At 41.8% G+C, this 144,179-nt stretch overlaps 4 protein-coding genes across 4 annotated transcripts; 2 read left to right on the top strand and 2 right to left on the bottom strand.

Annotated features, from left to right (window-relative positions):
* Window positions 1–86,565: 86,565 nt before the first annotated feature.
* On the bottom strand, window positions 86,566–94,881 carry nt5m (5',3'-nucleotidase, mitochondrial). Its single transcript, XM_075457953.1, has 5 exons — window positions 94,085–94,881; window positions 93,126–93,226; window positions 90,948–91,008; window positions 90,735–90,849; window positions 86,566–88,167 (listed from the first exon to the last, which is right to left on the bottom strand). Exons 1-5 carry the CDS (start codon window positions 94,355–94,357, stop codon window positions 88,028–88,030), a joined length of 690 nt encoding a protein of 229 aa, XP_075314068.1. The 5' UTR covers window positions 94,358–94,881; the 3' UTR covers window positions 86,566–88,027.
* A 925-nt stretch (window positions 94,882–95,806) lies between these two features.
* Window positions 95,807–107,515, top strand: cops3 (COP9 signalosome subunit 3). The gene is made up of 12 exons (XM_075457952.1): window positions 95,807–95,987; window positions 96,986–97,115; window positions 98,682–98,794; window positions 99,835–99,884; window positions 100,756–100,848; window positions 101,774–101,953; window positions 102,097–102,237; window positions 103,967–104,140; window positions 105,927–106,013; window positions 106,213–106,326; window positions 106,418–106,498; window positions 106,665–107,515. Exons 1-12 carry the CDS (start codon window positions 95,933–95,935, stop codon window positions 106,716–106,718), a joined length of 1,272 nt encoding a protein of 423 aa, XP_075314067.1. The 5' UTR covers window positions 95,807–95,932; the 3' UTR covers window positions 106,719–107,515.
* Window positions 107,516–107,795: 280 nt separating this feature from the next.
* usp22 (ubiquitin specific peptidase 22) lies at window positions 107,796–128,012 on the top strand. Its single transcript, XM_075457951.1, has 13 exons — window positions 107,796–108,276; window positions 112,721–112,853; window positions 116,957–117,070; window positions 119,638–119,739; window positions 120,904–121,070; window positions 121,165–121,312; window positions 121,593–121,695; window positions 123,062–123,220; window positions 123,468–123,594; window positions 123,691–123,782; window positions 124,725–124,787; window positions 125,979–126,128; window positions 126,216–128,012. Exons 1-13 carry the CDS (start codon window positions 108,157–108,159, stop codon window positions 126,256–126,258), a joined length of 1,521 nt encoding a protein of 506 aa, XP_075314066.1. The 5' UTR covers window positions 107,796–108,156; the 3' UTR covers window positions 126,259–128,012.
* A 4,296-nt stretch (window positions 128,013–132,308) lies between these two features.
* On the bottom strand, window positions 132,309–135,145 carry tnfrsf13b (TNF receptor superfamily member 13B). Its single transcript, XM_075457771.1, has 4 exons — window positions 135,023–135,145; window positions 134,491–134,607; window positions 132,978–133,277; window positions 132,309–132,853 (listed from the first exon to the last, which is right to left on the bottom strand). Exons 1-4 carry the CDS (start codon window positions 135,135–135,137, stop codon window positions 132,600–132,602), a joined length of 786 nt encoding a protein of 261 aa, XP_075313886.1. The 5' UTR covers window positions 135,138–135,145; the 3' UTR covers window positions 132,309–132,599.
* Window positions 135,146–144,179: the final 9,034 nt, after the last annotated feature.

Genomic DNA, 144,179 nt, shown 5'->3' with positions numbered 1-144,179 from the left:
GGCCTATGTAGGTGAAAGAACATGTCAAAATCTTTTTCTTAAAATGAAATCTCTCTCTCTCTCTGTCTGTTTGTTTAGGTGTGTGATACCATATTGGGACACACCAAGGAACGTTTCGCCTTCACAGACCACCTTATCAGTGCCACCTTGCTGCAGGCCAACAGGTTTGGAGAGTACCACAACTCATTCCCTGAAGTTGCCCTGATCTCCACCTTGAAGGCATATCCAATGCTGAATGGAAGTAAGCTGAGGACGGAGCTGAGTCTCATCTATGGCAAGGAGGAATTCAAGTCCTGTTGTGGTGCTGTGGACCTTTTTCAGTTATTTGTGGATAATAACCTGTCAGAGGTATTATTATTATTATTATCACCACACCCTTGTCCACTGCAGAGGCTGAGAAGTGTTTTTCAACACTGTCAAAACCTTCCTCAGGAACACCATGACACAGGACAGGCTGAATGCATTAGCCATTCTATCCATGGAGAAAAAGCTTGTGAATGAGATGACAGACTTTAATCAGAAGGTCATTGACAAATTTGCAAGCCTGAAAGACAGGAGGGCTAAATTTCTCTACAAGTAATGGAAATTTCCAATGTCTCTCCCTTGATTGTATTGATAATTCAACATATGGTCTATTTTCATTAAAGTAGCCTACTTTCTGAATCTATTCTGCCCCAAAACTCTTCATTTTTGATCAACCCAATGTCTGTCTCTAACTGTATTGATAGTTTAACAATTATCTAGTTGACTGGTGTTTAGATGGTGTAACATATGGTCTATTCTAATTACACTAGCCTATATTTCTTTATCTATTCTGTCCCAAAACTCTTTATTTAAGTTCAACAATATCCAAAGTATCTCTCCAATTGTATTAATACTTGAACAATGGTCTAGTTTAGGTGGTTTTTAGAATGTGTGTGTTGTGTTCTGATTGTGAGGTGCTATTTGATCCGTCACGCGCAACTGCGCCCCCCCCCAACAAATTTAATCACCGGCCGCCACTGATCAGCCCAAACCAATGTGTGTGTGTGAATCTACCCTTGCTTTCCCAGGCTTTCCTAATTGTTTTGTCTTTCTACTCCTGGATCACTTTAGGTCATATGGAAAAGTACTGAGCCCTATTTCATTCATAATGTCTAAGAACAAAGCCAATTTTAACACATCCGAAGTCAGATTATCCAGCATTTCAATATGTACAGCCCTTGAACAAATACATGTAAAGAGAAGGCCATACTTCTTCAGCTCCTTTCTTGCTTCCTTCATGTAAAAAAGGACCAAAACAATCTATGCCAGCATAAGTAAATGGGGCTGTTTTTTCCATTCTTTCAATTGGCAAATCTGACATTTTTGGTTCCTGTGTACATCTTCTGTACTTCCTACAGGTTGTGCACTTAAAAATATGAGTTGCAACTGCACTACTGCATCCTATAATCCAAACTCCGTTGGCACATAATTCATTAATAGGAATTCCTCTCCCCTGATGTACCCTTTCATCGTAGTATTTAATGAGCAAGGAGGATACATGACTAGCCTTTGGCATGATGACAGGATGCTTAATGTGAGAGTGGAGAGTAGATCTTGTCAATCGGCCACCAACTCTAAGGATGCCATGTTCATCTATGAAAGGGCTCAAACTGTACAGCTTATTGGCCTTGTCTTTAGAGCTTACTTCATCGCCCCTTTGAATACTCTTTATTTCAGAAATGGGTGCATTGAATTGAGCCAATTTAATAATAAACAACTCTGCTTCTTGTCTGTCTTCAATGCTTGTAACATGGCTATAGTTGGATTTGCGGCTACTGAAGTGCTTCACATAATGCTTAAGACATGCAACAGCCTTAACTGCCCTCTTCCAATCAGAAAACTTTGCCAATCGATCTAACAAGGTCCTTTCTTCCTTTGCCTTAGTGCTGAACACTTGGACAGCTTTAAGTTCTGGATCACCTCCGCTGACTTCTCCCACCTTGTCATCTCCTACAGGCAGCTGGCTCTTCCACAAGAGGTCTGGACCGCTGAACCAATTCGGCCCAATCCCAATTCACCCCTTGGCCCTACCCTTTACCCCTTCCCCTCCGTTTTGCGCGTTCACGTGAAGAGGTAGTGCTGTCCCAATACTCTTCCAAAGCCCTTCCCCTTAGCCCTTGAAACGGAGGGCTTCGGCCAGGCAGACTCCGTTTGAAGGGGTATGATATATTTCCCAGAGTACAACGCGACTACTGGGAGATTGTGAGTCTTTTTAAAAATGGCAGAAGCAAGAGCACCACACAAATGTAAGTTCTTCTATCTTTTTGCCATAATTTAACTGTTTTAATCGTTTTAGGTTGTGATAACTGGTGTATTGTGTGAGTTTAACATGGTGGCAATGTGTAGTTATTTTCTGTTATAAACGCACATGGGAAAAGTTGCTATTTTAGATGGAGTAATCGGACAATGCATGTGAAGGTGCTGCGAAAGAGTTGTTTTTTTAAATTGTAACATGAGTATTTACAAGCAATGTCGTTGGTTAACCATAGAGAAGTTCCTTTTGAGTGACATGAGCGTCATTTCGCTACCTATCATCACAAGTATTCATATACGTGACTGATTCACAGGGACTCAAGCACAAAGAGCCTGATCAGGTTTAGCGCCCAAAACGAAGATCTGTTTCTAAAGTCATCCCCATCCCCAAAAAGAAGTAGGAAGTCCAATCCCATAGTGGATTACCTGATACAGGAGAGCCTGAAGGAGCAGAAGCGCCACGAGCAGAAAACGGAGCGCTTTTTAGCTCGGTTTGAGCGCATGATAGACAAACTTTACGGTGAGTTGATGCGCCATGCACCTATTGTACACACAGCCACCACTACCGCATTCTGAAACACCTTTTTTAATTTTTTTGCAATGGATGAAAGTACATGCTATAATGTCATGTCTTGTTCCTCCAGAACATCACTGACCCATGAAGCACCTCCGATGCGCCCTCCGCTGTTCCTGCTCCGGTCATCTCGTTCTTGATGATTGCACTGTTGCCCGTTTATATTCATATTGTTCATATTCATACTGTTTATTGTCCATATTTGCAGCAGACACTTTAAGCTGTTATTTCTGAAAACAAGCTGCCTTACCAGTCTGTAATTTGAGCCTGATAAAAGAAATTAAGGACAAAAGGTTTGTGAGCATGATTATCACATCAACATCATATGAACGACTGGAACGGATATTGGTATGAAGAGATTTATTATACAAGGGATAACAAAAAAATTGGGGTACATGTTGTGGTCCAATGGGCAATAATTTGTAGGACGACCCGTCTGCTGGAAAGAAAAACATGGAAAGATCAGGCTTTCATCCTCCCAAACCAACACATTGATAGCACACACAATGCAGTGCATTTATTTAAGTCATCAAATCTGAACCTGGTACAAAGAAAACCGCTTCAAAAATGCATTGTTTATTCCAAACGGAACGAGGCGAGTAACAAAGGCTAAACGTTAGCTTACGCTTTCAGCTAGGTTAGCCAGGTTAGGATACTACTCCAATCAATAAATCAGCAAATCCAACGAGACAAGCAAATTGTTTCTATATTACACGATATCACAAATGTACAGTTAGAAGCACTTTCATATAGCCTACACACACAAATACATTATCATATGCAAACGCCGGCTCTGGAAGCTACCAGCTGCTCACTCACACGTTATTTAAATTAATTTATCATTCTACATACCATAACAAGATCCAGCAATGCTCCCAGATGTCGAAGACGCCTTCGCCTGATGGCACTCCGTCGACGCGGATATTTCTAAAAATATCCGAATAGCCCAGGACAGCGCGAACACCACAGGACCGGTCATGTTTGTTTACTTCTGGCTAAAGCTGTCGCTTTTGGTTACGTAACAACTGACGGCGCGGACTTATTATGTTCGTGAGTGTGAAGTGCTGTCCCAATTCGAAGGGGTGACATTCTTCGCCCTTCGCCTACCCCTACGTTTGAAGGGGCGAGGCATAGGCGAAGGGGTAGAAAATAGAATTGGGATTGGGCCTTCGAAGACATGAGCTGGTCTGCCGTTAGGCCTCTTGACGCATGGTCAGCAGGATTATCCTCTGAATGAACAAAGCGCCATTGCTGTGGGTCAGTAAGGGACCTTATCTTTTGAATTCGGTTTGCCACAAACACATGAAAACGTCTAGCATCGTTATTTATATATCCCAGGACCACTCTCGAATCTGTCCAGAAATACTCTTGCAAGCCCTCTAGTTCAAGTTTATTCCTCAACATAACACTTGTTCTAGCTGCCACTACGGCTGCAGAGAGCTTGAGGCGGGGTATTGTTGTGACCTTAGTAGGGGTGACGCGTGCCTTGCCCATAACAAATGAGCAATGAACATCTCCACTTGAGTTGATGGCTCGAAGATAAGAACACTCTCCGTAACCTGTGACACTTGCATCAGAGAAGTGGTGGAGCTCGTAACTCCTCACATCTGCAAAGGTTGGAGGTAGGTAACACCTTGTCATTCTTACTTTAAACAAATTTATAAATGAATGGAAGCCACTATTGCCAGCACCCCCCTTCTGGTCATAGGTTGTTCTTTAACAGTGATTCTGAACTGAAAGTCATCTGAAGACACGCACCATTGGACACCAAGAACTCTTTCCATAAGAGGTTCTCCAAGGTCCAAATCTCTAACACTTTGAGCACACTCTTCCTCTGGAATTGTTCTCAACACTTTCCTGCTGTTAGAGATGAACTTGTGCAGACGAAGTTTGCCTGTGCCACAGAGTTCTCTTGCTTCCTCAATAAGTCGAATTGCCTCAGTTTCAGATGACACACTTGCCAGCCCATCATCAACATAAAAATTTCTTTGAATGAACTTGATGGTATCTTGGCTAAACTTATAAATGGACCTTCATTCTGAACACTGTTGGTGGCACCTCCAGATCACCGTTCTCCCACCATAAGAACCTTAGGTAGTCTTGGTCTTCAGGTCTTACATAAAATTGGTGGAACATTCTTTCCACGTCACACATAATTGCAATAGGACCTTTACGGAACCTACAAAGAACCCCAACTAAGGTGTTTATGAGCTCTGGGCCGGTTAAAAGGTGATCGTTTAAGGACACATTCTGAAACTTTGCTGAGCAATCAAAAACGATACGAATTTTCCCTGGTTTTTGAGGGTGATATACCCCATGATGGGGTATATCCCAGGCAGGGACATTATGAACTTCTTGTTCTGGGACCTTCTCTGCATCACCTCGACCAATAAGATCATTCATGAAATTGACATAATCTGAGAAATAACCATGATCCCGTTTAAGCCTCCTTTTCAGGCACATCAGGCGCTGGTCTGCACAAGGTTTGTTGCTAGGCAGACTTGGCCTTTCTCCTTTGAAGGGTAGTGGCATTTCAAAGTGACCATCTGTTTTTTGCTTAATTCCACTCTTTAACTTTGTCAGGAACAAGACATCATCTTGAGAGAAGGAATCCTCTTCTACTCTTTCATTAAAATCTGACTTGTGCATCTTCATGATATCATATGGGGCAATTGTTTCTTTAATCTGAGTTCTGAACACTTAATGGACTTCATCTTTGAGCTGATCTGACACCTTAGGCTGAGGAACAACTTGTTTTACAATAATTTGGTGACTTACGCCAAAGACGTCGCCGTAATGTTCTCCTGGGTCACCATAACTCACAATGCTCCAGCCCAAGTCCGTCCTCTGTACAAATGGTTCGTTTTCCTTTCCGCAGACAACCTCCCTGGGCATCAGAGCTTGTGGACAATTGTATCCGATCAGCAGGCCAATTTCACATTGTTTTTGTGGAGTGATATGCTGTGCAAGATGCTCTAGATGTGGCCATAACTTTGCAGTTTCAGGGGTGCGAATATGTGACCTATTAGCAGGGATAAATTCTCGGGTATACACTGTTGGCACAGTAAGTTTCTTGGTGGAATTCAACCCTCTTATTTGTAAACCTTTAAGCCTTTGACATGTCACAATTGTTTCCCTTGAGGACATAGTTGATAACTTCAGCTTTATAGGTTCTTTGGTCGTATCCAAGGCATCTGCCAGATGCTGTAGAATGAAGGAGGAATCACTCTGTGAATCTAACAGAGCATAAACGAGAACTTCCTTCCCCGAGTCGCTTGACACGATAACTGGAACTATTGCTGAGGTTTGAGAGCTATCGCCATTCTTTAAAACCCTATTAGAAGTAGTTTCGGCTGTCATTATTTGTGATGTAAAACCTTCTTGGCGGACAGCTTGAATCTGCTTGGAGTCCTGGTCTGAACGGTTTTCATGTAAGCAAGTGGGATGACGTCCAGACCAGGAGTCACAAATCATCCGTCGCCTACAACTTCTTGACTGATGGCCTGGGTTCAAACAGCCGAAGCACAGATGCTCACTTTGAACAAATTTAACTCTTTCAACGACAGGTTGCTCAAGGAATTTGTAACACTTCTGGAGGCTGTGTGCCGATTTCTTACAAAATATGCAAGTAACCCAGTTGTCATTTATGTTGGTACTGAAACTTTTGGTATTGACGGTTGGAGCCCTAGAGGCAGCTGAACTTTGACTCATACTTTTAAACTTCTCTGGCTCGCCTGCCCATATAGCGTGATGGGAGGTTTCTGGATTACATGGAATACTAGCCTCCATGGACAAGAATGTTACAAAATAGCTGAAATTTGGAAACCTTTCGTGTTGAAGTTGATAAACTGTAGCACTTCTATTCCATCCCTGGCATAAATGTTCAGCAGCTTGAGAACAAGTTTTTGGTTCTCTACTGGATCATCTAGAGAATTTAAATTTGTGTTTTGGGACATGGCACATTCACAACTACGCAGGAAGTCTACATATTTTCTTAATGCAGCACTATCTCGAGCGTCTATACGGGGACAGGCATATAATTTGTCTCGGAAGGCCTTGGCAATGACAAAGGGATGACCGTACCTTTCATCAAGCAGATTCCATGCTGAGCTATAAGAGTCCTTTGACTGGAGCAAAAAATAGCCTTCTAAGGCTTCCTTTGCTGTACCTCCAACATATTTCTCAAGGAAGAAACTTTTCTCTGTATCCGGAATATTTTTTCTCTCAATTAAGGTTTGAAAGGATAATTTCCAGTGATTGAACTTAAGAGGGTCCCCACAAAAAACAGTTGGTTCTGGAATCGGCAGTCGGTTTGCAGATATGGCCTCGGCCAACACCTTGACAAGGTCTTGCGTGTCACTGGACATGCCTCTTTCTGATAGTGCAGCTTTTGATTGAACGTTATATACATGATCTGCTTGTTTTGTTGTTTGCACATTTATGGGGATATCAGGCTTCTGGAGCACAAGGCCCTGGTCCATATCTATATTGGCTTCGTCATACACTTGGAGCTTTGCTATAGCAGTATTCAATTGCTTCAATCTTTCCAAGCGATCCAGTTCTTTCTTTAAGTTGTCAAAAGACAGTCTCCTGATGGTATTCTCCTCTTGTTGCCTTTTTAGTAAGGAAGCCTCTTCACTTTGTCTTTTCATTCTTCTTTCAACTTCCTCCTTCTCTTCCTGAAGGCGTCGGGCCTGTGCTGCCGATTCTTGCTCTGCAACTATCTGCTTATCCTTGGCTTGAAGTGCACCCAATTCCTCTTGCCTTTGGTCTTGTTCATCCATGATCTTAAGCACAGCCCTTGTAGCTGCATCCTGTGCTTCAGCTTCCTTTTGTTTTGAAAGTGACTGATTGGAGCAAATAGAATTAGGCCCACAGCCTCTGGTAACAGAGAGAGCAATACTGGAGGTTGAAGAAGCAAATGCAGAGTCGACGTCAAGCCAAAGCAACTCATTGTCATCTCCCTGTATCCGAGACTTAACATTCTCTATTATGACACTAGTAATTGAAATGCTTTTATCCAGTTTAGAACGCATGTTATGGGCTGGAGTGTCAACTGTTCTATAGGCATCATAGACCTTATTAAGTTCAGCCAGTTCTTTTTCAATGCGAACTACATGATCTTGAAGAATATCACTTGGATGATTTTGCTCCACAGATTTTTTAGCCACTTTAGCTATTACCTTCCAACATTCATAAACATTGTCAAAACGTAACAGCAATGACTTCAATTTGCCCATGTGTAGACCTTTGCCCTTCTCTGTTAGTTTCCGTGATCTGGTGCTTTTACGGGATTCCTTTTCAGGTTCAACACTTAAATCATTATTCTGTAGGTCAGGTAATTTCTTACACTCAGGGAGATCTGTATCTCCTTTACTACATTGAGACATGATGAATAGAAACAATAACCTTGAAAAAATGCATTTAATTATCAGTCAGATGACTTAAAGCCTTTTCATATACTTAGTAAAATAGTGCCTAACATGAGATTATGAAACCCATAAGACCAAGCAGGTCAAGGCCTGAACACATTAGGTTAAGCACAAAACACATGGAAATAAAGAAAATGCAAATAAATATTTTCAACTTCAGCAATGTGATTACTTAAATTCAGTTGCATTCCATTTCATTACCCCTTTTGTCCTCTTTTTTTTTGTCCTTAATGACCTCAAATGAGTGTACTAATATGCCCAGGATACTCATGAACCCACGTTTTAAAATATTCCTTAATTGATAAAAGTCTTAGCCAAAAGAACCTAAAAAGGAAAAGAGAACTCGTTAGCGCTTATCTGTTTGATGACGTTCGTCCACAGTCCAGACCTGCAAACTCGTCAGAGAAAAAAAGGTGACAGTCTACCGTGACCCACCGCGACCCCGCCCCGACCCCGCCGGGCCACAGTGGGAAGTTAGAGCATGCACCCCCTTCTTGGCATAATTTATTTCTTTGGTACATAAAGTACATCTGGCATGTCCTCCCTTATCTATTTTCTTAAAGTATAGTGACAATGGCAGTTTATGCACAACTCCCTGCACTACCTGCTGAACTTCAACCTTGAGCCATCCCCAGCTCCACTTGCACCTCCCTGCTGAATCTAGATCTGCTATGAATAAGGAGTCCTCCTCATTAAGCTCCCTCATTCTGAAATGGGAAATAACAATAAGTTAGCCCATCTCAGCAGACCAAGGACTGTTTGATGTTTTGAGATATAAGGCTACTCTAATTCTGGGCTGTCGTGGCGTCATTAAGAGGTTGTCGCAAAAAATGCAATGAAATTATTTCAAACGACAGAACTTGATTGCAAAATGTAGCCTAGAATGTCTGGGAGATATTAATGCACGAATTGACACGACAACCTCCATAGTGAGGCGGATGCGTCATTTACGTGGACCTGGGGATGTGTAAAAACACATAGCCTATTTAAGTACGTTTAAAACGGTCTCACAAATACCCAAACGAAGAGTAGCCATATCTCGGAACATCAGGACAGAACTAATGGTTAACGTTAGGGCTATAGCATAGGTCCTACGTAGGGTTGGCTACCATCCTAGAAATACGGAATCAACCCGTAGCCCATTTTTTTAAACAAAACTACGGTTCCGTATTGAACTGAAGCGGGACACAATTTGGTTAAAGTGTAGGAAATTGCACCAAAGACAGTGTTATAGTATAGACCCCACAACAATTAAGTGTCCTGTATTTCCCCCAGACAGTTAGCAACCCTACGTCTACCTGAAATAAGCTTACGCAGTTAGCCAAATGGTAAAATAACCTTAACTTTAGGTAAGGTGAACATGCCTTGGTTTCAACGCATTGGGCATACTGACGCCTGTACATTTTTTTTTTGTTTACTGTGCTTGAGACTCAAGACAATGCTTAAGACATTACAACTAGTTAATATTAGATGACAAGAAACTGCCATCTGCCTTTGTCTGACAGATAATGTAGCATCGACTCTGTGTGTATTTCTTAGCTTATAATATTAGCCCTTTTGCTCTAGGCTTAACAAGCGGTAGATAACGTTACAGTGACTGACTGAGGTGTAAAAAAAAAAAAGAAAAGAAAGAAAGAATAGGAAGAATAAGTCACTCCATATGCTACAGATTGACTTACCTCGGTTTTTCGAAGATTTTGCCTCACAATCCCATATCGTTGTCGTTAAACTTTCTCTGAATCAGACTCGCTCTTGACGAAAGGCAGGTAGTGTTGCCAGATCTTGAACAACAAATAAGCGATTTGCGTCCAGAAACAAACCCAAAAGATGCGACCAAAATCGCTTATAATAAGCGGATTTGGCAAGTTCAGCTGACCGAGTCTTTCAAGATTCTGAAGTATGTCAGTTATAAGAATGATCCATAGTGCATTCACAAGCCTTCCATTTCGTTTGCGCGAGAAAAAGAAAACTTGTGTTCCACCCAGACCCCCCCCCCCAAAAAAAAACTCCTCGGATCTACACGATTCACGTAAGTGACCTAATTGGTCGGGAAAAAAGCAATTGTCGCTAAAAGGTGACGCTGGTTTCTTCAGCGAAAAGACGAGTTGACTTTCATCCGATACCTGTCTCAACCGCGGGAGCAGCTCCACCCCCAAACGACAACACCGTTCCTCCACGGTAAAGACAGCTTCAGCCCATTGTCCTGATGTTAGCTTCAGCTCCAAGTTCGACTATCACTCCCTCCAGGAAATACGCGAGACAAGTTCTTCAGTTACTGATGGATTTTATTTTCTTCTTTAATATCGTCATCCACCGTTGAACTATTAAAAGCAGTAACAAAACACAACAATAAATAGACAGCCCTATATCCCAAACAAAAGTACAAAAACGACAAAGGCATCATACACCATAAAACACACACATACCTTGCTGGCTGCATACCACTGAGAGGGAAATGAGTAGATATCCTTCTGGCTCAAACTGAGTTTAGACAGCGCGGCATAAACTGTGCAACAGCCGCGAGTCGGCTTCTAGCTTACTGCCCTCAGAGGAAGTGTGCGACATTTAAAGACATCCGTGTGAAACCCCAACCCACATGACGTCACATCCCATTAATTAAAACCATAAATGACACACAGTACATTTTGACCCAAAATAAACATATATCAGAAATATAAAAATATAAAGCAAAGAAAAAATAAACAACCCACAGTCAAAGAAATTTAAACAGCTAAAATGTATATATGTATCCATGTACCATGATTTCACATGGGATAGGTCTTTGTATTATTCAGTTACTGTGGATGTTCCCGCATAATTGTCAATAGCTAAACGATAATTAAAAAAATTAATCAGTAACTTTTATTTGGCATTCTTCACTATGTAAATAGCTGCAGGTGGATAGCTTTGTAGGCGGGCCCAGGATAACCAAAAACGATGTGCCAATGTTTGCACCTGCACGGATCCGCTGCTGGATTGTTGCATATTGCTGTGGGCAAAGATTCTTTGATTCTCACAAAAGCCTTGTTCTTGAATTAAAAGACAGTCTTGTGTGTAATGTAAGCTCCTCTGCTTGCTGTTCCCAAGGACGACCAGATAACAGACGCTATAAAACTTACATTATTCCACTTTTGTAATTGTACTCTTCTGAGATTTAACAAGTGTCTGCCTTACACACATAACTGACTACTTCCTGTTTCACTCAGGGATTAACATTAAGCCTTCCTCAGCCATTCTCTAACCAGTATATAAGCTCATTTCAAACTGTGATACTTGAAATGGGGATGCTGTCACGATCACGATCACGTTTGATGACTGTGTTGTTGCTTTGGTTTCTGGGTCTTAGGTGGGGCTAGGCAGGTTTCGTTAGAGCCAGGGATAGTTCAAAGTTCAAAGTTCAAAGTTCAGTTTTATTGTCATTGCACAAATAGTATAAAAAATATACATTAGACAACGAAATTAAGTTACAAACTCTCACCTCAGTGCCAAGGAATAAATAATAAATAAACAAGACATGTAACTTATCAAATAGACAAACACACAAAAAAGGACACTATACTAGTTTACACAAAAGTGACCGTAAACAGATACATATGCGTCAGTATGAGAGAGAGAATATTGCACTTTCCGTATATTGCACATGTATTTCCAGAGCTTATTCCAACTGTTATTGCACATGAGAGATGTTGTGGAAGATTGTGTCATGTGTTTTCATTTAACAGAGCTATGGCCCTGTTGTAGAAGCCATCTCTGAGTCTGTTAGTGCGTGTTTTGAGCATCCTGAAACGTCTGCCAGAGGGCAGTAGCTGGAACACCCGATGGCCTGGGTGGGACCTGTCTTTCAGGATGCTGCGTGCCTTTCTCAGGCAACGGGTGCTGTGGAGGTCCTGTAGGGAGGGAAGGGGGTGGCCGATGATTTTCTGGGCCGTGTTAATGACCCTCTGCAGTGTCTTCCTTTGTGCCATGGTGCAGCTGGAAAACCACACACATAGACAGTAGGTCAGCACACTCTCGATGGAGCAGCGGTAGAAGACAGTCAGCAGCTCCCTCTTTAAGTTGGTCCTCTTGAGGATCCTCAGGAAGTGGAGCCGCTGTTGGGCTTTCTTCACAACCGCCGAGGTGTTGGAGCTCCATCTGAGGTCTGTGTCCATGTGCACACCCAGGAACTTGAAGCTGTGCACCCTCTCCACAGACTCCCCGTGTATGTGGATGGGCTGCAGGTCAGTCTTCCTCCTTCTGTAGTCCACAATCATCTCCTTTGTTTTTGAGGTGTTGAGGACCAGGTTGTTGTCAGCACACCATCCCACCAGCCTCTGGACCCCCTCCCTGTAGGCAGTCTCGTCCCCACCCGAGATTAGTCCCACTAAGGTGGTGTCGTCTGCAAATTTGGCAATGATGTTGTCTGGGTGGGTGCTGACACAGTCATGGGTGTACAGAGTAAAGAGCAGAGGGCTCAGCACACAGCCCTGTGGGGAGCCGATGTTGAGGCTGAGGGCTGTTGAGAGATGGGGCCCAACTCTGACTCTCTGTACCCGGTTGGAGAGGAAGTCTGTAATCCAGCAGCAGGTGGTGGCTGGGAGTCCGATGTCCAGCAGTTTTTCTGCCAGTCTGTCCGGGAGTATGGTGTTAAAGGCAGAGCTAAAGTCAACAAAGAGCAGTCTGGCATAGCGTCCCTGTTGTTCCAGATGAGAGATGGTGGAGTGGAGCACTGTGCAGATAGCATCCTCTGTCGATCTGTTCGCTCTGTATGCAAACTGAAGTGGGTCAAGGGTGGGTGGGAGGCAGGATGTGATGTGGCGTCGGACCAGTTTCTCGAAGCACTTCATGACCACAGGTGTCAGAGCAACTGGTCTGTAGTCGTTAAGACTGTTATAGAGTCTGGATTGCTCCTGCTGTCACAACTGCTTCTCATCTGCCCTCATCAGGACACCTTTATAGGAGTTGCAGGAGCAACCAGTCTTCACCAGATTGTTCTTTTCCGAGTATTTACCTTGCCTTGTCTTCTAGTGTTCTGTTCTGTTAATTTCTTCTCAATATGGGTTCATGTTATCTGCCAAATATAAACTGATACAACAGTAGCATCAGTTAAGTAGAGCACTCAGCATCATTGCTGATGACGTATTACCTTTTCACAAAAACTCTACCAAAGCCAGGCTTATGATTTGATCCATACAATCAGATTACATCAGGTCATGCTGCCAAATGTGAAATGGTCACATCTTAACTCAGTATTTTGTGGTGGAAAAGTCAACTGTGTTCAAATGATGGCACTACAGAAAGAAACAAGCTCCTCTCTTTTATTGTCTTGAAAACCAGTGTAATAAGTCCTGACCCAGGGAGTTGTGAATACCTCAGGACGTCCGATTTTTCACAGCTCTTTAAAACCTTTTTCCCCCCTTAAACTTAATAAAGTAGTTTTGCAACCATATACAAGCCAGGTGATTGTAGCCCAAAAATCAATGAAAAAAAAAGCACACACACACCACAGTCTCCAGGGTAAAAGCTCTATGTTTGTATCATCGCTACATTAAGTGGTCTGAAGAAGCTGTGGTAATTTCCTGCATTTTGAGACTATGTGTAACTACTGCCATTCATATGATATTCGGAAAGTCAAATGTTAAATCATTTAATGACGCCTGAATGGTCTGAAAGTTTGGTGGTTGACTAAAATGGATTTCTCAAGTTAACATTATGGACGAATGTCTTTCAAAAACTTGTTTTATTTGTGACATTTCTTCAGACAGGGCAGAAAACATGGAACTAAAGTGGAAAACAAATGTGTCCATCCGCTTGTTTTTTTGTAGGCTACTTTGTGCAAACCCCCAGAGTTGAAATTCAGAAGTGCCAAAAGACTAAAAAGGAAAACCGTCAATTCGCTCCAAGAAAAAGAAATAATATGCAAACCAAAAATCCAAAGAAACACAGTAGATTTACACTTACGTTCCAACGAAAAGACAGGCAGGAAAATAACAGCATGATGTAACCATGAGACATGTGACTTTACCCGCAGAATGCCTCATTTCCATGATATTGTCCATGTTGTACTGTGAAGTTTGATTGCCACTTACTCTTGTTGTGTTATCTTCGTCTGTAGATTTTTAGTGGCACATCATCTGGAGAATTAGTGAACACGGTTACAGTGCTAATGGATGGAATTCGTAACTTTTTTTTTTTTTTTTAGCCAGTAATACTGTTGTAATTTCGATTTAGACCTGGATGTGTGCTAGTGTGCTATGTGTAAAGCTAGTGTTAGCTTTACGTTACTTTATCCACTCATTTTCACCGTCACTAATCATTCAGGGACAGAGAGGCCTGTTACCACTATGAACTAAAAGCAGCTATAAATCATCTGTTTGCATTTCACAGACATTATTCAGAGACAATTCCAATTACTTTTATCATAAATAAACATTTTTAAACAGCTCGGAGAAAGTGTGACAGTAGCAGCGTGGGGAATGACGTGTGACGATGACAAAATCTCCCGCTAACATATTTTCGTTAATGCTTAAATTGCAGCATTGCGAAGTACCTCTGTGTGTCTCTGTGTGCATGACTGACACACATTAGTCTCATTAGCACACCCCTGTACATGTCGGGCTGAGGCGCCAGATTCCAGAGAAATGTCAGCACACTGAATTCTTTGAAATCGAATAGCATAAAATAACAATGCTGTTCTGGGAAAACCACGTTCATTGTTCCCAGACAGCGTGTTGTTTTATTACCCTGCTGATGGTCAAGAACATATCAAGCAGTTCAGTCAATGCAACTCAATGCTACATATTTCCTACATTTCAATCATGTGCTAACTGAATGTCCTGTTCAGTGCTATGTACTGTGCTGCAGCTGAGGCTGCTGTGAACATCCTCTCCTGACAGTTCTCAAGTTTGTCCAGTGTATCATCACCTGTGACAGCCAGCTGGCAAACAATCTCCCTCCCTGTGTTTGGAAGACTTGGCGACAGGATGCTGCACTGAACAGGATACGACTCACAATAAAATCCAACTATTTGGCTGTCATTTGCCTCAACGTGACTGGAGTTTGTTATGTTATGATGGTACCGAATGAAGAAAGATCTCATGAAGTCGCTGGTAAATTTCAGGGACTATTTTTCTAAGTGTGACGTGGTAATGAACGGAGAGAAACTGGAGTAAAAATTTGTGCAGAATAGCTTTACCAGTCATCAGTCCTGAAATCACACAGAATTACTCGGCAAACAGAAAACGGCTGCTAAATGTGTGCAGGTCTAATCTAGACACTGAAAGCTCAACATCTGAAACTTTGAGATGGCTGTAGCCTACGCTTGCAAGCTTGCATTCATCTGTGTAATGTTTTTGGATTGTAAAACCGATGTAAAATTGCTGAGAACAGTGAACAGCGAGCTCCACATTACTTGAGCAAGTGCACGTGTCTTCCCGCATGTGTGACATGAACAAAAAGGGGAAATTATTCCTCCAAGGCCATGCTTGTAGCCAAAAAATCCTGCATTATATGTGCATTATCACTGTTACTTGTGTACTGTAGGGAAGGCTACAGTTCATTAGCTCGCAGTAACTTTTATACTGAGACCATTACAAAGCAACACACTGATTTCCTTTAGTACTCATTTCATATGGTTGGTGGTAGTTTCTTCATCTGTCCTATGATGGCATGTCCCCATTCAGTTGGTTCAAATTCGTTTTTTTCCTCTGTTTACCTTTTATGTTACAAACTGAAACAAATGGACAGGTTTACAGCTCTCTACATTTTGTAATTGCTGTCACTTTACATTTTTATTTTTTACAAATGAGATTTACACTGTCCGTTTGGTTATTCTGCCTGACGGGCTTCCTCTTCTTCACCGTAACAGCTTCCTCTCCTACTTGCTGGTCAAAGTTCAGCACAAGAAATATGGAGCAGGCACAAAGGGCATGTGAAATATATTCTGGAGTAATTCCACACCCAGTGACATTACCTGTGTGTGCAAACCTTTGAGAAATGTGATTTGCCACAATTTGAGTGAGACTAAAATGTTTAATAAGCATTTTAAATATCCGGTTTTGGTAAGACTAAAACAAACCCATTTTTTCTCACATATAAACATATTGTGGTGTGTGTGTGGAGTGTGTTTGATATCATCCCTGTGTAGTAGATGCAGCTAAAACTAGGCCTGTAACGGTATAATGTATTCGTACCGAACCGTACCGAAAAGACCTTCGGTACGGTACAGTGCTGTACCAAACGAATACAGTCCATTAATATTCAGCCATCACAGAACAGTTAATAGACGAGCAGCGCCTGGTCTACCCTAGGTCTGTGCCTGTCTACATGTGGCTATTTAATATTCATTAAATACCTGTATGTGATTGGAGTATGTGGATACGAGGGACACGCGTCTGTTGTATCAGAGAATGCAGGTTATCTGTGATATGGACATTATGGCTATAGCTATCGACCAACTGGAGCTTAAAAATCCTCCCCTGTTGTTAAAATCTCCCGTTTGGGAGCATTTCGGTTTCCCAGTGAAAATATGCAACGGAAAAAGACAAGTGGATAAAACGAAGGTGGTATGTCGTCATTGTTTTACTGTGGTCGGCTATGTTTCGGGCAACACTTCAAACATGCTAACTCACCTGAAACGGCACCACCCAAGTGCTAAGATTAGTTCTACCGCGACTAGAAAGAAAACCTCCGTAGTGCAAACGCCACTGACATCTGCGTTCAACCATCCTTTCAATCACAATTCCGATCAAGCTAAAGCCATTACAGCATCAATTGGGGCCTCTATAGCAACGGATCTCAGATCATATTCATCCATCCATCCATCCATCATCTTCCGCTGGTCCGGGGATCGGGTCGCGGGGGCAGCAGCTTGAGCAGAGAGACCCAGACGTCCCTGTCCCCGGCCACTTCCTCCAGCTCTTCCGGGGGGACCCCGAGGCGTTCCCAGGCCAGCCGAGAAACATAGTCTCTCCAACGTGTCCTGGGTCTTCCCCGGGGCCTCCTCCCAGTGGGACGGGCCCGGAACACCTCACCGGGGAGGCGTCCAGGAGGCATTCTCACTAGATGCCCGAGCCACCTCATCTGACTCCTCTCGATGCGGAGGAGCAGCGGTTCTACTCCGAGCCCCTCCCGGATGACCGAGCTTCTCACCCTATCTCTAAGGGAGAGCCCAGACACCCTGCGGAGGAAACTCATTTCGGCCGCTTGTATTCGCGATCTCGTTCTTTCGGTCACTACCCACAGCTCGTGACCATAGGTGAGGATAGGAACATAGATTGACCGGTAAATCGAGAGCTTCGCCTTCTGGCTCAGCTCCTTCTTCACCACGACGGGCCGGTGCAGAGCCCGCATCACTGCAGACGCCGCACCGATCCGTCTGTCAATCTCCTGCTCCATTCGTCCCTCACTCGTGAACAAGACCCCGAGATACTTGAACTCCTCCACTTGGGGAAGGATCTCATTCCCGACCCGGAGAGAGCATTCCACCCTTTTCCGGCCGAGGACCATGGTCTCAGATTTGGAGGTGCTGATTCTCATCCCAGCCGCTTCGCACTCGGCTGCAAACCGCTCCAGTGAGAGCTGTAGGTCACGGCCTGAGGACGCCAGCAGAACCAAATCGTCCGCAAAAAGCAGAGACCCGATTCTGAGGTCGCCAAACCGGACCCCCTCAACGCCCTGGCTGCGCCTAGAAATTCTGTCCATAAAAATTATGAACAGAATCGGTGACAAAGGGCAGCCCTGACGGAGTCCAACCCTCACAGGAAACATGTCCGACTTACTGCCGGCAATGCGGACCAAACTCTGACACCGGTCATACAGGGACCGAACAGCCTGTATCAAGGAGTCCGGCACTCCATACTCCCGGAGCACCCCCCACAAGAGTCCCCGAGGGACACGGTCGAACGCCTTCTCCAAGTCCACAAAACACATGTAGACCGGTTGGGCGAACTCCCATGCACCCTCCAGGATCCTGCGGAGGGTATAGAGCTGGTCCACTGTTCCACGGCCAGGACGAAAACCACACTGCACCTCCTGAATCCGAGATTCGACTATCCGTCGGATCCTCCTCTCCAGTACCCCCGAAAAGACCTTACCAGGGAGGCTGAGGAGTGTGATCCCCCTATAGTTGGAACACACCCTCCGGTCCCCCTTTTTAAAGAGGGGGACCACCACCCCGATCTGCCAGTCCAGAGGCACTGCCCCCGATGTCCACGCGATGCTGCAGAGGCGTGTCAACCAAGACAGCCCCACAACATCCAGAGCCTTGAGGAACTCAGGACGGACCTCATCCACCCCCGGGGCCTTGCCACCGAGGAGTTTTTTGACCACCTCGGCGACCTCAGCCCCAGAGATGGGAGGTCCCACGTCCGAGCTCCCCAACTCTGCCTCCTCATCGGAAGGCGTGTCGGTAGGATTGAGGAGGCCCTCGAAGTACTCCCCCCACCGACTCACGACGTCCCTAGTAGAAGTCAGCAGAGCCCCGCCCTCACCATACACGGTGTTGACGGTGCACCGCTTCCCCCCCCTGAGCCGCCGGATGGCGGACCAGAATCTCCTCGAGGCCGTCCGGAAGTCGTTCTCCATGGTCTCCCCGAACTCCTCCCAAGCCCGAGTTTTTGCCTCAGCAACCGCCGAGGCCGCGTTCCGCTTGGCCTGTCGGTACCCATCAGCTGCTTCCAGAGTCCCACTGGCCAAAAAGGCCCGATAGGACTCCTTCTTCAGCTTGACGGCTTCCCTCACCACTGGTGTCCACCAGCGGGTTCGGGGATTGCCGCCACGACAGGCACCGACCACCTTACGGCCACAGCTCCGGTCGGCCGCCTCAACAATCATATTCAGTTGTTGAGAATGTTGGTTTTAAGCACATGCTAAAGGTTATTGAACCACGATACGAAGTACCCAGTCGTCCACATTTCAGCCATAAAGTCATTCCAGACCTTTATAAACAAACCAAATCTACTGTCGTTGAGGACTTATCAAAAGCATGTACGATTGCACTGACAACTGACGGATGGACATCCAGAGCTAACGAGAGCTATATAACAGTGACTGCCCATCACATCACCCCTGAGTGGAATATGGCTAGCCACGTCCTGCAAACAAGGGCTATTTTTAACATCGGTTAATCATTTGAGAATATTTCATTTAACTTAATGGTACCAAACAGCACTTTGAATTTATTTACTGTTTTCGTTTGTATATTGACAATTTTTTGGTTATAAAAACAACACGCTGTGGAAGAAAATGGTTTTGCATTTTGTTCCCATACTGTACCGAAAATGTACCGAACCGTGACCCCAAAACCGAGGTACATACCGAACCGTGATTTTTTTATACCGTTACACCCCTAGCTAAAACTAAAACAAACTGTCATCAAATGCTATATTTTTTTTCTCAATTTGTGTAAACTCGCATGTCAATCTGACAAACATGATTGACACAACAGACAGCTGTAAAGCAGCTGCACATCATTTCTGTTTTACAACAGTAAAGCCGACTTTCTTCAGACGAGCATGTGGGTGTGTTTATGCTCTGCCTCAGATAGCTTAATTTCTAAGGAGTGCTCCTCATCTGTTGGTTTGGCATTATCATGACGAACATATGCCTTGTGGAGGATGATTTTATCAAGCACACCCTGAACCGTGAAGTATGCCTCCAGTCTTTAAACTGAGTGTCAAAAGAATGTTCATGGCATGTCTCAATAAGAATTGAAAAGAAGTGGTGTTTAGGTGGAAATGGACTCACTGTAATAGGTATTTGCTTTCAAAGAAATCTGCTCTTATGCTCTTTATCCTGAAGGGAGGGTTTATTCCAGATTTCTCAGAGTGCTGAACCTGTCTGGTCTGGTCTAGTTTGCTAGTTGTATTTGTGGAAGAGCTACAAATTCTCATGAAAGTGAGCACAAATTATAAAGTAAAATAGGTATGACATCACTGCAAGCCCCTATTTTAGGCCAACAAGGTTTTCCTTTCTGTGGAGACCACCTTATTTAAAGATGCTTTATCCAGTTTGAAGACACATTAGTCACAATCAGAGAAACCTGTTTGCATGACAGTTCAGAATCTGGGATACTGCACTTAACTGGCAGTTGCTTGTTTTTGTTCAACTGTTCCTCATTCATCAGAAAGGCAGACCTGCGTGTGATGTCATCCACCATTACATTTTGTTATGATCAAAACAGATGGATGTCACCAGACACAAACAATTCCCCGGTACTCATTAATAATCACTCTGAATCACATACAACAGGCAAAGTTCCCCAACCCTAACCCCATAAACAAAACCCCAGAGTCAAAGTAATATTTTACATAGATGATCAAACTGCACAAATTAGCAATAGCTGCCTGCTATAATATCTTCTTAAACCAGCCTTCGTCTGTTATATGAAGTACACACAAGCAGTTTGATGAGTCATGACTCATTTGTGTGCATCACAATCTGAAGTGAAGTCATTTGTATATTCTAAAAACAACGACTTATTGCTAATGCTCGGACACATTTGCAGTGTCACACACATATGTAACTTATCTATATTTGTGATTGACATCTTCACATTGATGTTGTTTTGTTTGATTTTTGGAAAAGTTGCATGGTATAAAGGTGGAGATTTCCAATAAGCCCTCTGTGCTTTCTGTCTACTCTTCCACTTTGTTTTTTTTTGTATCTTTATTTTTCTTTTACCACTTTAAATGCTGATATAAAAATGATTTTACAAAAGACACGGAAAAAAAATGATAAACCCACTGCCAAGAAACTTGTCCAGAAAAGCTGAGTTAATGTGTAAAGCATAACCCCCCCCCCCCCCCCAAAAAAAAAAAAAACGACCACACTCACCTAAACTTCGTTCAATTGAGAAAGTTTTATGAGATGGACGTCAGACCAAAAGAAAATAAGCCAACAAGACCTCCAGGGGATGGCTTGAAGATGGTGAGTTTACTCACTGTCTGTGAGTAAACTAACTGCTGTCAAGGGAAAAAAAGGCTACTTTAAAGAACCTTGATAAAATTTTCTAGTTTGCTTGAGGCTCCTTATGACCCAATGTCTTTGCTACGTTTTACACTTTAGACAATGATAAAAATTTTGCTTTTATATTTATTTGTACAAATGTTTGATAATTACATGCAGGAAGCTTGCTGATTTCTGCCCAAATATCAAGTTTAAGATCAAAATTTCATAATATGAAGCAGTTGCCTTCATGTGTTTACAGAAGAAAAAAAAACAAGATTTTCTTAGAAATACATTATGAAGAAATTTGATGTCCATCTGATCATGTGTCACTTTGTGACAGAAGTCAGTGTCACGGCTGGTTTCTGCAGTTATGGTGAAGACGCGGTGACAGTTATTAATCCATCCATCCATCCATTTTATATACCTGCTTAATCCTACTCAGGGTTGCAGGGGGGCTGGAGCCTATCCCAACTGTCATTGGGCTAGAGGCAGTACACCTTGGACAGGTCGCTAGTCCACAGCAGACAATTATTAATTCAATGTCAAAATGTTTTCCATCCATCCATCAGCTTTAAATTTGCATTTGCTTTAAAAAGAACAGTGAACAGAGTTTATAGGGGCATGCAAGAATGGAATCAGCTTCCAATACCCATTTCACAAATTGATGGTAAATCTTTGTTTAAAAAGACCTTAAAAAAGTACCTGTGTAATGGTCAGGGCCTTGTGGACTGACTTAGTATGTATGGAACTATCATGACTGGATTAGATGGAAGGAAACTGTGTATTTATGTTCTGGATTTCATTTAATTTGTAATGGAATTGTGAATTTTGATTAATGCATTATATAATGTACTCAATGCCATGAAATTATTTTTTGTAAAGTACTTTATTTGTAATGTATTTTGATGAGGTCCCCAGGAAGAATAGCGGCAGCTTGCTGCAGCTAATGGGGCTCCTAATAAACAAATAAACAAAAGCTGTGCCACATTTACCCGTCAGAGGGTTGCATGTTGTTTGAGCCTCCCCCTGAAAACACTGGGTGAATGGCAAGATGCACACTGAGGAGGTCCCCACGTACCAGACAGGGCTAACACATAGAGAGACTACTATGTGCCCCACAAACCTGTGGAATAAACAAAATAAGTTACCAAGCACATGTCTTTGCAGTGTGGGAAGAGAGAAGAGCACCCAGAGAAAACCCTTACAGTCACAGAGAGAACATGCAAACCTCACATAAAGGCTCAGTTGACCAGCAGACCCAGAACCTTCCTGCTGTGACGTGACAGACCTAGAAACTGCACCACTATACCATGAAAGTTGTTTGTCAGAGCTTTTAGTCAATCTGATTGCGGATAATCTCTCACACAATATTTTTATTTCCACAGTGAAGCCACTCATATTATCTGCATCAAATACACTCGCTGCCTCTGTTTTTTTTAAATTCAGGAGCTTTCTTGATGTGGAAATGTAGGGAACAAATTTAGAGGTTTCAACCTTAATTTTCCAAAATTAGTCTCACATTTGAAATACCAAATCCAAAGAAAAGCTGAAATCCAAACTTTTTTGATGATTCTTTAAATGTTCAACTTATTAAACTTCCAATTTTCTTCAGGAACAATATAAAGTCTCAATGCACTCTTAATGAAAAGACATCAAATACTGCTTTTCAGTCAAAGCCGCGAGGTGTTCGATACACCCAAGTGTCCTTTTGGCATTGTCCTACACTTCAGCCATGGCGATACATAAACAGCATTATAAACATGTGAGCAGTTATGGTTGCACAATGTGCATCTGCGACAATTTGCAGTTAAGGCTGTCATAGTCTTAGTTGGCAGATGAGTTTCTGATGTTTCTTTGAACAATTCTTTGAAAAATTTTGAGTTCTGTAACTCCAGCACTATGAGTATATGAAGAGCTAATATAAAACACAGAAAAGAGAGATGTTAGAAGAGAGGAAGATGATGAGCGTTAAACCAAGTCTTTGCAAGGACTGGCAGATCTTTTATACTGGGAAAAATAGCTGCAGGGCAAATATTGGTTATCAAGTTAGCTTTATTAGCTAACCTGATCAAAATACAGCTAGTTGCATTTAACATCTGTGTTCAACAGGGGTGTTACATGTGAGCAAAGTGGCATGCCTGTGAACTTATATCAAATGGAATAATTACAGTTGTTGTGGTCTGCATTACTGAAACATGAACGTTACTACATGTTTCAGTAATGCAGACCACAACAACTATAATTATTCCATTATTCTTCTGGGGAGATAAACTAACAGGACACTAAATTTTGAATCAAAAAGTTTTGGTTTTGAATGCCTGCATTATCAGAGTCTAAATTCTGGCTCCAAGTGTCATAACGAGGTAGTGGTGTGTGGCGTGGTGGTGAAGGGACGACCTGGATGCAGCTATTCCAAATAATACTTGATTTATTTAAAACAATCCAAACAAACAAAAGGCCTGTCTCCAATCCTGCAATCAAGTACAAACTAACCTATGAAGAACGAGACGTACAGTTGCTGCCAGCTGCGTGGGAATTTAAGTTAAGTAGTGTCCCTGACAAGGACAACATCTAATAATATCATTTTTTTTTTTTTTTTACTTTTTTTTATTTGAGAGAATGAGCATTGATCATTGATCACCAAACATATTTTTCTTATTTTCTTCCTCCCACCCCACCATGCTGTCAATACAAAAAAAAGCTGAATAATAAAAATAAACATAGTGACTGAAAAGTACACCCTAAGTGTTACACTAGAAAAAAGTTACAGACATGAAAATTAACAAGATTAAAATAATAAAGACAATAATGATACAAAATAAAAATAAATAAATAAATAAAATAATAATAATAAAAAAAATAAAAATAAAGAAATAAATAAAGAAAAAGTGGATATTCAGGACAGTACCAGTAGGCTATTTGCTTTCTTTAATTGTCACTACACAGGTCTTCTGAGGTTTCTGAGTCTTAATTCCCGTTTACTTGTCAGTCATGTGGGAGGGCTTCAAGCTTCTCAAAATAAGATAAAAGTGGGGCCCAAGTTTCATGGAATTTTTGGGTCGATCCTCTAAGGCAATATTTTATCTTTTCTAATTTAAGGAATAGAGTCAGGTCTTTCAACCAGGAGGAGGCTTTGGGTGGATGTGCTGATTTCCACTCAAGTAGGATTCTTCTCCGGGCAAGGAGAGTTGAAAAAGCAAGCACATTTTTTATTTTATTTGCCATTGGTATACCCTCCCCTGGGACTCCAAATATAGCCATTTCAGCACTGGGTTGGATATCTCTGTTGAAAGCTTCAGATAACGTTTGAAATATCGTAGTCCAAAAATTATATAGTTTATTACAGGACCACAACATATGGGCCAAGTCGGCCTTTGCTATATGACAACGCTCACGTTTCACTGACATTCGGATAGATCTTAGAGAGTCTGACTTTACTATAATGGATACGATGGAAAACCTGAACTGAATTAAGCCAAGGCGAGCACATGAGGTTGTCTCATTTACTCTATATAATGCACTATCCCAGGTTGCATCGGAGATATCTATTCCAAGTTCTCCTACCCAATCTGCTCTGATCCTGTCAAGTGTCACTTTGTTAAGTGATGTGATACTATTATAAATTTTTGAGATAAGACCTCTATGGTGCGTGGGAGTTTGCAAAATGATATCTATTCCTTTTTTCAGAGGTAAGTTAGGGAAACATGGGCTAATGGTACGAACAAACTGGCGAATCTGAAAATAGCAGAAAAGGTTAAAGCGCTGTAAATTAAATTTGGTGGCGAGAGCATCAAAAGTTGCAAAAGTTCCATCTATATAGAGGTCACTAAATTTGCTTAAGCCTACCCTCTGCCACTGAACAAAGACAGGATCTAATTTGTCTGGGAGAAAGAAATGATTATTGCAGATGAGACTATAAAGAGAGAATTCTGTCAGATTAAAATTTTGTCTGAATTGTGACCAAATTTTTAAGGTGGAAATTACAATAGGACATGAGGAGTATTGTTTAGGAGAGAGGGGGAGCTTCGAGGTAACTAATGCAGGGAGTGATGATGATATAAAGGCATTAATTTCTCATTGGCACCAATCAACATTTGGATTCTGAATCCAATAAACTATTTTTTGTAGGTTTGCTGCCCAATAGTAATACATCAGATTGGGTAGAGCCATACCCCCTTCTGCCTTATGTCTCTGAAGGAATACCTTACGAATTCTTGGATGTTTGCTACCCCATAAAAATGACGACAGCAATTTATCAACAAGTCTGAAAAAAGACTTTGGTACGAAGACAGGAATACTCTGAAAGAGGTATAAAAACCTTGGCAATATGTTCGTTTTTATACATGCTATTTTACCTGCTAGGGATAGGTTTAGAACACTCCACGTCTGAAGATCACAATTAAGATTATTAATCAGGGGAGTAAAATTTTTGTCAGACAGACTAGAGAATGAGCGGGTAACATTGATTCCCAGATATTTAAATCCTGATTTAGAGAGAGGGAAAGGCAGATCCGTTTCTGCAATTTGGAGGGCTAGGTTATTGATTGGAAAACATTCACTCTTTAAAAAGTTTAATTTATATCCTGAGAACCTGTCGAATCTGCGTAACATGTTGACAATGTCAGGGGGCAGATGACACTGGATCTGAGATGTAAAGCAATAGGTCGTCCGCGTATAAGGACACTCTGTGTTCTAACTGTTTTCTGTGTATTCCCTTAAAGCGTTGTGAGGTTTTCAACATAATAGATAATGGTTCGATAGCTAAAGCGAAGAGAAGTGGACTAAGAGGACAACCCTTCCGGGTACCCCTGGACAGCGAGAAGGACTTAGAGCACAATTTATTAGTAATTACACTTGCTTTAGGTGATGCATATAACAGCTGTATCCAAGTTTGAATAAAAAGTCTTAAAAATATTATTAATTTCAATAGGGTCGACTGTTAGCTCATCAAAGGATTTCTTGACCTGTGGAATGAGCTGAGCTGCCGATCTACATTTAAGTTGATGGGCTAAAAGACGGCCTGCCTTTTCACCATGCTCGTATATAAAACCTCAAGACCTGAGCATATATTGTTCCGTTTCCTGAGTTGATACTAGGTTGTATTGCATTTGTAAGCCCAGTCTTTCTTTATACAGTTAAGGGGAGGGTGATGTGGAGTGTCTACGATCTAAATCAAGCATTGCATCTTGGAGTTGTTTCTGCTTTGATTTCCTGCCTTTGTTACGTGCTGCTGTGTAAGAAATAATTTCACCTCTAATTACCACTTTCAGTGTCTCCCACAAGATAGACGGTGTTATTGAATCTGATTAATTTATCAGTAAGAAATTATCTATAGCGGTGGATATCAATTGGTAAAAGTTTTCATCTGCCAGTAAAGTTGAGTCCAATCTCCAACTGGGACGCTGAGCTTGATTAAGGGGAAAGTCTAAATCCAGTAATACTGGCGAGTGATCTGACTCTACAATGGCTGAATATTCACTTTTCCTAACGAGGGGTAGCAGGGTTTTATCTATGAAAAAATAATCAATTCTCGAATATGATTGGTGTACATGTGAGAAGAATGAAAACTCCTTATTACGTGGAAAAAGAAAACGCCATGGGTCTACACAGCCCGTCTCATTCATAAATGTAGATAGAGCATGAGCCATCTTGGATGGGGACACTGACTTGGAGCTAGATTGATCCAAGGTCGGATCCATAACACAATTTATGTCACCACCAAAGATCAAACAGTGAGAATTAATGTAAGCCAAAACAGAGATGAGCTTGGATACAAAACTGGTATCATCCCAATTAAGCGCATATATACAAGCAAGTGCAACTTGAATATTAAAGAGGGAGCCAGTCACTATGACAAATCGGCCCTGTGGGTCTGATATGGACTCCTTAAGAGTAAACTTTTATGAATTAATACCGCTGTTCCTCTTGCCCTGGTATTGAATTATGAATGGTAAAGTTGGCCCATACATGGCTTTTTAAGTTTCATATGGTCTGCTTTTACCAAATGTGTTTCTTGTAAGAATGCTATCTCTGTTTTTAATTTTTTTAGGTGGGCAAGAATTTTTGCCCGTTTCACCGGCCCTCTCATGCCTTTAACATTCCAGCTAGTAAAGCGAACTGCTGAACCTCCCATTCTTGTGTTGCTGCTTGATAAGTCAGTCATAGTTGTTAAATTTTATGGCCGTCCTGACCCAGTGACCTCATTTGAAAACCCAACATATGACTACATGTTGTCTTATCCACAAAACCTCCATCATCAAAGACCCCACACACCCCCAGCACGGACTGTTCTCACTTCTGCCCTCAGGACAGAGGTTCAGGAGTGTGAAATTTAAAAACTCTTTTTTCCCCACTGCCATCAGATCACTGAATTCTGCCAAAGACTGAACGGACCCCCTTGGGGTCACCTACTGCAAATGTATCTTTTACTCACCGTGACTACCTGAATGTACTTTCAATTTTGCACAACCACCTTACTGCTGACTACTGCACAAGACAGCTAATGTAGCGCACTACTGCACATTATGTACACAGGCTAGATTTCTATATTTCTATATTTTTTATTTCTATATATCTATTTTATTTAAGAAACCTGTTATAATATTGTTGTTGCATGCTTATTTTATCTTATCTTTTATTATTATATTTGGACATCCAGTGCGGGCAACAAAGCAAAGAATTTCATTGTACAGGGAAACACGTTTCTAACTGCACATATGAAGATAAACCTTTGAATCTTTAAAAAAATAGAATAAAGTAAAGAAACAAACACAAATTAATTAACCCCGATACGACAGCACTGAACTTGAACTCCAATAGAACCCATCCTAACTGTGCCTTCGCTTCCCCAACTGAAGCGAACTGCTGTTCCTTATATAACTCGTAGATCTCCCGATAGACCATCCTCTCATTAACTGACTTGGGAGGGCTCCCAATCAACTATGTAGGAATTACACTATTGATCTATAAACCGAACCAGTAACAATGGTTATAAACAGTGGCATATATATTCAAATATACCCATGTTAACTATATAAGCATTATAATCAACCTTGTATCAATGTAATCAGTGGCCCAGATTCAAATTAAAGTTAACATAACGGTGCAGCTGTCTGGCTGTAGTACATTAAAACAGAGCAATTAAACATAAGGTCCTTTAACTTAAGATTATTAACATCATGGCCTTGGATAAGGTGGTTAGAAAATAAGACAAGATAAGTCAAAGAAAGAAAGAAAGAAATAATAATAATATGGTAGTGATCCAAACAAGACCATATAGAATCCTGTCACGCCCATGGACTCTCGTTTTTAGTTTTATGTTTTAGGTTACGTTTTTGTGTTCATGTCTTGGTTTTTGGTTCTTAGTCCATGTTTAGTTTAGTCATGTCTTAGTTTCCATGCACTCTGTTTTAGTAGTTCACTCACTTCACCTGTGTTTTTTCCCTCAGCTGCACTCACTCTCCAATCACTCTCACTCCCTATTTAGTTTCCAGTCTCCCCTCTCAGTTTGCCGGATCTTTGTTGCCATTCATGCCTTTCCTGTTTACTCCATGTTCCATGTTCCTCGATTGACCAAGTTAAGTACTTATTTATTTATTCCATGCCATGTCCTTTTGTTTTTGTTCACAGCTACGTTTTTCCGGCTCTGCCGCGTTTCATGTTGATACTTTGTTTTGTTTGTTGGTAAAGAACCTGTTTGACACCGTTAAATGCCGATCTTTTCTTAGCGAGAGCGGTGCTGAGGTCTGGGTATATTCTCAGAGAAGCCCCCTTATACTTGACTTCGTGCTGCCTGGACCATCTCAAAGCGACGTCCTTCTCCCGGTACTGATGAAAACACAGGATGAAGGGCCGTGGGGGTTGTCCGGCTGCGCGGTGTGCACGGTCCAGCTCTGGGGGGAGACGGGAATACGTTATCCCCCATGACATCTTTCAGCATTTCTGAAACAAAAGTAGTAGGGTCATGGCCATCTTCACTTCCTTCAGGCAAATTCAGGATGCAAAGGTTGGCTCTGCGAGATCGATTCTCCAGGTTTTCAATGCGATCCAGCAGGGTTGTGTTCTGGGCCTGAAGGAATTTGACGGTAGCTTCAGCTTCACAAATCCATTGAAAATTATCACCTGTCAGGGTTTCTGCCGCAACGAGTCGGCCCTGAAAAGAGCTGACTTCGTCACGCAGCCCATCCACTGAAGCTTGCAGAGGCTGAATTGTCTCCTGGATTAATGTGGCCACATCTTCCTTAAAGTTGGTCCGTTGCTTAGATAGCTCTGTAATCAGCTGGGACATGGAGACAGGATCTCCGCATTTACTAACGCCAGGTATCTCTGCATCGGTAGCTGTAGCCGCCATTGTTGCTAGCTACGCTATCTGTACGTCTGGTCGAAGTTGAATGTCTCTGCGATTTAGAATTATGGCTTGCCATACCGCGGTCGTGAGGGTTCAACAGCTACACTTACGTCTGTACGACGCCTAATATGTGAATAAAACTTCGGTTATTCAAGTTATTAGGAAAGTTGATCGGGAGCCCCTTCACCCTACGTCCTTCTACAACATTGCCAAACCGGAAGCCCCAATAATATCTAATTAATACATTATGTGATTGCAATGGCCCTCAGCCCACATGGCATCATTGCAATCATGAAGTAGACATCTAGAGGGCTATTATACCTTACTTTTACATTATGCAATGTAGTACTTTGCTTAAGAACCTCAGAGCCACCTATTTGTTTAGGTAACTACTTGTACTTACATGAATATATTAAACTGTGTGTGCTTGGATGGCAGAATGTTTGTGACAAAAGGTCAGCCTTTATCTGTGTAACCTAACTGTCCAGGGACAGGATGATCCTTCCCAACAACCTCTCTTCACTGTGACCTTCCTAGTGTCCAGACACTCACAGCTGTTTCTCACACACACCCACACACTTATCAAATTCATATCCCCTTACATTAATCATCACAACTAAATGCCTCACCTCAACAATCTTTAACGCAACTCTTACCTGAGACTGTATGAGAAGTTTTTGTGCTGCATGCCATATGTCAAAAATCAATTATATTACCACTCACATCATATAAACACACAGTATTTGTCTTCACAACCACTATGTAAACTCACAAACCCAGATGAGAGGCAATTAGATCATTATCCTCCCTGGTAATGACCCTTGTGATGGGTGGAGAAACTGACACACCTCTCCAGTCCACTTTGCTTCTCTGTGCAAATGGGTCCTCTTTGTTATATTCCCGTTTCCTCGGATACGTTGCTGTATACGTGCAGTACATGCAATACATGCTTACAGCCTGCTTATCCCTTAATAGCTACAACAAAAACAAAAAAAACTCTACACTTACCTTTCCAGGGAATACAAACAACAGCTAATCAGCTGACTCAATCGAGTCATCCACTGCAGTTTGTCTCAACCTACTAACGTCTCTTTTAAATGCTGAAGGTATCCCTTTGCCATGAATCTTAATGCACTGGGTATACAGGGTTAAAAGGCGTACTTGTAAATCATTTCTTCACACTGGTTTAATGTTACGAAGTTGTATAAGATAAATCCGATGTCACATTTTTCCCAGTAGTTTTGGCTAAATCCAAACCATGAAAACTTTCTTGCCTAAATCTAACAAAACAGTGAACAGATGCACCGTTGTCTCGGGCTCATGTTTAGGTCTTGTTTATGCCAAAATGTAGAAGACTCTAAAAGGTCAAGAACCTTTCAAAAACTACAGTTTTTCTTATATCTTATTCACTGAAGTTCATCAGAGTTTAAATTTATATCACAAATTCTGAGAATTACAGATGTAAGAACTAGTAGAAGAATTAAGCTCTCCGCATTATTATCACTGGATTTGGATTAGAAGAAGCAATAGCAGCTGGGGGCCCAGCAGGGGGATCACTTAGAGTAAACAGACTTTTGGAAGAAGCAAAGAAAAGTTCAAGATATTTCAGTGGAGGGTGTGGCCGGTGTGAGCCTTTTGAAACCAGGCGGCCATTTTAGGTGAGTTGGCTTTGAGTGAGTTGTATGGCTTTGTTTTGCTGGCATTTTTAGTGATTGTAGGACTGTTTAGGTTGTTTTGTCTGCTGAATCTGCTAGTGTGTCTTGTCCTGCCTCCACCTCTGGCACCCTCTATATTTTCATTACCCCCTACCCGAACCAGGGTTTGAATCCCATTCCTACTTATCTTTACCTCTTCTATTTCTACCCCCTACCCGAACCAGGGTTTTCATCCCCACCCCGCTGTGACTGGTGTGCAGTTGGTGAGAGGCTGAGGTAACTTGTGGCTGTGGGAAAAAAAAAAAGATTGTTGTTGTGGTGTGAAGAACAGTGTTGGCTGGCATTAGGGGGGGTGACTCTGGGACGCCAGTGGTCATTGTCTAGCCTCCTAGAGGTGTCGTGGGCCCAACTAGATGAAACACTGATGAAAGGAGATTCCCACCTGATGACCCCAATGACATGTTGGTCAGCACTGCTCACTGATCTATATAGGGAGTATTAGTCTGGTCCATTTTTTTTTTTCTTTAGCACAAGTTTCTTGTATTTACTTTAAATCACAAGGCAGTGTGTTATTGATGTGTGATATCACTGCAAAGTGTGTGACATCAATTTGTCTCCTTCTCTTTCAGTCTAACTGCATATTTCCAATAATGCTCATGACAGAATATGTCAAGGCGAACCAGTAACAATGGTTATAAACAGTGGCATATATATTCAAATATACCCATGTTAACCATATAAGCATTATAATCAACCTTGTATCAATGTAATCAGTGGCCCAGATTCAAATTAAAGTTAACATAACGGTGCAGCTGTCTGGCTGTAGTACATTAAAACAGAGCAATTAAACATAAGGTCCTTTAACTTAAGATTATTAACATCATGGCCTTGGATAAGGTGGTTAGAAAATAAGACAAGATAAGTCAAAGAAAGAAAGAAAGAAATAATAATAATATGGTAGTGATCCAAACAAGACCATATAGAATCCTGTCACGCCCATGGACTCTCGTTTTTAGTTTTATGTTTTAGGTTACGTTTTTGTGTTCATGTCTTGGTTTTTGGTTCTTAGTCCATGTTTAGTTTAGTCATGTCTTAGTTTCCATGCACTCTGTTTTAGTAGTTCACTCACTTCACCTGTGTTTTTTCCCTCAGCTGCACTCACTCTCCAATCACTCTCACTCCCTATTTAGTTTCCAGTCTCCCCTCTCAGTTTGCCGGATCTTTGTTGCCATTCATGCCTTTCCTGTTTACTCCATGTTCCATGTTCCTCGATTGACCAAGTTAAGTACTTATTTATTTATTCCATGCCATGTCCTTTTGTTTTTGTTCACAGCTACGTTTTTCCGGCTCTGCCGCGTTTCATGTTGATACTTTGTTTTGTTTGTTGGTAAAGAACCTGTTTGACACCGTTAAATGCCGATCTTTTCTTAGCGAGAGCGGTGCTGAGGTCTGGGTATATTCTCAGAGAAGCCCCCTTATACTTGACTTCGTGCTGCCTGGACCATCTCAAAGCGACGTCCTTCTCCCGGTACTGATGAAAACACAGGATGAAGGGCCGTGGGGGTTGTCCGGCTGCGCGGTGTGCACGGTCCAGCTCTGGGGGGAGACGGGAATACGTTATCCCCCATGGTCCATTTTTTTTTTTCTTTAGCACAAGTTTCTTGTATTTACTTTAAATCACAAGGCAGTGTGTTATTGATGTGTGATATCACTGCAAAGTGTGTGACATCAATTTGTCTCCTTCTCTTTCAGTCTAACTGCATATTTCCAATAATGCTCATGACAGAATATGTCAAGGCTCCATCTAGTTGGCTCTTTTTGATATATAACTTTATTGTTGCCTCACAAGCTGAAGCTGTTGCTGTCTGTAGGAAATAAAAGAAGGATGGGGAAGTGTTGGGCAATTTTTAAGTGCCCAAGCTTTTAGTTTTTTAGCATAAAGTAAATGAAAACACTAAATGTCATGGCTTATCTCAATGGGTTTACAGGAAAACTTTTTTTTTCTGCCTGTTTTTAATGCAGGGCCTGAAGTTCACAAGCATGATCTTTGGCTGAGTCCCTTGCAAACGGACGGAAATGTCTCCAGCTTCTTGGAATCATTTGATGATATTCCACAGTAGATAAGTGAAAAGTAGTCAAAGTTTTCACATTTTTATGTTGAGGAACATTCTGAAAATAACAAGACAAGAGACTCTGCCTCTCTAAGGTGCTATTTTTTTTTACCCACTTATGTTACTGACCTGTTACCATTCAATCTAATTATGTTTATTATGTTTGTTTTTATTACCACTTTTCCAGCCATTTGTTGCCCCATCCTAACTTTTAAATTGTGACTCTTAAAATATCTCACTGTTAACATTTGATACAGTATGTTTTCTTTGTTCTGTTGTGAAAAATTACATGTATTAGTAAATATGTTTATATTCTAAAAAGGCTTAATTCTTCATAGATGAGGCCAGATAAGTAAGTCCAAATTAGTACAAAAAAAGATTATTATGATGTAAGCTATGTAACAGCACCAGACAGCTACTTTACACTATGCAAGTATTCACACAGGGATTTCTGTCAGCTCAGGATTTAAACATTTAGGTAGTTTCCTCAGATCTCCTGTCATCTGTGTTTATGTAGTGAGTTCATTCTTGCAGATGAATTAATTTGCCTTGAATGGAAGTAGTTCTTCAAGTCTGTCTTTTCTCACGATCCGAACTTTAGCATTTGATATATGGAGAGTTTTGTGAGCCTATACTGCAATGAAATAAATGATTTTTGTGTCTGGATGCATGAAAAAAAGACAGTTTTGCCCAAAGACCAAACAGAATATGTTTCATGATAGTTTCATGAACTGCAATGAGCGTGTTGTACTGGGAATTTAGATAATCAAAACCAGACCCTGAGAAAAATTACTCTGATAAGACATGATGATTCCTTTCTTTTCTTGGTGGGATCATTGTGCATTCTTGCTAGTTTTATATGCTCAAAAACCGGCATGTAGAACAATAAGATTTGAAGGGAATTACATATTCTAATCTTCAGTGGAAGAATAACTTGATGCTTTGGCAACGTTGGAGAGGAATCTCCTACCATATGGGGCTTGTGAGCTTCAGTCCCCACACACTACATAGCACCCAGAACTTAACAGCATGGGGCTTTTCTTTCGAGGAGCAAAAATATTATTTCAGCTCAGGATCTACTGCATTCCCACTCAGTGGGGTTACATGGCACTGAAAGGATCAGATAATTGGCTAGATTACAATAAGAATGAGTTGAGCAAGGGTAATTAGTAATCGGATCAGAGGCACAAAGCATATCATACTCCGATACGATAGGTGGCACTGGCTGTACCCATTTTAACTATCGCTAATCGCTTTTATCACACTATCATTGAGAGTGCACTGTTCTATGCTGTTGTTTGCTGGGGGAGTTGCACTACAGACAAAAACTGTAGGCGCCTGGACAAACTGGTGAAAAACACTGGTTCTGTTGTACGCAGAAGGCTGGTCCCTCTCAGTGCTGTGGTGGAGCAACGGATGAGAAGGAAATTGTATTCTGTTTTGGAGAACAATAAACATCCTCTCCACAGCATCCTGGCAGGACAGAGGAGCAGCTGCAGTGAGAGGCTCATCTCTCTGTGCTGCAGGACTGAGAGGTGTCACACCGTGGTGAGGTTAAGTTGGGTTTTTGTCTCGTTTCATGTATTGTTTCGTCATTTCCTGTTTTATTTTGAAAGACTAACTTCCCTCTCGTTCCAGGTCACTTGCCCTTCCTCTCGTGTTCCAGTCTGATTGTGGTATGAATGATTCCACCTGTTTCCCATTACCCCTGTGTGCTTAAGAGTCTGCGTCTCCCCCTGTCTTGTGCCAGTGTGTTGTATCTGTCTCCGTATAGTGATTCATCCTAGCGTTTTGCCAAGCCCGTTTCCGAGTTCCCGTGTTTCCTAGTTCCCAGTGGTATTTATCCTCGTGAGAGTGATTTTGTTTTTTCCCAGAGTAAGTTTGATAATATAGATCCTGTAAGAAGTACAGAGTTAATTTTGCTTATAGTCTTTTTGTTTTCCCTCCTGGGTGGAGTGGCCTTTTTGTTTGTTAAACTTTTACAGCATATTTCCTCCGATTTTTAGGAGAGGCTCTTTTTGTTTTCCTCCTCAGTAGGAGTGACATTTAGTTTAATAGTAAAGTTTCATGGTCTTTTGTTTTCTCCTCCGCTAGTGGAGTGATTTTGAGTTTGGATAACTTTTATACAGATATACTTCTCCACTTTTGGAAAGTATATTCCTAGATTAATATTTCATAGCCCATTTAGCTTCTCTCACGAGGAACTGGTTGATCTGCTGTCCTCCAATAAAAGTCTTGGAATTAAACCTCCTGCATCTGCGTCCTCCATTCTCTGGGTGTGACAGTACACACTGGCCAGAATGGACGCAGCAGGATCCGAGCTTTTGACCGAGGCTCTCTCTTCCCAGAGCGATCGCCTTACTCGGCAGGAGGAGCAGATGGCTACACTTGAGAGAGTAGTATAGGATACTTTGTGTCAAAAAAAGATTTATGGGGGGTAATAAAAGTGTGATTTATGAGGGGGGTAATAAAACTGTCATTTATGAGAGGCAATAAATGACGTGTGACCTTTGATGTACGTATTCCCGGGCACATCAAAGGGTTAGCTAGGGGTAATAAAAGTGTTATTTATGAGGACGGTAATAAAAACGTAATTTATGAGAGGCAATAAATGACGTGTGACCTTTCACGTGTGACCTTTGATGTACTTTGATGTACGTATTTCCGGGTACGTCAAAGGGTTAGCTATATCATGTGGCAGAGGGGGTGGTTTAGGGGGGTTTGTATTCACAGTATTTGATTCTCACAGCGGGTGTCAGCGAATGGTCAGACATTTGGTTTTTCTACATTTGGCTTCAAAGGGGTCGTTATTAGTACAATGAGATAGAATGAAAAAACATAGTTATATGTAAATTGTCCCCATGACTTTAAGAACCAATGAGATGACAGGAGGGTGGGGTTTTGGTAATGGATAAAAACCCAGACGGGGTCTACGTGTAGAGAGCGACAACGTTGTGAAAGATAGCTGATTCACAATGAGTAGGACAAGGAGCCGTGCGGTTAAAGAAGAAGAAGAAGAAGAAGAGAAATCTTCCCAAGCGACGGAGCGTTTATTTACTCGGCGCTCTCTCATTTGTGAGACACCGGTAACGATATATCAAGATCCTCCACTGATACCAAATGCACCGAAAAGGAGTATGGTGTTCTTGTGCAGGACCCAGCAACCCCCGCCTGAATCTCTACATCAAGAATGGTCGTTGGAGTCCTATGGAATGCAAGGAAAATGGGGGTATGTGTTCAAGTATGAAACAGGCGACCTCTGTCTGTATCAGCTCGATGCGGATGATGAGAAGCTGGGACCCCTGACCAGTGTGGGCACGCTAACCTCCAACGACTGGGGAGTGTTGAAGCTAGCAACCCCCCGTTCTCCTGGAGGTTTGGATCCATCTGAGAATGCGACAACCGTGAAGGAAGACCCTGGAGAAATCAAGGGGGCATCTGCAGCTAAACGCCCGAGATTGATGACACCTCTAAATGACATCGAGCTAGCCCAAAGAAGGATGGCTTTCAATGCGGTGTGGCAATCGAGAACAGCCGTCACTGGTCGCTGGTTCTTTCGTGCAAGCTACCGGAAACCTAATGAGAAGGATGACGCTGATCTTTTTGTTCTTGAGTGTTTTAACTCAGACTGTGGTGTGTTTAGGAGGGTGCTAGCAATACCTCGAGCTGCATGGGTGGACAAGATGAAAGAAATAGCGGATCGAATTTCCTTGCTCTTCCGGAGCTGTCAGAATTGGGTTGAAATTCTGGCAGTCAAGAAGACTCTGGCTCTATAGACACGCCTCCAATGAGGTGTTACCTCATCATCCTCCACCCCCCAAACATTAACCACACCCATTCCTCCAGGTTTATAAAAGAGACACTCCATCACACACTCTTACCCAGCGATCGAGACAAGGAACAGGATGAGAACTAATGCGCAGAAGACAATGTCAGGGGAGATCCCTGAATGCAGTTCACTGGAGACTTCTCCGACGATCTTGGTGCAGCCTGGGAGCCCGACAGCATCACCGCAGTCTGGATCACCAGACACTGGTAGATACAGCATGGAACCGTATCACCCTCCTTCACCGTCGCCTTCACCCGAAAACTTCTCCTCCTCCTCCTCTTCTCTCGAGATTGAGTTCTCCTCCACGGCACCTGATGACTGCGTCTTAACGCTCTACCGGGTAGGATCAAGCATCAACACCATGGCCATAACACCAGAGGAAGTTGAGTTTGACGAGCAGGAGGACTCCCAACTTCCATCAGGCCAGGGTGCATCGGCAGGCACTCAGGATGACTGTGGAGCGGAGGACGTGGATGGAAGAGGAGAGGGCGAGGATGAATTTGATGGGTGGGTGCACGCAGGCTTCATCAAAGTTGTAAAAATTGCCGTGTTGCATCTCTTGAATGAGACCATCAAAAAATTCATGGTGGAATGTTGCTACGGGTGCAGCGTGGACCATCCCAGTTTACGGCAACATCAGTGTAAGGATGTGGTGGAGGATGATTTCTTCCATACCAACTACTATAGACTGATGCGTGAACTTTATAATCAACGATTCGTTGCTTCTATTCAGCATCTTCTGACTGCGCGCAGGATTCGTGAAGACGATGGGAGAGTCAGGGCTGTGGCAGAAGCTTACTTGTATGAACTGACGCTGATGAAACAAATCTATACTCCTATTCAGGATATGTACGAGCAGTTGATTGGAGAGGATGCAGAGAAAATGCAGCAGCTTCAAACCATGACAAAGTTTTGGGAGGGTTGAAGGAGAGGGTTATAACTTCTTTTATTTTTTTCACTGACTCATTTTATAAATGTTTAGACTAGTGATGTAATCATGTGTGATGTTGTTATACCATCTAACTTTTTTTATGCTTTTTCATGAATATGTATATGTGTGTGTGTGTGTGTGTGTAATAAAAAGATAACGTTGAAATATAGTTGCGTTTTATGTTTTTCATCAGTACATCTGTGAACCTGCATAAGACAAGATGACTGAAGAGAGATTAATGAAAAAGGTTTACTACGATCCCGGCTGCCCAGGTAGTTTTGGAGGAGTAGAGAGCTTACGTAAAACTGTACAGTATGAAAATGGTGAGAAAGTTACACGTGAAAAAGTTCAAGAGTTTTTATCAAAGCAAGACACGTATACTCTCCATAAACCCGCGAGAATACATTTTCCGAGAAATAGAGTTTTTGTCACTAGCCCTTTAAAGCAATTCCAGGCAGATCTCTGCGACATGCAGGCCCTGGCGGAACACAACGATGGTTATAATTACCTATTAACAGTTATTGATGTATTTTCAAAAAAGGCATACGTTCGTACTCTCAAGAGAAAAACCGCTGCAGAGGTGGTGAGGGGTTTTGAATCTGTTTTTAGAGAAAGTGAGACACCTAAAAAACTTCAAACAGATGCTGGTAAAGAATTTTTTAACAAGAAATTTAAGGCTTTATTAGAGCACCATAACATTAAACATTTCGCCACGCCTAGTGAAGTAAAAGCATCAGTGATTGAGAGGTTTAACCGGACTTTAAAATCGAGGATGTGGAGATTTTTTACTGCTAACAACACCCGTCGATACCTGGATGTCCTGCAGGATCTTGTGAAAAGTTACAACCATAGTTACCATTCAAGCATCGGAATGTTACCAATGCAGGTGACTTTAGAAAATACCCTTCAAGTGTTTAAAAACCTGTACGGAAGTACTTCAGGTCAGCGACGTCCAGACACCAAGATGAGATTTAAAATAGGGGATAGTGTAAGAATATCTAAACTGCGAGTTGTGTTTGACAAAAAATATGAACAAAGTTATACAGATGAGGTGTTTACAGTGAGTGACCAGATTGCCCGATCTCCTCGTGTATACAAACTCAAAGATTTCGATGGAGAACCTATCGAGGGCTCCTTTTATGCGGAGGAGCTCCAGAAAGTCCAACTGAGTAAAGATAAGATGTACCAAGTGGAGGAGGTGTTAAAACGACGCACCGTCAGAGGTGTAAAACAGGTCTTTGTCCGCTGGAAAAACTGGCCCGAGAAATTCAACAGCTGGGTTAGAGCCGGCGACCTTTGCGGTATATAAGAGATGACTTCACCACCGCCCTCACCATTGACTTTACACCATGAACCGAACGGTAGAGGACGAAGGGTTTTATATCACCCTGCCGTCTAATGCCAGTCTCAACATTTTTAAGAATAATTCTAGCTCAAGCTTCCGTGTCGACTTGGCCCAACACATCGACTTACAGGGTTCGTGGCAGGTTGCCTTAACAGAAATTTCTTATCCACACACATGGCACAATGTTCCGAGGGGTCAGGCTTATTTTGAGTGGAAAAAGACGGGTGCGGAAAAGGTCCACCGTCAGAATATAGGATGTGGGTACTTTAAAGATTTGTATCAACTCAGGGCAGAGATTGAGGGTCACCTTAGAAAAATAGATTCTGATATCTATCTCCAGCTAAATACGGTTGAAAATAGACTTATGTATCAGGCCGGTGGCCAGTATAATCTGCGTTTTTATCCACCAATGTGCTACATGTTAGGTGTAGAGCAGGGTAATTGGATCATGTTTGATACAAGGGTGGCACCTCACCCGATGGATTTAAAATCAGGTTTCTACCAGCTTTATTGTTACAGCGATGTGGTTGCCCCACAAATTGTTGGTGATGCGTACGCACCTCTCTTACGAACAGTTAGAGTAGAGGGGAAGTTTGGTGATATAATCACGCATACTTTTAACCCAGTCAACTATCTACCTGTAGCAAAGAGACACATTGAAAACATTCAGATCGAGATCAAAACAGATCAAAATGTTCCGGTAAATTTTACTTACGGGAAAACCATTGTGAGATTACATTTTCGACCGGTGAAAACGCAGCACGTTATGAAATGACGATCATTCAGTCGGATATCACAGAGAGAGTAAGACATCAAGCAAACGTTAAGCCAGAGGTGATACCTGTATCAGAAAAAACAAAACAAAAACAAAACGATAACGAGACACAGCAGCAGCATGGTTAAAATGAACATGCGGGATGACCCGCACCGTTTTGTGAACTATTACCAAAACCAGGTCGGAGGAACTCTGCCAGGCTTTTACGGAGCACCTGTAATGTACGGTCGGGGGATAGGGTCTATTTTTTCAAAATTATTTCGCTTTGTTGCGCCCTTAGTTAAAAGAGGTTTCGCTATAGCTAAGCCGCATCTGAAAACAGCGGCTACAAATATTGCGTCAGATGTCGTAGGTAAAGCCATGAGGAAAATATCGGGTTCTACAGACACGGGTGGTCAGGAGGGGTCGGGGGTAATGGTTATGTCACGAAGACCTAGGAAGCGACCACCGGGTGAACGTGTGAGGAGAGTACAAATACAGAAGGCGGCTAAAAAGAAGAAGTCAGTTGGAAAAAACAGACCTAGGGGTAGGAAGTCAGCACGGAGGAGAGATATATTTCACTGAATCATAAAAAGAAAGAGCAGAGGGTGAGAATAAAACATGGCTCTTTTACATCACAAATCCCCTGAATGCACCCTGGCAGAACTGGACTTGTTTTCAGTACCCATGACCCAGCTATCTATCGAGGATAAGGTCTACACAGAAATTATGCCAATTTCCGCCATTACTGAGAACGGACCGATTGAGTTTTTTATACCTGGAGATGGTGAAAAATATCTTGATCTGAATGACACCTTGCTACATCTCCGTGTTAAGATTACCAATGCAGATGGAACTGACCTGGCGAACGATGCACCAGTGGGCCTCATCAATTATCCTCTCAATACACTTTTCAGTCAATGTGATGTTACTCTGGGGGATAGATTAATTTCACAATCCAGTGCCACACATCCTTATAGAGCCATGATTGAGACTTTACTCAACTTTTCTGAAGATACATTAAAGAGTCAGTTCAGCGCAGGTCTTTACTATAAAGATACAGCCGGTTCTGTTGACTCTGTAGTAACCAATAATGGTCCAAACAGAGGATTAAACCAGAGAGCGGCCTCTACAGCTAATTCCAGAGAAGTACATCTAATGGGGCCTCTCCACGGGGATGTCTTTTTCTGTGAGAGACTTCTGCTTAACTCTGTGGATATGAGAATTAAACTAACCAGGGCTAGTGAAGCCTTTTACCTCATGGGTGCTAGAGATTCAACTTTCCGATTGTTGATATTAGGTGCCTCTCTTTTTATCAAAAAAGTTGCAGTCTCCCCAGCGGTTCGTCTAGGTCATACATCAGCCTTAATGAGAGGAAATGCACTCTACCCTTTGTCACGAGTGAATGTGAAAACATACTCCATTCCTGAAAACTCGAGGATATGTAATCAGGAGAATCTCTTTTTGGGCACGATGCCTCAATATATAGTTTTAAGCATGGTGCATCACGAGGCATTCACGGGGAGACGTGACCTCTCACCTTTTAATTTTAAGCATATGGATATAGAATATCTAGCCCTCTGTCAAGATGGTAAACAAGTTCCCGCCAAGGCATTCCAGCCACAGTTCAACCAAGGCATTTCAGTCAGAGAATTTTACAACATGTTCACTGCTACCGGCCGTCATTTAAAAGACCTCCCTCTGAGTACCAGTCGTGACGAGTTTAACGATGGCTACACACTGTTTGTGTTCAATCTCAACCCTGCCGAAGATACAGAGGCGCTGTCACCTGTTTCCAACGGGAATTTAAGATTGGAAATGAGGTTTAGAATCCCTCTTCCTCATACCACTACTCTGATTGTTTACGCGTGTTACGATTCCATTTTGGAGATTAACTCAAGAAGACAGGTGCTGGTGGACTATTATTAAAAAAGAGTGAGCATGAATAACTATGAGATCGACACCCTGCTGCATCACCTACTGGGTGACCTGTTCTGCGGCGTGTGGGCGTGTGACCAGCTCCCCTTACTCACACAAACGTTTACAAAACCAGCCTACTTTATCGTGAACACGCATCCTTCTCACATGCCCGGAGAACACTGGTTAGCTCTGACTTTGGAGGAAAATGGTCAAGCCACCTTTTTTGATTCTTATGGGTTACCGCCAGATTTTGCTCACTACCCGTCAGACACTGTGTCATTTCTGAACGATCGGTCCCGGAAAATATTGTACCATAATCGCCAACTTCAGAACACCCTGTCCATAGTATGCGGTCAGCACTGTATTTACTACCTATGCCGACGAGCCTGTGGGTTATCTATGCAGGAAGTGTTAACTTCCTACGATGAGGATGTTCTTAAAAATGATGCGATGGTATCTAACTTTGTGAAAAAATATCAGAGATGTATCAGAAACCAAAGTGGTGCATCTTTTCACCACAGAGCCTGCTCTCTACAGATGTTCAAAGACTGTTACAAATTGTGAATGCATGAAAGTGATCATTCCATCCTATTTTTTTTTTTTTTCAAAAAAGAAGACTGTACACTGAAAAAAACTGATCAATAAAACTTTTTTATTGAAAACTAATAATTGTGTGTTTCTATTCATTTCTTACAGAGGTTTAAGGTTAAAAGGTAGTCCACGGGGGAGGTTTTGTCCTTTTACGTAAACTTTGTCCATTTGCAGCCTCATCCCGCTCACCCTGTACTGGTCTTGAAAAATGCGGGGAGAGGGTTATTGTCTTTTTAGGTTTTACAGAAGGGTTTTTCTCCAAACCACTCGGTCCCATTTTGAGGCGTTGGTACTGATCACGGGCTTGTGGGTTGTTCACAGAGGATATGGGTATGTTCAGTTCATTCAGGGTATTAAGAAAACTCACCCACCCCGTCGGCTGCAGGGTTTGGTTTTTCCTCTTAAAAGGGAGCATAAGATTTTTAAGTAAATCAATCAAATGAGATCCTCTGACAACGTGCCCTTGATAAACAAATTCTCCTCTGGAGGTCCAGCCGTTTCTCTCTGATAATTTTCTCAGAATGTATTCCCCATTTCGACGATCACGCTTAGGAAGGATTTTTAGCACATCATTCGCAGTTGCATCCAATTCTATCTGATCGGACTCGTGAACACGATCCGTCTCAGTGGAATCTGATTCAGGTATTGGATCATTAAGGCTTTTACGCTGTAGACTCACAGTCACTCGAGGTTCCTCTATCTCACCTTGTTTGATTAGGGTGAGATATCTTTGTAACAGAGCGTCATATTTCTTAATTTTTTCATAAGAGCTCATTCCTGACTCATCAAGTATAGCTCTCATTTTACCATCCAATTCCTCCTCAGCCGTCTGTCTGATGGAAGTCTCTGGTTGAGTCAAATGTCTGAACTGATGGGGTGAAACGAGAAACATTTTTTGTGCAGTTCTGAGAGACATGATTTTTTTTATTTTTTATTTATCTTCTGATGATTCCACCGACTAGATCTCCAATTAAGGGTGCGAGAGCTGCTAGAATCGGTAGAATAAAACCTCCTCTTTGGTTTTTGAGAGCCAGCTGTTTACGTTTTAAACCGCTTCTCTTATCAGCCAGCAGTCTGATAACTTTCTTTTGCTTTTTCAATTTCCGATATTGAGCAGGTGACAGTTTAATGTTACCCTTTAAAATATTTAGAGCAATTTCACACAAAGCACGAAGAAAATCCGGTGAACAATGAGTAAGAATGTCTTTACGTTTCTGAGGTGTGGCGTGGTACAGAGCTCTGAGTAAAGGAGCATTCCTTCTTATAAGCGCGGACATCGTGAATTACTCTGCTTTGGGATGTAGACAACTGGCCACTGACCTGGAAGCACACCTGTTCTCAGTCTGTATTGTTCTGGACATGAGTGAGTGAGATCAACAATTAAGTACCCGTGCGGTTCTCTGGTAGCGTCTTCAAAACTTTCCAGGAAGAGAGCCTTCTGCGAAGGGAAGATTTGACGGGCTAGTATATTCACCTGCAATCTATCTCTGGGGTTCTTAAACAACACAAGATAATTACTGTTTAGACTGATGGTGCGACTGTACTTTCCTTGATGAAACACATTCTGAGTCAACATCATAACACTCATGTTTCTATGATGTCTGTACTGTGTGAAAATTTTCACCACTTCAGGATGGTCCGACGCCTGAAAAATAACATCATCCAGAATAACCAAGTGCTTTAGATCAGGAGGAAACAGATTTTCATCTTCAAAGGAGTGAGGCAATCCATCCACAAATTTGATCTTTTTATTCATCCGCTGCAGTTCAGCATACAAAGGTTGGAAAGACGTGTAAATCCACACAATATTGTCAGGTACAACATCCATTACAAGGTTACAATTCATTAAAACATTTTTTACAAAGTAAGACTTCCCACACCCGCTCGGTCCCACAACCAGACATGAAAAGGGTGTCTTTAGTCTGGGATCAAAATCAACCTCTTTAACCGAGAACTGTGACATTTTTAGTTTTTTTTTTTTTTTTATTTACAATTTCCTGTTTCACCTCTGAACCATTCTTAATAACCGAAAGGGAGAGTTGTTCCGTCCGGAAAGAGACGCCTTTTGTCATACACCACCCTGAACTTTTTGAGGAATGTCGCATTTTTTAACTGAAACACCTTTTTATCCCTCCTGATGGTGCGTTGAGGAGTCTCAATCACTTCATCTCTGGAACCAGCCAGGTAACCCTCCACCAACTCTTTGACGCTGTCAAAGTTGACCTTCTCGCAGCATTCATGCGTCTGAGTGATGCCTTTAACGCGCATCGAAACCTTTTTCTTGTTTTTGGTCTGGTAGGCGTAACTCTTGGGTCCAGCTGCAACAAACTCTTGGATTGTATCACCCGCTAACTCATCAGTCAAGTCACCCAGATAGTTCCCCAACTTTAGAGGAGTCTCACCATCCTTCACCACATAGATCAGACTGTCTGTGTCTATGTAGAGAATTTTGTCCTGCATGATTTCTAGACAGGTGTACAGTTTTAACCGTGCATAAGCGGTGGTGAACGCAGCAATGAATACATTGTTCGTTTTACTCGGAGGGGTAATTGACCGCTTTTTGTAGACCCATTGCAACATGCACATATCCAGATTCAGGAAGTGGAAGTATGTTACCTTGTATTTACCCGAGAACATGAAGTTAAAAAATTCATTCGGGTCACTGATGATGGTTGTCTGGGGCAGGTCACTCCTCTGGGCGAATTTCCCCCAGAAACTGTTCAAACACAATTTAGCAACCTGTCTTTTAGCAGGGTTTACCTCTATTTTGTCGGGATCCAGCTGGATGCCCTGATGGAGTTTGTAATCTCTGATGTATTTCAACTTGCTCTCCTCATCAACTGCATCAGTAGGGTAACCGGAAGCCTCCTGCTTACCCTTGAGAAACGTGTGTATGTAATCAACGAAGATCGTGCTACTGGATCTGTCAAAATGCCACACCTCTGTGATTTTAGCAAGACGGTAACCCAGCTTTAACGCCTTGCTAAACTCCACACTCACCCACACACCTGTTAGAGCCCTCTCCTCATCACTGTGACTGCATGCATCTGTCTGGTTATTCATTTCTGCGCATGAACGACAGAGAGTGAACACAAGTTTACCGTGAGATGTCCTGTAAGGTAAAACAGGGAAAAACAGACCACGCGGGGGGTAAACGACAGCTCTAATGAAACCAAAGTAGCTGTCGGGGTCACCAAAATCTTTACAGATAATCGTGGGATGACCAAGGGGGTAGGGAAAGTTGCAGTTTACATAGGGGTACAGAGATGTAAAGTCAGCATAGTGCACAGTTTCACCTACCCCTGCAGTGTATCTCAGCCTGAGTGCACAGGTTCGACCACCGTACAGAGCCTGTCGGGGGGAGAGTGGTTCGGGGGCATTATATTTCTTGAGAAATTCAATCACCCCCGGGTTGGTTTTCTTCATATCGGTCCATTCATGCCCCCACATGACATGTACACGATGACCGTGCACTAACCGAAGCATCGCTTCCCTATCACGGGTTGCTGTATAGAACTGCTCAAATGGTATCCTCCTCATCTGACAAGTATCCTTAGGCAGATAGCACTTGGGACAGCCATGAAAGAAACAACCGTGAAACTCAAAAATCTCACCCACACCGCTGTTGTTTTCTGCATAACCGTCCACACGATAGGGTCCTATCGTCCTCTCCCCACTGTTTAACGCGTGTCCGATGTGTATGCCCCTGGTGTATGCTTCCCACTCGATCCACTGGATCGCCGCGTGTGAGAAAGTTTTACACTGAGTTCTGTAATCAAAGGGTGATGGTATAGCCAGGGTTTGAGGCTTGAGAAAGTTACTGACGAACACCCGCATGCATGCCGATGCTATTGTGATACACTTGAGGGGATCCACGTGCGTGTCATTAAAAAACTGCTCCCTGAATATAACACACCCTTTGGAAAGAATTTCAACATCATTCTTACAATAGTGAAGAACTTCTTTTTCAAAGTTGAATGTACCCTTACTCACTTCACCGTACCACCTGTAAAAATCCTCCTGCTCACAGGGACTCATGAGTTCTACAGAGTAGTAGTGAGGTGAAGGGTAAGGCCCCACATAATTCAAATTCAGCACTGAAGAGAATCTGTGGGGAAAGAAACCTTTGCAGTGATCAGTGAAACCTAACGCTTTAGGCATAGAACTCAGTTTCATAGACAGGAAAGATAAACTGTCGATAAATTTCAAGCCGTAATCACGGTCTGTAAAACAGAGAACCTTACTCCCCTGCGTGATAAGAGAAGGCTTAATTCCTAATTGCACCATAACGCTGAGGATAAGATAGCCATCATATCCACGAGCATTGTGCGCTATAAACGTATAACCCTTGTATCGCGGTCTCCTGAAATGGAGGAGAAATTGACGTACACAGTCTAAACCATAGGCAGTGTACAGCTCACCTTTTAGCGTTTTAGCACAGACCAGAAAGGGGGTGTGTACGTTATTCTGACCAACTAATGATTCAAAATCATAAAAGATCAGTTTCTCATCAAGCTGTTCATCAGCAGCACGGGGCTGAATGTAACACTGATGATCACCAAAAACACCTGCAGAACCGTAAGCTAGCTTCTCACCACAGATCGAGCATTTTAAGCCTTGACAAACATGCAGAGTCTTCTCCTTACTCATCGCAACATAATAAAATCTCTTACATGTTGCACACAGTTTAATCAGGTCACAATCACTCACAAGCATTCCAGCCCGAGGTCTCTCCCGAGGTTCTTTGTGACGGTCAAAACACTGCGAGTTGCGACAAGTTCTGTTACAATCCCCACAGACTATTGGACTGTATTGCTGTAGTGTACAAGATGAATCAAGACAGGTAGAACAGTAACCAGAGCAGAAATGTGAGTGGGGGTTATTGTACCCGGTGTAGCAGTGGTGACACATGTATCGCGATCCTGTAAAACCTTTCAGATTTTTTATCCCGTAGTAATGGTTTTTTAGCAGCAGTAGAAAAAGAGGCCTTGTACGATCACTGAAATCTGTCTCAAACTTACACAGAGCCTGATCCCTTGTGGTTTTGTGAAACACCACTATTTTCCTGTGCAGAACATTTTCAAATTTTCCAACATCACTCAAGGTCACAGCGGTCTGATCAGTAAGGCCTACAGCCTGCTGCCACACCCTCCCTTGTTCTAAGGCCTGACTGTCAGTAAAACCTGGGTTAGTCAGGTAAGCGAGACTGACAGCGAAGCAGAGTTGATTGTCAGGATTGTGTGCAATGTACAGGTGGCGCTTTTTCTTACGAATCAGTTCGCATTCTAAGGTTTTTGAAGCCTTCCGTTTAGCACCGCCAGAAGGACCTCTAACGAGTTGTAAAATTAACTCCATGTTAGTGTCTGAAGTTATCTCTGCATTAGACTGAGTTAACTCATCTAAAAAATCTAGAAATGCATCCAGAATTACGTTAGCTTCATCAGTGACCGTAACAGCTATGTGTTGAGAGATATTATTCCCGACTAACTCCAGCTGGACGATATCATTACATTTGACCAGTGATTGTGCTGTTTCAGCCATTTCAACGAGAACACTCATGACTGCTGTGGTGAACGCGGCAATATCAGGCACACTACCCGGGAGTGGCCGTGGTATCGCGAGAGGGCGTCTTATTTCAGTAGTATTGAAGCGTTCACGTAGAATTGGCGGTGGGTTATTTCTCTGAATTTGATCAGCGTTGGTTACAATCTCCTGATTCAAATTACCTCCGCGGTGTTGTGGGTTCTCTTCTGATACAGCTGACGAGGTCGAAGCAGTATGATTTATCGAGACACTATCTGGAGACAGGTTTGACGCTGCTGAGGTTATCAGAGCATCTCTCGGTAAAGATGTATCAGAAGAACACGGAAGGATGACAAAAGTCTGTTTAAATTGAGGACTGCTTGTTCTAATTCGTGTAAGAAAGCTGTCTGATTATCTTGACCTACCTCATCATCCTCACTCGCACCCCTAACCCGATTTATATTACGGAGTGCATAGTTAAGTTCTCTAAAGTAATCTGAAGGATGAACCGGTATGGGTATATCCCTCAAGGACTCAACAGCTCTTAATAATTCATCTAGGGCTGCACGGATTACCCTATTATCCATGTTTACTCAGAATTAAGAATGGTTCAGCGGTGATAACAGGAGATCAGAAAAAAATAAAAAAATAAAAAAATTTACAGATATTCAACTTTTTGCAATACCTTACAAATTACGCTTCATTTTCCGGATCAAAATCAGGGAAGTTCCAAGAAAGTTGAGAGTCGTTAGTTTACTCCGTTGTATGGCTGCAGCATGTTTTCTTGTCAGCCTTGAACGTTGGATCTGGGGTTGTATGCGATCGACGCATAGTATCGATTCTGTAAAGGGGTATAAGAAATATAAAAAAAAAAAAAATAAGAAAAACAGAAGAAGAAAAAACTGCATATCTTTAATATGTTCCAGGTTCTGTGCATTACGTTGTAAGTAGAAACATAAGAGATTATACCTTCGATTAACCCATTAACGAGTAGGGCTCTTGAGCGTAATCTGCGACGCCCCTGTTTTGAAACCACAGCCCTCAACGTTGCTGCCGATTCTGTGAAATAGTATGAAACAGAATTTGACACCAGTGTAAAAAAAAAAAAAAAAAAAAAAAAAAAAAAAAAAATGCTTAAGTGTACACTATGTGATATATACTTAGATGTTACCGTATAACTTTTGATTTAAAGCATCACGGAGGGGGTTAATGAACATGCAGCATTATTACAATACTCAGCAAGATTTTACAGACTGCTACCACAGTGTTGTACTCATCCAACTGACACTGACAGACCAACATCCCACGGTCCCAACCCCTAATACGTCACACACGTAGTGACGTAGTACACATACGTAGGAACCCCGGTTTTACATTTAAATGTAAACACAGAAGTAAACTTATCCATTGAGAGAAAAATAAATGAAAAGAATTAAACGGTTTTTTTTTTAGTTTTTTCAACTTTTTCAACTTCGCCACCACCTCCTGGTCTGCAGGAGCCGCTCCCCCGGCCGGGGTGCACAGCCCGTGGAGTTCGTTCAAAACAGCGGCCTCAAGCCCTTCACGATACGCCACCTCCAGGTCTGCAGGAGCCGCTCCCCCGGCCGGGGTGCATAGCCCGTGGAGCTCGTTCAAAACAGCTGATCCGTGTGTGTTTTCAGTCAGCTCTCCAAAGTCGATTCTCCTTGGAGTGATGTTAATGACTGCTGGTTCAGCCCTCTGCACCGTTCGCGGGGAAAACGGGTAGCTGGGCGGGGTGTGTAATCCTGATGGCTCTGCCTCGCGGTGTATGATTACAGCTCCAGGATTTTGTGAAAATTCAGTTCCCCTTCGAATTCGACCTCTCAAAGATAAACGGTTATTGTTAACTGGTGCCGGTTCAATGCAATTCAACTCGCCGTTAAAAACTGCTCCATTACGTTTGGTATCCTGGTGTTCAGCGGCTGCTAATAGATCTGTAAGTAACCACACATGTAGTATTTTTGATTAATTAATTATTGTGCAAGTCATAGGATAGTCAAATTTTAGGATAAAATAAAAAATAAAAAAAAAAACTTACCATAGTCGCTTTGTGTGAATACAAAGTCATCTAAATCCTCGTCATCTGTTTCTGGAGATGGCAGTTAGAAGTTACGTTGAATAAAAGTATACGTAGGCTATAGACTATATCTAGGATTGGAAAGATCGAATACTTACTACTAACAGGGTTAAATATATCACCGAAATCGTGGGGTGTCAGTCTAAGAGCTCCACTCGTTTTTCCTACAGAAAAAAAAACAAAAGATCTATATATTCTAACCTGATTCTCTTATCACCAAGAATGGTTTAAAAGATGATTTTTAAGCGTACCCAAATCCATGGTCCTCTGTCACGTACTGAAATCCTTATACACTGCTGTAGGGGAATTCGTATTTTATACTTAAGACCGACCCTTAATTCACACTTTAATGGTAGACCCAGTGTCTGACCACCCACTGACACCTGCTGTGAACTACTATAGCCAACAGGATGAATACAGGGGAAACCCCACCCCAGTTTAGTCAGCTTCTAACCAGACAGTCAGGCTATGCATTTTAAATGTGATATTACTATGTTTTTTCATTCGATCTCATTGTACTAATAGCGACCCCTTTGAAGCCATATGTAGAAAAACCAAATGTGTGACCATTCGCTGACACCTGCTGTGAACTACTGAAGCCAGTAGGAAATAGACAAGGAAAACCCCCTCCCAATCGGCTTAGCTGATACACTTCTAACCAGACATTCAGGCTATGCATTTTAAATGTGATTCACTCTGAATGTAGGAAGCCTGAAAAAAAAAAAACAGGTTTTAATCATCCCTATTAACAAATAAAACTTTTTATTTATAAAACACAGAGAAGCAGCATTTAGCTGTTATGCTGCAAACAAGTGGAGCAAACTGCCAGTGGAGATTAAACTCTTTCCAAATAGAAATATTTTCAAAACCTCTGCTGAATACAGGGTCAGTCCCCTCCCCAATTGACTCAGCTTCTAACCCAGACAGTCAGGCTATGCATTTTAAATGCGGTATAACTATGTTTTTTCATTCTATCTCATTGTACTAATAACGACCCCTTTGAAGCCAAATGTAGAAAAACCAAATGTCTGACCATTCCCTGACACCCGCTGTGAGAATCAAATACTGTGAATACAAACCCCCCTAAACCACCCCCTCTGCCACATGATATAGCTAACCCTTTGACGTACCCGGAAATACGTACATCAAAGTACATCAAAGGTCACACGTGAAAGGTCACACGTCATTTATTGCCTCTCATAAATGACGTTTTTATTACCGTCCTCATAAATAACACTTTTATTACCCCTAGCTAACCCTTTGATGTGCCCGGGAATACGTACATCAAAGGTCACACGTCATTTATTGCCTCTCATAAATGACAGTTTTATTACCCCCCTCATAAATCACACTTTTATTACCCCCCATAAATCTTTTTTTGACACAAAGTATCCTATACTACTCTCTCACTTGGCCAGGGGCTCGACAACCTCGCCCAGAGTCAGCTGGCCTTCCAGACCACTGTCTCCGGTCAAATGGGTCAGCTTGCCAGCCAGCTGCAGCAAGTCCTGGGGCGCCTCGACAAAGATGCACCTGCAGCGGTCCCAGCCGCACCCGCGCCTCAGCCCTCTCCCCCCAGCTACGGTGCCAGTATTCGGCTGGCTTCCCCGGAGCGATTCTCCGGAGAGGTCGGCTTGAGCAGAGCATTCATCAGTGACTGTGAGTTGCATTTTGCTCTCAACCCGCTCCAATATCCCACCGATCTCCACAAAGTCGGCGACATGATCTCGCACCTGACCGGGAGGGCTAAGGCATGGGCCAGGGCAGAGTGGGACCGAAAATCCCCACTTTGTAGCTCCCACCAGGCGTTTAAAGAAGCCCTGCGCAAGGTATTTGACCCTGTTACCGCGGAGCGACAGAAGGCGAGGGAGCTAAGCGGTCTCAAACAAGGTCGGGAGACTGTGTGCGACTTCGCTATCCGCTTCCGAACCCTGGCCATGGAGAGCGGCTGGAACGATCGGGCCCAGTATGACGTCTTCCTGAAGGGACTGGCGGTCCCCATCCAAGAGCTCCTTCTCCCGTTGGACCTCCCTGCGGATGTGGATTCACTAATCACCCTCGCGGTTCGGACGGATAACCGGCTGCGGGAGTTAAAAGCCCATCGGGGAGAACACCAACGCGCGCCCGCCTTTCTCCAACCCTCTCGTCTTTTCCCACGGTCACCCGCACACGGATCTCCACCCGCTCATCCCCTCACTCCGTCTCCTGCCGGAGGAGAGGAACCCATGGAGCTGGGCAGAGCTCGGCTCACACAGGCGGAAAGAGAACGCCGAATCCGAGAGGGGAGATGCCTTTACTGCGGGGAGATCGGACACCTCATCTCCACATGCCCAATCCGTCCACCCCAGGTAAAGAGAGACTCTGTGGTTACAAGCTCCACGCCACGAAAACCTTTTCACATCAAGGTAACGCACAGAAACACCACTCTCAACCTTGACATTTTAATTGATTCTGGGGCAGATGAAAGCCTCATGGACTGGGGTGTAGCCAAAAAACTGGGTCTTAAGACGGAACGACTTACACAACCCATTAACGCCAACGCATTGAATGGGCAGCCCCTGTTTTCCATAACCCACGTTACGGAACCCGTAACCATGACAACGGACCGTCATCAGGAGAAAATTAAATTTTTTCTGTTTCACTCTCCTTCTCATGCTCTGGTGTTGGGTCACTCTTGGCTCACCAGACATAATCCACACATTGACTGGCCTTCGGGCAAAATACTGGGATGGGGAAGAGCCTGCGAGGGATCATGTCTGGTAAACCGGCTCACGCCACTGTTAAAAATATTTCTGTCCCTGTCACAGAGTTCCAGCCGCCCGACTTGACTTCGATCCCTGCCTGCTATCACCATCTCAAAGAAGTCTTCAGTAAAGACAGAGCCACGTCTCTTCCCCCACATCGGCCTTACGACTGCGCCGTGGATCTCATCCCAGGATCCCCTATTCCCAAGGGGCGCCTCTACTCTCTATCACGGCCAGAGCAACAGTCCATGAAGGACTATATTGAGACATCACTCAAAGCGGGGCTCATCCGCCCCTCTTCATCTCCGGCTGGGGCGGGATTTTTCTTCGTGGCCAAGAAAGACGGCTCCCTACGGCCCTGTATCGATTACAGTCCACTAAACGACATCACAATAAAGAACCGTTACCCACTTCCTCTGATGTCATCAGTATTCGACCAACTCCAACAGGCCGCCGTCTTCACTAAACTGGACTTGCGGAACGCTTACCACCTCGTCCGCATTAGGGAGGGGGACGAGTGGAAGACCGGTTTTAACACCCCCAGTGGCCACTACGAATATCTGGTGATGCCCTTCGGCCTCACCAACGCTCCTGCTGTTTTCCAGGCCATGATAAATGACGTCCTTAGAGACTTCTTGGATCATTTTGTTTATGTCTATTTAGATGACATTCTGATTTATTCACCTGATCTGGACACACACAAATCCCACGTTAACAGAGTTTTGAAAAGACTGCTTGAAAATCATTTATATGTGAAAGCCGAAAAGTGAATTCCATGTAACCACTACTACCTTTCTAGGTTTTATTATTTCCCCCGGCAAAGTTCAGATGGACCCCGCCAAGATCAGTGCTGTGGCTGAGTGGCCGACCCCAGATAACCGCAAAAAGGTTCAACAGTTCCTGGGCTTCGCCAACTTCTACAGGCAGTTCATCAGGGGTTTCAGTGCCATCGCCGCCCCGCTCCATGCCCTCACCTCGCCTCAGGTTCGTTTTCTCTGGGGGCCGAAACAAGAAGAGGCGTTCCGCCGCCTCAAACAACTCTTCACCACCGCACCCATCCTCACCTAACCTGACCCACAGCGCCAGTTCGTGGTTGAGGTGGACGCTTCCAGCGAGGGCATCGGGGGCGTTCTCTCCCAGTAAGATGCACCCGTGTGCTTTCCTCTCCCGGCGCCTGAGGTCGGCGGAGAGGAACTACGACGTGGGGAACCGGGAGCTGCTGGCTGTCAAGATCGCCTTGGAGGAGTGGAGACACTGGTTGGAGGGGGCAGCTCATCCTTTTATTGTCTGGACCGACCATAAAAATTTAGAACACATTAGGAAAGCCAAGAGGCTTAATTCTCACCAGGCCAGGTGGACTCTGTTTTTTAACCGTTTTCGTTTCACGTTGTCTTACAGGCCAGGATCCCGAAACATCAAGCCCGACGCCCTGTCCCGTATTTATGATCCTGCGCCTGTTGCCAAGGAACCTGAGCCCATCCTTCCACTGAACTGTGTGGTTGGCGCGGTAACTTGGCAAATAGAAAAAGAGGTGAAGGAAGCCAACGGTGAGACCCCTCCACCTATTGGATGCCCGGAGCAATGTTTATTTGTCCCGGTTAATCTGCGTCCACAGGTGATTCATTGGGCCCACACCTCGCTGCTCACCTGCTGTCCGGAGAACCATGTTCGCCATCTCCCAGCGGTTCTGGTGGCCTTCCATGGAGCCGGAGGTCCGGGAGTACATCGAGGCTTGCTCGGTCTGCGCCCGTAATAAGACTTCCTCCGGAGCGCAGGGGGCTGCTGCACCCACTGCTGATCCCCTCCAGACCGTGGTCGGACATCTCGCTGGATTTTGTCACGGGGCTCCCGGTCTCTGAAGGTAACACCACGGTACTAACCGTGGTGGATCGTTTCTCTAAAATGACACATTTTATAGCATTGCCTAAATTACCTACGGCCAAAGAAACGGCCAGTATTATGATGAGACATATTTTTAGAATCCATGGCTTCCCCAAAGACATTGTTTCAGACCGGGGGCCCCAGTTCGTCTCGCGGTTCTGGAGGGAGTTCTGTCGGCTGATCGGTGCTTCAGCCAGCCTGACCTCAGGTTACCACCCGTAGGCAAACGGCCAGACCGAGCGCCTCAATCAACAGCTGGAAACCGGCCTCCGGTGCCTGGTCTCCCAGAACCCGACAACGTGGAGCGCCCACCTGGTCTGGGTAGAGTTTGCCCACAACTCTCTGCCCACCTCCGCCACCGGTCTCTCACCCTTCAAGTGCGTCTACGGATACCAGCCTCCCGTGTTCCCTGACGCTGAGCGGGAGGTTTCCGTTCCCTCCGCCCATGCTCTGGTTCGCCGCTGTCGGCGCATCTGGGCTGCAGCCCGTCAGATTCTGACCCGCCAGGGGGAACGCGTCAAAAAAGCCGCCGATCGGAAGCGTCGCCCTGCACCCGATTACCAGCCTGGGCCCGAGACCTCCACCTAAAGGTCCCCAGCAGGAAGCTGGCTCCGCGCTTCGTGGGCCCCTTCAGCATCTCCAAAGTCATCAATCCAGCCGCCATCCATCTCCGCTTACCCCGATCCCTCAGAGTACATCCCACCTTCCACGTATGCCAAGGAAAGCCCCATGGTCCCGACCTCCAAGCCCCCGCCGCCACTGGAGTCGGCCGACGGGGGAGTTTTATATAAAGTAAAGAAACTTTTAGCCGTACGTAATCGAGGGGGGGGTAAACAGTACTTGGTGGACTGGGAGGGATACGGCCCAGAAGAAAGACAATGGGTGCCTAAAAGCTATATAGCCGATCCCTCCCTCATCTCTGACTTTTATAAAGACCTCCCTGGACCGTCCGTAGTCCGGTCCTAGAAGGGGGGGCTCTGTCACACCGTGGTGAGGTTAAGTTGGGTTTTTGTCTCGTTTCATGTATTGTTTCGTCATTTCCTGTTTTATTTTGAAAGACTAACTTCCCTCTCGTTCCAGGTCACTTGCCCTTCCTCTCGTGTTCCAGTCTGATTGTGGTATGAATGATTCCACCTGTTTCCCATTACCCCTGTGTGCTTAAGAGTCTGCGTCTCCCCCTGTCTTGTGCCAGTGTGTTGTATCTGTCTCCGTATAGTGCATCATCCTAGCGTTTTGCCAAGCCCGTTTCCGAGTTCCCGTGTTTCCTAGTTCCCAGTGGTATTTATCCTCGTGAGAGTGATTTTGTTTTTTCCCAGAGTAAGTTTGATAATATAGATCCTGTAAGAAGTACAGAGTTAATTTTGCTTATAGTCTTTTTGTTTTCCCTCCTGGGTGGAGTGGCCTTTTTGTTTAAACTTTTACAGCATATTTCCTCGATTTTTAGGAGAGGCTCTTTTTGTTTTCCTCCTCAGTAGGAGTGACATTTAGTTTAATAGTAAAGTTTCATGGTCTTTTGTTTTCTCCTCCGCTAGTAGAGTGATTTTGAGTTTGGATAACTTTTATATAGATATACTTCTCCACTTTTGGAAAGTATATTCCTAGATTAATATTTCATAGCCCATTTAGCTTCTCTCACGAGGAACTGGTTGATCTGCTGTCCTCCAATAAAAGTCTTGGAATTAAACCTCCTGCATCTGCATCCTCCATTCTCTGGGTGTGACAAGAGGTTCAGAAGGTCCTTTGTTCCCACAGTCATAAGGCTTTTTAACAGTGACTGAGTTCTTCTCAAATTGATTTTTTTATTTTATTTTTTTATTTAGTAATTTATTATTATTAGTAAGTAGTAGTATTTTTATTAGAATTGGTATTATTATTGTAAGGTGTCTACATGCACTTAATAACTCAATCTTATTGTAATTTAGCCAATTTTCTGATCCTTTCAGTGCCATGTAACCCCACTGACTGAGGTCGAGAGTCCAGGGTAGAATAGGCTAATTAAGTTAGCTGACGAGTGTCGCACTGCCACACTGAGGCTACAAGAGGTTTTTGCTTCAGCTTTATTAACACAATTCTGTTCATGTTCAACATTTCAATGGGTATTTGGATGTTTTCATGTGTGTCTTAGAGCATAGGAGCTGTAAAAACAAATCTAAGTTTGACAGTTTATTCCTCATCGGTGGTAGAAAGAACTGCAGCGATTTGTTGTCCGTGGTGAAGATGGCCATGCTCTGCAATTCAGATCTGCCTGCAAACCATGAAGTCCGCTACAGCTGGATCACTTCACTTCTTTCTTGTCGCATTCTGAGCTTTGTCTCCCACATTCATTCAGGAGCGCCCAAAAAAAAGTTTTACTGCTTACAAGCAGATGGTGGTAGAACTAATGGCGCATTTCCACTAGCTCGCTTAGGCTCGGCTCGGCGCGCTATTGCGTGTTTCCACCAGCACGCCGTACCTGCAACCGGGACGATTTTTCGTATCACCTCAGTCCTGGTTCCAAGCGGGCCGAAGTGTTACTAAAACGTGACAGCAGCCGACTGCCTTGCCCTGATTGGGCGATGAGTGTCATAACGCGGATAAACAAAAGCTAGCGTTAGCTTACCTCCAAACATCATCTTTTTTAAGCTCGTAACAAAACTCTCCGGTACTTTTCAACACTGTTTTGTCTGGCGGCCAGGAGTCTTCTCTGGCTCTCTTCTCTTGCCTTTTCTGCAACAAAAAGCCACAGGGTGAGCAGCAACACGCGCAGCCGTGTTACGACGACCCCGCCCACGTCGAGAAGGCACGAAGTGTAATGGAAACACAACCAAACCGAGCTGTGGCCTGTGGCGAGCCGTGTAGAGCTAGTGGAAAAGCGCCATTAGAGTAAACAGATTTTAAGAGCCATTGTTGATATTAAACCTGAGGTGAATGAGACAGAGGGGGATATAAAACGCTGGAAATATTCAACTAATTAAAAAGATTCAGTGCTGCAAGCCCCAACCCAAAAATTCTAGGTAATATCAAAAGTACTATTTTCTTAGCAGGCTCCTATTTTTTTAGGGCTGAAACGTCCCCTTTAGAAACTTTGTTTTGGTCTCGGTTCCTACGTTGTGAATGGAAGTGGCCGAGAATGAACCTCCCAAAGAAGAAGGTTCCTGGAAAAGGTTCCTATGGTCACATTAGCCGCATTCGGACAGAGAAGTTCTAAGAATGCAGTTCTAAGAACTGTCTACCTTGAATTTCGTTCTATGAACTGCCCTTCCCCAGGGGAACTGTTTCGTTTTGCAATCGCATATGAACACATATGACGTAGGTGTTTGGTGATGGGTAGCTACGCCCCTTGTCAGATTTCCGCTTCTTCATGTTCCTAATCTGCTCAACGCAGATTAGGAACGGAATAACGTCTGAAATGTTTACTCATATGACACGGACACAACCGGCGCATCTTTCTCTTCCTTGCTTCATCAGTCAACGTCTTCTTCTGTTTCTTCGGTGCCTCTTCCATGATGATCGTACTGACAATGTTGCGCTAGCTTAGCCTTATACCTGGGAGCGTGAGAGGGGTCTATTTGTTTTTGCGGTAGGTGTGCCAGAAAGCAAGTCGAAGTACTTCCGCTCAGCTCCCGGGCCGGTCCAGCAAAGTTACATAGCGCAGTTTTTCCAACTCAGACCCCTGAAGGGCAAAGGAGACAGGCCAATCGTAATATTAAAACTCATTCTAGCCGCACAATTTTTTTCAAGCTGTTATTTTAAGGTAGAAATGTTACATAGTATTGCTTTAAACTTACACGTCATCTCCTTTGTCTGCGGCGCTCTGCTCTCCTTCCTTCCTTCATGAAACGAAGAAGTATCGCCTGCCGCTTGATTCTTCGTCTCCTGACTCTCTTGTGTGCTCTTCCAGCCTCGATGTTAGACGACGCCCGATGTGATCGTCCATGATTACTATTACCATCACGCAGACCATGCACATGATAGCTTCTTGGTGGTGTTGTTTTCTTCTCTCCTTACTTTTTGCGGGTTTTGTTTTGTTTTGTTGTTGAGTGTGGCGCTAAAGCAACACGTCGCATCAGTCCCTATCAAGGTCCCGACTCATGTGCGAATGCAAAATGAAACAGTTCCCCTGGGGAAGGGCAGTTCATAGAACGGAATTCAAGGTGGACCCTGCTTAGAACTGCTCTGTCCAAATGCGGCTATTTCCCCTTTAGTTTGCACCTGAACCAGATACTAAAGAGAGATTTTTAGGAAAATCATCCAATGACAAGATATATAAATCTCTAAGATTAGAAGGCACTCTGTTTTATTAACATTTGTGGAAATATATCACGGCATGATTTCTGGGAAGACTCCAATCAATATTATTGATACTCATTAGAATAGAAAATGTTGAAAAAAATCAATTGATCAATTTATCAAAAAAATGGTTTAGACCATCTGTAGACAATTGCCCTCCCCAGGAATAGTTGACCAGCAGAGATCTGGAAGAACAAAGTGAGCTACAATTCTCACAAAGGCAAGGCATCTTTATTTATATAGCGCATTTCATACCACAGGCAACTCAATGTGCTTTACATAAAGACAAGGCATTTCAAAGAACAGCATAAAGCAGCATAAAAACAAGCAATTTAAAGAGAAAAAAAAAAATAGAATAAAAATTAAAGCAATCAAAGAAGAGGGGAAAAAGAAATATATAAACTCAACCATAAGCACACCGAAAGAGAAATGTTTTTAACCTGGATTTAAAAGTGCTTACAGTTGTGGCTGATTTCAGTTCTGCTGGTAGTTTGTTCCAGTTGTGTACAGCATAACAGCTAAAAGCTGCTTCACCGTGTCTAGTTTGAACTCTGGGGTCCACTATCTGACCTGAGTCAGTAGATCTCAGAGCTCTACTAGGTTTATACTCTGCTAGCATGTCATTCATGTATTCTGGACCTAAACCATTCCGTGATTTGTAGACGAGCAGCAGAACTTTAAAATCTATTCTGTATCTGACCGGAAGCCAATGTAAAGACTTGAGAACTGGGGTGATGTGATGTGATCTCTTTTTTTCTGGTTAAAACTCGGGCTGCAGCGTTCTGAATGAGCTGCAGCTGTTTGAGACTCTTTTGGGGGAGTCCAGTCAGAAGACCGTTACAGTAGTCAAGTCTGTTGGAGATGAAAGCATGAATCAGCTTCTCCTGATCTGTTTGGGACATGAAACCCTTAATTCTGGAAATGTTCTTAAGTTGATAAAAGGCTGATTTGGTGACTGATTTGATATGATTGTTGAAGGTCAGGTCTGAGTCTATCAGCACGCCGAGGTTCCGGACTTGGTGTTTAGTTTCTAGAGACAGTGACTCAAGATGTTTACTGACAGCAAACCTCTTCTCTTTGTTGCCAAACACAATGACCTCAGTTTTTTCTTGATTTAACTGAAGGAAATTTTGGTTCATCCACTTTTTGACTTGCTCTAAGCAGTCGCACAATGACTCTATAGGACTGCAGTCATCTGGAGACAGTGCGAGATATATCTGTGTGTCATCTGCATAGCTGTGGTAGTTGACTTTAGAGTTCTTCAGAATTTGACCCAGAGGCAGCATGTATAGAGTGAACAGAAGGGGTCCAAGAACTGACCCCTGAGGAACTCCACATGTCATAGCCACTCGATCAGATTGATTATTTCCAATAGTCACAAAATAACTCCGCTCCTCCAAGTAGGACCTGAACCATTCTAGGACTGTCCCGCTGAGTCCTGCCCAGGTTTCCAACCTGTTCAGCAGTATACTGTGATCCACAGTGTCAAATGCAGCACTGAGATCCAACAATACCAGAACTGACACCTTGCCTGAGTCAGTGTTCAACCTTATGTCATTTAACACTTTAATAAGAGCCGTTTCTGTACTGTGGTGAGGTCGGAAGCCTGACTGAAATTTGTCAAGGAGTCCACTGGAGTTCAAGAAGTTACTGAGTTGATTAAAAACCACTTTCTCAACAATCTTGGCTATAAAAGGAAGATTTGAGATGGGTCTGTAGTTGGTTAAAATGGAAGCATCCAATGTTGTCTTTTTTAGGAGTGGCTTGATGGCAGCTAATTTTAAGGGTTTAGGAAACGTGCCTGATTGAAGTGAGCAGTTTATTATTTGCTGCAAATCTGTTTGGACAGAGCTTACAATAGTTTTAAAGAAGTCAGATGGCATTGTGTCAAGACAGGATGTCGATGGTTTAAGATGCTGGACTGTTTCTTCTATGGTTTTTTGGTCAACTGTATTAAATTCTGACATCATAGTTGATTGATTCCTAGGTGGTTTTAAGGTTTGTGTCATTTTATTATTTTGCTGATTTATGTTGATATTTAGCCTCATAGATTTGATTTTTTCATTGAAAAAACAAGCAAATTCATTGCATTTTTCTGTGGAACAGAGTTCTGAAACTATCTGTTTTGGGGGGGTTGTCAGCTTATTAACCATAGCAAACAGAGCACGAGTGTTGTTGATGTTCTTATTAATCATTTCAGATAAGTGTTGCTGTCTAGCGCGGAGTAACCCGTGGTTAAAATTACAAAGACTTTGTTTGTAGAGGTCATGGTGAATTTGAAGTTTAGTTTTTCTCCATTTACGCTCTGTTTTCCTGCATTCTGTTTTCAAAGCCTTTACCATCATAGTGTTCCTCCATGGTGTTCGCTTTCTGTTCAAGATCACCATCTCATCGAGATTGTGGACCCGTCAGCCAGGCTATTGTTGATGTGCAATCTATCCTGCCCTTTCGAGTAAGCCAGCTCATTCACTTCTTGGTGAATTCCCTGGTGAAGCAGATCTGACGCTGTGACGATTTGCGGTAAGACGTGTTGCATCACTTCCTGTTACCTTGCTTGTGCACTGTGGAATTTCTTGCTCCGCTTGGAGTACTGTTAATCACTTTATTTCGATCTATAACTTACACAATTTTGAATAGTTAAACTCTATAGCTTACCGTTCTGTTCTAACACACTCCTACAGATCTTTATTCTCACTTTTTAACGGTGTGTCTGGTTCTCTAGCGTAGCATAGCTACCGGTTCTCTTCCTCCTTCTCCTGCTTTCACCTGCTCCGTGTGTCAGATGTTTAGTTACTCCTCTGCCTCCTTTAGCGATAATGGTACATGTAACAAATGTAGTCTTTTTGTAGTTTTGGAGGCGAGGTTATCTGAATTGGAAGCTCGGCTCTGCACTGGTGAAAATCAACCGATAGCGAGCCAGGTCCCTTTTGCCAGTGTGGAGCCACCTAGCGTAGCTAGCTCAATTAGCCTCCCCCTAGCAGAACCTGAGCAGCCAGGATTACAACGTGGCTGGGTGACTGTCAGGAAGAGGCATAGCTCTAAAGTCAAGCCCGTTGTTCACCATCGACCTGTCCACGCTTCAAACAGATTTTCCCCACTCAGCGACACACCCGCTGAGGACAAAACTCTGGTAATTGGCAGCTCTATAGTCAGAAACGTGGCATTAGAGACACCAGCGGCCATAGTCAAATGCATTCCAGGGGCCAGAGCGGGCGACATAGAATCCTATTTAAAACTGCTGGCTAAGGATAAACGTAAATATGGTAAAATAGTTATTCACGTCGGCGTTAATGACACCCGGTTACGCCAATCGGAGGTCACTAAAATTAATGCTGCATCGGTGTGTAATTTTGCCAAAACAATGTCGGACTCCGTAGTTTTCTCTGGACCCCTGCCAAATCTGACCAGTGATGACATGTTTAGCCGCATGTCGTCCTACAATCGCTGGTTGTCTAGATGGTGTCCAGCAAACAACGTGGGCTACATAGATAATTTCTGGAGAAAACCTGGTCTGATGAGGAGAGACGGCATCCATCCCACTTTGGAAGGAGCAGCTCTCATTTCTAGAAATATGGACGAATTTATTTGCCACCCTAAAACATGACAACCCAGGGTTCAGACCAGGATGCAGAGTTGTAGTCTTACACACTTCTCTGCAGCTTCCCACCTGCTGCTACCCACCCAATCAATTAACACAAAAGGAGCAAATCCTCTTGTGCAAAAAGAAATTATTAAAACAAAAACTTTAACTGAACAAAAACATCAAACTATTAAATGTGGTTTGCTGAATATCAGATCTCTCCTTTCGAAGTCTCTGTTAGTGAATGAGTTGATTTGTGATCATCATATTGATATATTTTGTCTTAGAGAAACCTGGCTGCAGCAGGAGGATCATGTTAGCATTAATGAAGCAACTCCCTCTGACTGTTTAAATGTTCACGTTCCTCGAACCACAGGCAGAGGAGGAGGAGTGGCAGCTATCTTCAGATCAGGGTTACTCATCAGTCCCAGACCCAAGATTAGTTTGAGCTCTTTTGAATCTCTGATTCTCAGTTTTTCCCACGCAAAGTGGAAATCCCAGAAACCTCTTATGTTTGTTGTTGTGTATCGTCCACCTGGCCCTTATTCTGAGTTTCTGTCTGAATTCTCAGAGTTTTTATCCCAGTTAGTGCTGAGTACAGATAAAGTCATTGTAGTGGGTGACTTTAATATTCATGTAGATCTATATTAGACTCTATTGGATTTTCTCAGAGTGTTCACAGAGCGACTCACTGCCTTAATCACACCCTTGATCTTGTTCTGACTTATGGCATTGAGAGTGAACAGTTAACAGTGTTCCCTCATAACCCTGTCTTATCTGACCATTTTCTGATAACCTTTGAGTTTACAATACATGACTATACAGTTTCTGAGAAGAAATTTACATATAGAAGGTGTCTATCAGAGGATGCTGTAACCAGATTTAAAGAATTAATTCCATCATCCTTTTCTTCACTGCCATGTGCAGATATGACAGAGGACGACGACCTAAACTTTACTCCAGCAGCACTTGACTCTCTTGTTGACAGCACTATAGTTTCAATGCGTACAGCACTGGACAATGTTGCCCCTCTGAAAAGGAAGGTAATCAGTCAGAAGAGGTTGGCTCCTTGGTATAATTCACAGCTGCGTGCTTTAAAGCAGACTGCAAGAAAGCTGGAGAGACAGTGGCGTTCCTCTAATTTAGAAGAGTCTCAGTTAGTCTGGAAAGATAGTTTAACAATGTATAAGAAAGCCCTTCGTAAAGCTAGAACTGCTTATTATTCATCATTGATAGAAGAGAATAAGAATAATCCCAGGTTTCTTTTCAGCACTGTAGCCAGTCTGACTAAGAGTCCGAGCTCTGCTGAGCCAGTTATTCCTTTAACTCTCAGCAGTGATGATATCATGAGCTTCTTTATTAATAAAATTGTTTCTATCAGAGAGAAGATTGATGGAGTCCTTCCCACTATTATCAGTGATGTATCATCAAGTACAGCAGCTTTAGAAGTATCTTTAGAACCTGATTTGTATTTAGACGGCTTCTGCCCAGTTGATCTCTCTGAACTAACAACAGCAATAGTCTCTTCTAAACCATCAACTTGTGTTTTAGACCCAATCCCAACCAGACTGTTCAAGGAGGTTTTCCCATTAATTGACACTTCCATATTGGATTTGATCAATCTGTCTTTGTTGACAGGATATGTACCTCAGACTTTTAAGGTTGCTGTAATTAAACCTTTACTTAAGAAACCTACTCTTGATTCAGAAGTGTTGGCTCATTATAGACCTATATCCAATCTCCCTTTTATGTCTAAAGTTCTTGAAAAAATAGTTGCAGCTCAGCTTTGTGATCACTTACACAGAAATAATCTGTTTGAAGAGTTTCAGTCAGGATTCAGAGTGCATCATAGCACAGAAACTGCACTGCTGAAAGTTACCAATGATCTCCTCTTAGCCTTTGATAGCGGACTTGTGTCTGTGCTTGTCCTGTTTGATCTCAGTGCTGCATTTGATACGGTCGATCACAGTATCTTATTACACAGACTTGAACATGTTATTGGGATTAAAGGAACTGCATTAGGCTGGTTTAAGTCATATTTATCTGATAGATTTCAGTTTGTTCTTGTAAATGAAGAATCTTCCTCACACACCAGAGTAAGTCATGGAGTTCCCCAGGGTTCTGTGCTTGGACCGATTCTTTTCACTTTATACATGCTTCCATTAGGTAACATTATTAGACAGCATGGCATAAATTTCCATTGCTATGCTGATGATACTCAGCTGTACTTATCTATAAAACCAGATGAAACCAATAGGTTGGTCAGACTACAAGCATGTCTTAAGGACATAAAGACCTGGATGACTCAGAACTGTCTGCTTCTAAATTCAGACAAAACTGAAGTCGTTATCTTTGGACCTGAGCGTTTCAGGGAGAAATTGTCTAGCTATATAGTTACTCTAGATGGTATTTCCTTGGCTTCTAGTTCTACAGTAAGGAACCTTGGAGTTATTTTTGACCAGAACTTATCATTTGACTCGCATATAAAACAGGTTTCTAGGACTGCCTTCTTTCACCTTCGTAATATTGTTAAAATCAGGAACATCTTGTCTCAGAGTGATGCAGAAAAACTAATTCATGCATTTGTTACTTCAAGATTGGACTACTGTAATTCTTTATTATTGGGCTGTCCCACATATTCTCTGAAAAGCCTTCAGTTGATCCAAAATGCTGCAGCCAGAGTTTTGATGAGAACTAACAGGAGAGATCATATTTCTCCAGTTTTAGCTTCTCTTCATTGGCTCCCTGTTAAATTCAGAATAGAATTTAAGATTCTTCTCCTTACATATAAAGCTCTTAATGACCGAGCTCCATCATATCTTAAAGATCTCATTATAAGATATTTTCCTAACAGAGCACTTCGTTCCCAAACTGCAGGTTTACTTGAGGTTCCCAGAGTTTCTAAAAGTAGAATGGGAGGCAGAGCCTTCAGTTATCAGGCCCCTCTATTGTGGAATAAGCTGCCAGTAAATGTCCGGGAAGCAGACACCCTTTCCACTTTTAAGACCAGGCTTAAAACTTTCCTTTTTTATAAAGCTTATAGTTAGGTCTGTTGAATCTGCTAGTGTGTCTGCTAGTGTGTCTTGTCCTGCCTCCACCTCTGGCACCCTCTATACTTTCATTACCCCCTACCCGAACCAGGGTTTGAATCCCATTCCCGCTTATCTTACCTCTTTTATTTCTCCCCCTACCCGAACCAGGGTTTGCATCCCCACCCCGCTGTGACTGGTGTGCAGTTGGTGAGAGGCTGAGGTAGCTTGTGGCTGTAAAAAGATGGTTGTTGTGGTGTGAGGAGCAGATCTATATTGGGAGTATAGGGAATTACTCACTGAGTCTGGTCCTTTATTTTATTATTTATTTTTTCGTTAGCACAAGTTTCTTGTGTTTACCTTGAATAGGGATGGCTCAGGTAATCCTGAAACATCCCATAGTTAAGCTGCTATAGGCCTAGACTGCTGGGGGGCCTCATCTGTCACACCTTTCCTCACTTTACTCTCTTTATGTATATGTGATATTATTGTGGTCATTAACTCGTGTTTCCCTGTCCCAACAGATATCCTTTGAATGGTGTTACAGTGCCGCCGCCACCGCGCCCCCCCCCCCCCCCCCCCCCCCTCTCCCCTCTCCCCCCTCCCCCCCTTTCTGTCTTCTCAAACCCCAGCTGGTTGAGGCGGATGGCCACCCTTCCTGAGTCTGGTTCTGCCAGAGGTTTCTTCCTGTTAAAAAGGGAGTCATTTCTCTCCACAGTCGCCTCAGGCACGCTCAGGCCGGGAGATTGGACCGAAAAACAAAAAGTTTTCAGTGCAATCTGTTGGTTTTCTTAGCTAGGAAATTGTTTTTGAATTGGCTCTATATGAACGAATTGGATTATTTTATGAATTATGATTATTATTAATTAATTGAATTCCAATTGGCTTGAATTGGACTTACTATCTAAGTGTCTTGAGATGACATTTGTTGTATTTGGCGCTATATAAATAAAAATGAATTGAATTGAATTGAAAAGATCATCCTATTTTTAACATTTTTAACATTTTAAAAATGTTTGATAAGCATTTAGTCGATGAAATGGAAAATCACATGTTGTTTTTTTGTCCTTTTTTGCACTTTCAACTTTCATCCGATGTACTTTACATCGGATCCAATTTTTTATGGTTGGATGATCTTTCATAAGTTGCTGGTTCCAGTTTACTGCAGGCAAAAACTGATGCTAATCTTTGAGGATCACCATCTTTTGATTTGTATTTGCTTGATATTTAAAAAAAACCTGAGACCTTGAGCAACCCCCCCCCCCCCCCCCCCCCCCCCCAAAAAAAGCAGCTGACTGTCAACAGATAAGATGTGTGTGCTTTTTTTTTCTAAAAATGTCATTTTTTCAAATCTAAGTAGATCTGAGACCTATAACCTCACAAGTATACTTTAGTGGTTAGTGAGACATCATTTCTAGGAATATAAAGCATTTCATGTGGTATGTGCATCAACATTAGAGGACACCAAGTGTGCACATACCATCAGGGTGGAGTAAATGGACTCAGGAACCAAATCTCAGCACATGAGCATGGATCAGTTTTAAGAGATGCAATATGGGATAATGCTCAATCCAGCACTAAAGGTCCTCAAGCAAACGCTACTTATTAAATCAGTTTAGACAAGGCTTGAATTAAGCCTAAAATAGGCCACTTTGTTTCACAACACTAAATGACAACTTATTTTCCATCTTTCTTTGCAGCATTGCTGACACCTGACACACTCGGGATATATAAAACTGTCAACACCAGCTGAAACATCCCCTCAGATTAGTCTCAGAAAACAGAATATTCTCTCTGAATACAAGTATTTCAGTCAGTCTGTATTTACTCATGGGCTCACTTTAATTCAGCATGTAATCCACACACAGATTGTGTTGTGGCTTTAGGATGCACCAGGTTTCCCACAGTCTGATGACGGCACACAGCGTCAATCTGTGTCTAAAAACAACAAAGCATGAGCGGAATTGCTTAAGCTGCCATGTAAGGATTTAACATACTGACTGAGACTCATACACACACACACACCATACACACACACACGTGCATGTGAGAGTGACAGCTTGGCACCATTCAGCAGCATCATACTGTGAGTCTTCCTCAGCGTAGCAGCCTCAATCTGTTGAGCAAAGACGTCAATGTGTGAAGTTTCCTGGCACAGAAAAGACAGCCGGTTTTGAGGGTGCTAATCAGTCGCTCTCACAAACTCACAAAATACACACTACACTGTGTAAATAGTACACAAAAAAAAATAATAAGGGGATGGGCGCAGCCAAAAATGGGTGAGCTAAAATTATTCCAAGGATACTCATCACTGTGCCAAATTTTGCTTTCCCAGTTTTAGCTCTTTTTTATTGTCAAAATGTCTAAGTTTAAAACAAATTTTTTTACACATAATGACTTGAAATGAATGAATAAAAGAATTATAATCCATTATAATTAATGAATCTTAATTAGTTAAATTAGTCTTAATTAAAGCAGAACTGAAGAAGCTTCTCACTGAACACACTGTGCCGGTGTGCGGTTTTGCAGGGGCTCCAACTCAGAGCCAGCCTCATAATATACACTCCATGTTGTGCTGAAAAACTGAGGAGATGCTGCTGTTTATAGCGACGGTAAAACACTGATGAGTACCTAACATCTGCACATACATTTGGAGTTTTGTGTGTGTGTGTGTTTACATTAATACTTACCAGTGACTATTTTGTGAGTCTCTCTGTATCAGTCAGTGTTGTGTTGGCATAATGGGCTGCAAAGATTAGAAAAATCAGACAACAATGGCTCATCCACCACTACCATCACCTATGGGAGGCTAATCCATTTCAGTGTTGGGGGGAGGCAAGAGCAAATTATGTGGGAGACACTGTTGCTTCAACAGTTTTATCATCAGTTAATGTGCTCCTATTCCTTGTGATGTCATCTGAAGTCTCAATCTTTTCACCTCTCTTGGCAAATCTGGAGTATGTCTCTTAGAATAGACGTAAGGCGTATGTTTTCCATGCTCAGAACTACCAAACACACAAATTAGGACAACACTAAGACAGCAGTGTCTTTTTGGATCTGAACTTATCCAAACGTGAAAGGGCTACATATTTCACAACGCCCATAAAACCTCAGCAAACTTAGTTGAGACTCCATGCCTGTCTTTGGCCGCCAGCTTTGTTCTCTGCTGTTGCTTTGAATTTATGACATGATTATGAAACATTTTCATCAGCTCTTCAGTCCTTTCTTACGAAGACTTTCTGTTGACCTGACTGCCTCACAAAGAGACTCAAAGATTATATACAGTGGAAGGAGAAGCACTGATTCTTAAAAGAGCTAAAGTCGTTCTACTGCAGCAGACTTATATTCATTTTCAGTCAATATCTAAAAGTGTAGAATGCAATGAAACAATCAACAAACTTGTCGAATACATTACCTTAAAGTTTGTGATGATTCTTTTATGGAATGATTCTTTATTTTGAAACTGATATACAAAATTAAAGAATAATAGGCAAGACAAGGCAATGCAATTTTATTTATAGAGCACAATTCATACACAGGGCAATTCAAAGTGCTTCACAGCTACATAAAATCACAAGAAGGCAATAAAATCATTAAAAAGAAATAATTAAAAAAAATAATATATATATATATATATATATATATATATATATATTCAATTCAATTCATTTTTATTTATATAGCGCCAAATACAACAAATGTCATCTCAAGGCACTTAGATAGTAAGTCCAATTCAAGCCAATTGGAATTCAATTAATTAATAATAATCATAATTCATAAAATAATCCAATTCGTTCATATAGAGCCAATTCAAAAACAATTTCCTAGCTGAGAAAACCAACAGATTGCACTGAAAACTGTAAATATAAATATATATAAATATATATATATATATATATTAAAAACCCATTAAAATAGTCATTAAGTAATTAAAAAGTGAAGAGTGCAGATAAAATACTTTCAGGTGTCATATGCACAGCTAAATAGAACTGTTTTCAGCCTGGATTTAAACATTGTCAGAGTTGAGGCCTGTTTCACATCTTCTGGAAGACTGTTCCAGATTTTAGGAGCATAAAACTGAAACGCAGCCTCACCTTGTTTAGTCCTGACTCTGGGCACCAGCAGGTGACCCCTCCCTGAGGTTCTCAGAGCCCGAGTTGGTTCATATGGTTCTAACATGTCAGAGATGTACTTTGGCGCTTGACCATGAAGAGACTTGTACACAAGCAGAGCTGTTTTAAAGTCTATTCTCTGAGCGACAGGAAGCCAGTGCAGAGACCTGAGCACTGGACTAATATGGTCATATTTCCTGGTTCTAGTCAGGACTCGAGCAGCAGCGTTCTGGATGTACTGCAGCTGTCTTACAGCCCGTTTAGAGAGCCCAGTGAGCAGGCCGTTACAGTAGTCTAACCTGCTGGAGACTAACGCATGGATTAGTCTTTCTAAGTCTGCTTTAGAAACTATTCCTTTGATTCTGGCAATGTTTTTTAGATGGTAAAAAGCTGCTGATGTTACAGATTTAATGTGGCTGTTAAAGTTCAGGTCTGAGTTCAATATTACCCCGAGATTTCTAACTTGATAGTTAGGTTTTAGAGAGAGAGTCTCAAGGTGACTGATAACACTTTCTCTTTGTTTCTGTGGGCCACAGACAATGATTTCAGTTTTGTCTGAGTTTAGCTGGAGGAAATTGTTTTGCATCCACACACTGATCTCTTCGATGCAGCGACACAATGTATCTACAGGCCCGTGTTCTCCTGCCGTCAGTGACACGTAGATCTGAGTGTCATCTGCATAGTTGTGGTAGGACACATTATAGCTGCGTATTAGCTGGCCTAGTGCAAGCATGTACAGATTGAACAACACAGGTCCCAGGATTGACCCCTGGGGAACCCCACAGGTCATAGCCATTTGGTCTGAGACACAGTTACCAATTTCAACAAAATATTTCCTGTCCTCCAGATAGGACTTGAACCAGTTTAAAGCACGACCAGAGATTCCCAGCCAGTCTTCTAACCTCTGTAATAAGATCGCATGGTCAACTGTGTCAAAGGCAGCACTCAGGTCCAGCAGAACTAAGACTGTGACTTTACTTGCATCTGTGTTCAGGCGGATGTCATTTGTCACCTTGATCAGAGCTGTCTCAGTGCTGTGGTGGGGCCTAAAGCCTGATTAGATAGACACCTAATATGTAGTAAGAAAAACTCTAGATTCTATTTACAACCAAACTGTTTAGGAGAAGTTATACATTTCGGTATCAAAACACATGGTTAATGAATGCAATCTCCCAGTATTGTCAATAAAAGTCTGCCCTTTATAAACATATCAAACTGCTTGAAAATAGACGAGAAATTGACCGAGTTGGCAAAGCTCTTTGTTGGGTGTACCTACATGCCTTCACAGAGACGCACATGATTCAACTGCAGTTCATTGGAGGGAAAGAAATGCAGTTGGATTTCAGTTGTCAACATGTTTTACTCTTATTCAGTAGAGAAAATCATCGAACGTGTCATTTACTTGATTTTAGCCTTCACAAAATGGTTACTTACAGCTAGAAATCACAAGAGCTGCTGCCACCCCCTGGCCGGTGTGGGGGAAGCAGGGAATCAGAAGGGAGGGGCCCAGTCTTTTAAACTTCCCAACCGAGTTTTTTGCATCAGTGTTTACAATGGGCACTTAAGATTAATTTTATTCATTCAGGTATAATAACAGTTGTGTTTACAATCATATATTAGTAGGGGGAATAAGTCACTGTTTTACCAGAATGAGAGGGGCATGTCCTCCCTGCACCCTGCCACATGATTTCCGCCTATGCCATCACCTCTATGAACATAGTCAACTGTGTTTGTGGTAATTCTACGTTTAAGCTCAATAACTTTTGACTTTTACAACCATAATTTCTTCAGATGAAAGACATTTGGTGGTTGTTAATGTTCTGGTTGTCTTTCAAGTATGAGTTCAGGATCAGACTCAAGTGCATACAGACATACTGGTGGTTGGTCAAGAAGTAAAAAAGCTTTACTTACTTGAGGAATAATCAAAAGCACAAACAAAACCGGCAACAAAACTGCTGTGGTTGAGATCATAGGTAGATATTACAAAACTCAGTATTATTCTGCAAGTCTAAAGAAACACAAGGCAAAAAGACAAAGCAACAGAGAGTTGGTACAGAACTTGGAAAGTGAACAGAGAATATGCAAAAGACGTTGTGAAGGAGGAGGACAGTCTCTATATGTCAGTGTGAGATGTGTAGATTCAGCAGCAAGAGCTGTGCAGAAACTTTAAGGCTCGTGGAGACTTCTTTTTGCGTCACGTTCTCCGCTCTTGGACAAAGCTTGCAGGGATGGCCATCCCTGGGCAATCTCCTCCACTTATATCTGACTCTTGCATGGAATTATTATTATCTACTTTAAATCTCTTGTCTGACTCGCAGGCATTCAGAATAAGTTTTTCTCGGTTTAAGAGCACTTCCTTTCGTGGCATGATGACGTTCTGCACTCCAACAGCAAAGAGAGCACTAGACTGTGGGTGTCAGCGGTTTAAAAAAAGAGCCTTTTGACCTCCATAAGGAGCCTCAACAGTGACATTAAATGTGGAGCTCCAGAACATAATCGTATTGATCTATGTAATAAATGTTGGGGTGTGACAGATGTCATCTTTATTTATGACTTTATTTATTTGAATTACAAAAAGGATTACATAATCAAATGATAAGAGAATGGAAGAATTGGACACAACTATCTGTATTAGGCAGCACAAGCTGTCTGAGCCAGCAATTAGAACAAGCTGCTTATTTCAGTCTCACACCACCCCTCCTGAGATCTAAAATCCAGAGGACATCCCTATGAAAATCCTCTCTTTTTGCAACAGCTTGAAAGACACGCTTTGATATTTTCTCACCACGCACGATTTGTCTCCCTGTTGCGGGGAAAATTAGTTATTTTTGTAATTCAGCCATTGTTTTTTTTTCTCATCACTGTTTTCTCCCTCTGATTTTAGCCCTTTTTCTCACTGCAAAGCTGAGTGATTCAAAATGAGTGTTGGCAGCTCGTCCTCCCTCGCTTGCTTTCATCCACTAACAAACACATCACACACACACATACACACACACAAGAGAGACTTTGTTAGTCAATCTGTGCAGTGCGCTGACAAAGTTCTCTCTCTTTATCCTCTCAGGCCGCACGCACATACAAACTGAGCAGTAAAATATAGGGCGCACCGTGTGGTTTTGCGTCATTTCCTATGACATTTATGTAGTCTGAGTCTTTATTACTGCATTATTTATCCTCCTGTTTTCAATGTAAAAATCCACTGTCTTGAAGAGCAGGCCTTGGAAAATGACCAGATGATGGAAACAAACTCATATCAGTGCATGTTACAGGTTAAAGTGCAAGTGGTATATGAAATGGATACCAGCACTTCACAGCTCACTCACCAAATCGTGCATCCAAAAAAAAGTAAATTTTTCACCAGCACGCTGATTCACTCTGGAAATGTAATCTCAACCCTGATATGAGGTTGTTAAAGTGATTAAGAAAATGTACTAAAAACATTTGTATACCCATTTCTGGCTCTAAAAAATGTCATATTTTATAAGATTTGCAGACAATTCTAACACTTTATGCAAAACTCCATGTTTTTGCAAGAAATATACATTTTTTTCATTTCTTTACTGATATTTTAACGTGACCAATATACAAGATCAGTGGCAGGCAAGTTGTTGCACACTGCCTGCACAATTGCAATGCAAGTGAAGTGAGTAATTTGCAATATTTTCCATTCACATATTCAGTCCTCAAATCATATACAATGGTGTCAAAAAGAAGGTACATAATGCATAGTAATCTGGTCCTTGATTAATTGATCATCATTCAGCATTTGTCAGTTTGCTGGTCTGGAGCATTCAGGTCTATGTTAACACAATACAAAGAAGGCAAAACATCGAACAATGATCTTAGAGAAGCTATTGTTGCTGCCAGTCAATCTGAACAAACCACAAGACTTCTCGAATTTTGTCCTTTGGACAGATGAAAGCAAAGTTAATATGTTAGATCATAATGCACAGCCCTACATTTGGAGAAAGCCAAATACAGCATATTAACACAAACACCTCATACCAGCTGTCAAGCATGGTTGTGGAGGGCTGATGATTTGTGCTTGTTTTGCAGCCACAGGACCTGGACACCTTGCAGTCATTGGGTCCATACCTCCTCTAGTATTCTAGAGTCAGATGTGAGGCCATCTGTCTGACAGCTAAAGCTTGGCTGAAACCTGTGTCCTGCAACAGGACAATGATCCCAAACACAACAGCAAAAAAGAAGGTCTCGGTGTTGCAGTGGTCCAGTCAAAGTCCACACCTCAAACTTATTGAAATGCTGTGGAGGGACCTTAAGAGAGCTGTGCATTCACAAATGCCTACAAATCTTAACAAGCTGAAGCAACATTGTAAAAAAGGATGGACCAAAATTCCTCCACAAACAATGTTGGAGACTGATGGCGTCATACAGAAAACAAACTTCAAATTATTGCTGCAGTTTTGCAACCTGATAGAGTGTACTTTTTGTTTTTCACACACTGCTTCTGCATTTTGGCTCAAATATGGACTCAATTAAATATCTAGTGTGCTATTGATATAAAATATCAAATAAAAGATTTTTTTTTTTCAAGTAACCATGATTTTTAATTTGGCCCTGATATCTAAAACCTGAGAATTGAAGGTGGGTGTTATCACATGACTGTAAGCTTTATTGCTTACACGATTTTGTAAATCTAAGGTGATACGGTTTAGATAGAGCGGACACTTCATATCAAGATAAGGATAATTAGGAGACAGTCTCACTACCTCAGGTAAAATGGACCTAAAGAAGATGTTTATTGAAATGATAATTAAGATTTAAGAAGGTGAGAACCCGTTGAGAATCAGCCTTTATGTAGCAAAGAGTTGACAAGATCAAAGAAAAGTGTATGGAGAAGGAAAAGCTCAAAATGACTGCATAAGACTTTCAATCCACTTTCAATCCAAATGTGAAAGATGTCTCAGGCATATGTCTAAGGCAAATAAGGCTGAAGTCTTGAATAAGATTCAGAAACTGAAGCATTAAAAGTGGTCCAAGAAATACCTGAATTTAGATTTTCCAAAGATTTTATGACATGTGAAATGAGGTTGACATGATGGTGCAGATAATTGGACCTCAAATGGACACGGGGCACTGTTTCATGTCATTTGTCTGTCAGGTAGATAGTAGTGGTCAATCCAGGAGTGGGCTGGTTTTAAGCTAATTGGACCTTGAAAACAGGATGAAACATTTCAAGAAGATACTTTCTTCAAACAGTTGTATTGGAAAGTGTGCAGCACCAAAGCCACCATCTTTAAGCAGGACAATGCTCTGTCACATTAATTCCAATACCCCACTGCTAAGCTAGCAAGCAAAATCCTGAAAGATTGATAACTTATTCCCTCGGCACCTTCCTCACCGGTTTCAACATTATTCATCCCTTCTTAAATGACAGATTTACAGTGGCAGAGGAGAATACTTACCTTGTTAAGCCATACCAGGCTCAAGGCAGACCAATAGAGACAGTCCTATACAGGCGTTTAGAGGTGTTTTTTTGGGTGTGACGACTGTTAAAAATGTCGGCTCCAGTTCACTAACTGACTGCATAAATCAAGGCTCTGTTAACATTTAAATCACAGATGCCTGGTCCTTACAGACACTATGTTTGGGCCTATGTTTGCTCTGCATTGTTTTTCTTCTACTGAAGGTTTCAGTTGAAGAGACAAACAGGTGTTTCTGCTTTTCAAAATGTCTGTTAAAGGCTCGTTTCTTGATGCACTGAAATGATTGGTCCTAACTTTTGCATTGCTGCCAGAAACAGGTAGCTTGAAGCCTGGCGAAATTAATTATCACGTGAATCGTTATGAATCCAGCTGCGAGAAGAAGAAAAAGAAGAAGCCATTCGGCTGGGAATAAAAACAGTGCAAAAATAAGATTGTGGTCTTTCTAATCTCTGCTCAAAGGCACTGGTTTACAGACGTCAACACATACACATCTCTTTTCCCTGTGAAGATAGATTAAGTAATTAAATGTTTTCGTCCACCGCTGCTGTGGAGACTTACCTGCCTTTACATTCCCTTACCACACACACACATATACACACGAGAACACAAATAGAGATGTGAATAAATACACCCACTGTGTGCTTCCTTTTCTGACTGAACACCTATGTTATTAATTTGTCACAGATACACTACACACACCTTATCCACTTCAGCCAACATGCTAACAGTGTGTTTTTGTTCTGGGTTTTTTCAATCTGCATACAAGAGAAAATTACAGCCAAAACATACTTGGCTTATATTTTCCACACAATCTCCTAGTCACATACCAATCTATTCTCCATGTACTTGTCGTTTTTTCTTTTTTTCTGAAGAACTTGTCAAGTTTTACTTGGAAGTCAGTTTCATTTCTAGAAGAGGATTCACAATTAGTGACGTGTGAAGAAGAATTCCTTCAGAGAAAACTAAACAGAGTTCTTAGAATGCAAGGCGATACTTATTAAACTACTTGTTCTACTTCGAGATTAATGCTAATTTCAATGTCTTTCTCTGCAAAGACAATCAAGTCCCATGTTCTGAAAGGCTGAAATGTAGGTCATGATCTCTTTATATCAGCTTTTCACTGAAAAAAACATTTGAAACACTTTGTTTATGTGTCTATCGGATCCTGTATCTTCTCAGATCAATCTGAATTGACTGCAACCAGGGAACAGAGCTTTCTGTTTGCCAGTCCCATTAAACTGATACACACATTAAGGCAACTTTACAAAAGAAGGTTATTTGAATATTATGCCATTTGCCATCCAAAAACATTAAAGCTGCTATAAATATTCCAGGCCCTTTTCCCCAGAAAATATGTCATATGTGCATTTATCTCCTTGTGTAAAATGTCAAAGTATATCCCTGCGCTGTTGTTTTCTATAGACCTAACCATGTAAATTAATCCTTACCATAACCATGTACTTTTAGCACCTGACCGTACCTATTTGCAGATAAGAACGCAGTAAAACAGTAAAGAATTGTAAATGGAAAAGTATTGAACAGTGCAATGAAAATGCTAAAGATTGAACAGGACGGGTCTTGAGCTAACAGTCGTTTCCACTAAGGGACTGTAGTTAGATAAGGTTGTGTGGATCAGTGCCTTGTGCCATGAGTTCGTTCAACTTGTAAATCATCGAAGAACTGATTTGCTTTTCCACAGGCCAGCGATTAGCCATGGAGCCCTGTCATAATTTAGAGAATGTCAGTATACTCTCAGACAGAGATAGCAGTTGGTGGGTGAGTAGTATTTGGAAAAATCTACAAAGAATCTGTAAGGGACATGTTTGCCACGAATTAACCAGTTCAGCCCCAGCAGTCTTTTTGGGGTTCATGCTTGAAAATGACGTGCCCAAAATGAATTGAGCAATTTTCTGCAATTACAAACTCTTGGTTTCAAAATAAAGCAAACACTTGTGAGACTTCATCTGAGCCAGATCAAACCGGATGTTCCCCTCCTGCCCCTCCAATACCGTGCTTGTAGCAAGCAGCAACTTCCAGGGCTGAGTGATGATGCAAGTGTTGTCTCCACAGACTCTCAATGTTAAAAATCAATATTCTTTTTTGTTTTTGTTTTTTTCTTTTCATATCATCGAGTTAGATTGTATTCATCAAAAAAGTAATGCTTTTATTTGTGCAACATCACTTTGAATAAGAGGCGAGTTATGTAATGGAGGTGCATAGTGTCCTCGGTTTCTTGCTCAGATCTTTTCAATCAAAATTGAATTTGAGGCTTCAAATTGCTGTTCACAGAGCAAGGAAGTACAACGGCGTTGTCCTTTTCTTTTTACAAAATATATAGTTTAGAGCCTTTTTCTGCTTCCCCTCAGTGGCCAAAAAATATATTTAATTTATTCGGAGCAGAGTCATCGTGCTTGTGACAGTAACTCAGCATACAACACAAGTACATAAAAAGATGTTGGTACCTGGGAATACAATTTTGGACCTGGAATCGCAAACACATACTAAGCCTTAATAGGCTTGTAATGTCTATTTCTGCAGACTACTGCACATTCGTAACCCACATTAGGGTTACAGAGTCTGTATCTGGACCAGACCTGCCTTCCTGATGACAGTCAAAACATTTTTCCCTCAGATCTTCCCTTCTCCTTCTACAGTTAGCATCCTGCAGGTCAAGCTCACCCTCAGGCAGCCCTATATTATGCACCTGACTAAACAGCTTTTAGCCGGTTTCTGCTTCAATGTGCATTAATTGAAAATATGAACCAAAACAATGAGGCGTTATGTTTTCAGAGACTCATCATTGCTCACTATGGGAGAAACAGAAAAAAATTCAGAACACAATCCCACCTATGCTTTTGTAGTGCCAGTGAGGGCGTTTGTTTTAACAGTAATTACTTGCAGTGTTTGACTTCCGCCCATAACACCAGCTCAGCAAAACACGGTGTCCTGTTGCTGCACACGGATGGATGGAAAGATGACTGATGACAGACAAACCAACGGATGACAATAAACCAGACCAACACAGTGGACAGAATGCTTCCTTTTGGTGACTGACTCTCTAAGGCACTGGCTAAAACATGCTTACCAGTGACTCCGATATTATGTAGCAGCATCTGCGATTGTTCACATGCATGGGAATCAAATGCACCTGAAGGCTAAGTTATTTACACATATAGTACATGAGGAAGCCAGCACATGTAACTGTCCCAAACAGCAGCCATTTTCACATAGAAATACAACTAACTGGCAAATTCTTCTGTGCAGAGGTCTGTGATGAGGTCATGACGTTCCCGAGACTGCATTTTTAATGAAGTTGTAAGTATCAGTTTTCTAGCAACATCTATGTTAGTCACTCAGAATATATACAAAAGCATATTTGTCATCTTTCAAAAAATACACCAATTAACGCCTCACACCAAGAGGGTTCCAGGTTCAACTCCCAGCTGGGGCCTTTCTGTGTGGAGTTTGCATGTTCTCCCCGTGTATGCGTGGGTTCTCTCTGGGTACTCCGAGTTCCTCCCACTGTCCAAACACATGCATGTTAGGTTAATTGGTGTCTCTAAAATTGTGCTTAGGAGTGAGTGTGAGCATGTGTGTGGTTGTTTGTCTCGTTTGTCTCTGTGTGGCTCTGTGATGGACTGGCGGCCTGTCCAGGGTGTACCCCGCCTCTCGCCCGATGACCGCCGGTCATCCAGCCCCCCCGCGAACCGACCGACGGATTAAGTGGGTATAGAAAATGGACGGATGAGTGGAACTACTATTGAATCACTAAATATACTAAATATGAATGTATATTTGAACTATTTCTTAATCACAAAGCAGTGATGGACCAATGTTAGCTTTGAACTGAATTCCTTTTTGGGTACATTGTGAATGTCAGACATAAAGTCCTTCCGTCCAGGTCTATCCATTGTCTTCACCAACTCTTGAACAAATTTTGGAGTTCCATTTGATCAATTTACATCCTTCTTTGCCAAAGTGTCATTCCAACTTGTAGAATATTGCATTCCCACTAATGTAGTCATAATTTGTTCCTGTAAACCTTTTGAGTTTTAAACTACTTGAACTTTGGGGGTGCTTATGGTCGAGTGGTAAGGTGCACATCCCGTGTTGGCAATGCCCATTGCAGCGATTGTCGATTTGAGTCCCTTCCGTACCGATCCTTCTACTGCATGTCTTCCCCCAGTCTTCCTCCCCCCATTTCCTGTGTCTCTCCACTTACCTGTCCATTAAAGGCATAATGCCCAAAAAATAATTTAAAACATAAGTCTAAAGACTTTGGTCTGAATGTTCAAAATGGTCTAAAATGATGTGTTCAAATTAGTGCTGTCAAAGTTAACACGCTAAGACAATCTTTCTTTTCAGGCCAAGAATATACTTGGTTTTAATTCTGTTTACCATGGATTTTAGGGCTAGCGTACCCAAGATGCAGTATGGAGGTGACCAGTAGAGGCAGTGTAGGAGCAAATGTGACCGGATATCCAAGGCCTTTGATTTAGGGGCCACAAATATCCATCCACAATAGCACAGCTGTTGCTTCTTTGGGCTGTGATCTAAACAATAACCAAATACTAACCTCCTTTATTGGGTCATAAGTTGATGTGACCCTCAGTGGGATCCTCCAGTCACAAGCATACACCACCATATGTGTGAACAATTCTATCAACAACAGAGTGAGTGCAAAATCAAAAAAGCAAGTGTATTCCTGGTCTAAGGCACATTAAATCAAAGAAAACAGATTACTGCTAATAATGCAGTTGAATGTATAATTTGATTCCTGGTCCAACAGTCTTTTTACCATGTGAGTTTAGTTGTCACCAAATGAGATACAGCCGTCTATATCGCAAGAAATCCAGACATCAAACTGGGTGTGGCAGCAGCAGCTTTCCAGGAAAGTCATCGTTGCTATTTGAGACAACTGCTATCAATTGGCTTTATACACATGACAATCGAACCTTTCAAACTCCAGCAAATATGAGGAATTGTCCCAGTTTCCAGCATGAGCATTGTAATGTTTTCAGAAATCAGGTCTCATAAACACAGTGTGTCTTAACTATGGCTCATAGCCTGATAACTTGCATCATCTCTGCAGTGATGAAAAGGCACAGGGAGATGTTTGCATCAAGACTTTGCATAAACCAGATTTTTATTTCCTCTTCTGAGACACTAAACAAGGTTAATGATGTTTACATAGATTCCTTTTCTGATGGAAAGTATTTGAAGAAAGTACAAAAATGTATGAATTTGGGATTAGACTGCAGTAATTAAATGACACTTGAACGCACAGAATCATCTGATAATTCAAAATATGTCATTGCTTGACAGTAAGAGTTAAAATTCCAAAATGGACATCTATCTTCAAGCAGTGTTTATCTGCAACTTGCCGGTGAGCAGGTGGAATTTTCCTGAGCTTTTTTAGTGAAAAGAGCTGCTTGCTGAAGCCGACAGTGAACCAAAATTAAGAAGCTGCTGGATGATGAACTAAATAATCAGCAGAAGCTCCACCAGAAATATCCTGAAAATATTGAGTCTTCTGATGACTATTTATCCACAGTTTGTTATTTGGTTGAAAACGTAAAATGATTACTACTCATCCAAACACTGATGCTAAACTAAGCCCTATCGCTGCTAAATTCAATTCAATTCAATTCATTTTTATTTATATAGCGCCAAATACAACAAATGTCATCTCAAGGCACTTAGATAGTAAGTCCAATTCAAGCCAATTGGAATTCAATTAATTAATAATAATCATAATTCATAAAATAATCCAATTCGTTCATATAGAGCCAATTCAAAAACAATTTCCTAGCTAAGAAAACCAACAGATTGCACTGAAAACTTTTTGTTTTTCGGTCCAATCTCCCGGCCTGAGCGTGCCTGAGAGAAACGACTCCCTTTTAACAGGAAGAAACCTCTGGCAGAACCAGACTCAGGAAGGGTGGCCATCCGCCTCGACCAGCTGGGGTTTGAGAAGACAGAAAGGGGGGGCGGCACTGTAACACCATTCAAAGGTTATCTGTTGGAACAGGGAAACACGAGTTAATGACCACAAGCATATCACATATACATAAAGAGAGTAAAGTGAGGAAAGGTGTGACAGATGAGGCCCCCCAGCAGTCTAGGCCTATAGCAGCTTAACTATGGGATGTTTCAGGATTACCTGAGCCATCCCTATTCAAGGTAAACACAAGAAACTAAATATAGGAGTCATTCTATTAAACAAAAGTGGAAGTCATCCCTGACTCTGCTTCTAAAAAAAAACACAGGTTACATGTTTTGAGATTACACATGATCCTTTCTGGAACATGTCTTACAACACACTCGCTCTGCCATAAAGCAATTAGACAAACGGAAGGAGAGCAATACAAACAAACCCACAGGATAACAGAGGGGTGGTGGGGGGAGGTCGCTTCTGGGCTGTGATGAAGGGAACAAAAACAAGAAAGCAAACAGGAAAAGCTCCACCTGACCCGTTCTGTTTTATGTGCTTATTACGCCATCTGTGCCTCCAGTTTTTTCCAGTCGTACCGTACCTCACAGAGTGTATTTTTTATAGAAATAAATCACTGGCACACGCATAAACACTCTGAGCTATATGTGTCTTCAAACACCTGTGTAAGAAATATGTCACACCGTAATTATTAACTTTCACCATCAGCAGCACGTGGGTGATACTTAGGTCAAAACTTAACATTGCACTGACCATAAGGGCTCTCTGAGAGGACATCTTGTACATTATACCTCCTCTGCACAAACAATACACACTGTACTGTTGTATGTTACAGCTTCTGGGTTAATGCTCAGTAGAAATTCTTGGCCCAGTCCCCATTTTATTGCTCTGCTGGGATTTCCTCAGAGCTCTGACGCAAAACCTTAGTGCAGCGTCCAGTGCAGACCAGTCCAGTCCAGACGCTGTTGTGTCCCGCCCCCCCCCCCCCCCCCCCCCCCCCCCCCCAGGCTGTTCACAGGTTTTTTTTTAATGTTTCTTTTTTTATTACTGCTCCTACTGATTAGCAGTCTGTGTTCTTTTTCCCCCCACGCTTTTCTGTCCTCGAAATTAAATGTGACGTTTTCAGAACAAGAACACATCTTCAAATTTTCGCGGAAACAAAGAAACAATAAAACCCTGTGTACAGCAACAGATTACTTAAACTTTAATTTCTCTGCATGTCAGTGGGTCATATACATGAACTGTGGATTTATTATCCACTAGTATGAAGAGTTGATTAAAAAATACATTTAGATTTGAATATTTTTTTTGAAAAAATTATATAAAGCATAACTTGATTAGAATGTCATCGTGGTTACTGTTCATTGTAACAGGGATGTCCTGGAAGCCCCATCACATTTCTCTGCTGAGGAACAGGTGTTTGTTAGGTCCGATCAAAACTTAAAGTGGTTTTTGACCTTCAGCATGCAACTTGTAGTGTACACAAGGGGCCTTCACCTAAATGAGTTGAACAGATGATTCTTATGTTGTGAGAAGCTCTAAGTGTGAGGGATTTCAACATTACCAAAGCACAACTAACAGTAGCACTTCTGTTTCCCTGCAAAATGTCCCTTCAACAGATGCACAGAGCTGTCTGTCATGGTTGATTGCTGCTTGCTGCAAAAAAAAAAAGTTGGGGTGGGGCATGTTCAGCTCTACGTTGTATCTTCTCTTCTATTAACAACCATTTGTAAATGTTAAGGATCTCAGGAGACCAACTGCTGTAGTTTCAGAAGCTAAACTCTTGTTAACATGGAACAGTATGGTGTTACAGTTGCTCTGCGCTTCGAGGCCTCTTCCATCGTGTGCAGACTTGATGGTTTTAAAAAAGGATTTCCAATTTTGTTAAATCAGAAAACAGTTGTCCACTTTCCATCTTAAACAAGTTCATGCCCAGAGAGAGTTGCAGAGTTTCCAGATTTTCGTCCAGATTACACATTGAGAAAATCCCCTTATTCAAAAAATGTAATCCTACTGACGACAGCATGGCTCTAGTTGCGGTAACAACTGCACACATTTCCAGAATGCATGTCTCAAATTATTTACACCACAGTCAGTAATATAGCGTGTGGATGCAAAAGCGGCAGCCAGCAGGTTATCTGTTTCCTCTCTGAATCAGATGTTCATTTTCCTTCAGCTAAAGGCAGTTTGAGATGAATACCCAGCTGACCTGAGCCTAATTAAGTCGCCATCTCTCTGTGTTTGTATTTTATTAAGAATCCATCAGAGCCATCAATCTAGGATTGCAGCCTCAAAAAGAACATTTTGTTTTGCTTCCAGGTTAAAAAAGAAAAAATCCCACTCAGGAGAAACATTGCTGCTGCACCAGAAAGCGAGGAAGCAAACACAAGTCACGATTTTATACTGGGCCTGTGTTGTATGAGGATCAAAAACTTTTTATTCACATGCAAACACAAACATTATTTTCTAACTTTATTAAAGTCATTTATTCTCTCAACAACTGGTTATCAATAGCCGGGGGGGGGGAAAGGAGCCGAGTAGCTCTTCTCCTGGCTGATTTTCTTCCTACTTAGCCCCGTTTCAGTGATGTACTGTTGCGTTTGAAGGCTCACCATGTTTTTTTTCTTTTTTTAACCGGACAGCTATGAGGCATGATATATTTTTGGTATCGTGACATCAGAGCAGACGCTTCTTCTTTAGTAATCACACAGATTTGTCACTTACGAACATTTCACAGATGATTTCCTCCGAAACACTCACCTTGTCCAAACTGGTGGAAGATACGTCTGCAAACCCTTTGCTTGGAGATTTTCCAGTCTTTTCTATCCCAGAGGACTTACAGCTCAGTCCCTGCCCACCCACCGCATTCCACTAAACACTCGCCTACACATCAACTGACATCAACTGAACTGAACTAATTTTACTAAATCAATAAGGCATACACTGTCAGACTCAAGTCAAAGTACCAAAGCCACAATAAAAAAAAGAACAAATGAAAAAAACCTCTGTGCTGAACTGAAATCAGGTTCTTATGTGTAGATAGATTTGTGCAGCAATGAACAACACTTGATCGTTGCTGTAAAGTCTTTAGTTTGTTTATTTTTCCTCAACGATCTTTGCAACATCATAATTCATTGGGGAAAAGTAAACAAATTAAAGACATGTCTCATCTATTTCTGTAAGCGGATAGAAATAACAAAATGATCTCCAGATATCTACATCAATGAAATAGCTGTTGCATTTGTAGTCAACCACTGAGTCAAACGTATGACGACCAAAATTCCCATTTAACACACTCGATTCTTCTGCTCAACTACCTTCCTTGGGTCTTCGTCTCTCCCACCAGAGTTGTGAGCGGAGGCGGGCAAGGACCAACACGAGGAGTGAGAAGACAAGGAAATGCCCTTGCTTTCCAACTGAACTTAAATTGAATTTGATGTCAATTAAACATGACGTGTGACACATCATCTAACCATTGTTTTGTTGAGGCATATAAATGTATTTTGTTCAAGCTTGATTAAAGGTGGTGTTTGTGATAGTGTACATATTTTTTCCCATTTAAGATACAGGCTGGAATTCATGTGTCACGCCCCCTTCAGAGGATGCCGAAAAATAACTTCCACAAAGGATTAACAATTGTATCTTTGCCTATAGCTTCGCCAACAAGCCTTCTCTCTCCTAATTCTTCTCCCTCCAAGTGTATTTTTGTGACCCGCTTCAAAATACTTGGCTGTAAACGATTTCCGGGTCACAGGCAGGAGGACAGAGGAGCGAGGGGATGAGGAGGCTGTGATCAGACCCTAACCTTAAGACAAGCCTTCTCTCAGTAAATAAAATGGACAGAAGCTTAGAGCTAACAGTTCAACATCTGGAGTGCAGAGGTGCTCCTAATCTGTTATCTATAATTATCTGTCAAGGTTTACACCATCGAACATTGCAATGCCTCCTCCTTTACTCTTACTACTTTTTCAACAGAGTTGAAGAGCCTCTATTGTCTGAGAGCCAGATGGACAGGCATTGGAGTCCGGAATATGTTCCTGCAGCCATATCTTCATGGAACATTTCCAATATTCCTGCTGTGTGTTCATCAGCGCCAAATTTCCATTTCATTTTCCAGTGATCTCACATTTCCCATGCGTGACTGATGCAACAAACATTTTAAACTTCTTCCTCCTTGCTCTTCGTTTTGCTCCTGCCCCTCATCTTAGACGTCTCTTCTTCAACTTGTCTGAATTTGAGGGTTTATTTCAGGCATTACTTGGACTTTCGTTCTCAATATCAGCAAGGAATCTTCAGACATATATTCCTCATTAAACACACAGTGAATAACCCCGTAAACTCTGCAAAAAAGACACATTCTGGGTAAATGTTGACCACACAATGATTTTGTTCTACTTTTGAAAGTTCAACATGTTCAAAATTGACTCTCAATAGAATATGTCATTACAGGAAAGATGTCCAAAAACAATACATTGCTCCATATGTGAAATGCCACAAACAATATGCACCTTCAGTGTAATTCCTCTGGGTTAATGACACTTGTAAAAAAAAAACAAAAAAAAAACCCCACTTCCCCTCATGGAGTTTGATCCTGTTTTAACCCCCCGTGCTTTGCGTGACTTGTTCGTGCCCAGGATTTATATAGCTCCATGCCTTTTTCTTTTTTTAATTTCTTGTGGATTCCTGTGGTGTTTGTATGTTCATCCACTAATCATTCAACTGTGTTACACACATCCTCTCATGCTTGGAAAGCTCTTGCTTGGAGTTAACACCTAAAAAAAGAGCCTTTGAAACAGTACCGTCTTTCCTAGTGACTGTTTACAACATCTGCTAAGGCTGTCACACTGGATGTTTCAGCATAATTGTGTTCTTCAGTGCTTTCCAAATGAGAACTTCAGCCAGTTTCCAAGGTGTTTCACCTGCAAAATAAACGGGTTGACACGAGAAACAAAAGTTTCTCATGCATGACAAAATCTACCCTGGTGGTATAATAAAACGGAGAGTGCAGCCTGGGAAACTGCTTATATGAAACTGTTGTTTCATGTTTTCATAACTGATAATGATAAGCGGGGAGAGGAAATGACAACAAAGAGACGTGTTCGTCGTGTTTGGTGCCAGGATGTCACCCTGAGGGTGGGAAAGTTTCCAATCGCTTGAGAAAAGTATCGCTTTATCTGTTTTTTTTTTCCTTTTAAAGTAGACTTAGATGAAGAATGAAAACAAAAGCAATGAAAAATGCTTCTTTGTGACCATTTTAATCTTGGTGGAACAAACAGAATAAAAACATTCCATTGACAAAAAAACAGCATGTGTGACTTTTTACATCAAAGTAGGCCCAATAAAAACACTACGGACCGAGTACTGTTTCCATTATACAAGTTTAGCTTCTGGTGATTTGTTCACAGCGAAACAGACAAAAATCATACAAGGTCTGACAAAACGAAACAAAAACGCTGCCTCATCTTCTACATACTGACCATGAAACAGATTCATTGAACTCTTTACTGAAAAAATGTTCTAAAACTTGCTAAAAATCCACTGACAGAATAGTAAGAACACTGACAGAACACTCATCTTTTTGTGGCAAAAGTGAGGTAATACTTTCTATCAAGACGCACATTAAATTATAAATGACATGCAAAAATAAATGGATTTTATTGAGAGTGCAGGATCTTTCTCAGTTCAGAGCTCAAGCCCTCCAGCTTAAATCAGATGCCGTGTGCTTACTGTATGTAAACAAGCCATTCTAAGAGGAAAAGTAGATTGAGATGCTTGTTGTCGTACTTTTTAAATCGGTCATGAAACAGGGGACGCCTTAAAACAGTCTTCAGTTCTGTAGTGTGGTTTGTGACCCTTTCTCTGTTTAAAACAGGAGCTGCTAAATAGATTGAGCGAAATACACAATCAGCATATGCTTTCCAGTGACTAATTCATGCACTAGTGGTGTTTTGGCGACGTGCATGCGCAAGTATGGTTTTCTCATCAGTGTGTTATGTAAGATGCATAGATCATTGTGAAGTGCAGAGAGATCACATTCAGAAAGGAGAAAAAAAAAAGAAAAAGGGAGGAGCACCACAGTAGCCTTTTCAGTTCTATAAAAACCAGAGCAGACTTCCCAGTAGATTTATATCTGTGTTTACATTGCAAAGGTATTCCTATGAAGAACATGTCAAACAGTAACCAGACCAAACGGTGACAGTACTTGTAAGTCTAAGTCACACACTCCCCGGCACCTACGACTCAGAGAGGCTATTTTTGTGTGCAGCGGTGGGTCCATGTTGTGAATGAATTAAAGTCCACTGACACGTTTATGCGACACAGCGCCGCGAGCTGCTGATTTGCCCTCTGTAATGAGGGCCTCAGATAAACCGCTCAAGTGGCTTGATAACTTTTTTTTTTTTACCTAAATGTCCATAATTAGAGCAGATACCAACTCATTCACACCCTCACAGCCTGCCCCTTTTGAAATGACTGTTATTCACTCCGTCTTTGTGTTCATGAAATCGGTGGAGGTGCAAATGTCGAGACAACTTCACACCTACAGTCACAGTGCCCTCTTGTGGTCAAACGAGTGAATAGGTGAGCTGTACGGTATAAAACATATTACTCGTTTCCTTCTTCAGAGATGAATGCAGTCTGTGCTGATCCCTCGGAGCCTCCGAGTGACCCCTCCCACTGAGGCTTGTGGGTGACGGAGTTCCTTACTGCCTTTTGCTGTTCAGGATCGCCCGCCAGTCGTCCGACCAAGACAGGAGTCGTCTTTGGGAGGGGCCGACGGACAGATGTTTGTTGTGGCAGGCTGTGAACAGGATGTGCTCCCACGTTGGTTTGGGCTCCACGCCTGATCAGGACACAAACATTTAGTGACTACCAACCCCATAGGCTTCAGTGTGAGGAGCACACAGTCTCAGACCCCGACCATATTATATAGCATATAACACCCACGTAACAAAGAGTATCATGCCAGTTTCTTCCTTTAAAATGTTACTACCTGCTTTCTGTTTATTTCAATTATATTTTTAGAAGCATTCCTATTTGCGGCGCTTTATAATGTTTAGTCATTAAAATGCACCCACTCAGATCAGAGACCTCACACTAAACTGCGGTATCATAAACCCCTCCACTGAACACACCTCTGCAGCTGGAATGAGGAAAGCCGCGCCTGCTTTTAGTGTTTTCAAAGCTAAAAACAGAAGCTACAGTCGGAAATTGATTAACAGTGATTTATATTCTCTAAGTACACACGGAGCACATAACTGACTGACTTGCGGGGCGCCATCGGTGTTTTCATCAGGGTTTTCGTGCCCTTTATTTGACCTATTTGACCTTATGCAATGGAACTGTATTTTAGAACAGTATAAACACAACACTTGAAAAACAAGTAAAAGAACAAAGCAGACCGCTTTTTTCTGGACCCGAGCTTCTTTTAATGGATCAGTTTAAATCAAGCTGATGATAATGTGATTTTTTTTTTTTTTAGGTAGTGGGCTTGTGAAGTACATATCAGCTTGCCCATCTGTTTTTGCTTTCAGTCTTTTCTCATTAAAAGCAGCTGGTTGGATTGGATCGGCTGGGGAAACCCTGTGCTTTGACTGGTTGTGCTGACGTTCAGGAACAGCAGGGCTGTGAAAACGCACTCTGAGACACAGCTGACTGAACACTTGCAGGACTATTCGGCAGGTTAAACAGACACGAACACTTCTTGAAAATGACACGTACTATTGAAAATTTGAGCTTCTCTACAAATTTCAAATTGCAAGAGTTAGACAACTTTTAATGTTTCTCAGTGTGACTATCACTCATTTTTGGAATAAATCCTCTCAGAGCACTATGCACAGACCAAAACTCTAATTAGGTCCTGGTTTATCTGTACAAGTTCTTTACTTTTATACCGCACTATGTTTCAGAGGGGGATCAAATAAGTACTTTTTGCTTCACTTCATTCTTTTGCTGCATTTCCTGTAAGTAGTCTTAATCATTTAAAGGTTTGAGCTGTTGCTTAGACACAGCGAAAAACAAGTTGGAGCAATCTTTAACAGAGCAACTTAGCCAAATGCACACCTCATCTAATTAGCTGTCTCGTCACAGCAAAGAGACCAATGACAACACAAGGCCCTTCTGACTGATCCAAACCAGCGATGAGAGAAAAAAAAAAGTTAATTGTATTTTGACCACAGGAACTTTTTCCAGGGGCTCAAAAGAGTTCTGTAGGTGGTATTTACCTCCCAAAGAGCCTTGGTATGGAGGTAGAAGTTTGGAAATGATCAGGGACCTTTGGGTCTGTTAAACACAACATTTAAAAGAGGCTCAGACATTGAGGATATCAGGGGATGAAGACTTTCAGGTGTTATTTTGTTCCATTCTTCCTGCCAACATATCTGACTGTGTGCAGTTGTCATCGTTGGATCTGTCATGTGCAGAATGTGGACATACTAGGAGGGGACGTCGTCTTGAAAGCAGCGTAAATGTTGTCCTAAAAGCTCAGTGAACTTTTCTGCATTACTGCCATCACACAAGTATCGACAAGCTTTTCGAAGAGCACCGATGCAACCCCAGACATAAATCACGATTATAGTCACCAGTTTGAAATAACCCTGCTGTTCCTTATCTTTTTTTTCTCACTGCCTTATTAGCTTTGAATTATGGAAGAGGGGAGAGGCCGTGCTTTTTATAAGAAGCCTCGACTCGATGTTATAGATCCTCCCCAACTGTCACGACATCGGCGATGACCGATGAAAACACTCATTTTCGAGTTCATCGTGATCAACGTGCCATTTCGAGAAAAAACAACGCTTGTTTTCTGAGGAGGGCAGGTCGCTCTACGCCATGACCTTGTGAATACAAAAAGGCCGATTTCTCAAGGAAATTAGACAAATCAACCTTTGTGATCTTGAGATTAACGGCATTGAAAATGATCAATTGCAGACAGATTTAATAAACCTCATCTCTGGAATGTGCTCCAGGCCTCAAATGCAAAGATATATATGAATGAATGGTGTTAAAGAGACAAACTATGAAATTTCTTGGGTTCATACTGTGCGCCGTATGCAGTATGTCACAGTAAATGTAAATGAACAATGACAATAATGATGTTTTTTTTTTTTTTTTGCCTGATATCATTAGGGCAGACATGATGACCATATCATATCCACCGTTCAAAGGATGTTTTTAAAACAATCCAGCTGGAGAGATGATGCCACAGATCTGACATTTGCTATAAGTTATCCCAGTCTGTAAAAATCCATGGTTGCGGACTGCAGCTGCTTTTATTTTCCAAGAACCCACTTTAGAAAAAAAAAAAAAAAAAATGTAGCCATCTTGAGTTGCGCATGTGTTTTGCAAGAGCAGATGTGAAAAAGGGTGACTAAGGAAGGAAGGACAGGGAGAGTTCACCCACACAAAGTTTACCTTGAATGTCAGGCTTGTCGTCTATGAGGATGTCGCCAGTGATTAGCGTCTTATCTCTGGTCAGGATGACCTGCTCCAGAAAGTCAAGGCCCAGATGCTTCTCCACCCAGGCATACTGGAAAAACACACAGGCAAAGCGGAGGAGATCTATTAGAAAACCTCAATCCATTCAGAGAAAACTCATCCATGTTATTGATCGACAGACGGCTTTACCTTCTCGTACGGGCAGTGTTTGTAATGTTTAATCGGGCTGGTGCAAATAAAGACATCTGTGCTGCAGCGAGACAAAGGACACAACAAGATCAGAGCGGGAAAGTTACAAAGATAAAGAAGTTATTTACATTTATACTCTGGGTGCCGAGAGCTGGACTGGTTTGGTTGTGAGTAACTGGAAATGACAGTATGTTAAAGTCAGGTGGCCGAGTTTCCAGGTCCAAGAAAACAAAGAAGTTGAAAAAAAGTTGTTAAAAACACACATTCACTGATAAACAAGAAGCTAATTCAGACACTAATGACTTAAGAGTCACTCATTACCACCAGAAGAGAAAAGATACAAGTCTGACTGCTAGTTTCAGACATTATCCCACTGTGCTCCACGCTTCAGAGAAAGCTCCGGGAAAGAGATGATGGCCACGTGTGACTGAAACATCATAAACAAAGCTGATAACAGATGGTGATGCTTTCTAAGAGCCATACAGAATGCACCAAAGTATATGGCAGGCTGCCACAGCTCAAACTGCAGTGAGTTCAACTTTTTCAAACTAGTGTATTTCTGTAGCACTCAGGGACTGACAAAACAATCGATTCAGTTTTGTAGAGGAAGATGGAGGACAACAGAGTCGAATGCAAAACAGTCTGCATAGGGACACTTTTAAAAGGGTCCAGAGGGACAGCCTAGTGGTTCATGTGTGCTCTAAAGGTGACTATGCACTCATATATGTGGAGATTAAACTTTGCCAAAAGGCATGTCTCAATGGAGATCCCCAAATTCTACAGCAAATCCTGACAATCAGCATTTCTACCCCTCTCTCCCCCACACCTGATGACTGAGCTTGAAGGAGGCTGCTTGTTGACTGAGTGCACGTTGGACTCCCCCAGATTCTGTCCATAACCTTCATGAACAGAATTACTCAACACAGCCAAGGCGAGGTGGGTTTCCAAGATTGGCTTAGGATCACACCTTTTGTTTTTTTTAAGGTGAGGCCTCGTTCAGAGGTATGTGAGGCAGCCAGGATGAGAATGAGCGACTCCAAGTTTGAGCAATCTCGCGATCTCGTTCATGAGTGGGCGCAAAACGAAGAGGGAGATCGACTGACAGATTGGGGCAGCTTTTCAATCTCTCTCCTGTGTCCATGAGGTGTGGGTACAGGCCAGAAGTGAACGATCCTGAAATTTTTTTTATACAGTTTTGTCCCAGTCACCCAGTTTATTGTAAAAAAAACCACATACTTTCCAACAGTTTGTATCAATCAGAACACAAAGGTTATTATAAATACTGTACGTCAATACAACCAATTTAGCAAGTCATTTCTCCAAACTCAACACACCTGGCTGCTTTCAGTTATAGCTGGAATTATCAGTTTATTTCCAATTATGATCATAACTTCAAACACATGCATTTAAAGTGTTCTGAAACACAGCACTAACCTTTTAAAAGTGGCCCCATGTCTGATGGTTATGTCATATTTAGTGCCGTGCACCGTCACCAGTTTGCTACTAACCAAGAAGTAAGGCAAGGCAAGGCAAGGCAATTTTATTTGTAGAGCACAGTTCGTACACAAGGTAATTCAAAGTAGTAATTCCCCCTTTGTTTCCTTTTGTGCTTCATCTTTCTTTGCACGGTCATTGTCTGAGCTTTTGCTGCCACAACTCAACCAGATTTGAGTTTCAGTTTGAATTACAAAATGTACATCTAGCTTGTTTGGCTTCTCCTTCACCGCTCAGCTTTGTTTAGGTTTTCACACAATGTGTCCAGCATCAATTTGACCAGCACGTCCCTCCAGGCCGCATTCCTGCCAGCTGATCAGGTGACGTCAATCGTAGCGAAACACTGATCCTGGCGAACGTTTACAGTAGGAAAAAAGCAGCGCGAGATGTCTTACCCTAAACACCGTCTTACTAGTGTAATTCTGTGCAAACCCCCCCTCCTCCTCCTCCCACGTAACCAAATCTTTGGATGTCTAATTACGCACAATGTCCACACATTCCAGAGATGATTAATGCAGATTATGGCGCACAGTTAACTCTTCTGTCACTGTGGCGTGTGTCACGGCATGCGCACACATCTCACTATCACGTTCCTCAGAAAACCCATCTGCATCGCAGTGTGCTACAGCTCGCCAAAATCGGTTATCATACAGCAAATGGGTGCACTGCATCTCCGGGACTTACTCATCCATCTTAGCCATTTCTTTGACGGCCTCCACTCCTCCGGGCAGAGGCTCCAGGTCTATGAAGAAGCCCTTTGACTCCCAGATACTGATGGCTTTATCCTGGAGTCAAAACACACACACACACAAATGCAGCGATAATATATGCGTGTGTGTCCGTGTAACGGAGTTAAGGTGTAGTGTGATTCCACTTGCAATAAGCACCCCTGTGGATAAGGTTGTGCACCCCAGGGGAAAACAGCAGTCCAACCTTGCTGTCTCCCTGATGTGTGTACTGTGTGTGTGTTTGTGTGTGTGCGTGTGTGTGTGTGTGAGAGAGGAAACCGGGACTGACTGTGTGTTAATCCCTCTGCCAGGTATCCGAAATAAAAGGCAAGTTTGCCAACTGTGACCGTCTTCTTCTGTTAAATACACAATGCAACGAGAGAGTAAAAAGCCGCTACATCCGCACCAATACCTGTGCTCTGAAGTAGTAATGTGCAAAGGTTTGCAGTTTTCATATCATGGGCTCTTACATAATTGAGATTGTACAATGAGGGTTGGGATCTGAAATGACCCCATTTTTGTAAAAATTAAGAGTAATGTTTTCTTTTTTTTTTATTTTGGATCATGAGTGTGTAAAAGGTTATGTTCTTAAAAGCCTTGGGTTAGTGGATATTTTCACTTTGAATCACAAAATAATTACGGTTAACGCACTCGATTCTAATTCATATAAAAGAAAATCTTTTTCTGAAGGAGAAGTGGAGCAGTTGGTCATACTATATCTGGATTAAGCATTGTGATCTTGATCTGCTTCCAGATATTAGCACCCTTTTAAAAGCCTTCTCACGTCGTGAGTTAATTATTTATTTAATTAAATCCCCCCTCCCCTGGAAGTCCAAAGGGACATTTAGATTCAAGATTGAGATTTTCAGCCATTTTTTTGTTTGTTTATCTTAAAAATAAACACATGTCACTTACACATAGGTCGCTCCTCAGCTGCCCGTATTGCGCTGACACCCAAAACCCTCTCCTGTCATCCTGGGTGATGTAGGGCTCGTGCGGGTACCTGGCACGATACTTCTTCAGGAAGCCCCCCTCGAAATCCGCCAGGACCCCGTCCATGTCAACCAGAATCCGCAGTCTCTTATCCGAGGCAGTGGAGGACGACATGTTTATGCAAATCCTCTTAAACGGATCATGGAGCAAACTTTTCCCTCTTCCGAGTAGGCGTGATGTCACGAACAGTATCATCGTTGACCCTCGGTCGGCGGTGCGTAGCAGTACCACCTACGGTCACTACCTTCTCCAAACGTCGCGTGGAAAGAGTCGATAGAGTGCGCATGGAAGTCAAAAAGTTATCAAATACTGCGAAAGTTTAGATTTTTTTGTCGGCATTTAGCGTTATCAGTATTGTTTTTCGTTTGTCGACAAAGTTTTGTTTCACTGTTAGCTTAATCACTGGGCGCTTCTCTGCTATTCTGGTTCAGCTGAGCTAACTGTCGGTGGCTAAGTGACAGGCTAGCGGATCACCAGCAGCACACAGGTCAAATGTGACACAGTCGTGCCCACTGTACTAACAGCTGTTTGCACCGTCTGTCAGTTTATTAGCTGGCCTGCAGCTGCCACTAGCCAACCCACAGCATCTGTAACAATTGCTATTGAGGCTGTCTAAAGTAAAACGGGAAGTAAACTGATCTGGTTCTGCTATTGCAGAGGGAGAAGTGCTTAGCTTTGAGAACAAACTGTACTACAATCCTACTTGCAACAAAGATATTTTACACAAACCAGATGCTTCACTCCACTGATATTTTAGAGTACAGTGTCAATTTTCAGTTTAAAATGTTTTGCATTTCTGTAAAAAATAAAAAAAATGTAGCAGTACAATGGGGTGAAGGATTTCTTTGATGCAGGTACATTGCCCATCTTGCATTTCTGTGCACCTAAAATAGATCATCTTTTTTTCTTTTGATGTAACTTCCAGTTCTTATTGTATTTGCAATAAAGCTTTTTAGCGTTCCATTGCTGCAATGGAAGTTGACATTGCTGGCATTTGTTTGCAGTAAAAAAGGTATTACCAAAGATAACCATTTTAGATGCATTGAATTAACAATTTTACAGAAGAGACAGTTTCACTTAAGACATACTGTGACAATGCTACACTAAAACAGTACCATCGTAAACAACATTCTACAAGGATCAGTACGAAAAGAAGCTTGCCCTCGTACTTGCTGTTGACTTAATTTAAACAAAAATATGAATGCATATCATAATACTATAGACGTTTTTTATAAGAGTTAAACACAGAGACAATGCTGTAGTGTTGCAAGTCCTAGGTTTAATTTTTATCTAAGTTTTGTTGTACCTTTAATATTGTACAGGAAGTCTGCTTTTAGTTGGTACCTTAAAAACTGTTAGACAGGAGCTCTTACAATAGAAAACATCTTTGTTAAAAACCCGGTAAATAGTACGTCAGTTCCTGTATGTTTTAATCCTTTGAATGAAAAACAACTTTACCAACCGAAATGGTTATTTGTAGCCCAATAATGCATTATTGTTTTAAACAAACATGTATGTTCAAATAAAATTACTAACTTGAAAACGGTGTCAACCTTATTTCTGATTGTAGGAGAAAAGCATGTATCTGTCCCTTTAAGACTCTAAATGACGGTTCGTTGGTCTCCTAGTACGCTGCTCTGCTCTTATGATCTCGCGATAGCTTCACATCAGTGGCGGCTGTGTGGCCCCCTGTCTCAGTCCGGACGGAGTTGTTTCTGACGTTTGAATGAAAAACAGTGAAAATTACCTCCACTTTGGACCCAGGAAATAATGGCTTCAGCCTTGGAGCAGTTTGTGAACAATGTGCGGCAGCTCTCCGCTCAAGGTAATGTTGCTTAACTCTTCAGAGAGGGAAGTATTAGCTGGTTAGCTAGCTTATGCTATCCAATGCCTTGCCGATAGCTAGGCAGCCAAACTGGTCATAGCCCTCTTTTTGCTTTATCATGTAAACACATCGCAAAAAATACTTTCTCTGGCTACAAGACTTCTGTAAACTGTTGTAGGAAGATGCACTGTTATGCATGGATGCAAAGGACAACCGCGAACTTGATAGCTCATCAAAGAAAATGTCAAAATTATACTTTTTGTTTTTGATCTAGAAAATAATTTCTGGGGACTGCCTACCGGTAGTCCCGCCCATGACCCACACGATTGGCTGGTGAACTGAATTATCGAATATTATTGGCTTAAAGTCATCTGTCAATCCCACTTGATTTACCCCTTTTGCAAGGCCTTGACAGGACACTTGACCGACCGATTTGAATTGAAATGTTCAGCAGTGCGATGGTTATAAACAATAGCGTGAGTCACTTTGACTTATATGGGTATACAGATTAGCGTGCAGGTATTCTTAGGTTAGAAAATCATTATTCTATCAGTAATATGACCTGTGAGTAAAATGTCTTGGGTATTTCCAGAATGAGAAGAATGGCTCTCCTCTTTTCTATGATGTTTAGGGAATTTTGTCATTACTAATAATCGTGAAAGGCAGGTTATTATCTAACATTCCTGGTTTTGGTAAGTCTTATGGTTACATCTTGGTGTTTGGGTCCCTTATTGTGTGTCACAGAATTTCTGTGTTTGAAAACTTTGTTGTTTTTTCAGCCTAACAATCAAATTTATCGATCATACAGGCAGTGGGCCATAAAAACTGTGGTTTCACAAGCTGAATCTGCATCTACAGTTCTCATGTACACTGCAGTAAAAAGTTGAACAGTTAATTGCTATCTGTTTTGATCTGTCAAATATCTTAAGCACATACAAGAAAGTCCAGAGTGGCTCAGTTTTGCTCACTGTTTTTCTCACCTTGTCGCCCCCCCCCAGGCCAGATGACTCAGCTGTGTGAGTTGATCAACAAGAGCGGGGAGCTGCTGGCCAAAAATCTGTCCCACCTGGACACGGTGCTGGGGGCTTTGGACATCCAGGAGCACTCCCTAGGCGTGCTGGCTGTGCTGTAAGTTTCCTCTACTACCTTAACACTCTTCTAGGTTAACACTTCTAAATCTTCCTATACTCATTGTGTTTTGTCAGTCGGGTCCAACTAAGCACTCCACTGCCTTGACTGGGCTTTTCACATCTGCTACGTTTCTTTCTGAAATTGGCAAAGATGCTCTTCAGCTGTCTGTTAAGGTCCCGTTGTACATTTGGTGATGATTTTGTGGCCGGGTGACGGAGAATCACTCACCAGAGTTGATAAGAGTGAATCGCACAAATAATCTCTTGCACTGCTTTCCATTCATTTGGTGGCAGCTGAACGTGTCAGTGTAATGTTTGAACAGCAGAAACCGGTTCATATGGCTTCTGCTCACCTGTTCGTAGCATTCTGACAGACTCTGACGTTAAAAGAGCAGTTAAAACCTTCCCACGTGGCTTTCTGTTTGATTCTGTTAGACCTTTGCTGTTATTTCCAAAAGTGTCTCAGTCAAATGAAAAACAGACAACTTAAGAGCATTTTAGCTCCAGCTTCTGCTTGCAGTCTGATTATGTCACAATATTTTCCAACTACAGATGGTTGTTCTTTATTTCGCTATCTATTATGGCAAAGCAATATGTTATTATGAGAAAACTGTCGTATAGATTGTTGTACAGATTGGGGTGACTTAGGAAGTGTTGCATGAGAGCATGTGTGAATGGGTGAATGTGCCTTGTATTGTAAAAAGTGTTTTGATCGGTCAACTAGACTATAAAAGCGCTGTATAAATGCAGTCCATTTACCATTTTCAATTGTATATAACAAACAAACGGATGGTGGAGATGGTATCCCCCAATAGAAAGTAAAACTGAAGTAAAAGATCCAATTTTTTTTTCCAGCTGAGATCGATTGCTGCGGTGCAATTAAACCCTAAATAGTGTTCCACTGATACTTCAGTAAGCTGAAACATGCAAACAAGTGATATTTTTAGACGCGTCCATCCACTGCTGCTATTCTTCACACAACTTCTGCACACTTGGCATGCTAACATGAATGGTTATAGCTACATGACATGCTGTTGTGAGGAACACGTGACTGTATATTACCACCTCCGTATTATACCTTACTTAACCAATTCCATACACTGTGGCTCTATTCTGTCACTTTCACAGGTTCGTCTGAATGAAGCGTGAGGACCGTTAATGTGAAAAATAAATGACCGGTTACTTACTAGCTGTTGCTTTTTTTTGACCGATCCGAGGAAACCATTAATGTTGCATATCTCATTCCTGAAAAGGGCTTTAAATGGTGTAGTAGGGTTTCCATCCTCTGATTCTCATGTGCAGCTTCGTATTTGTTTTTAAGTGTTAAAATAAACGATGATCACAAGAGATACAAGTTAACTTCTGCTTCCTGAATAAATGTCACAGTTTAGATATGTTTTCCTGTGTTTTTCCATGTTCCACGTCCTATGGATAGGACCCTAAAAAGAAATGAAGCATTCAGTTGTTTTGATGTCAGAAACCCAGCTTTTTTTAGGCCCACATAAAAGTCCCATTGTTGCACTGAAAGGCTTTTTGCTGACCTTCTTCTCCTCTTTCACTCCAGATTCGTGAAGTTCTCCATGCCAAACATCCCAGACTTTGAGACACTCTTCTCCCAAGTCCAGCTCTTCATCAGTACCTGCAATGGGGAGCACATTAGATATGCAACAGACACTTGTAAGTCCTCACCTGTAAACTGCTCACTATTGGAAGCATAGGATGCTTGTTTGTACCTTGCTTCCTTTACATATGTAGCATAAGATTGTTTGGTGTTTCTAATGTGGACTGCGTAAGTGTTGTATTATAGTAATAGTGCTTAATGACATTAGTCTTTAGATGCATTAGTTAATTACTTTTGAAATCTAAGGGCCTCTAGAACACAGTTGGACTCTGGTGACACCTTTATTCTTCCTGGTCAACATCTTTACGCGGGTTCAACATGTTAAATCCTCATTTTATGAAGTCGTGTGAAAGCCTGGTACACGACTTACAACATTCGTTCTTGATATCGTGAAACCAAAGAACATTGTAATAATTTCATCTCTCTTGTGTGTACGGGTTGCATACTCTAAGCATGTTTATTATCCACAAAATCTGGATTACAGATCGATCTATGTTTTTCAGTTTATCAGTGTAATGTAACACACATGCAACTAAGTAGCGCGTCGCCGCAGCTTCACACACGCCGCAATGACAAACAGCTGATTCTGCGCGAGTGGACTCACACCGTACCATGTAATGGGGAAAAACTGTTTCAGACTGTGGGCTTCCTGTCACAGAAAATTGGGAAAAAGACTGACCCTTATAACTAACTGTGTTTAACTCCTGTATCATGATTATATCACTTGGCCCTGACAGACTTAGCAAGGGAACCTGGATACCAAAATACTTCTGTTTGACTTCAATTTAGACAAGAAATTCACCCGAAATTACTCAAACATGTTGAGGCCGTTGCAATAGATGGCCTTTTGATATATCTTTTACTAACTAAAAGAGAATGTCTTCACATGGGTTGGCTGAGCCTGCCATGAGACCTTTTGGATGCCTTTGCATGGCATCATTGTCCACATGTATGTGACTGTCGGAGAATATGTTTGTGAAACAGAAACCCTGTACTTTTATGAGCAGTGTAGGATAATGTGTAACAGGTCGCGAATCCAAAAAGTTAATCATACATTTGATTAAACATTTTCCAATTCTTCTTTCTCCTCTTGCAGTTGCTGGTCTCTGCCACCAGTTGACAAATGCCCTTGTGGAGCGGAAACAGGTAAGACTGACAAGCAATCTGACAGTCTTACCTGTCAGATTGCTTTTCAGAAGCTCTCTTCAGGCCCCGCTTTACATAATGGTTCACATCCTTTAAGGGCGACCTCTTTTTTTTTTTTTTTTTTTTTTTACTCAATGTGTGCTTCTTCAAAGATTATACAGTTTATAATGCTGTTATGCTCGTGCCAAGCAGTTGGTTTTTCATTCACGACTCTGATGGCCGTCTTTTGCAGCAGTCTGCAGAGCTGTGGTTTTAAGTGTCAGTCAAGAATACACAGTGAGGTTTATTTATTTTAGAGTGATTTGAATGGGTGTTTTGTTGATGTTTGTGCTTTGTTTTTAGCCTCTTGTTCAGTCCTACTTTGGTTTGGGATTTGTACATGGACTGCTTATTTAATGATGTAAACTACCAGCTCTAAAAGCAATGGTGCCTTTAGGCCCTTTTTAGCCTGTCATCAGTGTACAGCTGTGTAGTATGGAGTGTAAAAACTCTGAAACACTCTTCAGTACTACTTGACAAACCCATGATAAATCAAACCTCTGCTGCCTAATAGCGAAAAGGGGAACCACCACATCCTTCCACTTGAGTGTTTATCTTTTGTGGGTTTTTTTTCATGCATTTGTGTTGTGTTTTAAAATCCACTGTGCAGCATCTAGTTTTTAACTATGTCTGCTCCTTGCTGCCAAATCAATGCCTGATTGTGGCACATGAGTCTTGCCATCACGTGCACTGTACTGAGTTTCATCGCCCACGAGGAGCATGTGTTTTCCTTCCACTCTTGAGCTAAATATTTTAGTTTGCTTGGATGTTTCAGTGAAGCTGCAGCAGAATAACTTTATTTATTTATTTATTTTGTCTCCTCCCGTAACAGCCATTGAGGGGTGTCGTCATCTTAAAACAGGCAATAGACAAAATGCAGATGAACACAAACCAACTTACCTCAGTTCATGCAGACCTGTGTCAGGTGAGTCACTGGCTCTGGTCCCTCCTCATTACGAACAGAAAAAGAAAAAGGCTCGTAATGCACATTTATTTTGATAATCAACAAGGTGTAATTGGGTACATGAGTTGTAGTTATCACCCCTGTTATATTTGTTGTTGTCAGTCTCCTGCAGATATATTTGTTGATTACAGTTTTGTCCCAAAGTCTTGTGCCACCTCTCATCACTTTATATTTAGCTTCCAATGAGCCATATGTCCTTGTAGTCTCTTAAAGTGATCTTGAGCAATAGTTCTCTAGGCTTTCTGAAGATTTTTCAGTTTTTCTTTGGACATTAGCTGCTTTTTCACACATTTTCAGACCGGTCATTGTACCCGACCATCTTCAGAAGAATGCAGACTTGTGACTCATTCCAGCATAAAAAGACACTAAAGGGATGAACCATATTTTATATAACTCATATTTTTAGGCACTTTTTTTTTTTTTTTTTTTTTTTTTTAAATGGCCAACATCTGAGGAGGAGCTTTGGAATGTCCTTCAAGAAGCCTGGAGAACTATTCCTGTAGAGTACTTAAAGAAATTACAAGAAGCTTGTCTAAGAGGGTTCAGGGTGTCCTTTTATACACCATTTCCACCTATGTTTCCCCTCATTCCCAGTTTTCTTGTTAAAATAAAGTTCCCTCCATAATGTTTGGAACAAAGTCACATTTTTTCTTTGAATTTGCCCTCGGATTCTTGGAGTAAAATTCAAAATGAAAGAGTTCAGATGTGATTGAAGTGCACATTCCAGACTTTTATTCACAGTCCTGCTCATTTCATGAGCCTGGGCTATGTATGAAAAAAAAGTTGTACTGAAATGTATGAACAGGTTTAGTCTGGGCACAGCTCCTTTGCTGTGTGACAGTCCAGTCGTACCCACCCAGTCACCCTCCTCTCTTGTTCCCTGTAGCTGTGCTTGTTAGCAAAGTGCTTCAAGCCCGCCCTGCCCTTCTTGGAGATGGACATGATGGATATCTGCAAGGAAAATGGAGCCTATGACGCAAAGCACTTTTTATGTTACTACTACTATGGCGGCATGATCTACACGGGCCTCAAAAACTTTGAAAGAGCACTGTATTTTTATGAACAGGTACTTTTTTTTTTTTTCTTTTTTTTTTTAATGGCATCATTTAGAAGTTCTTTCATTTCAAACCTGACCAGCGATTCTGTATTTGTCACTTGTAGCCTCGTTGTTTTTTGAGTGCTTATTCACTTGCCACTTTTCCTTGACAGGCAATAACCACTCCAGCCATGGCAGTGAGCCACATCATGTTGGAAGCCTATAAGAAATACATCCTGGTGTCGCTCATTCTCCACGGCAAAGTGCAGCAGCTGCCCAAATACACCTCACAAATAGTAGGAAGGTTCATCAAGGTACGGAAGCATGACATGCCAGTACTGAAATTCGTTTCATCACTAGAATGTTTGCGAAGATGAAGTATAGTCGTGTTTAGGTTGACGTTCGCAGAATTAACTCCTGCTGAGTCGTTAAATGGTTAGTTTTTCATGTGCCAGCGTTTTTTTTAATTTATGGTTTTGCGTAACTTCTAATATATATATTTTTAAGAGCTCTAAAAGATTCCAACAGTCCAATACGGCACCTTTAAAATGTTTAGCTCATTGTTATTGTGTTTACATGCATTCTTCTGAATGTAGGGGTCCTCGATGGGTTAACTTGCAACAACATGCCTCAGCCCATTTCTACTGATTGTATTTGAATGCAAAACGTATTTTCGAGACGAGAGCAGATGTCATTTTAATAGTTAACCCTTATAGGTAGGGTAGGAGATCCTGGATTTTGAGTCCAGCGAAGCTGCATTTTGAAAATACACAGGTAAAAAGTCCCAACCCTTTTCTTCACTTTCCCCCCGAAGGCACACCTCTAGAGTACATGAACGAGCACGAAGGTGCACGAGCGCTGTTCTGACAGCAAGCATCGATCGTTGCCGTATTTAGCATTTAGTATATGCTAACTATACGTTTAATAATGCTAGGTGCTAGCCAAGCTGGCTGTAGTTTAGCTTCCTGCCAAGCTTTTGGACGCGTAATTCGTTCACGGAGGAGGGTAGGGTACGCGCACAGGGGGGAGGAGGGGGAGGGAGGAGCAGATTGCAGTTTGATAGACAGCATCAGGATCCAATCATTGTGAACGGACCGTTCACAATGATTGGATAGTGTTTTTCCTAGATTGTATGTTCTAGAGGCCACTAAAACTTTTCATATTTGTGTCAAAACTTTTAATTAATTGGTTGCAATGGGGGTGTGAAGAGTATTTCAAGTAATATGTAAAAAAATGTTCCAGAAAAAGATCCCCTACCCCGCCTTTAACCCTAACCCTTTAATAATAAAACAAAAATCTCTGATTGTGTCTCAGGTTGTGTTCTAAGGTACAAATAATAACACTGACAAACCCTGAGTAATTTGTAAATTTAACGGATTTGGCATTAATGCAACTAAATTGAACTTCCTGATTTGACTGCTTTGTAGGCAGCTGTGTGAGAAGTGTGGTAGCTCACACATACCAGCGAGGAATCTGGGGAGCAGCCACACACTTCAACTGACCTCATTTGTTCCATCTTCGCTGTACCTTAGATCTTGGTGAAAATAAAACACCAATGGCTGAAATGATCTTTTAGCGCCTTTAAAAAAAAAAAAGGGCCATGTTGCTAAAGTTCCTGCTGCTTTTGGTTGAAATGTGCCTTTAATTTCATGCAAATTACGTCCATAAACAACAATCAAAACACGTCTGTTTATCATGCTATCAGAGGCGCTTAAAGTGCGACGAGCTGAAAACAGCTTCCATTGTCTGTTTCCTGCTTGACAAGTTTACGCTGTCATTCTGAGCTATTATTGTGAAATGGAACAGCAACGGATGCACGCACAAGTTCAAGAAGATTGTTTAAATGTGAATAGCATATTAGCTGTAAATCTCAGTTTCTCCATCTGAACCAATTCCATTCAGCTCAACTCCAGCGTTTCTTTATAAATCATGTTGCATGCTGTGTGAACCTTTCGTGAAGGCCAGTGACAATCCATGTGTTAGACTCGTGTGTTATTTTGCTGTTAATGTGTTTTCTTTTCTTTTTTTTTTTTCTGCCCTCAGCCCCTGAGCAACGCATATCACGAGTTAGCTCAGGTTTACACCACCAACAACCCGGCAGAGCTGCGCAACCTGGTCAACAAACACAGCGAGACCTTCACACGAGACAACAACACAGGCCTGGTCAAACAGTGCCTCTCCTCCCTCTACAAGAAGAACATCCAGAGGCTAACAAAGGTGGGGCTGTGTGTGTGTGTGTGTGTGTGTCATTGATTTATATGTTAGCATGCAGCAGATTTCCTCGCATAAAAAGAGTAAATGAAATCCTGCAGTCCTCAAAGCGGGGACTATGGGATGGTTTTAATTTAAAAACCATGGAAAAGTAAAGCAAAACTAATCTGAAAACGTGTCTCAGTCAAAGTCAAACGTGGTGCAATTAATCATAAATCACAAAGGTCACATCCCCAAATGTGGGTATCAGAAGGCAGATGCAGATGTCTGATAGCCCGCATTTCTTTATTCTGGGCCAAAAGCTTCCTTTCTTCGGCTAGAACGACTGCACTGAAGGGTAGAGATTGTGTGAAGACTGTCATGAGATAAGGTTGCTGGCCAGCAGCTGTTCTCTACACAACCTCGCTGTGTACACGAATGCTGTGCGGAAGTGGGTGCTTGCGCGACATTTTGTTGGAAAGCTAAGATTTGTGAGATTCATTTGATTTTTAAGAGGTACACTCAGCGCCTACGACACAAATTCCAACACTGACGTAGAAAATCCAGTAATCTGGTAATCCGCTGACGGATAATCTGTTTAGCAAAAACTTAAATGTTTTTTGGTAAAACATCTAGAACAAAATCATTGTTTCTTCAATATTTACTTCCACATATTAGTGTTGTATCATTTCAAATGAGCCCAGCAGCTGTGCCTGATGGGTCAAATTGTGTCTGTTGCCTTTGACTGGTAACAACATTTTGTAGCCACGAGACTTTGTTGCCAAATGAGTATGTAACTCTTTTCAATCCTGTTTACACTGAGCCTGCTCTAAATGCTCTTGTTATGGTCTGACGCATCAACTAATTCATGAAATTCTGAAAATGAGGAAAGTCCTTTTCCCTGTGTAACTTCAAAAGTCCCATGGCTGCCGCTGATCCTTTTGTGTATCCTGTGTGCTCGTATGTATAAGAAGCGTCAACTGTGTTCTGGGTATTTATTTATTTTTTTTAAGTTTCTGATGTTAGAATGTGACAAAACCAACACCAGAGCTAAATCTGCACGAGTGGAGACGTGCAAGAAGCCATAAAATGTTCATTTTTATTGCTAAAGTTCCCCAAGTTTTGACAAAGACTGGTTGGTCTGGTTGTGTTTAGCAGCCGCCAACAACCCAGTGTAGTCAAAGATGGGCATCTTTTCTAAAAGAATGGATAAAAAGAGGTCTTTATTTTCTTTTTCTTTGTGTCGTCATACATCAGAGCGGGTAAAAAAAATGTTGGTACAACAGCTCTCATTATCCTGTGTGTAATTGGAAGGAAGGAGTTTAAGTGGCTTGATGTGTTTCACACATGCATTGCAGACCTGATGATTTTGTAATATATTCCAGAGAGGCTGCATGTGATAATGCAAATGAGAACACTTGATTCTCCAGACTCTGCAGAGTTGATCCTGACAGCTTCCTGCATTAAGTGTGTAAATTACTAAAAAGAAAACAAAACAAACATGTGAGTTCGTGGCCAGCAGGTGTGCTGCTTGCCTGTAAATTTTCTGCCATTCGTTCATGGATAGTGAATACGACCAAATGCATCTGGCGATAATGTCAGCACACACACAAAAGTCATTGATATATCAGTATATAATGAACAGGAAATGTACTTCAAGCAAAGTGATATTTCTGCGTTGTCCATCTGAGAAAATTGGTGAAGTTTGCTTGTGAGCGACTTTGGCGACTGGTTTTTGTTGTTCAGCTGGGTAAACGTGCAATCAGAGAACAGTAACGGTGATCTCACTTTCTGTTTCATGCACCCCCCGCAGACCTTCCTGACGTTGTCTTTGCAAGACATGGCAAGTCGAGTGCAGCTTTCGGGTCCCCAGGAAGCAGAGAAATATGTCTTGCACATGGTGAGTCATTCGGCAAGAAGTACAGCACAGAAAAAAAATGCTAATGCTTATGTTATGTTTTTGTTTATTTGGAGATCTTAGCGAGAACAGTAATTTATGAATTTATTGAACATCATCTCAAACAAATAAATGTATTTTTATCTCGTCATCCAGAGTGCAGTTGACTGTTGACACATGCTCCTCCTTATTCTCCTTTCAGATTGAAGATGGTGAGATCTACGCTAGCATTAACCAAAAGGATGGTATGGTCTGCTTCCACGACAACCCCGAGAAATACAACAACCCAGCAATGCTACACAAAATTGACCAAGAGGTGAAGCCCCAAGACGGTCCAGAGTGTTCTCTCTTCCTTCGCCTCTTCTTGTTTTGAATTAATACACCACATTGTCCTTATTTGTTTTCAGATGTTGAAATGTATAGAGCTGGATGAGAAACTAAAGTCTATGGATCAAGAAATCACAGTAAACCCACAATTTGTGCAGAAGGTGAGGCAGTGTTATCAACATGTCGGCCTTTCCTTTTAGTTTGACTAATTTCTACATGGATGATAATATATTGGGTCATTGTCTTGGGTAAAGACGGTCATTCAGCTTGTCATTTGCGCGTAAGCTCTGTTTCATACGTTACCTTTTTTTGTTTGTTTTTCTCCAGAGTATGGGATCGCAGGAGGACGATGTTGGTAGCAAAACATCAAGTTATTCCTGAGGGGCCTTGGACGGGGAGAGAACGCTGCAGCCAGCCAACACGTTCTTCCCGAGGATGAGTTGGATTTTTTTAAACGGAAAACAAACATTCTGTTGCATAAGGACTTTGGTCAAGGAAAATCTAATTGTGTGGAATGATGATGAATTTGGTTATTCTTACTTCACGTGTCTTAAGGATAACAAAAAGATCCTTACAGAAAAGGAGGAAAAAAAAAAGAAAAAAAAAAGATTACAGTTTTGTCAGTGTTTTATTTATCAATGTTCAGGTTGGAGCGCCACTGCTACATTGACAGAAACCACAACAATAAAAACTGGACTTATTTGTTCCAAACATATGTGTGAATAATCTCACGGTTTGTTTTGGTTCTGCTGCATGACGGCCGCAACTGGAGGGCATTACATATGAGGTATAACATCTATGACTGACGAGGGATAAATCAGATTATATTCTACATTTGTAAAGACTGCGATGATCGTTTCCTTCTCACTCCTTGGTTAGAATGTAAATATCATCAATTGCAAAACTGTACACGTGGACATGCCCCTGACCAAGGTCAGCACTGTGGAGAAGTCATTCACAATCTGGTGCACTGTTTTTCTTTTTTTTTTTTTTTTTTTTTTGGTCTGTTTGTTTTTTGTTTCTTTTTTTTTTTTTTTTTTAGTTCAGATCCACTAGAGGTCGCTATAGCACTGTATATAAAACTGTTTTGACAGCTTGTTATTACAGGCAGTGAAGTCAACGGATGAAACCAAATTGTCATGTCATTTGGGAGCTTGAGCTTTGCGATTGTGGATCTGTTAATAATAAATTGTTTAAGAATATAGCTCTCGGTTCTTCCTCTCTAAGGTGTATTTGGATTGCCACTCTCTCTTGATTGTCAAAAAACATTCTTGATTGATGGAATGAAGCAGATTTATGTTTTAGCCAATGAACGTCTTTAGACGAGCGGATGGGGTTTGCAAGAAAATGCGACCAATCGCGACGTAGTACCTATTCCGTAGAGGCGGTACATATGTGAAATATGATTGTTTGCAGCCCGTCAATCACGCCTGTGACTCAGCTCTCATTGGTCCACTGCCATGAATGAGGTGGGCCTTGATGACGCTTACCGTGTAAGCTACTGTTGAAATTCACTTTAGCCTGCCTGCTAACATGTAATTTAACCAATGTTAAGAACAAAATGTACTGCGTTATTTTTAAGTATATTGGTGAATGATATTTATATCTACAAAGAACACACTGTCAAGTTTGGTTTGATGTTTACTATTGCGCGTGTCTCAGGTTCTACAACTAGGACATGTCCAGTTAGCCAAGAACGCAGCATTCGGAGGATAACGAAACTGGCGAGCTAGCCAGAGAGCTTGGACTGGGGCTGAGTTTAGGGATTTGAACAGGTTTTGTTGCTCACAGGACAGGAAAGCCGGATGCTGTGACTACCATGAGTCCTGCAGGCTGCCCCCATGTCAACGGCTTCAAAGTGGACAACTGGAAGCAGAACCTGAGGCTTATCTATCAGTGTTTCGTGTGGAGCGGTTCCGCTGAGACCAGAAAACGCAAGGTAACGGAGAAACGAGTGTGGTGGGGAAAAAAACAACACACCGTGTTTTTTTGTTTTTTTTTCTTCTTTTTTTTTATGTGTATGTTTGAAATTCCATCGTGTGCATGGACAGTTCCCCGCCCTTCCAAACAACACGAAGGTCCGATACCTAGACACTTGATGCCAAAGTACCTTTTGCCCTCCGTTAAATACTACTAGCGCGTGCTCGTGCTCTTATTTTCTATCGCCTTCTGGCTTGAGCCAGCGTAAAACGCCAAGTCTACAGGCTTTCCACAGCTGCACTGCAGCCAAGCTGAAGCAAACTAGTTAACGTATCACTGCCGAACGTTATCTACTTTCAAAGCCTGAGACCGCATGTTCGATCAGAGCTGATGTGCATCTGTTTGCACTGGCACTACGCCTGCAATGGCCCCACTTCCTTCCACCAGCAGCAGACATTGGTATTTCCTCGTTTATGGAGTTTTCTCGAAATTGGAATCCCACAAATGAGTCTATACCCAATGTCCTCCTAGATTAGCCTTTATTATGGTGTGCTGCTGTTAACCAAAAGGATGCGTCATAAAGCCAGCCAGCCCGCCCTTCACATGTCATACATGTGAGCACTGTACAGATGTGAGAAATGTTAGCAAGATGTGCTTGCATCTGCAGTATGGGCTTGGTTAAATGCCTGGCTACATCCATCCTGCATTTGTGTATGCTCTGGGACAACCCTGAGTCCACAGTAAAGGACAGGGAATCAGTTGGGGGTGGTAGTAACAGGCATGTATACTGAAACCTATGGTGTTTTTAGGGTCTCCTCATCCAGGGATTGCTGGGTTCTCTGCCTCTGCTACCACCCTAACCAGGATGGCACCCCTGCTCAGTGTGAACTCCTTTTTGTCCTCACATTTGAGCTAATGGTTGACAATGGCGTCAAATTAGAGAAAACATGCGAACCGGTTCTTTTTTTATTTATTTTTTTCATGGAAGACGTTTACATGTTTTTAATGACTGTCATGCGGTCACAACCAATGAGCGTATCATGGAGTGTTGCTCTCTGATGCGGTGGGCTACTCCATGGTTACTCCCACTGTGTATCCTCCCTGCAGCAACACTTGAAAGTGTTTCGGGTGGGGAAAAAAATGCAGACAACTCTGCTGTCATACGCCCGCCATTACAGCTGATGTCACCTTCTGCTGGTCACAGTCAACACTCGGTCTGCATCAGGCGGACTGTGACTTTCGAACGCAGATTGAATTTGTAGCATTTGTTCACCTCGTGCATTTGAAGGCTCTACTCTTCGGCCGCGTCGGTTTCTTGTCAAGGATGCTCCCGCGGAGAGTGTTGCTTGCAGGATTGTGTTATTGCGTTCTCGTTATAATACAGAAATGTTGAATATTCACTCATAATCGTGGTTAATTTTCAAAGATATTTTCAGATTCGGCGGGACGGCAAGTCCTGTCAAAGCCGTCCACTGGAAGAGTCTTACTGTCTTCACTAGGTGCAGAATTGCTAAAAGGAATCAATATGACAGACAAAGTAAGTCAATTACTTCCTGTAAAAGAACTGACAAGTGTTGCTCTAAATGTGAATATAAACAGATTAACCAGAGCCTCAAAACCACTCACGGTCAACTGCATCGGTCACCTCATTACAAGGGAGGGTTTCGCCAGTAAACTTTGGGTCCTGGCACTTCAGATTCCATTATGATCCAGCTTCCACGGGAATCTCCATTCCAAGTCTGACCCACCACAGGACTCAGAAGTCCCGTTTTTGTCACATGACCTCAGAGATGTTTTGGGAGCAGAAAGGGGAGGCCTGCACAATACTAGTGAGGTGGTTTTAACATCAGTCGCTGCTCTGGAGTCAGCTTTCCTTCTGTATTGCTGTGGTTCACACGTGTCCCATTATCATGAATGTGTTTCCTCTTTTTATGCCTTGAGGTGATGTCTGAAAATGTGTCTTCTGTGTTGACAAGCGTCAGGGTTTGTCAAGGAGAAATGTGTGCAAGTGTGTTTTCTCTGTCCGTTTGCTTTTTTTTTTTTTTTTTTTTTTTGTTCTTCTTCTTCACCAATAACAAGATTAGTTGTTTAACTGGGCTCCAACATTGCCTAAATTAACCATTTTTACTGAAATCACGTTTCCCTTCCACACATTTTTGCCAAGAATATTGAGGCTCACTCAAGTGGCCTTTATGACAATAACTACTACAAACAGGTACGTGTAGTCTGTCACTGATGTGACAGTTGAGGATGCCCAGCAGACACGGATTCCTTCACGAGCACCATGTCATCAGGGACGGCAACAATATTCAAGCCATCTTTAACACCAACGGCCTGTAGAACGAGTGCGGACAGATTGATGCATATTTTCATAATTCATGTGCTGTCTAAGCACATATACACGAGGTGTGTGTGTGTGTCTGGAATAAGAATCTGTTTTTTTGGGGGGGTTTGTTTGTTTTTACGACGTGCTGAAAAGGCTAGTTGTTTGTCATCCGATCATGCATGTGTTACTCGTTATACAGCAGCGTGTGACAGAAATGCACAAACCCAGTTCTATTCTCATGCAACATTGGCTTCTACTGCTGTCAGCCGCTCTACAAAGGCCTGGATGTCAGATGTTTGAGTTAATTTTCTTTCGCGCTGTTGGAATGTTTAAAGCGCTTGCGAGGAGAACGAATTAAAGCTTACATCAGACCCTTACGTAGTATAAACCTTCTGGAGAGGAACGGCTGTCGTTTTCTTTATGATCTGCTTTCTTGTCATTGTCATTCCTATGGCACTCGCATCCTCCATCTGCCCTCTCCCTCATTTCTCCTTACCTCCTCATGTTCATACTGGCCCATTATCTATCCTCTATCCACAATCACTCCGCCCACCCTTTCCTTTCCACCATGACTATCAAACAGAATGTATAGGAAGCTTGATTAATAATTTATCTTTCTGCTGCTTTAAAGTTTACATATTTATTATTCACATTTGACGTTATCTTTGGTGCACGAGAATTTTGAAAGCGATTTTTGCATGTAATTTCACTGGGATATAGCAAACATTAGATTATTACACATTCAGCAAAACGAATGGGGAAAGTCATCCACATTCATGAGGATTCTTCTTCCCGTTCATCTGATTAGCATCGGTGGAGTCTTATCGCAGATGTTAGCCCTGATGGAATTCCGATTAATCTCTGGCGAGAAAGCAAACGTGTGAAATGTCAAACTTTTCAGATTTAGTGTCGCTGCCTGTGCTGAGCTATAAATGAGGTGGAAAGGAAAAATGAAATAATGACTGGTGACTGTCAGCAACAACCATGCTTCTGTTTTTTCTTATGAATATGCAGTGCCACGATGGGTAGGTGTGTTTGACTGGTACTACATGTGTACCAATAAATCTCTCACTGGCTCTGATTTTCTTGTCTTTTTTTCTCTTTTTAGAACATTTGGCTCTGGAGATGCTAATTCTTAAAGGCTTGCTGTCTTACTTTTTACTTCCTGCAGTTTGTCAGCGCTGCCTCTCAGACTCGGCCGTTACTCCTGTTCACAGCTGAGTAACGCAGCGTCTTTACAGAAGTTCGATGTCGGAACTCAAAAATCCCACAATTTTTGTATCCTGACGTTAGGTAAACAACAAGCTAATCAGTTTACCATTTAACCTGCTTTTTGGGCAAGCCTAACCTTTCTCTGATTATTTTTATTTATTTGCAGTTGGCTTCTCTCCAACTAGATAAACTGTAAACCCGTAACTTTGGAAGTTGGCTCAGATGTGGCGATTCTCTTCCCCTCTCAGAATGTGAGGGACACGTCGATTCTTGGCTAATTACTGCTAGTTTTTTTCATTAAGGTTGCAGAAACTAGGTCAGGATTTAAAAAAAAAAAAAAAAAAAAAAAAAAAAAAAAAAAAAAAAAAAAAAAAAATGCAGCTGATGTGGTTCCGTCACAACCATTTTGTTGTTTTACCAAAGGATGGCACTTTCGCAAAGCAGATTTTACACACTTTGTACAAAGTTTTTTCCTCCCTTAAGTTCCTGCTCAGTTGTTGCTCATCACAGTAACTTTAGCATCACGTAGGAGCGACGTGACCTAACTACTTGAGCCCAGAAAATGACCAATTAATGATCGTATGCTGTTAGTTGCAAACTGGTGATGATTTCCTGCCACTGAGTATCCTCACCTCTGTTATCAGCACGTCAGCAGAAATCAGACTATTGGAATAAACCACAAAGTTCTACATGCATCAGAAAATTCTTGAGATATTGTTGCTTTTTTGCTAAGTTTATTGCCGTTATTTCTGGGTCGGCTTGTGGGAGAGAACTCCATCCATTAGTCCACAATTTGGAATGGCAAAGAAAGAAAGTGTGAATGCTTTTGCATATGAGTAGCATTTAATGTAATGAAATCCTAAATTCAGAAATTCTTATGATCATGTCCTTTTTTTGTCTCTGTTTTTCTTCCCCTCTCTTTCAGGCCAAGTCATGTATCTGTCACATGTGTGGCGCCCACCTCAACAGACTCCACTCCTGCCTCTACTGCGTCTTCTTCGCCTGCTTTGCCAAAAAACATATCCACGAACATGCCAAGAGCAAGAGGCATAACCTGGGTATGACGCACACACTCACTAATTTCATGAGTTGCTGAATGAGTTGTTTGGAGGCCTGTCGTGTCTGCGTGATGTAACAACTTTGCCTTACAAACAGACACAGACATATACAGCACATGTAAAACTCTTTAACTAGCCCTCATTTGTTGCTGCTTCTTTTTTTTCCACTAAAGTAATGTAAGCAAACTTGCATGTCTTTTTCAACATGCGTGGGTAAAAAAAAAAAAAAGTGTTAATTGGAAGGTATAAAAAAAACTTTTTCACTTAACACCTTCCACTTAACACTTTTTTTTTTTTTTTTACCCATGCATGTTCCAAAAGACGCATCGTTTGCTTACATTTCTTTAGTTGCGTCGACAAAAATGATTAAACACATAAAATTGTGGATGGGGGGTGTTTGCGCCAACAAGGTGATTTCCAAAGAGCTCATAGCTGAAAAACTTGGCATATCTCAGAATGGTGTGCTGTGTATTCCTAAAATAATTTGACAAAACTGGGCAAGTGGAGCACAAAAGAAACTATCTACAGCAGGTGAACAGCTATGAGCCGTTACACATGCCAGTGCAACATAATTGCAGCACATTCTAAAGAGCTTGGCCTCGAGAGATTTGAATGTCACATGTGTATTTGGCCTTGCGGTGCCTATTAGAAGGCAGAAATGCATTAGTGAACAGGGGACTGGGGTCAGCCCTGGTCGTTGAGTAAGATTAAGCACATTAATTTGGTACCACTCAGTGGTTTGCAGTCAGCTCCCTCCAAAATCCCTCAAAACTTCAATTTTTTTGAGAATATTCTTTGTTGTACATCAATTGACTCGTCGACAATCTTCATTTAAAATCGAAGCTATTCTTTCTTAAAAATGTCCGTCCAGGAACCGAACCAGTCGCTCCGTTTGTCACCTCAGCTCACTGGTCTGCGGCTTTGTTGGCGTGTTTCCAGAACAAACGGGAGAGATATCATTTAGCTCACCAAATTAGATATTTGCATCAGACAAAACAGGGATGGCTCCAGATTAGAAGAGAGACTTTTGCTGCACTTGTTGGCAACTGGAAACTCAGTAGTCAGTAGTCACAATGCTTGTTGGAGGCTTCTTCCTAACTAAGAGCCACTTCTTTCTGTTTACACTGCCAAAGCAGTCAGACTCTGGGCCAGGAAAACTGCTGCTCAGCAGCACCAACTTTTTGCTGGTTCAGTGTCTGGGGGAAGGAGTATCATCTGCAGTGGTTAGGATAGCTGTCTCGCAGCGGGGGGGGGGGGGTCTGTAGATGCTGCTCTTACCTGTGTTTTCTCTGGGTGCTCTGTGCCCCCCCCACAGCTGGTTAATTGGCGATTAAACTGAACATAGGTATGAGCACGATTATGCACAGTTGTCTGTCTCGCTTGGCTGACCCTGCGATGGTCGGTTGACATGTCCACTGTGTACTCCACCTCTTACCAATAGTTAGTACGGATGGAGGGCACCCACCATGACTCTGAACAGGAAGAAGTGGCTATAGAAAATGGATACGTGGTGCTCTCAGATGCTAATGTAGAAGGGGCATATGCGCAGACTGTAATACTTTTATAGATTTTAGTCTACCGCAGAGCTTCATGAACCATTGCAACCATTAGTGGAAACGATGGAAAGTATTATAAAGCTTACGAAGAAGGTAATTCAACGCTGGAGTGTGGCAAAAGATGTTGGTTGTTCTAAGTCAGCTGTGTCTGAAATTTGGAGCATGTACATACAAAATGGGGAAATGTTGGAAAAGGGAAACATTCAGGTCGACCAAGAGAGATGTCAAAGTGCCAAGACAGAGGACTTAAAGTAATATGTCTGAAATAAGAAGCGGTACAATTAAAGAGATGGAAAAACAAATGGGCAGAAACAGGAGTCAGTGTTTGTGACTGTTAGAATACAAAGCTGAAGGAAATTATACTTTTTTTCATTCACAAAAGCCGAATGTAAGCCATCACTAACACCTAAACAGAAGAGAACGAGGTTACAGTGGGCTCAGGGCTAAGGAGAAGCTATCATGGACTGTGGATGATTGGATGACAGTGATATTCAGAGATGAATCTCTATTGGACTAGGAGATGGTATCAGAACTTTTGTTTAGTGCAGATCCTATGATACATATAAAGATGACTGCTTGAAGAAAACAAGCATATTACCTCAATCATTATATGTGGTCGATGTCCAGTGTAGGACATACAGAGATGCAGTCGTTACCTCTACAGAAACTGCTCAGGTGGACATTTTGTCCACTTTGCCAAAATCGTCAATTGAAAGCAGCTTTTGGTGATGCTGAGGTACAAGAAAGTTGGAGCTCGACTCATTGGTGATGTCCATGTCTCACAGAATTTAAGGAGTTGCAAGAGAATACAGCGTTAACCCATTTGTTTTGTTCTTGATTCCTTAATATTTTCCTCATCTGTATAAAAAATGAAATAAATTCCAACAGTTTTATTCATTTTTTTAAATGTATTTCTTATAAAGCTAGAATGTTCAACTATTAAGTGAAAGTGTTAATGTCATATTTTTTCTTTTTTCTTTTAATAAATAAAAACGCTGAATGAACGTCCTCCAAGTATTGTGATTTTAATTTTTTTAGCCAGTGATTGGAACTCAGCTGTTTTAGTCAAAAATATAAAACGCGGACCTTATTAACAAAATAAAAAAACACAGACTTGGGAGGCAACGTTCAGAAGTATATTTTACATTATGCATCATTTGAATTTCCCCCACTGGGGGATGAATAAAGTATTTTTCTATTCTATTTTATCCTATCCTATTTGTCTGAAAGCTGCACCGGCAGTTTCAGATTCCTTTTACGTTCTCCTCATCAAAAAAAATTAGATGGTTTGGAGCTGCGAGTGAAGCACTGCAGTGGTTTCAGGAGAGCAGAGCCGCAGCAAAGGCACTCAGGGCGTCAACAAAAAAAGCTGGGCCTGACATGTTGAGAATTTCCTATTTGGTGATATGATGCCTCCTTAACTGTTATCAAGATGCCGACGCAAAACCTTGGTTTTAGGGTCAAGGTTGCAATAAGTTTATGGTTAGGTTTAGGGTAATGGTTAGGATGAGGTATCTGGTTGTAATGAGCTGGCAGGGAGTGCATTCTGTCAGTGGAGATGTGTGTATTTGTGAGTTTGATTAGCTTAGCTGCTGAATTTAAAAAAAAAGGAGTACGAAACAGTCCGCAACACAGAGAGAAGATCTTATAAAAAGGGACAGATCTCAGCAGACTGGTGAGGAGGTAATTAAGTCTTCTCTGACAAACCCTGTGGAATCAGCCTTGATTAAATAACCCTCCTTCTCTTCCTGTTTCCCTTCCTATAATCTTTTTTTTTTTTTTTACTCTTCATCTCTTTCATCCACCCATTTTATGCATTTTTTTTTTTTTTTATTATTCAGCCATTTGCCGCATTCTGTTTGCCGCCTCGTATGGGCTCATCTCCCTCTCTATCCTCTTTCGCCCTCCTCTTGTTCCCATGGTTACCTGATGACCCTCCTGATATTCAGAATTGGGAGGGTATCCTTTAATTGAGACTTGTCTTTTCTTGCTGCATTTTCCTCTTGTTTTTTTTCTTCACCGCTTATCAGTTCAAGTGAAAGTCTTCCTTTTTTTTTTTTTTTTTGTCCTATCTCCTTCATATCTGCAGCAGATGACAGCCAAGAGAGCCCTGCAGCCAGGTTGTTATAGCAACATCAAACAGGTAGCTGCAGGGTATAGAGCAGGTGATGAGAGGGGAGGAAGAGGGAGTGGAAGGACATTTTTTAACCCGTGTGTGGACACTTTAGTGAGTGTGTGATAGTGAAAGATAGCACAGCTGGGTGGCCGTCTCCCTCCCTCTTTCTTCCTCCATTACCTCTTTGACTCCTAATGGCTTTCGGCTGTTTCTATATGTTGTACAAAAATTGGTGATCTGTCCTCAGATAAACCGAGCTGCCTGTCATGGCAACACCATGACAACAAGGATGTCGGCAGTTGTTACACAGATTGCATCGACACACCCCTTTATAACCCTCAGACTGTCAAATAAACAGATTGTCCCGAGTTTGAAATGAAATGACATCATGTACTGCTTTCTAATCATTCCCCCCTTGTCTGCTTGTCCAGCTATCGACCTGCTGTATGGGGGAATTTACTGCTTCATGTGCCAAGACTACATTTATGACAAAGAGATGGAACAGATTGCCAAAGAGGAGCAAAGGAAAGCCTGGAAGATGCAAGGTACAGAACTACTGAACACACAGTCATGCATCCAGTGTGACACATGTACACGATCCCAAGCGAAGTCTCCCACTGGTTTGAACCCAAATAGTGCAGAGGGGGAAGATGAATAAAACTGTTAGTCGTCTCATGACTAAAACTGCCTGTTCGCACAAGGGAAGAAGTCTGCATACACGTTCTTTTTGCTAGATTTATGAGTACCGTAAATCCTCTAATATTGGCCTGTATTCCATTACTGGCCGGGATTCTAATATTGGCCGGTCTTGCTGTCGGAGGAGGTAAATACTGGCCGGATTCTTATACAGGCCGGGTCTATAATTAGAACGAACGATTTCTCTGGGCAGCCTCAACATTATACCGGTGCTTGTGATCGTAACATACAAGACTTGCAGCTCAATGCGCTTTACAGTCAGATTACCGGTAACAACAAAGTTAAAGCAAAATTAAGTAAAATAAAAAATAAATAAGTAGGATATATGGTATGTTGAAATTAGCATTCACTTCTATCACTATCGCATTCGAATGCGATCACGATCGTGAGTGAGCCTGTCCACTGTGACTTGCAATAACGGCCAAACTACCGATATCGTTTTTTACAGCCCTGCGCTGCTGCCCGTCTGCGCAAGGAAGAGAACAGACAGGCAGCAGAACATGAGGAGGACGAAGAAGAACTGTACAATAATGAACTTGTTGTAGAGACTGGTGCGAGTGATGAGGAGATTACGGGGAGAGATGAAGAGGAGATGAAATACCGGTAGCCTAATTATCACCATGGTTAAGTGACAATGCACTACTGGTAACTGCGGTCAAGTGAGCCGCGGATGAACGAGTGGCGGCTCACTTGACCGCAGTCTACTGGTACCGGTATGTTTGCTACGTTTCTGTTACCATATTACCGGTACTACACTGGAATTTAGCCTGAATTGCCGGTATTTGTCTATTTTATAGGTTCAAATAGACACAAAATCTCGTTTTTATTCATTCCACTGGTAGTCTGTTTTGCTCAAATAGAAATAGAGGCCTGTCTCTAATTCTGGCCTCCTTCCAATAATGGCCGGGACCAAGATGCACGTGAGTGAATAAAGGCCCCGGCCTATATTAGAGGATTTACGGTATGTGCTTATGTCTGGCTCACTTCTGTAAAGATCAATCGTAGAAACTATAGCCCTTTTTCCATCAGATTCTGTAGCGAATTAAAAGTTGTATCGCATTACTTTGTTGCGATATAAGATGCGTTCGGTTGGTTTTCCATCAAACAGGACGATTCTAGCGAAATAAAATGACATCACATGAACGTGCTGATGCACATTATTCTGACTCGACCAGATGATTTTCCATTACAAAAGTGGCGAATTGTAGAGAATTAGAATGCTCGGTAGCCTCCCAATTCCTCTCAACGCCTCTCTTGTGCAAAACGGTGGACAGTTTTTTTTGAAGACATCTGCGTTTCTCTGCCTCTTCCCATCCAGGGCCGAAACAACGTCGACCTCCCGAATTGTGTTTAAAAAAAAAAAGCAGAGTCTCTGCTCTCGACCAGTTGTTTCTTTTATCATCGGACATTGTTGTTACTAGTTGTTGCTGCTGTTTTGATACCGACAGGATAGGTGAAATGGGGCGGCTGAGCGGCTCAACAACAACAACAACATTCGAATCCTCGCGCTTTACCAATACCATCTGCGCATGCGTGGCTAGTCTGAATCGCATTAACCTTTTCCATCACTTCTGTAGCGATACAACTTAGCCCTGAACCATCTATTTCGAGCGAATTGATTTAATGCAACAAAACAGGCGTTCTAGCGATTTAACCGTTTTTCCATTACATGTATCGCACTAACTTCTTGATGCGCATCAAATTAAAGCGAATCATGTCGTTGATGGAAAAAGGGCTTATGTGCGAGAATCCAGGAATGGATGCAGACACTCCCCCAAATTGTCACTTGGGTATAAAAGAAATGCCTATAATTTTCCCCCACAAATGATAGACACGTGATAGATAACGTGAGCAACAGTAAAATAAGAGAGCAGCTTTCCTGAATGTTGAGAGAATTTAAATCTGTTTTGTTTTGAGGCTTCCGTTCTTGAATCACAAAAGCAATCAGCTCGCTCTTGCTAAAGGTAAAGGACTCTATGGAAGTCTCATATCAAGGTCTTTCGCAGCTGTTAAGCATGACCGTGAAACACTGTTGCAGTCGAGCTCCGTGAAACCGTTTTGTTTTATGTTGTGTCATGCCACCATTTATTTTCCGGTTTCCACCTTTATCAGGTTAACATTGCTCTAAAATTCATGCTTTGAAGAAAACACGAGGTGCACACATTCTCACCACACATTCATTCTGTACAATTACCAGTTTGTTTGCAGGAAAAGGTGCACAAATGTTTTTTTGTTTTTTTGTTTTCTAATTAATTCATTTTTTTCATCCCAGTCTTTTTGCCCTAAAAGAGAAAACCTGTGAATGAATCGCTAAAGCAGGGTGCTACTCAAATAACCTTGCCTTCAAAGGAAGTAAGAAGGACAAGATGATCATTTTTCAAGCACGTGTCGACGTACATCCCTGTATCTGTTTCAGGCATAGGGGAGAAGTACTCAACATGGGAGCCAACCAAGAGGGAGCTGGAGCTACTCCGCCACAATCCCAAGAGGAGGAGAATCACCTCCAACTGTACAATTGGTTTGTTACACACACACACACACACACACACACACACACACAGTTGAGAATATAGGAATGAAGCAGTAGGGCATCAGGCAGTGTGTGGCAGTGAGGGAAGCAGGCAGACTTTTAATAGTTTGTAGCAGCCTGCAGAGATCTGCCCAGCACCATTAACATCATTGGCCACGTTTTACAATGAGGAAAATTACAGGGCTGGCTGCTCATCAGTGAGAAAACTGCCTCTTTCTGCTCAGCTCTCTTTCTACCTTCTCTACTTTTCACTCTGTCTGTGTGTGGTTGGGTCCGCTGTCCAACATAGCCTCGGGTACATTGTAGTATTTGTTTGCATCAGAATTTTCTGAGATTCTGTCTCTTTTCCCCCTTTTTTTTTTTTTTTTTTCCTTGTCCTGTAAAAATAACGCAGTTACTTCATTTTCATTCATCATAAACAAATAAAGCCTCGTTTCAAAATTTTGGTCCATCTTTCATTAGACCGATGCGATAAGCTGTCCAGTTTTAGTAATATTTATTTTTCTTTTGTAAGGTAATTGTTGTTTAATAAAAGAAAAACAAACGTTTAAAACTGCTTGGCAATGCAAGGCTGTGGAGGTAAATCCACCCACATGTGAATATGTTTATGATATCAATATTAGGTCATTTAGTTTTGGACATTACTTATTTAAATCTGTAATGTAAGCTGTTTTTAATCTGATAAATGTACAATTAGTTTGAGATTTCTAGTGTTCGTCGTGTCAAATTAAAAAAAGAAAAAAAGAAAATCCATTTAGATTAGATCAGTGGCTTTGAAAAGAGCAACATTACAATCGCTAGATATGCAGTAGAGCACCTGGCTTCCAAAACTTCCAAACTTTTTGACCTTATACTGCTAATATGAGTGAAAATTGTGCCACTACATTGTTTAGTTCTTGCCTCAGATCTTTTTAGAAACTGGCATTTCAGCATGATTAAAGTGAAATAAGTCAAAGTTTCGGCCATTTTTTTTAAAGCAGAAGCTGTCAACTCGTGCTGAAATCTTATTGGCTCAGAGAACAGGGACCTGATTATCCTATGAGGGGCCTCAGAAGTCAAGTCTACAGTTTGATTGAATCTATTTAGTGTATTTGTTTATTCTTTGACTGTTGACTTCTTAATGTCCTTCTCCCCTCTGCTGTCCCCTTTCAGGCCTGCGTGGACTTATAAACCTGGGCAACACGTGCTTTATGAACTGCATCGTTCAAGCGCTGACGCACACTCCGCTGTTACGCGACTTCTTCCTGTCCGACCGACACAAATGTGAAATGCAGAGCAACTCCTGCTTGGTGTGCGAGATGTCGCAACTGTTCCAGGAGGTGACTATCTAGTCCAAAATGGCACAATACCAAGTCCAAAGGGGACACATTTCTCTGTCGCCATCAGTCTTACACACACTACCTCCTATTCCAGTTCTACTCAGGCCACCGCTCGCCCCACATCCCATTCCGCCTCCTCCACCTGGTGTGGACCCACGCCCGTCACCTGGCCGGCTACGAGCAGCAGGACGCCCACGAGTTCCTCATTGCAGCACTGGACGTCCTGCACAGACACTGCAAAGGTAAAAAGTAGAGATTGTAAGTGAAAAGAGTGCAGAAGGACAGAAAAAGAGGCTTCAGGACAACACCAGAGGAGCTGCATGGAATGACTGGCTGAGTGGAGCTGAGAGGATGAAAAGAGATGATAGAGGCTGACGGAGACAGCTCAGATTCTCTTGGATCTCTTTGTCACGCTTGTCAGTTTACAAGCAGAGTGGGTGGCTGCGAAGTTACACAGGATAGCTTTTAGTGACTGTGTACATTTTTGTGTGTGTGTGTGTGTGTGTGTGTGTATCCACACAGATGACAATGGGAAGAAAGCCAACAACCCGAACCACTGTAACTGCATCATCGACCAAATCTTCACAGGGGGCCTGCAGTCTGACGTCACCTGCCAAGTCTGCCAGTAAGTGTGCATTTATGTGTGAGTGTAAAAAAACAACAACATTAGTGCCTCACTGGAGGCTGTGTTTGGGCAGTAAAGTCTGATGGAACAAAGCTGTGGCTTTGTTGCCTTCTGAACCATTTGTTCCACTTGTCCGCATTAAACCTCTCTACTTCCTGCCTTGAGTTGAGCAGCCTCCACTCTACTTTATCATTCACATATCGCACATGCACACCCCGAGGTGCCACACTGCAGCAACAAGCCCGTCCGGCCATGCAGTCTGTAATGTTGTTCTCTTGCTCCACCTGCTGGTTTGCGGAAACTACTGATGCTTTAAGGGATTATTTTTATTTTTTTATTTTTTTCAAATAAGACTTAAAGGGGAAGTTGTGGTATACGCTCCAAAAATTCTAATCCGCTACAGAGGTTATATAAAAATAAAAAAATCTCACTGTACATTCAGGCAGAGCTGCAAAATGGCGAGGTCACTATTTAATCAATTTATTCTGGGAGTGATTTCTGGTCACTTTCTGTGCTTTTCTTCAATTTTTTATTTTTTTCCTCAGACCAAAATACGACTATAAATTGGTCTCCGCCTGTTGCATAGTTGTGCATTTGATATGAAGAACGAGAAGCACCTTGTAACGATGTTTCAAAGAATCGTGCATGCTCGACACAAAAAACCCAACAAAATCAGACCCCAAGAATTCCCATTAGCTGATACTCACATTCAGTAACACATTCTAACATAACTGAATCCTACTTTCATCTAGATTCAGCTTAAACAGTTCAGCAGACTTCCTTTCAATGAACCCCATGTTAAAAAATACATTTCCTTGGATAGATTTTTTTCCATATGCAACTACTTCATGAAAGTATAATCTCCAACCTTCCCTTTGTGCTGGGTTTGCTCGGCCGTTGGAGAACATGATCTGCCCTCAAGCCAACAGAAGATCAAGGATCTCTCACCAGCAACTGATGAACATCAGCTATAAAAGCTGTTCTGATTATGTGAAATGCCTAAATGAGTAGAGAGTGATCAATGAATTCATCAAAAGAATTTTTAAGTGTGCTGTCTAGGAATTCTTTGATGTTCTAGTCGAGGACCGCATCTGCTGCCGGCTCTGTATAAAACTGCTACAGAGCAGGAAGGAGGAGAAAGTCCTTTTTGCACCTGACTTCTGAGGAAATCTTACTACAACAAGGCTTTAGATGATTTGTAGTTAAATTTTACTTTGTGCTATTTTCTTTTTTAACATAATAACACCATAGAACCATAGGTCTAAATAAAGAAAACTACTTGCAGCTGGTAACAGACATTAATATGCTCTAATCGTCACACGGCATCGTCTGGAATCTGTAATATTTCATTTCCTCTTCTCCCTAGTGGTGTTTCAACAACCATAGACCCATTCTGGGACATCAGTCTGGACCTGCCAGGCTCCTCCACGCCATTCTGGCCCCTCAGCCCCGGAGGAGACTTGACGGCACTTAACGGAGAGAGCCACACCACCGGAGCCACGACGCTCACCGACTGTCTGCGCAGGTAACACGGCCTGGAATACCAGTTTTATACAAGCAGTGTCTGTATGAAAAGATAAGTCATTGCGTCTTTATTTCCTCTATCTTTTTCTCCCCTAAATAAACATCCATTTGGAACAAAGTCAGATCCGTAGAATGATGACTCTTAGGTCTCCCCCCTAAATCCGTTGGAGCCAGAGATATCAGGAATCAGACGATGGAGGTGCACATAGACACAAATACTCTTGCCCCAAATTGCTCTTCCTCTCCAGGTTCACCAGACCAGAGCACCTCGGCAGCAGCGCCAAGATCAAGTGCAGCGGTTGCCATAGTTACCAGGAGTCCACCAAGCAGCTGACCATGAAGAAGCTGCCGATTGTGGCCTGCTTTCACCTCAAAGTAAGAGAATCAAGTTTTACTCCTCATTGAGGGGATATTGATAACCAGAGCAGTGGTCTTACACTGTCTTGTATGTTTGTTTGTGTTTGTTGTCAGAGGTTTGAGCACTCGGCCAAACTACGGCGGAAGATCACGACTTATGTCTCCTTTCCACTAGAGCTGGATATGACCCCCTTCATGGCCTCGAGGTGACTGGAATCCAAAAGGACATAAATCAGTCAAAGAAACAGAAACCAACTAATGTGTGCAATTAAAGCAGTAGCAGCCTGTTATTACTGAGGAGGCACACATCTTATAAGCACATCCCACAACAAGATCAAAATTATTGAATGCTCAATCACATGACATCAGTCACCAGTCTTTTTGCCCACATGTGTTTTGTCCTGCAGATATGTTTTCACTTGTTTTAAACTCTCAGCTTAGACACTTGCAGTCGGAATAGTTGGCATCAGTTTAAGGAGTTTGAACACATTGTCAAACCGCTTCATCGTCAAAAAAAAAAAAAAGCGAGGCATGTGGGTTGTGGAACCCACATTGAAGCACCGCAATTCTGCACCTGTAGTCTTCTAGACTATGGTCAGTTAAAGAGTTGGTCTTCTGGCATCTTGAATTTGTAGTTGGTCTTCAAAGTTTAATTTCCATAATTTTATTGTTAAGCAGGCGTTGCAGTATGCCGCCCCGCCTCCAATTAGTTAGGGTTCCCCGATATGAGCTTTACTCTACATCACCGCTTCAAGTGGCATTATGGTTAGAAAAAATTTAAAAAGTAAGATGCCTGCAATGACCTTTTTTGGGAAAATTCTAATAAGGCAAAGCAGTTTTAGCTGTTTTAAGCTGTCTGGGTTGCACAGAAGATCTCACACTAGTCCCCTGTACAACAACACCTGCGGATAGCCTGAGCGACATGCCAATATTTTCACTGGATGCACACACAGGAAATCTCAACATATAAGGTAGCTGCTGGCAACAAATGAGAAGTTGAGATTAAAGGAGTGTTGAGGAAGTTCTGTGCTTCAGCAAAAGTATCTCAAGCTTTATAGCTGGATTAAAAGAATATATTTTATGAATGAACTTCTAACACCAAGGGCAGTTGTTGAGACAAAGCGATTTTATTCTGCTGTGTTTTCCAGTAAAGAAAGCCGGATGAACGGGCAGTACCAGCAGACTGTGGACCCGTTCAACAACGACAACAAGTAAGACAAACGGGTGTCGTGAGCAAACTTTCCGAACCAGCACAGATTCCAAATGAGTCAGAAGTAACCAGATTATCACCACTCTGCCGCTAACAATGACAGAAACCTTGTGAAAAAATTTTCAAATTTTTCAAATTTCATCAAATTCTTTTTTCCTTTTAACCTTTTTTTATGTCAGACGTGATTCTGAGGAAATAGTTTTCAGCGTCTTCTCTGACCAGCTTTATTGTGTTCAGCTCATTCAAAAGTTGGGACAGCATCGTGTTTATCGTTGTGTCACATCGGCTTCTTTTTAATGACATTTAGAATTGTTTTGGAAATGAGGACATTAATTGTTGTCCATTCTTGCCGAATGCAAGATTTCAGCTCCTTAGCAGTCTGCTGCTGCTGCCTGATGCTCCTCTGTACATTCTCAGCAGGAGGCAGATGTGGACAGCAGGCAGGCCATTAAAACTCACACGCTCTCAGTGCGTATGAGCCTACGCTGTTGTACGTCATGCAGAATGAGGCCTGGCATTGTCCTGCTTGTCTCCATAATGGTAGCATACATCTCTCTAAAATTCCAGTATGCACCTCTGCATGAATGGAACCTTCACCAAATGAAATCATCCATGCCGTGCACACTGATGCAGCCCCATCCCATCACAGATGCTGACTCTTACACCTTCTGCTGATAACTACCTGGATACTTTTTCTTGTCTTGTACTGTGGAACCAGACTTTTTTTTTTCCCCAAAAGCATTTTTGCCTGGAAAGAAGGATGCTCCTCTCATACCTAATCCTGACACCCTCACCTGTCATCAGTGAATCTGATGATTAAAGAATCTCCTAAAACGCTGTCACTTGTACATCCTGTAACCCCTAATTCTAGATTTAGATGCAGATTTTCTATTCATATAGTTATGTTTTCTGCATACATGAAGTTGTTCGGTGGACAAACTGAAAATCACTTCCTTTTGTACTCGTGTCTTTAAATAAAAAAGGTTGGAGTGAATTTCCAAACCAGAGTTTTCTATAAGAATAAGTTTATACGTTGTTTTCACTGTCTCTAGGTTTAAAATGCATTGGAAAACGTTGCTTACAAAGCCAGGATCCTTGTAATTCCCATATCATTCAGCCATTTGTAGCTGCATTAAACGCAGTTCAGTAAAAGCTGAAGTGACGTCTTTCCCTTTCTCCCTTCTCTATTCAGGTACAGCTTGTTTGCAGTGGTGAACCACCAGGGGACGCTGGAGAGCGGCCATTACACCACCTTCATCCGGCAGCACAAGGACCAGTGGTTCAAGTGTGACGATGCCATCATCACCAAGGCCAGCATCAAGGACGTACTTGATAGCGAAGGGTGAGCATGTCGTTTACTGAGCACTGTTCCCGTACTGACCAGGCTTTGGTTTGTTGGTTTGACACTGTGCTGCTCTCATCTCCACAGGTACCTCCTGTTTTACCACAAACAGTTCCTGGAGTACGAATAGTCTGAGCCCACGGGTGGAGCTTAAGAAGGATGCAAGGATTAGTTACACGGAAAAAGGTTAAGAGGGAGGAAGGAGGCAAAGAAACAGAAACACACGCCTACCTTACTCACTCCGAGCTGCAGCTCTCACTCTTACATGGAATTACCCTTACACTGCTTCACCAGATCCACTGTCTGCTGTGCAGGATAAAGCAAAATACAAGGACCCACAGAAAATCCTACAAATACAGAAGGGAGATTTGTATTGTTGCAGACGTTTCACTTGAATTCAGGGCATGAAGGAGGAAGAAGCTTTGATATTCTGCACTCACTTTCAGATAAGGGAGGAATTGTCTCCTACTCTGGCATTTCTCGGTTATCAGGCAAAGACAAGAGCCGGGGAAGTTTTACTTGATCCCAAATGCTGTTCTTCACCCACGTCTTGCTCTATGCTTGCACAGCTCCATACATTAACATCCACGAGTGCAAAGAAGCCGAGCCACAGCCTCCCACTGGGGGTATAAAGCTCTACAGGAAGAGCTTTTCTCCCCTCCCTCTCCCCACTGTATCTGCAAAGACTCAAACTGACAACTTTCTGGACATGAGCACGTGTTTCCGACACACCCGCACTCCTCCAGAAGACCAAAAATTCCCAGAATGGAAGTTGTCTTATGCATTTTTTTTTTTTTCCCTTTGTTTCGTTCGTCGTGAAACTGTTGTGGTGGAAAAACCCACCTGACATAGTATTCTGAAGTGTATTCCATTGATTATTCGTGAGTTTGTAGTTGTCGCACACACATAGGTACTTACGGAAAACATTTTCTCTGGAGATGGATGTGACAACTCTGTTGTTTTCTGCCTCTCTTTCAGCTTCCAAAAGTCAAAGGGGGGTCATAGATGCACCGTGAATATTATATTTTTATACATCTTGCAATTAAAAGGTTTGTTTACGTTCTTTTTTTGTGTTTTTTTTTTCATTCTCCTTAAACTCTCATGTTGTTCATGTGTGTCACGTCGTGCCGTCAATCACGTTTATTTTGTACACAAAAAAACAGTGCTGATAATTTTTGTGCAACTGCTGCTATGGATTCTTTTTTCTTTTTCTTTTTTTTAAACATAATACGGCTTTTTTTTTTTTCCCCCGAGAAATATTCTCCACGTTGTTGCGATGCTGTTTCAGGTAAACGGTTTAAAAAAAAAAGAAAAAAAAAGAAAAAAGACAAACTGAAACGCAACTCAGAGTACAGAGTGTACATAATGGGTCAGAAGTTCAGTCCCGCAGTGTTATCTGTCGACCGCATGTCGCTCTAATTGATCCGTGTGTGTGCGCGCTCGTGTATGGCCCAAAGAGAGAGGAAGGAATAAAAAAAAAAACACCTCAGAGTTTGTGTAAAGAGACAAAGAAAAATGGCGCGCGCGTTCCTGTTTTTATGCACGTGTGTCGTGCGTATGCACTGTATGTTTGTGTACTGAATCAGTACTTGCATTCAGCATGCCGTCTGAGCTGGGTATCACAGTTTGATCGTTTTTGTTCTGTTTTTTTTCCCTTTTTCCACATGTTGATGACGTATGTAAAAGTGTATGTGTACAGTTTGTATGTGTCAGACAAATGGTGAAACCTCAAAAGTTGGTTTGTTCTCCTGTCCTGCTGGATCCAGCCGCAGGGCCGTATTCAGTCAGCCGGTCAGTCATTCCTCGCACACAGTTGTTCCTGCTGCAAGAACTGGACACAGAGTTGGAAATACACTCAAATAAAGACAAATCTATATCTCTAAACACTTATTGTGCTCTTTATTCATTTCATGTCGTTGTATAACGTTTATTTTTTGCCGAAGTCTTTACAGAAGTTGCAACAGTTCACGGTATTTAATTCTGATTTTGTTATTGACTGAAGGATGATGAAGATTACATCAACCTGCTGGTAACCATAGCAACAGTCCTTTGTGCTGAGTGGGTCAAACCGCACTTACCACGGACACAACAGAACAAACGCAGGGATGATGGCTTTAATACAACCTCTCCTCCCTATAGACATGGTAAATGGAGCTTTTCTGGTCTTTTTGCTTTTACACTAAAAGCCACATTCACTAACACACTCATACAGCAGTACTTTGTCTACACAGACTATGCAGGACTTAAAAAAAATAAATAAATAAAAATTTAATATCACACATGCTGATGGACGCATCAGAGGCAACGTGGAGTTCTATCTCCCACTAAAGCCTGATTCTTACTCGGCGCAACCTCGCTTTGACCCATTCTTACTAGCTGGTCGCAAATGGCGCAAACGGTCACGTGACCCAAAATTCCACTTTGACGTGGTCTGTGGGAAAGGGACTTTTTTTTTTTTTTTTTTTTTTCCCCACATTGTTGTCAAAAACACAAAACTATTTAACTTTGCATGCTGATTTATGTGTAGTAGGTTTAAAAATTTAATCTGCTCACTCCGTTGTTGAGAAATTCATGAACCATGAATATAACAGCTTTTTATTTCACCTTAATTTATGTGCATGATTAGTTTCCAAGCTAGGGACCTCATTTATGGAAGCGTGCTTCGATTTTACATTTGCACTTCCAACAAAACGCTTTGGATTAAAAAGAACCTAAAGGTACCTTGTTGCGTTTTTTTTTTTTTTTTTTTTTTTTTTTTTTTACCTGGTACTTTTTTCTGTTGTGTTCATATCCAGTCAACACGCCAGCATTTCTGAAGGTGAGCTGTTTTAGGAGACATTCCAGCAAAAATAACCATTCAACCCTCATCTGGATGCAACCGGAGGCTGCATGTACACAGGAGCGTCTGACTGGGGCAGTACGACCCTTTTAAGTGACTACACCAGCTGGAGGGTTGACCGTCGTGCACAGTTAAAACCACAGTTATCTGCCCAATCTGTGTGTTTACATTTCCCAAACGTACAAACACAGCACTGCTCTGATACATTTTTAGGAGGAGGATATACTAAATTACCTTTTGGTTGGCCTCTATCCAGGAATTTGATGCAGTTTTGGAGAAAATGCTTAAGTTATTCATGGTGAATATTTTTCTTACAGTTGAAAGTTTTTTATTCAAATTAAAATGACAAAAACGGATTTTGTACGTGTTTATTAGAGTCATGTGAAAGGAAATCTGAATCAGCTGGACAGTTGTTGTTTTTTTAAAAAGAGGGAAAAAACAAATTACATTGAAACTAGAAGAAGAAACTACATTTGTTGCCGCTCTACAGCAGCAATACATTGTGTTGTGTGGAAATGATTTCCTCCCACCATCAACCTCACCACAGGTGGTCTCATTCAAGACCTAAACTGCTGTATCTCTATACAACCAGCAGGGGGTCCCTTACATCATGTTTAAGCTTTCCATTCACGAGTCAGAATAAGATGAGATAAATAATCTCACTCTCTGCATTAGCCACGTTTATTTAAAGTCATCACAAGTTTGTTTTATAAATCTGGCTTTAGCTGTGATTTCATAGAGTCTTAACAATATGTTTCTGCATCTGCTTACTTCTGAACATGAAGACCAAATGAGTGCAGTAACAGACGAAGCACATTTTTACTGTAGGAGGGGTTTTTAATCAACACCACATACACACACCTCACCTCATGGGGTTGTTAAGTGAATGTATGGAGAGACTCTGAATCTGGTCAGTTACCTTATTGACTCAGAATGAACTCATGCTGGCACTTCGCTGATTATTTTTAAGAGAACTGATGTTTCTAACTGCAGGTGGCTGATTGGGAAGTTCACCTCAGAGACATGCTTCCACCACAACACATTGCTTCTAAAAAATAATACCCTGCATGTGTTTTTGACCTTTACGGGTTTCTTTCTTCTTAGATTTGAACTTTGAACCTGTACACTGTTGTCATTGTTCTTTTTACATTTGAGCTAATGGATTGTTTTTGTACTCTCATGAATTGGAGATAACAGAAGAGAAAATCAAAAGAAAGTGTAAGTGTCACTTTGTAGTTTGTGTCCCCTGCACATGTGTATGGTACTGAGTCGGACTAGGATCTGTTAATTTCAGTTAAATTCAATAATACGTTATTAATCCCATGGGAGAGCTTATATGTCTGCATTATTAGTTATGCTATATAGATATAGATATGCTATTGTTGCAGATGGAGCACAAATTTTAATGTAAATCAGTTGACTAACATGTAGAAAGTTGAAGTGTGGCAGAGAGGAAGGTGTGGTAGATATCTTCAGAGGTCGACATCAATGGGTTGGGATGTTGTTTTTGTAGCAGCATTAGCAGGTAGAACAGTTGAACTCTCAGTAGACAACATAGACAGGAACTCACAGGCAACAGCTCAGCATCTGGGGTGCAGAGACACTCCTTCTCAGTGACATGTCCAGGATTACACCATCTGTTGTTAACAAGCTCTGTAATCCTCCTCCTCCACTGTTACCTCTCTGTCTTCTGTCTCTGTCAGCCCGCATAGTTTCAAAACCAACTAGAGCGGTGTTAGAGTTGTTCCTGCAGTCATGTCTCGATGGAAACAAATAATGGTGGTGTCCTTACATTGCTGCTGTGTCCTTATCTGGAATCCAAGCTTGTCCATTTTATCTGCCGGTGATCTCACACTTCCCAAGATGATCAAGGGAAGAAATGGTTTAAACTTCTTTCACCTTTTTTCTCTATTTTGATCCTGCTCTGCATCTTAGACTAGTCTCTTCTTTAACTCATCTTGATTTCAGGTCTTTTTCTAGGCATCACATGGGTTTTGCAAAGCTCAGTTATGTGCTTCAGCAGGTTAACAACTTCCTTGTTGCCATGGATATGCCTCATAACAGATGTAGAAAACTGCCAGAGTTACCGACAAAAATCCTTCCAGCAGCACAGTATCCAAAACGGCACAGAAAAAATGTTTCAGATATCTTGTTTTCACAGAAAAAAGCTCAGTAGAAATCTTTAAGAAGTTTCTGCAGCAGGCTGCCTGCCTTTAGGGCAACGCCATTCTGAATTGCATGATAGAATCATAATATAATCTATAAGTCATAATTTTCTAAAAGTCAACATGTTCTCAGTGATGCTGACAGTCCTTCAAGGGGACATTTTAGAAAATATTGTTTCTATGTTTGAGAGGTGTATGAGGTCTCTACCAACTGAAAAACTAGGGGCTAAAAAAACACTGGCAATTTGTCTTGGGGTCTCTAAGTATGAGAATATCTCATTCAGTGAGACTTCCTGATTTGCAGGGGAAAGGTATTTCACAACTCAACTCAAATAAACTTAAATTTATCCTTAAAATACAGAGAAATAGAGCGACAATGAAAGGTTTTCGGAGCCAATATGTGACAGAGGAATGACTTGATTTTATTTTATTTTTTTCATTGGTATATTAACCTGCTGGTCGGCGCATGACTGCAGCCTTTCTGTCTGTGGTTCTGTGTTGTAACATCTTGAGCCATTTCAACAAACAAGATTCTTCAACGTCTACAAGATTTTACCCAAAGGTGGATCGGAATCAGCTGTCTGAGGTCAAACTGAAGACGGGAATGTAAGTCTTTGAAAGTAAAACTGCCAGTCAAGTATTTTACTATCAATTTGATGTGTGGTAGTCTGAGGTGGTTTTGCTGTGTGTTCTAGTGTGAGTTCTCAGGCTATTTACACTGTGCTCTCATTCAGTGATGATGCACTTCGATGTTGACAGAGTAATTTGGTCTCCAAATTCGCGTTTGCATGGTAGGTCAAAGCTATAGGACAGCTCTCAGTTCGCTCTCCAGTTGCTATGAAAAGGGCTGTAAATTGATGGTTTAAAGAATAAGTGTTGTACCGTATCTCTGGTATTTCGACCAAAGCTTGTAACGGAAAGTGTCTCAACTTGTGAACAAGAATATGTAAAATATGAGAGTTAAATGTGATTAAACTGAACCTCTGATGTTTCAGAGGCACATTTTTCTGTTTTTCTTTCCAGAGATATTTTTAGATAACCCATATGGACCTCAGGGACGGTCCTAGAGGCGGACCGACCGGGCAGGTGCCTGGGGCGGCATCGCGGGGAAAAAAAAAAAAAAAACGATCCAAAAAAAATAATAATAATGATTGGTATTTTATTGATATTGGAGGTGTTTCTATGTGCCAGAGGGCGACGAACGTGGTATCAATAATAGTACTAATGGGAAAGTGAAGAAGAAAGAATGAGCCAGCACAGTATTGGTGGTGATGGACCAAACGGGTGAAAACGGAGAAGGAAATAATGACAGGTCAGTCTGCTAACCTAACACTACAGAACACTGATGCTCCCACCACAACGCACAGTGAAGTGCAACATCTCTCTGTGAGGAGTACGGGGGTTGGGGGCGCCAGCACTGGGTTTCGCCCGGGGTGTAAATCAGTGTCAGACCGCCACTGATGGACCTCATCCCACTGCTGCTTCTTCCTGGACCCTCAGGCCAGAAATGTAGAGGCTCCCCTCGGTACAGACAGGATCCCCATTTTGGACGAGGCCTTTATGAAGCACAGCTTGCTGGTAAGGTGTTCTCAGTGGCCTGTGGCTGTCCTGACAGAGAATTCTCAGATCAGGAAAACAGTGAACACACACACATGTCTCTGTTGGGCTGGAGTCATCTGATTGCTCACGGTAGGCGGGATAACTTGAACTTGTTTGAAAACCTGTAAACAGATGTGTAGTGGACACAAAATTAAGCAAAATGATTAAATAGGAGAAATGCTAGGAAGTCTGAATCAAACTGATTGCACTGATTGAGGCCTTTGGTTAAATTGATTCTCCACTAACCCTTCGAGCTCATCCCTGCTTGGCTGACTGGAAAATTGCGCTCCGGTCCTGGCTGGACCACGCAGTTCTGCTTGTGTTCAGTGCCTGTGGTGGGTCCCATGGTCGTGGGTTTGGCCTGGCGTCCCCTTATGAGGACTACCAAGGCTAGAGTAAGGCTGAAAAACAGCAGCACCATGCTCACGGCCAAGAGGGAGTATAGCAGGACCGAGAAGTCATCCAATCTTAGGGTCATTCTTGTGTTCGGCGTCTGTCTGGTAACTTCAATCAGGAGCATTTTTGTGGTCACAGGAGGTGGCAGAGCTGGAGGGATACATCAAAAATAAAATAAAATAAAACTAACAAAAACTAAACCAGAATGCAGAAGCAGTTTGTGGAAAAACTAAGTCCCACCCCACAATTCAATATCTTGTAGATCCACCTTTATAAACAGCAGCTTGAAGAAATCCATTTCTGTATGACCTTACCAGTTTCTCACATCGGTGTGGAGGAATTTGTGCCCACCCCTCTTCACAACATTGCTTCAGTTCATTGAGCTTTACAGACATTTGTTTATGCACAGTTCTCTCGAGGTAAATTTACAACTATTGTAGATTTGCGAACATGTTTGGGATCGTTTTTCCTGCTCTGTGACCCACTTTCAGCCAAGATATACCTGTAAGACAGATGACCTCATATTTGTCTTTTACCACTGCATATCCGTTCGTCAGAAACGCTGGACATTTTTAAATCCTCTCTTAAAACTCACCTTTTCTCCCAGGCTTTTGGACCTGGGTGAGACGAAAGTTGTCTTTGCGTCTCGATTGCATATATATATATATATATATATATTTTTTTTTTTTTTTTGCTGAAATTGTCTTTGTTTAATTTATCTTTTTGATTTTATTGTTATTTATTTATGTAAAGCACTTTGGGCAACCTAGGTTGTTATAAGGTGCTCTATAAATAAAACTGACCTTGACCTTGTCTTTTGAATACATGGTATGATTGCTTCTCTAAGATCATTGCTGATGTCTTTCCTCCTTGGCATTGTGCTAACACAGACTTCCAAACCAGCAAACTGTCATAACTTCAGATTTTATAGAGGTGCTCACACTTAGTGCTGATCAGTTAATCAAGCACATTTCATCAGCTACACCTGGCTGCTACTTGCCATCTTAATCCCATTGGAATCCCACATTTTGGCCTAGTCTGTCATTTGTTGTTGTTCATCTGAGGTTCTTTTTTTTTCTGGAAGGGACCAAATGATTTTTATGTATATGTATATGTCTATATATACATATATATATATATATACATAAGACCTTAGAATTGAAAAAAGGTTGTACTTCCTTTTTCACATAAGTGTAAAAAAATTGACATTCAAACCAATTTACTGTGGTTGTCAGATGCTTTTCTTTGACTTTCTTCGCCATTCAACTTTCCCAGTTGCTTACCTGCAAACTTTGTGCAGAGAGTTTCGACAGAATGCGAGGTAATAATTCAAAATTTGAATCCAGAGCAGAGTGGTACTCACTCGAACAGTGGTGGGAGCATTCTGCTGGATGCTTGCCACAGATCTCTGCACACGTAATGCATTTCTTGAGCAGCCTGTCGTAGTAGTGGCCAGGCTTCGCCTTGCAACTTGCAGAGTCTGTATGAAGGAAAGCACATTGTGTGGAAGCAATCAGGAGGGGCTGTGCGATTACGTAAATTTACATCTGTTAAAGTTTAGCATTCGGTTCATAGTTTTAAGGGGGATTCAGACTTTGACAGGGCTGATCAGCTATTTGTAATCTTTGTGGAATTCTTGCCATATTTTGAGAATGTTTGCTCAGGCAGAGCAAAAATGACTGATTTGTGCTCAGTTCGCTTAGGTGATATCAAAACACCCTTTAACCCTACAGTACAGACTGAGACTGCATGAATGAAGACCAGTAACATAATTAATGAATTGAATGAATGAACACTAAAATGATCATAAATGCATTTCCATAGTTTATCACAGATTATAGAAAACAGCTACATATTCTTATACCTGTGTTCTGTGCATGCATGTGTGCACTTACCGCAGTAACTGATGCATCTGGGCATAACATCTGGCAGCTGGCATAACGCGTGACAGCGCATGCATTTTCTGATCAAGGCATCCCAGTATTCAACCTCATTGCATCTTCCACCCATCGGCCCTGATAACCCCTCACTCTGACAAGAACACACAGAGGGCAACTCTTAAAGGAAACAGCTGGCATGTGAGCAACTACAAATATGTAAATCGAAGTCATGATTTTAATGATCATGATCGTATGAGGATTATCTCAGTATTGACTCAGCCCGTTTTTTTTCTTTTTTGACAAGCTTGAATACACTTCGAAATAATTTATGAATGATGTATGCAAAATCATAATTTTAAAAAAATGGGTCTTATCTTTAGAATTTTTTATTTCTCGTTGGTTCACGAAAAACGTCGCAAACTTAAATGCTGAAAGTGAGACATTTTGCTGTTTCATGAAATAGTCTCAAAAAACTGTGACAGGTCCATGTTCACCACTGTGCAGCATCCCCTCTTCTTTTAACAACAGTCTGTAAGGGTAAAGGTTAGTCCAGCATTCAAACTCTTCTGCTACGAAGCCATGCTGTTATAATAGATGCAGTGTGTGGTTTAGCATTGTCTTACTGAAATATGCAAGGCCTTTCTTAAAAGATTCATTGTCTGGATGGGAGCATATGTTGCTCTAAAACCCCCATATACCTTTCAGCACTGATGTTGCCTTTCCAGATGTGCAAGTTTTGAGTCCATCAGAGATGCAGGCTTTGGAACTGAATGCTGATAACAAGCCAGATGGTTCCTCTTCACTTTTCCTGGAGGACATGTGTACTGTATGATTTCCAGAAATAATAAAAAAAAATTGATTCATCTGACCACAGTTTTCCAATTTGAATCCAGTCTATTTTAAATGAGATTTGGTCCAAAGAAGATGGCTACATTTTTGGATCATGGGCACCTCTGCCTTTTTCTACACTTGATAGAGCTTTAACCTGTGTTTGTTGATGCCATGTTGATCTGTGTTCACTGCACAATGTTTTTTGGAAGTGTTCCTGAGCCCATGCAGTGATTTTCATGACAGAAACATGCCTGTTTTATATGCAGTGCCAGAAAATCATGGATATCCGATATTGATTTTTTTTTTTTGCTGTGTCCAGAAATCTCGTCAAATTCTCTGATATATATTTATGACAGTATGCACTGTAGAAGATGGAGTATACAAAAACTTCATAATTTTACATCAACACAGTTTATTCTGAAATTTTTCCACAATTTGTAAATACATGGTAATTGAGAAATTGTCTAGCTATATAGTTACTCTAGATGGTATTTCCTTGGCTTCTAGTTCTACAGTGAGGAACCTTGAAGTTATTTTTGACCAGAATTTATAATTTGACTCACATATAAAACAGGTTTCTAGGACTGCTTTCTTTCATCTTCATAATATTGTTAAAATCAGGAACATCTTGTCTCAGAGTGATGCAGAAAAACTAGTCCATGCATTTGTTACTTCAAGATTGGACTACTGTAATTCTTTATTTATGGGCTGTCCCACATATTCTCTGAAAAGCCTCCAGCTGATCCAAAATGCTGCAGCCGGAGTTCTGATGAGAACTAACAGGAGAGATCATATTTCTCCAGTTTTAGCTTCTCTTTATTGGCTCCCTGTTAAATTCAGAATAGAATTTAAGATTCTTCTCCTCACATATAAAGCTCTTAATGACCGAGCTCCATCATATCTTAAAGATCTCATTGTAAGATATTTTCCTAACAGAGCACTTCGTTCCCGAACTGCAGGTTCCCAGAGTTTCTAAAAGTAGAATTGGAGGCAGGGCCTTCAGTTATCAGCAGGGCCGCTGACAGGTTTGGCTGGGCCCAGGACAAAATTCTCTGAATTACGTTAACCTCTACTTTCCCAGTCTCTCATTTATTGCGGATAAACCAAAATGATTATTTACCACTTTGCCTGGATATGGATATCGACTGAGTGGAGTTATGGCTTTCAAAATCCTACCACAATAAAACTCACGCTATTTTATTCATTTAGAGCTCATAAACTGCACATTTCATCAACCATTTTTCACTTGACCAAGGGAATCATGTTAAGGGTACTTTTATTTATCGCCAGACCCGCGTGTATGTCCGCTGAACGTTCTGAGAATGTTCGGGGAACAAGGCGGAGCCCATTTATCTGGCGAATGTCAAGTTAAATCAGTCTAAACAAAAGTTACAGGCTACCCCAAAACGTCACGTTTATAACCCATTTGTTACATTCAACTCTATCTAAATGGCAATTTCACATGTTGCCATGTCTATACTGGCTTATTTTAAACAAAATAAGGTTAAACCAGAGCCGCGTTACACTGGCTGTCATTCAGCTGACCGGGGATGATTCTCAAGTCAATTCAGCCTGATTGGAGTGCGTGCCTGAAACATTTGGACATATTTGCGGACTAATGCACATATTCCTTTATTTTTTTTTTGGCCCCCCCCCCCATTCCTGGGCCCGGGACAAAATACCCGTTTGTCCCCCCCTATCGGCGGGCCTGGTTATCAGTCCCCTCTCTTGTGGAATAAGCTGCCAGTAAATGTCCGGGAAGCAGACACCCTTTCCACTTTTAAGACTAGGCTTAAAACTTTTCTCTTGGATAAAGCTTATAGTTAGGGATAGCTCAGGTGATCCTGAAACATCCGATAGTTAAGCTGTTATCGGCCTATACTGCTTGGGGGCCTCATCTATCACACCTTTCCTCACTTTACTCTCTTTTTCCCCTATATAATTTCTCAAATGATATTATGTATATGTAACATTATTGTGGTCATTAACTCGCGTTTCCCTGTTCCAACCAGGGCTCCGAACCGGTTCAAGGAACGAAACCGAAAACCGAAAACGAACGGAATTTTACGAGGAACGGAAATGGAAACGAAAACGAAATGGTCTTCAACTGTTCCGGAACAGAAACATTATTCTGAAATCCACAAAACCGGTTAATAACGTTTTTTTTTCCGTTCTCTATATATTTTATAAAATTTCACAAAAGCGTAGCCTTTGTCATGGGGAAAAAAAAGACTACTTCCGGGTGTGCGTTCACTTCGCTGCCCGCTAGGCTCAATGTAGGCAGCTGTCACGAATCACTTCCTTTATCCACTACCACCCCAGCGAGAGGCTATGCTTTGGAAGCAACTGAGCTATATCAAACATCAACAAAGGTAACTGAGTTGAATTAACCGAGTCCACAATGTTGTTTAGATGGGATGGAACCAGGAAAACCCGATGAGAAAACATTTCTCATTTAACACTCTGGGGTCTAATGCCCACCGGTGGGCATTTTTGACACATCTCCAAAAACACATCTGTAACTCTGTGAGTTTTTGTCATTCAAACATATAAGTGACACCATTAAAAACCTTGAAACTTCTAGTTTTTAAATATATATATATTAAAAATAAATTATATAGCTGGCCCTTTTTAAAGAGAGTGAACAGAAATCTTTGGATTTTCTGTACTCTCAGACTGCAGCAGCTTCCTCGGCCACACCTATCGCTATTCACATGTAAAGTACCAGGTGATTGAGTGGCTATTCACAGGTGAGAACACACCCCATTCAGCCAGCCTAATTGTAGTTTCTACCACTGATTTTTGTGGACTTGCTTTTTCAAAAGAAGCACAGATTGCGCTCAGAGTTTGTAACTGTGGTAATTTTATTTCTTCTACTGTTGCCGTGTTTTGAAAACGAATGTGACTGCAATGTCTCACTTTTGCCTTATCTAGGCCAATTTTTTTTGTTTTGTTATTATTGTAAGCCTATGCAGATAGCCTAATTATTTTATTATTATTGACGGCGAAGTAGGCTAGTCTAATTGTATTTTTTATCACTGATTTTTGTGAACTTACTTTTAAGAAGCGCAGATTGCGCTCAGAGTTTGCCACTGTTGTGCTTTAAAATTGGACGAAACAGCGCACTGAGGGCACTTCAGATAGGCCTATGTGTTCTAGTCATAATTTGATTGTAGGCGAATAATAATTTGATTGCTGCACTTTGAAAAAAACGAATTAATGGACCTTTGGTCCAAATGTGTATATTTTGTCTTGCTGTTGTAATGTATCCTATAGTCTGCCACTTCGGATCTTAGGCCAGCTCGTAGCGTACAGTGAAATTGATTTGGAAATTGTTTGTAGGCTATGTAGGCATAACATAATAGCCTATTTTGCCTGTCCACGCCTTGTCGTTTTAAAGTCGGGATTTTAAGTGTTTGCGCAATTATAGGCAATGTAGAGTTAAATAGTTAAATTGGAGGTATATTTGTCAGCAACAGACAGGCTACAACATGTTCGCTTATAAGCGGGGTTAGGAATTATTGAGCAAGCCTTTGAAGATCTCCATATGGATAAAACTTACAACCAGGTAAGGAGTTTCTAGCAGGAGAGGGGGAGAGCAGGGACGAATGAAACAGCGATTTCCTCGAGAACAGTACACATCTGAAACATAGTAGGCTATTCTGTCAGTACATTCATCACTCAAGACTTGCCAACCCCGGGAAAGCTCGTGCCGTGACGTCACCTAGTTCCAGCGTTAGCCCCATGAGCCTGTTTTTGACACTGATAAGTACAATCTTACCCATCGTAGTTTTTTTGTGATCAAAAGTTGTTTTAGTTGTTTTATGCAGTAGGATGTTATGACCATACAGCAGATGAATCGTTACTTTAATAAATCCGAAAGTATGAAATGTTAACGTTGTCAGGTTTACTGACAAAAAGGATTTAAGTGTCAGTAGGAGGACACTGTCGGGACGAATGAAACACTTGTTTCAATCGTCACCCACGCCTTAATGCTGGGTCAAAATAAAACAGAAGGATCCACTATAAATTCTGCAACAGGGCTCAAGTAAGTAGCCTAAAGTAATAATAATAAGTGAATTAGATGAAATATAGTCTTCAGAATGGCAGAAAAAAAGCTTAAAAGAAATTTGGATCTCGCGCATTGGCGCACGTGTTTCATTCGTCCCGGCTCTCCCCCACTTATCCAGAAATGTTTTTTTTTTTTTCCATGGTTTATTTTGAAACTTTTCTTATTATATCCAGAAGGTGCAATTGAAATTCAATACAATCTGGTACAATGGTAAAAACATGAAATATCTTAAACAATGCTATAAACAATACCAACAACCCCCCTCCCAGCCACCCACCAACCCACCCACCATTCTGAGCTTAGGCTGTGCTAACAAAAAAAAAAAAAAAAGGTAAACTAAGACTGACAACAACATACAAAAAAACCCAAAAACAAACAACAACAACAAAAAGTAATAATCCACAGTGAAACTGTTCTAAGAGACCACCGATTGGAAAAGGGGGGGGGGGGGGGGGGTATGGTCTTAAGTCAACAGTAGAAATGGAAGACATAAGGGCAGGTAAATTACAGGGCATCTGGCAGCGGCATGTCTAAGGATTCAACAAGGGTAAGAAAGGGCTCCCAGACTTTATAGAATTTGGACACAGCTCCTCTCTCCAAGTGTCTAATCTTTTCGAGTTTTGAAAAGAATAGGACGTCTTTTATCCAAAGGAAGTGTGAGGGAGGATGTTTAGCTTTCCAGTAAATCAAAATTAACCTCCTAGCTATAAGAAACAGAAAAGCAGCAAAGTCTAATTTGGATGAAGATATCTTGATAGTGTCAGGGAGGACTCCAAACAAGGCTGGTATGGAACATGGCTCTAATTCTATTTGCAGCACATCTAAGACAGAAGAGAATATAGAACACCAGAATGTATGTAAAGAGGGACATGTCCAAAACGTATGCACCAGCGTGCCACGGTGTTGGCGGCATTTATCACAAAGTGGATCAGTGTTAGGATAAACGCGGGACAGTCTAGCCTTTGTCCAATATACACGGTGCAAGAGTTTGCATTGAGTCACCCTGTGCCTAGCACACACTGAAGACGAGTGGACACGGCCAAGGATCAAATCCCAGACCATTGTCAGATCCATTCCCAAGTCCTGAGACCAGAGTTCAAGCAGGGTTTGATCAGAAGAGAAACAGAGAGATAGTATAGTTGTATACAGTATGGATATCAGCCCTCTTGGAAAGAGAGGTATCCTAAAGATCTTGTCGATAGAGATATCAGGAGGCATATTGGGAAAGTCTGTGTATATTTTCCTATAAAAGTGTCGTACTTGTAAGTACTTAAAAAATTGTGTGCGGGGAAGCTCAAATTTCTCAACTAGTTGGTCAAAAGTAGCAAATACACCATCCACGAATAAGTCTTTTACTGTAGCTAAGCCCTTCTGGTGCCATAGCCTGAAACTGCCATGTTCCATAGAAGGAGGGAACAGAGGGTTGCAGCTAAGTGGCATAAATAGAGTTTTTACTCCCAAATGGTTACAGAACTGTCTCCATATACGCAATGTGGATGTGACAAGCGCATTCTTTCCACGGTTTGTTTTTTCTAATAGGGGAGAGCAGGTGACCAGTGCATAGAGAGTCAGGTGTACTTGAAAGTGATTCCAACCGACACCAAACAGGGGATTCCTCAGGATCTGCCCACATCCAGTACTTAACTATGTGCAGATTGGCTGCCCAATAGTAAAATAGAAAATTAGGCAAAGCCATACCCCCTTTACTTTTAGATTTTTGTAGGACTGTCTTACGCAACCTTGGAACCTTTTTGTTCCAAATAAACTGTGATATGGCCATATCCAAACGGTGAAAGAAGGATTTGGAAATGAACACGGGAATACACTGAAAGAGATAAAGAAATTTGGGAAGGACATTCATTTTTACTGAGTTGATTCTACCAGCTAGAGACAAAGGCAGTAATGACCAGCGGTTGAGATCATCCTTAACACGTGAAAATAGTGTTTCCAGGTTTAGTTTAAGAAGGTTGTTAAAATTAGAGGAGATTGCCACACCCAAGTATTTAAACCCATCTTTTGCCACTTTAAAGGGCAGCTGTGTCAATGTGCTCAGGGGAGTTTTTTGGCCAACAGGAAAGACCTCACTTTTATCAACATTAAGTTTATATCCAGATAAAGTCCCAAAGTGTGTTAACATCTCAAGAATAGGTGGCATAGACTCTAATGGATTAGAAACATATAGGAGGAGGTCATCAGCAAATAATGACACTTTTTGTTGTACGCCATAGCGGACTATTCCCTTAAAAGTCTCAATTTTACGGAGTGCAATAGCTAGCGGCTCAATTGCCACTGCAAAGAGGAGAGGGGAGAGGGGACAGCCCTGTCTAGTACCTCTATAGAGAGGGAAACAGTCAGAGGAGTTACCATTTGTATGTACTGAGGCCAGAGGAGAAGAGTACAGGAGCCGCACCCATGCAAGAAAGCTCTCGCCAATCCCAAATCTAGAAAGACAGACAAAAAGATAATCCCACTGGACCCTGTCAAATGCCTTGGACGCGTCCATTGAGACGACTACCTCAGGACAATGAGAGTTTTTAGAATCATAAATAATATTAAAAAGACGCCGTATATTGAAAAAAGAATGCCGGTTTTTGATGAACCCAGTTTGATCTGGATGTATGATGGAGGGAAGAACAGATTCCAATCTAAGAGAAAGAGCCTTTGCTAGAATTTTTACATCTGCATTTAGTAATGAAATAGGACGGTATGAATCACAGTTGTCTGGGTCTTTATTCTTCTTCAATATTAATGAAATGGAAGCTTGTCTATTCGGAACGATATTTTACGTTCCGAACCGGTTCAGGAACGATATGTTGGAGGAGGAACGCAAGAACGAAAACGTTAAACATGCCTGAACCGTTCGGAACGGAACGATTGAAAAATAATTTCGTTTTCAAGCCCTGGTTCCAACAGATATCCTTTGAATGGTGTTACAGTGTTTTTTTCCCCCCCATTTCTCTCTTCTCAAACCCCAGCTGGTCGAGGTGGATGGCCACCCTTCCTGAGTCTGGTTCTGCCAGAGGTTTCTTCCTGTTAAAAGGGAGTCGTTCCTTTCCACAGTCGCCTCAGACACGCTCAGGACGGGAGATTGAACTGAAGACAAGTTTCGGTGCAATCTGTTGGTTTCCTTAGCTAGGAAATTATTTTTGAATTGGCTCTATATGAATTAATTGGATTATTTTATGAATAATTATGATTACAATGAATTGAATTCCAATTGGCTTGAATTGGACTTTATTATTTAAGTGCCTTGAGATGACATTTGTTGTATTTGGCGCTATATCAATAAAAATGAATTGAATTGAATTGAATTGCAGACTGCTGGCTATCATTACTTTTGAGAATGATTTGAGATGCGCAAATCATTGCATTGTTATTCTGTACTACTACACTATACTATTCAGTGCTATGCTATACTGAGCCACACCACTGCAGAGTGTATCCCTTTAAGCTGTATTATGTCACACTGTGCTATACAACACAACTCTATTCTCTATGGTAAGTACACTTTACTACATCATTCTGCAAGACAATTTACTATGATATACTACACTATATTATGCTCCAGTCCTATGATCCTGAACAGAATAAAGCAGGTATGAAAAATTAACAACTACATTATGCCCTGCTGTCACATGTTATACTTGGAACCCTTTCCCAAAAAAGTCTGAGATGCTGTATACATTGTAATTCAAATTGAAAAAAATTGGAGACATTTGTACAGTTGATTAACTGGATGTTTTGAATGACTCGTGTTTATTGCTGGACGTTGAGCTCATCTTAAATTCGATGCTACCTCATGAGGCATTTTACAGATTAGGTAAGTTCCAGTGTAAACATGCAAAGAATTTATTTTGAAAAAAATTCAGTGTCAAGTTCTTGTCAAAATAAAACAGAAAATTCCACTAGTCTGTAGTGAAAACCACTGCGTGGGCTCAGGAATGTCGGAAAAACTTTTGCCAGTGATTGCCATTTGTTGCTGAATCCAGAAATACAAGTCAAAACTCTCCTATCCAATGAATTCCAGTCCAAACCCATCACCCTTTGAAAACCTTTGGTGCATTGGTAAAGAAAAGAGAAATATGACAGTGGAGCAGCTGAAATGCTGTTTCAAGCAACAATGACAAGACATTTTACATCCAAAACTACAGCAGCTGGTCCCTTCAGTTCCTAATTATTAACTGAAAATAAATTAAACGACAGCAACACACAGACACACACACACACACACACACACACACACACACACACACACACACACACACACAC

Source organism: Odontesthes bonariensis, chromosome 23 (assembly GCF_027942865.1).
Source record: "Odontesthes bonariensis isolate fOdoBon6 chromosome 23, fOdoBon6.hap1, whole genome shotgun sequence".
NCBI classification, from domain to species: Eukaryota; Metazoa; Chordata; class Actinopteri; order Atheriniformes; family Atherinopsidae; genus Odontesthes; species Odontesthes bonariensis.
Note: the sequence above shows the minus strand (reverse complement) of the source record. Positions and strands in the feature narration are given on the sequence as shown.

Coding starts and splice junctions, on each gene's coding strand:
- tnfrsf13b (XM_075457771.1), bottom strand. CDS start 135,137: ATGGGTGGAAGATGCAATGAGGTTGAATACTGGGATGCCTTGATCAGA. Junction 133,278..134,490: donor ATGCTCCCACCACTGTTCGA/GTGAGTACCACT, acceptor GTATCCCTCCAG/CTCTGCCACCTCCTGTGACC. Junction 132,854..132,977: donor AGCAGGGATGAGCTCGAAGG/GTTAGTGGAGAA, acceptor ATCTGTTTACAG/GTTTTCAAACAAGTTCAAGT.
- cops3 (XM_075457952.1), top strand. CDS start 95,933: ATGGCTTCAGCCTTGGAGCAGTTTGTGAACAATGTGCGGCAGCTCTCC. Junction 97,116..98,681: donor CTAGGCGTGCTGGCTGTGCT/GTAAGTTTCCTC, acceptor CTTTCACTCCAG/ATTCGTGAAGTTCTCCATGC. Junction 98,795..99,834: donor TAGATATGCAACAGACACTT/GTAAGTCCTCAC, acceptor CTCCTCTTGCAG/TTGCTGGTCTCTGCCACCAG.
- nt5m (XM_075457953.1), bottom strand. CDS start 94,357: ATGATACTGTTCGTGACATCACGCCTACTCGGAAGAGGGAAAAGTTTG. Junction 93,227..94,084: donor AGCTGAGGAGCGACCTATGT/GTAAGTGACATG, acceptor TTTTGACTCCAG/GATAAAGCCATCAGTATCTG. Junction 90,850..90,947: donor AACACTGCCCGTACGAGAAG/GTAAAGCCGTCT, acceptor GTGTTTTTCCAG/TATGCCTGGGTGGAGAAGCA.
- usp22 (XM_075457951.1), top strand. CDS start 108,157: ATGAGTCCTGCAGGCTGCCCCCATGTCAACGGCTTCAAAGTGGACAAC. Junction 121,696..123,061: donor GTCACCTGCCAAGTCTGCCA/GTAAGTGTGCAT, acceptor TCTTCTCCCTAG/TGGTGTTTCAACAACCATAG. Junction 123,221..123,467: donor CTCACCGACTGTCTGCGCAG/GTAACACGGCCT, acceptor CTTCCTCTCCAG/GTTCACCAGACCAGAGCACC.